Source organism: Callospermophilus lateralis, chromosome 7 (assembly GCF_048772815.1).
Source record: "Callospermophilus lateralis isolate mCalLat2 chromosome 7, mCalLat2.hap1, whole genome shotgun sequence".
Lineage (NCBI taxonomy): Eukaryota > Metazoa > Chordata > Mammalia > Rodentia > Sciuridae > Callospermophilus > Callospermophilus lateralis.
In genome coordinates, this window is record NC_135311.1 from 61163858 (window position 1) to 61308036 (window position 144179).

Genomic DNA, 144179 nt, shown 5'->3' on the forward strand with positions numbered 1-144179 from the left:
AAATGTTCATAGTGAGAAATCCTGGGCCAGGAGAATGCCTTAACTTTATTTTCTAATCTTCTACTGAAGTTCTGTTCCAAACATATATTTCATTTTCAAGGGTTCTTTCAATTCTTTAGTTAGCCCTTTTATTGTGGGAACTCTCCATAGAAGAATAAATCTTTTCTCCAGAGAAGAAACATTAACCTCAGAGGGGGATTATATTGATGGTGGTATCATTAAGGTATAGTACCTGAGTCCAGGCTGGCTATATGGGGTGGGGGAGGTGCGGGGAGGGGGTTTCAGAGTTTAGTAAAGCAATCACTTTAGAGCAAACCTCCTTCTGTCTAATGTCCCACCCCTCCTCTCCACAGTATACCCCACAGCCAAGTACTATCTCTTCTAAACACTTACTTTAGTCCCTCTTCCACTTGGCCAAGCCATTTACCACTACTTAACCCAACTTCCAAAATTTATTGAAATCTTTCATCTCATGGAGATTTTTCTCCATCCTTAAAAAGAAAAGTAAATAATTCTTATAAATGAAACAAAGTTTTCCAATGAATGTGTTTCCCAAAACTCTTCTAAATAGAGCCAATTGTTACTTTACATTTTTCTATACTCTCATTTTTTTTTTTGCTATTTGCAAAGATCACTTCCATAATATTTAAAAAGGAGGGTCTTATTTTTGTATTATAAAAAATTAATAACAGAAAGGAATCCAGAACGATGGCATGGGAAGAACCACAGTTCTGGTTTTTTTTTTTTAATTTCCAACTTATTTTTTAATTGTGTCAAAATATTATTATTTTTTTTTAGATTTATTTATTTATTTATTAGTTGAAACTGATGTTACCAATAACTATTTATATGATGTGTAACTTTTAGATCAATTTGTTAAATATCCTTCCAGATACTTTTCTATACATACTTGCAAATACTGTACATACTTGCAAATACTGAATCTTACCATTGGACCAAATTTTCAGTTTTCAGATAAGGCGAAATAGCAATGTGTTGAGAAAGTAAATTTAAAACTCAAAGCCAGCTCCAGATTTAATGGGGAAACATGAGCAGAGCCTGGCTCAAGTCAAGAGGAAAACAAAAGGGATGCCCATTCTTCTACTACTAATTAAAGGGATACTAGAAATACCAGTTGTGGGAACTGGATGAAAGAGAGAAAGTGACCATATCAATACTAGAAAAAAATGCAAAATTGTCACTATTGATAGATGATGATATGACTATATTATGAAAGTCAACTAAAATATACATGCATATTTTAATAAATAAGTATGAATATATCAAAGAAAATCAACAAAAATACATATATAATAGAAAATTAAGTATGGATCAGGATATAAAATTAATTTAAATACACATATCCTTTCTTGGAAATACTTTAATTGTATACACATGTGTACACCTACATGTATATATACATACATACATACATATATACATACATATGTACACACACAGAATACTTCTTTACAAAATAAAAGAATGAAAATATCCTGTTAAAACTGCAATAAAGAGTGCCTAAGCAATTACCAAGGATACAAGTAACAATAAATGTTGGTGAGGATGTGGGGAAAGAGGTTCACTCATATATTCCTGGTGGGACTGCAAATTGGTACAACCACTCTGGAAAGCAGAATGGAGATTCCTCAGAAAACTTGGAATGGAACCACCATTTCACTCAGTTATCCCATTCCTCAGTATATACCCAAAGGACTTAAAATCAACATACTACGGTAACACAGTCACATCAATGTTTGTAGCAGTTCAATTCACAATAGCAAAGCTATAGAACCAACCTAGGTACCCTTCAACAGATGAATGGATAAAGTAAAAATAGAGGGCACTAACAGACATCACACAAAAAAAATTGTAATTTGCCCTTAAACATTAAAAATTTGTAAAATATATTCCAATTAAAACCAACAAGCTCCACCCCATAAACAGATTGTTATTCTATTTCCCCACTACTCTGATTTTGGAGCATTTATCTTTCAGTATAGCTCTACCGATTGGTTCTATCTTCCACCATTTTTTGAAAAAATAGCAAATTTATGAAACTGTCTTTTTTTCTTAAAATTCTAGATCCAAATGCCTATTAACAAGGCAAATAGACCTTACTGGGTAATGCTAGAAGTATCATTGTTTATCAACATATAAAATTCATGCCTACTGTTTTGTAACATGAAGAACTCATATATCGGTGTAGCAAAAAATTAGTTTGCACATGTATATCTTATTCCTTTGAACAAATTGTTCTTTAAAAAATAAAACTGATAGTTGAATCATTCATGAGTAATTTTCATAGACCTTAGAGCTAAAATACAATTTTAGGAAATTAGAAAAGTTCCTTTGGGATTAGGAATGGAACCATCATATGACCAACTCTACCACTCCTTGATACTTATCCAAAAGAATTTTTCATCTGCATACTAAAGCAATACATGTATACCCACAGCAGCACAATTTCCAGTAGCTAAGTTATGGCACCTGACTTATGTTATGGCAGAAGTGGGCCTGCAGATCCATTGAATCTGCTTAAAGAGTCAGCTCTTAGGCATAAGAGTCCTGAGGGTGGAAGACAAAGGAAGCTGAGATAATGAACTTTTAAACACCAGCAGGATCCCTAGTGCCTGACCCAAGGTGACTTTAACACAAGGTGGAAAAGACTAGCATGGATGTTAGTTTGAATAGGGCAAATGAGAACTCTTTCTTTGAGCTCAAAAAGATGCAAGAATTAAAACCAGGATTAAATCTGTACAATGATTTGGTGTATAAGGGTGGAAGAGAAAATAAATACCCTGGTAACCCACATATAAAGAGACCATAAACAAGGGGATGATATTTGAGGTTCATGGAAGGCCACCTTGCCCATCCTGCCACAGAGGACAACAGTGCCACCCACAAACACATTGTTCTATGCCACACTCAGGAAATTGGCATTTACTTCAAATTACTCATCTCCGGAATGATGTCAAAAATGACATTTATAAAGTGAGCGATGGGAAGATCTTCAATTTCCACCAAGACACCCTTCTCCAGAGCTGGGCAGCAGTGTAATGAAGAGATGGCTGCTTCTTCCCCTTCCTGGAACTCTTGTTGTAGGGGCCAGGTGGTCCGGGAAGGCCTGGATGTACTGGTTGTAGTAGTCACCCTGCTCCTCATAGAAGGTAGTCTTAGAGCTCAGGGCCTGGAATGTGGCCTGAAGCTTCACCAGCTCTGCCTTCTACTGCTGCCAGTGCCTGTGCTGGCTACAGATGTCTTGCTTTCTGGAAGCTGACAGGGTCAGGATCTCCTTGAGGGAGTCCCCAGTGTGGAACTGTATGATATCAACTAACATCTGCTTGGTGCTTAGAAGCAGGCTCTGGGCATTGGTATCATCAGCATCTGCCTCTAGCCCTTTGAATCTGTTGGTGAGTATCAGGGACACTTTGAGTTTGCTTTATCCATGTGACCATCTGCAGCTATGTTCTCCCTGATGAGGTCAGGGATGGTGGGCAGCTCCCCAAGATCCTCTAGGAGTTGGTACAGGGCGTCCCAGTGATTAGGAGTTATTCAGTCCTGGTGCTCCAGCAGCAGCCTGTGCATGTTAACCAGCTCTCCCACCATGATGTGCGCCATGGGTTTGGCCACAGCCACCATGTCTGAGTACTCATCCTTAGCAAACTACTCTTCCATCTCTGGCATCTGGCAGACTCTGCAGATGTACTTCCTGAACTTGAGGTGTGTCTCCTACAGATACTCATTCAGGACCCACAGGTGCCAAGTCTCCCCAGAGAAGGACTTGCTAGCCGATGCATGCTGCAGGAGCTAGACTATAGCCCCTAAGGTATGGTGCTGTGGGGTGGCCAGGGCATCACTTACTTCCAGGATCACAATGTCAGAAGCCACCACAGTGGGGTTCAGGAAGCCATAGTACAGCAGATTCCCCACATTCTTATGGACCTCACTCCCCGTGGCATCAGGGAACTTCTTTGCCAGGGTCGTCTTCAGAACTTTAGCCACATACCACAGCCCATAGGGAATTTGGCTCAAAAATGAAAGGATGGCTACAAGGAACTTATCAGTCATGGCAAGGAAGTTGCCAAGGAGATGTCCAGCCATCTCTGGACCTTGGGGTTGCCCATGGGCTGCTTGGGGGTGACATCATAGGGAATATGGCTGCACTGCCCTGTCTGGGCCTCAGGCTGGTTGATCCAGCTCTAGTAGATATGGACAGGGTCTGTGTGGACACTAACCACCTTGTCCTCCAGCATGTTCTTGATAAACTTGCCTAGGATCTCCCACAGGGTGCTCTGTCCCCACTCATTATAGCAGCAGGTAGGCCTCCCAAAGGTTGGAGGCATAATTGTACAAAACGAAAAGCACTGCCCTCCATGAACTTGGTGGTTCTATTCTGTGGCATCTGAAAGATCAGCTTGCCAGGTAGATGGGTTGAGTCTGGATCAGGTAGAAGAGGCGCTGGTAAGCTTCTAGTTTCTGCAGGTTCTCTTTGCTTAGCGACTTTAATCCCTTCTACTTATCCAGAACCATCATATTTGACAGCTGCTTCTTCGTCGTCTTCTTTTTGTTGTTGTTGTTGTTGTTGTTGTATTGTTTTTTTGCCTTTGTTTTAAATTCATTCATTAATTCATTCATTCATTTTAATCAGTTATACATGACAGCAAAATGCTGTTCAATACATTGTACACACATGGAGCAGAATTTTTCACTTCTCTGGTTGTCCCCAAAGTAGGATCATACATGTACCTGGTAATGTTGACCATCTCATTCCACCATCTTTCCTACCCCCCTGCTCCCTCCACCCTCCCCTTTGCCCCATCCAAATTTCTTCCACTCATCCCTTACCCCCACCCCATTATGAATTAGCATTTACTTATCAGAGAAAACATTTGGCCTTTAGTTTTATGGGATTCTTCTTGGTCAGTTTCTTTCAATGGGAGACCACTTCCTGTAGGGTGATCTGGTTTTTCACCAGCTGGCCAATCTTGATGTCCATTAGGATGAGGTCCTGCCCCAGCTGCTGATTGGAGCAGATCTTTCTGACCATCTCTTCCTGGAGCTTCAGCAGCTGAACCTCGGCTGACAAGTTCTGCTGGCTTTGGTTCAGAAGGTGGGCAAACCTGTGCACCACACTGAAGGGAGGGTGGGCTGCATGCTAATATGAAGCAGAATTTTTCACTTCTCTGGTTGGCCATGGCGGGGTTCCTCAACATCTGCTCTGTCTAGGCTGCCTTGCCTTCCTTGATAGCCTGATTGATAGCAGCCACACCAAGGACCATTCTCGGAGCTGTGCTTGTGTTCTGGTTGGCTCTGACCACTCCCTGGTGGATCTCCTCCAGCCACAGCACAGCTCCAGGATTCCCTATCACCTTGGCCTTCTGTCTTTTGGCTGCCACAAGGAAGAGGTGATACCAAGGAGCAACAGGAAAGCTGACAAGTCTTCTCAGAGCTGCCTTGGTCCAGAGCCTCATTGATAAGGCTGACCACAAGGACCTGATTGGTATCTTCTTGGACTTGGGCATTGTGCCCTGGCTCACGGTGCTCTGCAGGTCATTCCAACTCAGGAAGGTCCCATCCACTCCATGCACCTGTTGCAGCTTCACCAAGGCATCAAAGTAACACTGAGCATTTTCTCCTTCTACCTCTGCTAGGCCAGTGATGGGATTCGCCAGACTGTTCCAGAAGCCACAGGCACCTCTGGCCTCCAGGTTCCTGTTAATCAGGACTATGGCTGACAGCATCTCCATAGCCACAAAGAACTCCTCCTGGAAAAGCTCTCCCTGCTGCTGTCGCTGGGGCACTGCCAGCTCCTGCTGGTACACAGTGGCAGCAAAGGGGTACACTGGAGACAGCTCCTTCACTGTGTCCACGGCCACTTCCCTCTGAATGGCTTTGTTGACCCACCTCACATCCTGGAGCATGGCTTTTTCTGACCACTCTCGCTGTTGGCTGTAGCCACAGAGTCTGATCGTCCTCCTTTCCAAAGGACACCTCCGGTGCGGGCTGCGTCGGGTGGAGGCAGTGTGTCTGTTACCATATGCAAAGTCTTCCTCACCTCTTGCAGGGCAAGGCAAGGTCCTGAGGGCCTCAAGCAAGGCATCTGGGCTCTCTTTCCAGGGCTTCAGCAATGACTTCTAGAGCTTCACGGACACTGACATGGTTGATGTTGCCCTGGATTTCAGTCTGGGTATGGTAATAGTCATAGATGTCCTGGCTTTCTCTGTCATCGTGGTTCCTGGCACTGGCAGCCTTCTCCATCTTGGCCAGGGCCAACATTTCCTGGTAGATGGCTGCCAGAGGCTCTCAAAGATTCCCCAGAAAACCACTAGGATTCTGCAAGGCAGCCAGGGTGTCCTGGACCACCCCTCACTCCACTGCTTCATCGATGGCAAGGATGGCTACGTGGATTGCAGCCTTATACACAGAAAATTCATTGGCCAGATGCCCCCCATCTTGCTGAAGGCAGTTCAGAGGCCATGTTGCTGAGTTCCTCAGCTGTTGGATTTCACTTTCACATGTATGTATCTGAGGGGCCAATCCCAACTAGAAGAGGAAGAGACTGAGAGCATGAATGCAGTAGAAAACCTGGAGCATGTTCTTCTTGTCATAGATGATGTGGTCTCTGGGCATAAGGTCAAAGGCAGACTGATGTGGGCTACTGCAGACAGCCGAAAGTTGAGGGTGTCTGTGTGATGGAAATACAAGCCTGCTGCCTGGTACTGCAGCTGCTCCACATCACAGATCTTCTTCAAGAGAACCACAGAGGGTGCAAAACAGTGGCCCCATTTATCCAGCAGTGCTTCATTGCAGAGGCTGTCCTTCAGCTATACCAGGGAGGGAAAGCTCCTCCTTCAGGTAGGCCTCCATTTAGCTCTTGGTTTCTTCTAGCCAACAAAGGTACTGATAGGAAACATTCTGCCTCCTCTGTTCATCCATTTCCTCAGCTCTGAGGTGTTCATAGGCTACCCAGTCCCAGCCACTCCTCTCCCCTCCATGTTCCTCCTTCTTATAACCATATTTTTAATATACAAACATTTTCTCCCTTAAATATTTATCTCCCAAAATGATCTCCTATGTCATTATGACTATTGTTCATATAATAATAGTATTACTATAATCAATTTACTCATCAAATTTGAATCATGTTCATTACTAATTGTTGTCCCATTTTAGATATTCTATATGAGAAGGCAGAAGCATTAAGAATGGCAGTTATTATTTACCTAGAAAATAGATATGCTAATTCACATCTCCCACTTAGTCTTTGGGCCTGTATTCTGTGCTTTTTAGTAAAAACGAAACATTTTTACTCTCCAACAAGTAACAGTTTTGAAAAATTACCCATCCCATCCCTTTTAAAAATATACTAAGAATATTTTAAAAGAAGAAAAACTAGTTTTAGTGAGAAAGATATTTTATGGGGATTTATTTTCTACAAAGAAAAGTATGATTCTGGTCTCAGATTTTTAAATTCTCCTTGTAGTAAATACAAGATAAAATATCATTTTTGAAAGACAGTTATAATTAAATTTTAGCTTCAAACTTTGTTATACATATTCTATAATAAAATGTGTATTATTCCTAAATGTTAACAATATTGAAAAATCAAAATGTTGAGAGAAATGGGTTGTGGAGTAAGGAAAAAAATGAAACTACTAATATTCTCTATGTACCATAACTATAATATCATTAATGAAAACACTATCAGCATAAGGAAATTTAACTTGATATATTAATTCTATCTCTAATCAAATAAAAAGTGAAGAAGTTAACAAACAAAAAATAAAAGTGAATGTCAGAATTTTAAAGCATAGAAATTATTTCTTTAGATATAAATAAGAAGCTCATTTTATCTCCCAACATTTACAGTATAGAAGCATATACTAACATTTATAATAGATAGAAATTGAGGTCGTCAGAATTCAGATGACTTTTGGAAAGAATCATTTTTCAGATGGAGTATTATTTCCAGGGGTTCTCCATCTCTCCACATGGCTAACAAGATCTGCCAAGCCACCACAGAGACCTGGAAGTCACCCTTGACTCCTTCCTGTTCCCACAGCACCCAGTGACTACATTAGGACAAGTGCACCCAAACTAATCTCCTTTGCTCAGTCTTGTTCCCACACACATCTCTTCTCATTAGCCTCTATTTGCTGCCACCAATAAGAAAATAAATATTTTTTTAAAATTTAGAAACAAATAAAATCATATTCATTCATTCATTCATTCAACTTTGAATGAATATATTATTAGTTTTAGACAAGTGACTAGTTATCAAAATCTATAACCTATAGAAGAGGCAACATTGTGAACATAGGAATCAAAACCACAATTTTGAGTCTCATAACTGTGTTCTGACAGCTAAATCGCTGAACACAGCCAAATATTAAGATGTTCAAAGACCAAGTTTCTATATTACACAACTTTGCCCCAGACATTGCACCCTGCAGCTTTGCACCTTAGGTTGTACCATGAGTGATCTCCATGGATTCTCACCATTTTTCTCAGCTTGTCAAGGAATTCATTTAGGAAGCTCAAAGCACATGGCTAAGGAAGAATCTTAACTGACAATTGACATTCTAGAGAAGGAAAAAGTGAGAGAATGATATTCATGTTTTTTGTTTTGTTTTGTTTTAATCCTGAGCAATTAACTAAATAATAGGAGGGAGTCAAGTGACTTAAAGGGATACTTTGCATTACATTAAAATACAAACATCCTCTAAAGACCCCTTCCATAGAAACTCTCCTCTGACTTGTACATGAAGTCTTGTACTAGATGACATTTTTAAAACTACCAGGATTTGGCTTTAAATCTTGTTTTTATGCCCAAGGTATTTTCACTAGTAAGAAAGGGAAAGTAGTTCTCCCAATATACCAACATAGAAGTGAAAGGAACTCAGTTTCAAATCATTTTGTCTTAATCTGAAGTATTAATTCTTCCAAAAAAGAATGTCCATTGTAAGAGCATCATGGGATGCTTTGAAAAGAATCATGCAAATTTGGATTACTGGTCATATAATAAGTGCTTGGAAAATAAGTAATTAAAACCAATACCTAAAAACACCAACTATCTAGATTCAACATTTGTTATGCTGATTTGGGCAGAAGAGGATGAACAAATTAAGCAGAAGATTAAAACCACTTGTCTCCTAAATAATTCAGATATGGTTTTTGTGCTTTTTAAAAATCTTCTTTGGCTTGTAATGAATATTAAAACAGTTAAGACCAATCATACTTTGACTGTAAGAAAATAAATAAACATACAAAGAATTAACTCACTGATATCCTTGTATGGCTTCATTACTTTAACTCAGAATTCAACTCTTTAATTGTCTATAGGAAATTATCTCCAAGTATTTCAATATTCTCCCTAGGGAGAAATTCCAGAGGAATTGAGTAGAGTTTTCTATGCTACACTTTCTCTTCTTCCCTACATTGGAGTTGAATGAGCATCTTCCATTGCTTAAGTCCCTTTGAGTTTCACTGCCTACCAAAGGATTTCTTCCAAACAAATATAGTACATTTACCAAAAGAAGTTCTGCAAAAAATCATTCTTCAGCTCAGTCTATCAGCCCGTGAGATTTTACTATAAGTCTTGAACTTGAGAACATGTAAGCTTTCTGTTTTGATTTTTAACTCTGTATTTTGCAATTAACCTTTTGCTCATTTAAAAAAAATTTTAAATTGTATTTATTCTAATTATACAAAGACAGCAGAATGCAATTCAATTCATATTCGACAAATAGAGCACAACTTTTCATGTCTCTGGTTGAACACAAAGTAGAGTCACACCATTCATGTTTTATACATGTACTTAGAGTAATGATGTCCATCTCATTCTACCCTCTTTCCTATCCCCACCCCCCTTTTTCCCTTCCTCCCCTTTGCTCTAAGTTCATCTATTTCTCCCATGATCCCCACCACCCCCCCACTCAGTCACTTCTGACTCCTTTTATTACCTATTCCATGTAATAGCCTCACCCAACTTTAACCCTATGCCTCACCCAACTTTAACCCTATCTCAGTTTTGTTTTAATATCCCTATTTTCTCCTCGGGTTTTCCTCATTCCACTGAGATATATGTTTTGTAAACTCCACTTATATACTACCTAACACTCTCTTTCTTGAGCTCCAGATCTATATTTTCAAGATCCTATCAAGTTTCCCAGGTCCTTCAAATGCATTGTCCCCCATCCTCTTTGTACTGTTCATTCTCCATCTTTCTCCATTTAAGAGTCATCATGCCTCTTGTTACCAACTCAGGAGCCTCAGTTTTCCTAGATTCCTCCCTCTAGCCTTCTATGTCCAAGCACACACCAAATTCTGTGAATTCTGCTCACCAAATGTATTTATTTACCTCCTCTGCTCTTCCTCTTTCATTTATTATGTTTCGGCCCATATACTATATTTTACCTCTTATGTATTCCTGCCACAGTCTGGCTGGGCACAAAATCACGAGCCACTCACAGCTTTGTAGATTCAAACAGCAATTCTTTATTCCCGAACTCACACTGGCCCTCTACAAACACGTTCTGGGGCAAAATCCCAAATACTCTCTGAATCCCGTGAGAACTCAACAGGAACTCCAGGAGCGGGCACGCCTGAGGCAGGGGGATACACCCTATTCCCAGCAGGGTACACCTTGAACCTGGAACCGCCCTAAACCCAAGGAGAGCCCTAAACCCTGATCAGCCCTAAACCCGGATAGCCCTGGTCCTTGAGCAAGGTCACCTTACATGCAATGTCACTGCAAATGGGTCCAATATGGAGAGTCCTTCCTCTAAGCAACATTGGGTAGGCTGACAAAGAAATTGCCATGTGTCATTCCTACTTGGCAATGGCTCTCAGCATCTTCCCAGCATCATACCAAGAAAATTTCCTTTGTATCTTCTCCCACTGCCTACTACCACATATTTCACATACAATAGACTCTCAACAAATATTTATTAATTGCAGAAGAGACTTCAAGCCCTTATAATCTTACACCTTCCCTTGTCATTCATAAATTGCCTTTCTCCAACTCATACCTCTGTAGAATTCTTCTGACCTGATGTTGGTTTTATTCCTTTCACCTCAAGTCAAAAGCTTTTTATTACTCTTTATTACCTTTCAAACAAATGCAGATATAAAAATCCTCCAGTCTAGCTCAAACCTACCTTTCCTGTTTTTCCTCTTCATATTTTCTATTCTGTTCTCTACTCAGTCTAGCTAAATCCAACAACTAGTCATTAAAAAAAAAAATCTTTTCCTGCCCCTATACTTATGCTTATGCTACCCCAAAAACATAGAATGCCTTTTCCTCACTTCTGTCTTAGTTAAAGTTCAAGTCCAATACTGTACCACCTTTTTCATGAAACTTAGATTCCAGATGGAATTTCTCTCTTCTTCCTCTCTCCTTTGAGGGTTTGAGCAAGTTTATGCATTGCTTTATACAAGTATTTCATTTTTCCTACTAGGAAAGCAGTATCAGAGTTGTTCAGGTGGTATATTTTAAGACCACTGCAACAGAATAACTGGAGTTTCATTAAGGACAACACAAAAACCCTATAAAATCGTCTCTTGAGGAAGATCTCAGAACTCTGCGCGTTAAGAAGAAGAGTCCCAGGAAAGTGTGCAATATGGGATGGGGGGTGCATAGTTGGAGACTGAGTTGAAGAAATGGGCCTTAAAATTAGTCAGAATGGGAGCTGCTTTCTAGTTACATCTCTGTTAACTTTTTTCAGAAAAATCTAGAAGTCATGACAGTCATACAGATAGAAAAGAAAAAAAATGTTAAAGATATAGTAATAGACCTAGGGAAATGTTATGTTCTTTTTTAAAAAGAGTCTGAAGACACATTTTATTTATAAAGAGTTGCAAAATGTTTCAAATACAGTGAAAGGCAGGTATCTCTTAAGAAATGCAATTTTCTATTGAAATATGAAGTTTTGTATGCCTCTTGCTAGCTGTGTGACTTCGAGTATGATATATAACATCTCTAAGTTTCAATTACTTTATCTGTATATAGTGATAATGAACTTTCATAATTTTAAAAATTTTTTCATGAGGAGAATACTTACCTAATAGAGTTATTGTGAGAATTATATGAGTTAATGAGTGCCAGGAGTTTCAGAAAGTATAAAGAAAACTGTACTTAATAAACATTACCCAGCAGTGTGGAACTACAAGTAGTACTAATACTCATTGTTAGTCCCTTGAAACTGACTCATTCTCACTTACTAATGAATGCATCCTTTCAATAAATCAACCCATGCATGTTAAATACCAATTTATGCTAGGTTTGGGTGGATAATAAAATAGTCCCTTGTTCTGAAGGAGTTCAGGGTAACAGAGGAGATGAGGATTTAAACAAATAATTGCATGGATATAATTAGTGAAATCAGAAATATGCGAGCAAAATGACAAAATGGCTAGCCATGTACAGAAAGTACAGAATGCTTACAAGAAAAGACTAAGTGAATTTGTGAAACACAGCATGGTAATAATTATTATGGTAGATTATTGCATATATTACTCATTCAATTTGCATAAGGGTCAATAAAAATTTATTCTAGCCTGGTGTGGTGGTGCATGCCTGTGATCCTAGTAGTTTGGGAGGCTGAAGCAGGAAGATCTTGAGTTCAAAACCTGCCTCTGCAAAAGTGAGGCTACAAGAAACTCAGTAAGACCCTGTCTCTAAATAAAATACAAAATAGGGCTGGGGATGTGGCTCAATGGTTGAGTGCTCCTGAGTTCAATCTCTGACACACACACAAAAAAAGTTTGTTCTAATTAAATACTAACTGTGTCAGGCACTGTTCTAAAGTTCCATCAGTATCCTACTTAATAAAAATAGTTTTTTTATTTTTATTTTCTGATTTTCTTAGTGGTAGTTGGACACAATACCTTTATTTTTATGTGGTGCTAAGGATCGAACCCAGCATCTTGCACATGCAAGGTGAGTGCTCTACTGCTGAGCCACAACCCCAGCCAATAAAAATGTTTTTAAAAGCATAAAAACCTGAGGCTTAAAGAAACCAACCAAATTTCCCAAGATGATCAACCAGAGAGTGAAAAAGCTACAAGTCATCCCAGGCAGCCTGTTTCCAAACTGGGGAAATATAATCTCAATTTCCTGATAGGAGAACCAACACCAGAGAGATTAGGAGATCGCTCACTGATTAGAATCTGGGTATCTAGTTTTAAAACCCAGGCAGATAAGGAGGAAGAATACTACAGAAAGAGGGAGAATATGAAAAATTGGGGAAGCATGGGAGATCTCAACAAGTTCCCAGGAAACACAAGCTCTTGGAACTCAATGTCTATATGTAAAGAGCAGCAGAAGCTGAGAGCATTAAATTACTCAGGGATTATGAAAAGTAAATATGGCACACTAAATTATGTAGACTCTACTCAGGAGGAGATGAGAAAACAAGGAAGGATTTTAAGTAATGGAATGAGGAGATAAAAGGCTTAGAAGTAAGAGGCAGAGGGCTGGGGTTGTGGCTCAGTGGTAGAGTGATCATCTAGCACGTGCAAGGAGCTGGGTTCAGTCCTCAGCACCACATAAAAATAAATAAATAAAGGTGTGTGTCCAACTAAAATATATATTAAAAAAAGAAATAGGAGGCAGAGCAACTTTTTATGAGACGGCAAGGGCTAGTATTATTGAGATCAATAGTTCTGAAGTCAGACAAACTGCCACTTATCATGACCTTAGGAAAGAGAACATCTTTGAGCAAGAGCCTCCTCATCTGTAAAATTAATATAATAATAGGGTTTAGGAAAATAAGAAAAGAACACAGGTCAATATCTGATATTGTATTTCAGATCTAGGAGGCATTCAATAAATGCTAGAAGTTATTTTGTTGTTTATTTCTGTTATTATTGTGATACAAATACATTGAGACCTGGTTTAGGTCGTCTTGAAGGAAGAACTTATCAAATATATTTACTGATACTCTTTTACTTAAGCTGTTTATAAATAAAGCCACTGCTGCTTGATTTGTCCAGGCCTAATAAATTATTCTACATCAAAACAGCAAGTCTGAGGGCCACAGGAGGGCTAAGTTTTAGAAATAACATTAGATTAAGTGTTTGGCATATCAAATATTTCTTTTGTCCCTACTGTATGTTTAATACTATATAAAGATATATAATATATAAAGATATATTGTAACATATATATATACATGTATATATATACATATATATGTTACAATATACTCTCCTTTCAGTGATGACTAGTAGAAGGAAGCTAGCTCACTGAGGGTGTGCGCATGATGGGAATATTGGGACCCTGACTTCATCCTCCTTCTCTTTGCTTCCTGGCTGTCATGAGGTGAACAGTTTCCTCTGCCATGTGTTCCTACTTTAATAAACTACCTCACCACAGCCCTCCAAACAAGGGGTCAGCCACCCTCATCTGAAATCTCCAAGATTGTAAACCAAAATAAACCCTTCCTCCTTTTTATTTAAAAAAGGTGAATCTCCTTTCGTGAGGAGTCAAAAGTCTACAATACATTCTTTTGGGTGATTTCTTTCACTCTGGACCCCTGGTCTTCTCTCTTATTTACAACCTTATACTCACCCTGAGCTATTTACACTACTGCTAAGAAGTAACCTTGGTTTCCCTATTCTATTGCCCCTATTGGACTACCTCCTTGCCTGGCTACTTGAGCTGATGCATCAGATTACACTTTGTGTGATCTTAACCTACTCTGGGTATTCTTGCCCTGGTTCCAAGACACCTTGCTACTATACTGAAATTAAACTAGTTCTCTCAATAGCTGGTACTAAAATTCTTGTCAAAGGAAAACACCCTAACAAATCATTATATGTAGATAATACTAGAGAACTGGAGCTAGTAAGAGGTGTATAACAACAGAGAAACTGTTCTACACCAGAAATCTTGAGGGTGTGGAAAAGCACTGGGACCAGAGAGAAAAGAGATGGAAGCTAGAGTAACTTCAGAGTATGTCTGAAATATTCCTTAACATATATAATATTCTAAGTTATTTGTATTCTCTTTGCTCCCAAATCTTCAGTAAGCTTTCCACTACCCCTAAATTCTTATTCCTCCCCAGGATGCATGCATGAGTGGAGGAAGCAGTGAAGTTAAGAGGAGAAATCTCATAGGACAGGGCCAAGTTATACCGCTAAATCAGAACAATGGTCCATAAACCAGACCCATTTGTATAGGTCAAGGTAATGCTAAAATCAGATGCCCAGAAAATGGACAGAATATCTCAGGATGTACTTTATAAGAGTTGCATAACAACTCTTATTTACTGAAAAAACAAAGCAGATGATTCCAGCTGATATCTGGGTCACGATTTCCTCAGAGTCATTGACTAATTGGCATACTTTTAGGTCTGCCTTGCCAAAATCTCTACAGTCCATTCCCCAAAACTAGCCACCATTATCATAGTTGTGGTTACTTCTACAGTTTTCCTGGGATCAACAAATATTTTCTTTAAATTACCTGGTAGTAAATAGGTCAGGTTTTGTGGACCAGATAATTACAGTTAGTCAACACATAATGCCTGGAGACAACTATAGGCAACACATAAATGAAGGGTATGGTTGTGTTCCAATAAAACTTATTTACCAAAGCAGGCAGTAGGACTTCTGCCCTGACCCTTCTGTTCTCCACATTGTAGTCAATTGCTATTTCTAAATGTCACTCTTATGTTAAACACTTGAATGACATCCCATTATCCTTAGAATAAAGTTCAAATTCTTTAACTGGGTAAACAAATTTCATCCCATTAGTCTCCTGTATAACTCAGAAGCTCTGTGAGAACTTAAACTGGTCTGTCATTCATCAGCATATTGCAAAGTGCTCAATAAATGATGAATAAGTGAATTCTTGAACGTAGGTTAAAACAAAAAAACAAAAAAATAAGAACCAACCTGAACATGGAGGGGACTTTTGAAAGCTAAGTGGTAGAGAATAAACTGGGATTACTTGAAGAGTTCCATTTAACCTAAAGTCTACTGCTAGAGAACTTTCTGTTTGCTTTTGTGGCTTACACAGAGGGTTAGGAAACATACATCTCTACGCCTTTCTGATGAATTGACCAATATAAAGTATATTTGGTAATTTCCCTTTCAAAGTGAACTTGACTTGCCTGTCTGACCAATATTCATATTTTAAATGTAATGTAGCAGGCATATTCTATGTACCAGGCCTACAGGCTTTAATTTTTTAGTTCTCCTTCAATCCCCACAATAACACCATGAGAGTCTTCCTTTTATTAATCTCATTTACAGTTGATAAAATTAAGACCTAAAAAGTCAAGAAGTGTGCCAAAGAAACAGAACAAGTGGCAGAACCAATACTGAAGGAAGAAAATCTGACTCCAGAGCTCAAGTTTGTAAACTTACACTACTTTATAGTTTATCTAGGACATTATCTGTTTTATACCTCTCTGAATAGTGTTCCTATACAACCCCAGAAATCTTCTATGAACTTCCTGCAACTTTCATCCTGAATCTCATAGACAGTGTGGTTGATTTCAACATGCTCACAGCATTTAGGAGTACAGTCATTGTGATTAGTGCTATTCAGGTATTACCTCATCTAAACTTCACAGATGTTAATTAAAAGATAAGGTTATGTCCATTTTACTGAGGAGGAAATAGAAGCACAACAAAGTAAAATAATGTATTCAAAGTCACACAATTAGTAATTGAAGGAGCTAGAATTAAATTCATGCAGTCATACTGACTCCACAACTCACACTCCTAGAAGAAGAGAACACATGTGGAAGGAGAAAGCCCAGAGCATTCCTCAGTCCTTCATAAGATGAGCTGGAAGGTATGATGAAGTTGAAAGGTTCAGACTTTAATTATCCTGGATGGGAAGTAATGGGGGGGTGTCTTACATATTTATTGCTGTATTATAAAGTATCACAGAAGTTAGTGGCTTCAACCAACACTTAGTATCTATTCTGCAGGACAGTTTTGGGCTTGACTTAACTGGGAGACTCTTCTGCTTTCACCTGGACTCACTCATGTGACAGCCAGCTGGAAGCTTGGTGGAGGCTTGATGGTCCGAAGGTCTGTGGCATACGTGAGTATCTGACCTATGCAGCTGCAAAGTGTTCTCGTTTAGAAGGGGCCTGTGCTTTGTTTATTGTTTTGCTGTTGCCATCTTTAATTTCTTAATGTTTATGGAATAAGGGGCTCCACTGGGCCTAGAAAAGTATGTTTCCAGTACTGTTGTTATAGAATATCAGCTTGGCATCTTTCTTTATATAACCTCTCAACCATAGTGACACCAGCCCATGTTTCTTCACAATTACAAGACCTTTAGAAGATAGTGAGAGCAAAGCCTCTCAAGGTCTAGGTTCAAAATTTCCATATCCTCACTTCTACTGCATTTATTCACCAAAGGAAGTCACAGGCCAACCCAGACACAAGAAAGTGGAGAATCTGGGGTCCACCCCTTGATAGGAAGAATAGGAAAGTCACATGGCAAAGCGGCCTTGTTAAGGTTTAGATATGCAGTATCCCCCAGCTCATGTGTGAGACAATGCAAGAAAGTTTAGAGTTAAATTAATTGTGTTATGAGTGTCTTGACCTAGCCAGTGCATTAATCCCCCCTCATAGAATTGTGCCATTTGGGTATATATTTTGTCCTTATTGAGCAAAGCTTGCCCTCTTGCATACTTACTTTCTCTCTCTCTCTCTCTCTCTCTCTCTCTCTCTCTCTCTCTCTCTCTCTCTCCTGGTGCCATGTTCCCAGATGCTTTCCTACATTCTTTTGCCATGATGTCCTGCCTCACTTCCAACTCCAAAAGGATTAGAGTTGGCTATCTATGGACTGGGACCTTTGAAATGATGAGCGCCCAAATAAACTTTCCCTTTTCTAATTACTCTCATCAGGTCTTTGGGTTGCAACAGAAAAGAAAAAACTGACTAAAACAGGCTTATAGAGAAGAATGGAACAAGTCTGTGACCAAACAATGTACCACAGAAAAGATACATGTTTATGGAGAAATGAAATAATTTCTTTTTGCACATATTGTGGTTGAAGTAAATCCACAAGAAAGTATTCCATATTTGGATAATATAGGCCTAGAGAATAAAAGAGAAGCCTGGTAGGATGTATAAATGTGGAAGCTGTCAACATACAGATAATAGTTTTCTGAATAAATCAATCAGAAGTCCTAGGAAGATTGCATAAACTGAGGTGAAGACTAACAGATATGTAATCAATACCTCAGACCATCGAAATATTTGAGCAAACTTTTCTTCCCGTCATCTGAAGACATCATCTGCAAGACAACACATATGGTCCTATTGACTTTTTGCAGCTAGTTCAAGGTCTGGTATATCTGGGGAAAGTGCAGCCTTCTCTGTTATGTCCAGATATGGCTGCTTACAGTCCAAGGATCTACAAATTAAAAGAAAATTACTCAATCCCCTCTTTCAACTCATTATGTAAAAGTGGAATAGGAATAGAATAAACTAAGATAGAAATTTCCATTTGAAAAGAAAAACATGGGAAATGGGCAGCAATCTGTAGTCTTTAGTTTAATTTTTTTTTTTTTTTTTTTTTTTTGTTCTTCTTTCCGGGCAAAAATCATTTGCCTGGCCTTGGAAGTTCCTTGAATAACTCATCTAGATGCCTTTGTTATGCTTTCAGGGTCCCTGGATTTTTACCTTCTGGGAGGCTCTTCCTTGTTGATTATTTTCAAAGTACAAAAGTGAAATGGATATAGAAGAGTAGCTTTCCTGGAAACAGCTTTAGAATATGAACAATAGCTGGCTTTCGCAGGTTAGGCTAGTGGCGTTTTTTTAGCAATACAATTTCCTCAAAAGCATAGCCTTCTATTACTTGTTTCCAGTTCCTTAAAGGGTAATCCCCAACTTACAATGGTTCAACTTATAATTTGTGTGTGTGTGTGTGTGGGTGTGTGGGTGTGTGTGGGTGTGTGGTGCTGGGGATTGAACCCAGGGCCTTGTGAATGCAACACAGGCACTCTATGAACTAAGCTATATCCCCAGCCCCTAACTTATAATTTTTTGACTGTACAATGGTGTTAAATCCATTAATACTTTGAAGAAATTGTATTTCTAATTTTGACCTTTTCCTGAGCTAGTAATATGTGGTACAATGTTCTCTTGTGATGCTGCTAGGCATAGGCAGCCAGTCACGGCTCCCTTTTGGCCACTTGATCACAATGGGAAACAGTTGATAGAGACCTACAGTGTAGATGTTCAGTATAATTAACATTTTGAATCTGGAATGTGCTCATTTTTTGAAGGCTTGATCCCCAGAGGGTGGCACTCTGGGAAGTGGTGGAGACTTTAGAAGATGTGGCCTAGTTGGACAAAGTAGGTCACTGAGGATGTGCCCTTTGATAAGTATGTTTTGTCCTCTGTCCCTTCTTTGCTTTCCTGGACACCATGAGATGAACAGCTCTGTTTTACCACAAGATTCCCACCATGGTATTCTGCTTCTCTAAAAGCCCCAAAGTAATAGGACCAGATGACTATGCACACAAATAGGTTGGGCATATAAAAGGCATTTCCCAACTTATGACATTTTTTCAACTTAACAATGGTTTTCTCTAGATGCAGCCCCTTCATGATTCAGGACATCTGCCCAAGACACATACCCAAAGTTCTTTTCTGAATCTACCTCTTAAACATGCCTATCCTCTAGCTTCTATGAACTATTCGTTCCTCTTCCTATTGTGTCAATGGTGGCTACTTTCATATAATTTTTAAAAAATAAGTGAGGCAACACACTTAATCTGATTTTTACTGTGTCATGGATCAGAAAACAATACCCTCATGACTGGAGCTTTGACTTGCTAAAAAATCTTATAAGTTGCCTCAGAATCAACGTCTCTCTGAGGTCCTCTTGCTTCCATCATCACACCATAGGGAGAGGCTTTGCTCAAAGTTCCCTTGTCATCCTGACTGCCTCCACCAAGAGAGGGATAGAAATTGCCTTCCAAATGCTTACAAAAATTTTATTAGCCAGAAAGACTAAAACTAGTATCACAGGGAGGAAGACTAGAAAGCCAAACATCACATCTAGAGTCCAGAATGTTGTCCCAGGCCATTATCTATTCTTCTGACCACATTAATCTTTTCTAAAAATAAATTTACTATTCCTTTAATATTACCTATATTCCTACTTCCTTCTTTCCTATAAAGAAAGCTTCAACTATCTTACCTTCTCTTTGAGTCTCTTTCTTTGTGTTCTGCACATTTATAAATTTTGTATGCTTTTTCCTATTAATCTATTGCCAATTTATTTCATGCACTAAAATTATCAAATCATCAGATGAAACTTTCCTGCACCTGCAAGTCTACATCTCTTTTTTTTGACTGAAGAATGTCAATGGGAGGACTTTAATAAAGACTTTGGCATAGGAGTCTTACCTCCTGTTTAGATTTTCCAACCCTACACAGTCAAAAATCCTTTATTTCCTTTCATTTATGCTTGCAAACCCAGCATTTCTTATGTGAACTCATTTCTTTCTTGAAAAATCTTGCTGAATTTAGCACAGAGAAAAAGTGATACACTTAAACTCTGGTTCTTTTCAAATGCTTCTCCTAGAAGTCAGTCATAGAAGGAATGTGATCAGCCTTACAAGTTAGATAGGTGACATTTTTACCAAATATTTTGGCATGGCAAAACAAGGACCCCTAGTTTTCCAGCCTGACAGATGTTTTCCTCACTGCCAATTGTCGCTCAGGCAATGTCTTTTGTTCTTGAGTTCTGTTAAAAGTTCTCCATTGCCAGGTTATCAGTTTCTGTATTATTCAGAACAAAGGCTATGCTACTATAAGAAAGAGACATCAGAATTCAGTGACATCAAGAAAATGTAAGTTTCCATTCCTTTCAACATAACTGTAGGGCCTGGACTGGCAGGGCAACTTTTCTATGCGGTCCTTTCAAATTCTTTTCTGCCCTCTCCTAGAATGTCTTCTTCATCTTCCTGGTTGCAGTTGGTCATAGACATGCCCATGAAGGAGAAAGAATGAAAGCAGCCCAAGGCAAGCCATCTTCCTTTAAAAAGGTAAAGTAAAAATTTCATTCATTGTTTCTAGTTCCATTGGTAAGAACTCATCCAAAAAATGCACTTATCTGCATAGAAGGATAAAGAAATGTAGTTTTTAGATAAGTGAACAAGTGAAAGCAAGAAAAGAAGAATAGATTTTGTGGTGATAATCATTAGTCTGCCATAAAAAGTGAGAAGAAAAAGATACTCAAGGTAAATAAACCTTAGAAATATGTTAAGGTCTGTAAACAAGTCAGGATGGCACCTATAATTTTGCCAGAGAAATGTTAGAGTCTGTAAACAAGTCTACATGGTGCCTGGCAAAATGCCAGAGGGAGTGGTTTATGAAGTAACAAAAGCAAGCCATTAAGTGTGGAGATTCCTTATTGGTTGACTGCTGTATCTATTTTATGCTAATTAGATAAGCTATATAAAATGTATAAATACCGCTCCTGTCCTACAATAAACGGCTCCTACTCCTGCTGCATCAATCTACACAAGTAGTTCGTCACCCCCCGGTTATTTTGCTGCAGCCAGCCGGGCTGCGGCAGAAATACAAAGAGCAGAGGGAGAGAATAAGGATTTTGTTTCTGAGAAGCAAAGAGAATAAAAAGTCTGAAAAAATATATGGCAAAATCCATCTGGTACATACCCAAATTTCCATGTGATTATTTTTAGTACTTTTGGAAATATAATTTACAATTTTTTATTTTAAGGAAAATAGACAAAGAAATACTTGAAAAGAATAACAAGATACAGGAGCTGGGGTTGTGGTTCAGTGGTAGAGTGCTTGCCTAGCATGTGCAAGGCATTGGGTTCTCAGCACCACATATAAATAAGTGAACAAAATAAAGGCCCACCCAACATCTAAAAAAATATTTAAAAGAGAATAACAAGATACAACAACAATGGTATGAAGAAAATCAAAAGAAAATAGAATAATTATAAGTTAATGGAACAAAAAAAACATTTTTAAAAAATTTTAATGGCCTAAGACAAGAAAGAAAAGAAAGTGTTCTTTAAACGTGAAACTCTGGATGCTATTGGAAAATAATTATTACAGAAGCTAGATATCAGTGAATTGAGAAGAGAAAATGAACAAGGAAAATGAAACTGCAAGTATAGACTAGTGATTTTTAAGAACACTGGCTTTCAACAAAAGAAAGAGGATGATAACTAGTTATGGGTAGTTTCACTTGCATGTGGACTCAGATGAGTACCACCCAATGGGACTGAGTTGGGACAACCAGTCCTAAAGACTAGGATGGCCCACACTGTGTGTGTTTGTGTGTGTGTATGTGTGTGTGTGTGTGTATGTGTGTGTGTAAAAAGTGTGCATCTTGAGCAGCTGAAAGAACACAATACTCTGCATCTTAGGCTGGTAACCTTTCCTAATTTAAGAATTGCTATTGGATGTGGGACTTATATGAGATCTTAGAACCTCCAGAAATCACACCTCCTCACTTTCATAGTCAGTTACTGCCACTCCTGTGTGAGATAGATGGCTTGTTCCCTGGAGAAACAGGGGATTCAAGTGAGGTGTGAGAATAAAGAAGGATCAGAAACATCTTAGTCATAGCTGCAGTGTGGGAAAAGGCCTTCCCCTTTAGAACATCAATTAGATGGGAGTGCAACAAATGAATGAGTCTGAATGGAGAAAGGGAATATGAATCAGCTCTAGCAAAACTTACAAACTTCCAGTACCTGTTGTCTGGCAGACTAAACTGGATATGTGATCACCTTCCATTCAAAGCTCCTGTCAGAAGAGATGTAAAGCCAACAAATTCTAATAAAATTAGTGCTATTTCTTCAACGTGGCAGGGAAAGCAGGAATCCCTTGTTCTTACATGATAAGCCCCAAATTCCTTTAAGAAATATCAATTCATAGAGAAAGGATTGGATTGAGTTGTCTCTGAGGGAACTGAATGCGTCTGATAGCAGTGTGACATTCTAAGTGACAGCTTGCAGTGGAAAAAGGGCTGAACCACCACTGAGAGGTTCACCCTTGACTTTATTCATGAGACCTGGGCCCATATCCTCTGGAATCCCTAAGACTGAATACTTACTCAGATGAAGTCTGAATGCTTATTCAGGTGAAGTCTGGGGCATTATGATAACGAAGAACAGACCAAGGAATGAGACCTCCTTTGGTGGGAGGTAAATGTTTCTGAAGAAGATAGACAAGGTCACCAGTCTGAGAGGTTTGGAAGAAAGAAATGCAAGGCTAAGTTTTGCCATCCCTTTTAGAAAGACTGCTGGAGAAACGTGGTTCAGGATGACTCTCTCTCAACATGTGAAATACAGTTTTGCTCCATGCTCAGCAGAAGGCTTCACATCCATGACAAAGTCTAACTGCATAAAAATAGATCTTAACAGTAGAAAAGCACTCTGGCAAGTAGGGAGAAGGTGTGGTTAAAGACTGCAGTGCCATCTACACGTGGTTGAGCTGTGTAGTTCAAAGGAATTATGCTGAGCCAGACTGATGAAGGAATGGTTTTATTGATTTTGCTTTTATTTTTTTAATGGGAAAGACTTAAGCTTGTTTTATAGACAAGTAAAGACACAGTGAGAGTCAGTGGTTCAGGTTTGAGGGCAGAGCATAATTGAAGGAAGAAAGACATAGTTGTTCCACAGTTCTATTAGGAAATATTTTTAAAATATTACAAAGTATCAGGATTTCCTGGGTTCATTAACATTATCTTTTCACTTATCCAAAACAAAATCAGCAAAGAGCCCACCTGAATATGGTATATTTTAACTTTATAAAATAGCTAAATCACCTAAGGTTTTTTTTAAATGTCAATAAATTAACAAGCCTATTTTTAAAAAATTGAGAAGGAATTCACAATGATTAGGACACCTAACATTTACTGATGAGAAATAGGATATTAAATACTTCATGGAAGAAGAAACCAAGTTAAATTCAGGATACAGCAAGAATTATCTATCCATTTGTAAAATATACTCATTGATTATTTATACAAAACCTCCGAGATAAAATAGCACTAACCTTTAAATGGACCCATCTGCAAATTTCATTTTTCTTATCTCTTCTTTCTGTAAAATGTCTTCTGCACCAAGGATGTTGCCCAAGAATCACTATATCCTAAAGCCACTAGATGACCATAATACATCCACAGGAAGTCAAATCAAAGCACCAGGAGAGTTGATTGAGCATGGGAAAGTCTCCATTTTCTTACCTATCAAAGGGAATGATAATAGTGTTCAAGTTCTTAAGATGGTTCTGAGAGGTGGTTGAAGAAGTACATGCTTGCTAGATGGTAGGCAATGTATTATTCTATCTTTGAATTTCACACTTGCCATACTTTTTCTTTATAAAGTTAAGGAATAACAAAAAGTCAAATGAGAATGAAGGCACAACTTTTGCATTCCTATCAAGGACAAAAAAGCCTTGAGGGGAAGGAAGGATTGGAGAAAATCAATTCCATGGACTGCAGAGGCAAGCAGTACTTCTTGCAGAAATATTGTTTCTTGCTTTACAGGTCAAAAACTGAAAAGTCTGATAACTTGGAAAATTAAAGCTACTATAGTAATTCATTAATGAACAATGTAATGTGTATGGGACTTCCAATGATAGTCTGGGAATGTATTTTAAATTAGATTTCAATGTCTTGTTAAATTTTGAACCAGTAAAGCATTTGGATTACGAAGGGATAGGGTAAGGCATTATAAACACCTGAAAAGATATATCTGAGATAAATGGACATAAAGTGAGAAAGAATAAAATTATGCTGTCTTAATCATTCACTATAAATTCACCTTAAATAAGGTTTGACATATACATAATTAATAGACCTATAAATATGTAGTATCCTTTTGGAGTACACTTGGAGAAAAAGCTAGAAAAAGGAAAAGTAATTCTTTACTGGAATGTTAAGAAGCCACTTAAGAAAAACTTTTTCCTCCTAATTTTATAAATGAATAGTCAAATATAGTAAATAAAACCATATTTCTATCATGCTTTTTTTTTACTATTTAGCACAGTAGCTGGTACGAATATAAAATGAAGAGTTTTAATGATACTGTGGATGATAAAAATGTGAACAATAACTAGGATTGAATCCCATTTCTATCAATTCCTAGGGTCATGATTCAGAACAAAGATCATGATCTTTCTGAACCTCAATGTCTTCATTTGTAAAAGGAGGACAACAGTATCTCATAGCATTGTTGTGAAAATTACATGAGTTACTTCATGTTCTAAGTGCTTGGCACATAATAACCATACAATGTAATACAGTTATTATAAGTATTGAATAATTGCCTTAGGCTTCAAGGGTAACATTCTAGGAGTCCTGGAGATATTAGTATATTTAATAAGTCAAAAATCTTGGCTATAATTAAGATTTTTTGAGTTATACTGGGATGATTTCTGTCACCTTATCTGACCCAATGTACCGGAAATCTTCAATAGTGAGGGGTATAATCAACAGTCCTGGTGGTCACATGGGTCTAGTTCTGTCTCTGACCCAGACTAAGAACCCAGCTTTATCCTACCTTGTCATGGGTAGGCATTATATTGATCAAAGTGGTCTCCCTGGTTGTTGCCAAAAAAAAAAAAAAAAAAAAAGGACTTCAGTCTTCTTTGTCCATGTTTTTCTGCCTTTATTAGGACTGATGGTCGAATTCTGATGGAATAGGGGCCTAGCTCACAGGACCCCTAGCAGCCCACACTCCCTGGAAGCCCAGGGGTAGGGTGGCTTTTCTCTAGGAGGTCTTGTCAAGAGGCCAGTGCTTCATACAGTGAGGCTCATTGTTAAGTCACTGCTTGGGTGTTAACTGTTATTACCTTTCCTGTACACCCAGTAGCTATTCTAGTACACAGCATGTTGTATCTCTTGGAGAGGCCATTTGTTTCTCACACCCCCACAGGAGGTGGGAAAGGCTTTCAAACCTTTTCTCCTTCTCTCAAAAACTCCAGTTTCTTTGAAGTTTTTGTCACATAGTTGTACACCCTTGGATTAGTCAGTGTCCCCGATAGGATAGAGATAGCACACTGATATTAGGTTAATTTAAGGATGATTTAATAAAGGCATAATTTACAAAGGTATGAATGGGGTAGGGAAAGTACAAGCAATAGTGAGTGCAGTATCCCAGGGCCAGTAACAATGGAGCTAGTATCACTTTGGAGACAAAAGGAACAAAGGAAGTGCTGGGACCCACAAGGAGAGGTATGTATAGAGAAAGCCATGGAAAGAGCAGAGACCTTGAGTTCAGGGATATAACCTTCCCTCTAAGTAAAGTGAAAATTTTCTGCTAAAGATCCCTACTGGCCAAACCCAGCCAGAACCAGAGGGCAAAGAAACCTGTTGATTTTAGTCCACTGATTTCAGTTAACATAGCATGAGTTGGGTAGACAAGCATGGAGAATGGATCTGGTGGGACAAATGGCCCTATGCTCTTCTTGTTTGCTGTCAGAGCTCCTAGCTTATTATCATCCTTTCCACCCGCCAGATACCCCTACTTATGTTTTCCATTCATTCTAACAGTCATACCATAAATAGTACACTCCTCCACCTCTACTCTCCCATCTTTACTTCCTATTACACCCACAGAAATTTCCACACACCTCACTCCCTTGAAAAGAATCTTCTCTCTCTAGTGTCCCATTTGTCAAAATTCTAACTGTTTAAAACCAATTATGTGTCTTTTCCATTGGGGGGAAATACGTAAAATTATGCTGATTGACTTCTCACTACATTTGTTATCACAAGCTTCAAATGAACACTTTAATATTATCCTGGTCCTGGGGAGTATGCCAATTATTCAAGATTATTACTTTACACCTTTGCTCTCTTCAAACCTCCCACACTCTACACCCCCCAGTCTCCACACTCTACTGTATTTACCACCAATTCTACAAAATCCCTTGTATCTGCACCCATGCCCATGACCTCTATTCTTATCGTTAAATAAGGGTCACTCCTTCTATCAGTCTCATTAACATCAACAAACACTGCTATGTCAAGAAAATCCTATCTTATAAAATAAGTTTTCTCAATTTCAAATTCTCCTCCATATTCCATCCAATTCCACTCTGTTCTCCATCAAAGAAAAGCTTGAAACAACATACTAGAGAAAATTCTGATTGTCTTCACCCCCCATTCTCTCTTCTGCTTGTGCATCACTACTATGCTCTGCTTTCCATCCCCACCATTCCATGGAATGATGCTTTTTAAATCCTCAGTGACTAACCTGCTCCCAAGTCATCTGATATCACCTTTCAGGAACAGGTGACATAATTGACTGCAGTCTCATTCCTAAATCATTTTCCCTTCTTAGTTTTTGTGGATACCATTCTTTTCTGTTTTTTTCTCTTATCTACCTGGTTTTCCTTCTACATCTTCTCTTCTGCCTCAATGTCTTCTTACTAAATCTCAAAATGTTAGCAACCCCAGTCTCGTCTTTATCCTGTGCTATCCAAAACAGTTGCAACAACCCACATGTATCTGTTCAAATTTAAAATAATGTAAGTAAAGTGATATTGAAAGTCAGTTACTTGATTGCAACAGCCATATTTCAAGAGCACTATAGACACAGGTACATCACATACAACACAGATATAAAACATTTTCATCAACAATTGTACATGACTGTCCTAAACTCTTTCTTCAGGTTATCTTACCCTACCTCATGGCTTTAAATACTATCTATATACTAATGAATTCTAAATTTATACCTTCATGTCTGACTCAAGCTTCAGATATGTACATAAAATTGCCCATTTAATATAATCACTTGGATTTCTAACAGGCTCTTCAGACTAAAATCCAAAACAGAACACTTCATTTTCATCCTCTCTTCCTTTCCCCACAAAAGTTTAGTTTTACTCCAGTCCATCTATTAGCAAATTACACCATCTAACCATTTCTGAAGCCAAAATATCCACAAGTCATCTTGATTTCTCCCTTTTCTTCATCTCCAGTATCTAACCCATTAACAAGTCTTATTGACTCCACCCATAAAATGAGTCTCAAATTTGCCCTCTTCTATCTCCACTGTCATCTCCCTTGTCCAAGATTCTTGGCTGCGTTACTGCCCTATTTATACAATATCCCTTGTGCCTAATATAGTGTCTAGCACATAGCATATACTCATTAAATATGTTGAATAAATTAACACACAAAAATCCTACAAAAAATGAAAAGTCTGAACTTCTAAATCTTAAAAATATGCATGAATAGTAGATATTTTCCATGGAAACCTTAGGAAAAATATAAGAAAATAATAATCACTTCCCAGATAGACTACTCAAGATTGGTTATGAACCACATATCATTAATTTTGTCAACTGTTGTATTTTTTACAAATGTTTTACATAACACTATAATTTGCCTTCATAAAATTTTTACCTTTTCAGACAGTGCAACTCATTGTCTCAATTTTAGCTGCTGATTCTTCTGGCTCTGTCTTAACTTTCTTAATTAACCCAGTACAGTTTCCTGACCTCTTATTTTCTACACATTCTGTCGTAGCCCAGGACTCAGCCCACCCTGGAGACAGTTTTGTTCAGGGTTTCTCAGCTTTGTTCCTGTCTCTGTCCTGTTACCTAACTCCTCTTTACAGTCCTCAACTGCTTTGACAGGAAAACCAAACAGTTTGACTCTCTCATTAATTCAGAATAACTCAATAATTCCAGTGTTACCTACTCCATCATCCTGATTCTAGATATTACCTGGTAGCCCCCAAATGCTTGATTGCCCCCATTCAATTCTAGCTCTATACCAAGTGTAGGCAAACTGATATTTTTCTTAAAGATATAGGTGATTATAGTAATGAGGGGATAGGATAATACTAGATGCAACCGTATCTTCTCAGTATTAAGTCTTCCCTAATATGGAACTTGGAGCTTGAAGCCAAGTAATTATTATAGTCCTGACATCCGCATTGCATGTGTCAGTTTACAAAGAAACATTATCTTCACAGCAATTGAGACACTATTGCCTCCTATCTTCAACTTCCTGTTCTCCAAAAGAATTTCCATTTTGTTCAGTACCCATTCTGCATCTAATGTTATATGCTAGAGCAGAATTGTATGTCATCCTCCATTCCCACCCCTGCCAGACTTTGGGGTCTTTTTCCTTTTTATTCATGGGGAAGTGATATGAAAATGGCATAAACGAGTGAAAACCAAGTTTGTTGTGAGGGATTCTGGGAAAGATTTCTTCGACCTTAAGGAGAAACAAAGGATCCAATGACAAGATAACCTTTTTTTATGGCTCTGGAGATTGCTGTGTGTGGATGTAATTTGTAGGGCCACTTATGTCTTCTTTTAAGCATGAAGGTAGAAAGTCTTAGGTTGAAGCCATTTCTGAGAATGGCAGAGAGGATAAATGAAAAAAATGACATTGTAACATTCTTGAACTGTTTTTCATATTATTCTGGAGACCCTCTTCTGGAGACTTTTAACAATGTATTTATTTGTTAAGTCCACCAAGGGATTTTGACTTCCATCAAAATTTGAGACACTGACCTCTAAATCCACAACTACGAACTTTCTCCACTATATATCAACTAAGAAATCTTAGGCAAATTATCTAACTTGTATGAAATCTGCTTCTTTATTTATAAAGAGAGGAATAATATCACCTTACTGGCCTTATTGTGAGGATGCGGGGTCAAGAGGATTGGATGGAATACATAGAGTGCTGAGATTCACAAGCCAGAAAAGGAAGTAGCCAAAAAGATTCCCAAACTTGCCTGCTAATTCAGGAATTAACACCTGGTTTTATAAACTGATCCCATCACCTCCCCTGGAGATTCAACTACTGGGCCCCAAGCACTATCACCAGTATTTCTTTGGTGGACTCTGGAAGGCTGTCCCTTCAAATACCCATTCTAGGCTCCAGGTAAATGTGACCATCAGGCAAGTTGGAATTGACCAAAGAAATACACTATATAGTACTCATATGCTACAGGAGTTAGTATTTCTAGTTTGTAATTCTGAATGTGACACTCTTCCATTTAGGCAAGTTGTTGCACCTTTCTGCACCTGTTTTCTCACCTGCATGCTTCTCCTATCAAACCTACAAGTCTGTGGGCATCCAAAGGCAATCACATTTGGGGTGAAGGGGTTTCTCTAACTTTAGGGTTGTTATTGTTGTTGTTGCTGCTGTAATGCGGATTAAGCAGACAAAAATAAGCAAAAGTGGGAGTGAAGGAAGTATTGGCAGATAATGATTTTTCTTGAGGCCATGAGGAACAAACTCGGAATGCTTTGAGGTAAAATCAATTGAATAATAATTGTAGGACTATGACTTCTCTCTCCTGCTGCCTTGAGCTACTGGGCTTGCAATCCTCTCAGGAACCTGGCGTAGCGTGAGGTGATCACCCTTAACCACTCTGGTCCGTATAGTGAGATCATCTAGAAAATTCAACAAATGCGTGTTGGGAAAGAGCGGGTTTACACAAGAACCCTAAATTCATTTTGTTTTTCCCCACTAGGATATCTTTACTGACAAAACATTTTCAGTGATGTTGGTATGTGCAACAGAAACAGTTCAGGAAGGGAAGAGAAGAAAAGGAAAAAGAGGATGGAAGAAGGGAAGGGAGGAAAGGAAGAAAAAAGCGATGTATGTGTTAGTTTCAAGCCAAAGTTGGCAGGCAGAGCTGGAACACCTCCTAACTTGGGAGCTTGGGGGTCTTTCAGAAGTGCGGGAGGCCTGACCTCATCACTGGCGGAAGTCAAACTTCTCCAGCGTTTAACATCCGGAATTTCAGTTTATGCCTGGAGGGAGGCCTAGCAGAATCAAACAGGGCAGCCGCAAAAGTCCGCAAACCCTGGACTTTTCCCTCCGGCCCGCAGCCCCGCCCACCTCGACATAGCCACGCCCACCGAGAAGTGCCTTGCTTGAAGTTTGGGTCTCCTCAGCGCCTGTAGTTGTGAACTTTGACTGCTCGTGCCAGGAATAATGCGCATGCGCCGTTCCTTTGCATGGTGTGTTTTCAAATTTTAGCTGCAGCGATCGGAGCTGTGGCTGTGGTCCTAGTCCTACGACTATGGATAGTGCTTCGGCCCCAGGACGTGACGCCCCGGGAGTCTCTCAATCTCCTGGTGGTGGCTGGGTCCGGTAAGTATCGCGGCGGTGCCTCTTGGGCTTGGGTCGGTCACTACACACCCCAGAGTACACCGCGACGCTTTCTCTGGCCTCCTTAGTGCTCTTCGGAGCGGTGCATGCTGAGATTTGTAGTTTCTCTACGTTACCGGAATCAGCCCAGCCCGGCCAAAAAAAAAAAAAATGCAATTTTCTGACGCGGCTCCTTCCCTTTTAATAATAAGTAATTTACACTTGTCTGTAATTAAGCCTCTCCTTTGTAACAAATAATTAGTGAACAGAGAACGCCGACGCTTTTGATGCTAACATACAGTTTTCCTGTTTGGCTGTTGTGCATTATTAATGTAGGCACTTTGTCTTTCATTTAGGAAACAAGAATACTAAATAGTAAATGAAGCAAAGTGAGTTGTTTCATTTCTAAATATACAACACCCACACGGTCAAAATCAATGACTACAGATCGTAGAACTGTGCATACAGGGTGGCAGGATATGAGCAATAAATTGTCCTGTCAGGTAAACAATCCATATCTACCAGCTCTGAAGGCATTTACGATTTTAAATGGACAATTTTGATAGGAATATATTCTTATCCCTTATAATCTCATACACACACACACACACACACACACACACACATTCATAATCATGCATGGCTTACCTTTTAAGAATGCGTCCTTGTGCAAACATCATGAGAGATCCTTACACAAACCCAGAAGTTATAGAATACTACACACCGAGGCTATCTGGTATGCGTATTTATGGTATAGTCCTAGGGCCATGGTGAACAACACAAAACAAGATTAAATCAAACACAACAGAAAATGATACAATTAAGAAGCAGTAAACATGAGATAGGTGAGGCTTCTGCTGCTGTTAACAGGATATATTTTATTTTACAATTTTTTAATAAAAAGGAGGAGTACACCGTAACAATAAAAAGAATAGTAAATAAACCAGTAGCAGTCACTTATTATCTAGTATTATGCATTACTATACTTGAATGTATGTGCTATGCTTTTATGACAGGAAACACCACAAACATGTGAGTATTGCCTTGTAGCTACTGTGTTATGACAGCTACCATGTCACTAGATGATAAGAATTTTTCAGTTCCCTTATAATCTCATGAGACCACTGTCTTATATGCTGTTTATCATTGCCCAAAATATCATTATGTAGTGCATGACTACACACACACACATACATATACATTTGGAAATACCAGGAGATTGTGTGCAATTAGAATATTTAAAGTATGAACAAATTTATAAATATAATTTATTACTTTATTCATTTAGCGTGTTTATTTTGAGCTGTAAGATAGGCCAGGCACTAAGCTAAGCTTTGGAAATAATAAAACTAATATTACATGGAGTGCTATGTGCTAAGCACTGAGAAGTACACAAAAATACAACAGTGAATGAAATAGAGAATACAGAAAGACTAACAAATGACAATACAAAATGAGTACTTGCCACAATGAGGTAAGTGCTAAAAATCTTATATAATTGTAGAAGAAGTGCACAGCTGTGCCGTGGCTATGCAGTCTTCAGAAAGGGCACCACTTTATCTGAACTTGAGACAAGGAAAGGCTAAAGGATGATGTCCAGGTTTCTGATTTAAACAAATGGATAGATGTTAAAGCTGTTCACTTGGAAATATTGGACTTGGTGGACTAGAATCCAAAATTGTTGAAAATTCATCTGACAAGTAGTGTCTTCCCTCATTCAGCACATTCAGGGTAGGGAGGGATCAAGGACCTTCAAGAATCATGCAAGTCAAAAAAAACCACTTGTAATCAAGTAAATTTAATAATTCATGCTGAAATTTTTTGAGGAGGGAAAAAGTATTTTCAAAGTTCACCTTGAAAACCAAGTAACATTTGATCTTTAGGTACTATAAAATATTATTAGCCAAGCACTTATATTCAGAGGACATCTTTCAAAATATACTACTTTTCCTTTGATACACAGTGTGTTCTCCTTGGGCAAATTTTAGATTTAATATTGAACTCATTCTTTCAACAATAGGATAGGATATTATTTTATGTTCACTGGCAGTACAGCAGTAACAATGAACAAAAACCCCTGCCTTGGTGTTTGCCTTCTAGTGGGGTAGACATTGGGGGATGTAAAAGGCAAAAGAAAGAAATAAGACTACATAGTAAAGTTATGTAGTGATAAATACTATGACATGGGAGGAGAAGTAGCATTTAAAAAGAATTGTCAAGGAACACCTCCTGGGAAAATGACAGATATCCAATAGCAAGGAGGTCAGAGGTGACCAGAGTAGACTAAATAAGGGGGAAAGAGGCAGGTGATAAGGTCCAAAAGGAGCAGAAATTGCAATCAGATTACAAAAAGCCTTTTATTCCACATAAGACACAAAACCATTGGAGAGTTTTAAGCAGAGCTAAGTACTTCAGTCAACTCTTTTCAATAGGATCTCAACTGGATGCTGTGTTGAGAATACCCTGATGGAGAAATGAGGGGGTAGGGTGGAGACCAGGAAACTGTGTTTATAATCCATGTGAAAAGTGACAGTGGCTTGGATCAGAATGATAGCAAAGGAGTTGGTGAGAAGTGATTAGATGTTGTATATATTTTAAGGTAGAATTGTGATGATTTTATTTCTCAATAATATATCTACTAAAATAGACCCAGAGTTCATAATTTTAATGACTTCAGTAGGAAAGTTAAATTTTCAATGAATGTACTTAATGAAGTTTTCCTTTTGAGAGAGAAGACTATTAAAGCAGGTATAATGAAGTTTCCATTGCAATGGAAGATGTTGTAAATATTAGGTTTTATCCTTAATTGTTCCAGCTGTGAAAACAAGTACCCACTTTGAAAACCACAACACTTTTTAAGGCTAAAAATAAAAATACCGAAATGAGTATGAACCAAATGTGTAAATGACATACCCCTGTCATCTCTTACTTTAAAATTCTATAAAGTCAGTGTGTGATTATAATTCTTGACATTCACACTAATCTGTGTCACATTTCTTTCTATGTATAATTCCTTCTAGAACCTGGAAAGAAACTACTCCTTTCCTACTATTAAAAAAAAGTTAGTGTAACCCTGTCTCTAATTAAAATACAAAATAGGGCTGGGGATGTGGCTCAGTGGTCGATTGCCCCTGAGTTCAATCCCTAGTACCAAAAAAACCCCAAAAAGTGTGTGTGTGTGTGTGTGTGTGTGTGTGTGAGAGAGAGAGAGAGAGAGAGAGAGAGAGAGAGAGAGAAATATCTTGGGCTGTGTTTGTAGCTCAGTGGTAGAGCACTTGCCTACCATATGTGAGGCACGGGTTCAATCCTTAGCACCACATAAAACTAAATAAAATAAAGGCAGACTATTGAGTACGCTAATAATTTAATTGTCCAATCACAACTAAAAAATATATGTATATACATATGTGTGTCGAGTGGAAACCCATACTTAATTTGTTTGATTATATTTCTTTGTATTTATTATTATTAAAAACTCATTCTTAAAATTATAAAGGAGGTGGGATAAGGGGTCCCCCTCTTGATCAAAGAAAAGAGGAGGTAACAAACAAGGTGAATGTAGAGAATGCTGAAGACATCAACCTGGCTGAAGCACAGAGCTTGTGACATGAACCTAAAATAGGTGTAATATAGTTCCTTATTGTGCTTAAATGGTTTGTGATAGATATTCTTTCATTGCTGTTGTTGTTTGCACGAAATAAACCACAGTGAACATGCAGTTAGCTTTCCCTCCGTGTCCAATGGGTTCTCTATCCTTGCATATAACCAATGGCAGATCAAAAATATTTTTTAAAAAATTACATTTGTACTAAACATACACAGACTTTTTTCTTGTCATTATTTCCTAAACAATACATTATAACAATGATGTAATATTTACATTATAATAGACATTATAAATAATCTACAGATGGTTTAAAATATGCAGGAGTAAGTATGTAAGTTATATGCAAATACTATACCATTCTTTCTAGAGGACTTGAACATCTGTGAATTTTGGTTTCATGTCTATTCTGTAAATAATCTTTCACAGATACTGAGGAAATGATGATAGTTATCTTTTTAAATTTTATTTTTATTTATTTTTTATTTTATTTTTTATTAGTTATACATGACAGTACAATGATCTTGACATATCATACATTTGAATCAAATGGGGTATAATTTCTCATTTTTCTGAGTGTACAGGTTGCAAAATCACATTGGATGTAGTCACGTATATACATACAGCAATACTAGTGTCTATTTTATTCTGCTTTTAAATTCATGCTTTTAAAATTAAGGTATTAAAATTTTGGAGATTGTATGATTTAAAAAACTGAATGTTGGGACTGGGGACTCAGTGGTAGAGTAGAGTACTTGCCTTGGAAGTACTAGGCCCTGGATTCGATCTCTAGCATCAAAAATAAACAAACAAAAAATCCAAAGTAAAAAATAAATATGGTGAAGCTGGTAAATATTTGAGGATCTGCAGTGTGCTGAGACCTCTGTTAGGAAGTGAGGTTACAGTGGTGAACAAAAAAAATCTTCCTTAAGAAGATCCAAGCCCTGCTGGCCAGGGCTCATGCCTTTACCTTTTTCTCTATACAGAAGTCTTCAGTAACTGCTTTCATTTTACTTTCCTGATCTTACTTCATCTTCACCTTTCTTTCCAGTATTCACATCATTACATAAACACATCTCAGATCTTCATCTCATGCTCTAACAATCCCTATCTCTTCCCAGTAGCCTCCCTACTCCTGTCAGTTCATTATCTTTACCTTTCGATTTACCTGAACTTTTACCACATCTTCCTAACTCTTAGGACATTGATATCTACTTGCTTTCATTCCCATTTTAGTTTTTCTTGCTGTCTTGCATCCTTTTTATCTTACTCTATGATGTGTGTCTTGACCTTTTCCTATCAGTCTTCTTAATTACAGGAACTATATCTTGAACTTCGTTATACCTTCCTCGGTACCTACTGCTAATGTCAAATTTATTTTTATACATTATCTTTTCCCTTTACAAAAGTAGTGTTTATACAATGACAGATTATTGTTTTCAGTGTCTTCCTATCTTTTAAGCCCTGTGCCCATCTTTGAAAACATGATATCAGTATAACTTGGTCAAATGGATATGTCCATTGTGTATTTATTAATTTTAGGCCTTCCAATATTTTTTCCAGGTGGTCATACCACAGAGATCCTGAGGCTGGTTGGGAGCTTGTCCAGTGCTTACTCACCTAGACATTATGTCATTGCTGACACTGATGAAATGAGTTCCAATAAAATTAAGTCTTTTGAACGAGATCAAGCTAATCGAGATTGTAGTACCATGGTAAGTGATTATTTCTATTTCTGAAAAAAAAATTACAAGTTGTACATTGAGTTTAAGTTTCTCTGAAAATAATTTTATGGCACTTTAGTGCCCTACCCACAATGGGCAGTCAAATGTTTACTGATATGATGAAATTTATTTCCTTTACTCTCTCACTCAGACTCACATTTTCTTTAGTGATCCAAACTTTATTAGCTTTTTTCTCTTTTTTTCCATTAGTACATTATAATTTTACATAATATTGGGATTTATTACATATTCATACACACATACACACTTTTTTAGTGTTTTTTATTAAGCCATAATTATACATAGTAGTTGAGTTCATTTTGACAAAATCATACTTGCAAGGAATTTGATTTCAATCCCCATTCCCCCTTCTCTCTCACCCTATTCTTCCTCCTCTACTCTACTGAACTTCCTTTTACTCCTTTATTTATTTATTTTTGATTGGTACTTTCTACACATACATAAGGTGAAAGTCCCTTTGGTATACACATGATTTTATTAAATTTATTTCATATTCTTCCTGTTTCCTTTCCTTTCTCCCTCTCTTTTTCTCCTTGTACTAACTGATTTTCCCTATGTATTTATAATATCCCATTTCTCACCTCCACCCCAACAATGGTCTTCTTTCCCTACTTTTGCTCTAGCTTCCACATATGAAAGAAAACATTCTATCCTTGATTTTCTGAGTCTGGCCTGTTTCACTTAGCATGATGTTCTCCATTTCCATCCATTTACTAGCAAGTTTCATTATTTCATTCTTTATGGTTGAGTAAAACTCCATTGCATATTTATACCACATTTTCTTGATTCATTCATCTGTTGATGGGCATCTGGACTGATTCCATAATTTGGCTATTGTGAATTGTGCTGCTATAAACATTGAAGTGGCTGCATCTCTGTAGTATGCTGATTTTAGTTCTTTTGGATAAATACCAAGGAGTGAGATAGCTGGGTCATGGTGGTGTCATCCCTAGTTTTTTGAGGAATCTACATACTGCTTTCCAGAGTGATTGTACTTATTTGCAATCCCACCAACAATGTATCAATGTACTTTTCCCCTACATTGTTGCCAGCATTTATTATTTGTGTTCTTGATAATTGCCATTCTGTCTGGTATAAGATGAAATCTTCATATAGTTTTGGTTTGCATTTCCCTGATTTCTAGAGATGTTGAACAGCTTTTCATATATTTGTTGGCCTTCTGTCTTCTTTTGGGGAAATTTCTGCAAAAAAACAAACTAAAAAACATTATTTCTTTTGCCCATTTATTGACTGGGTATTTTGTAATTTTGGTGTTGATATTTTGAATTCTTTTTATATTTTGATTATGAATACTCTGTCAGAAGAGTAGCTGGCAAGGTTTCCCCTCCACCTTTCTGTAGGTTCTCTCTCCACATTCTTAATCATTTCCTTTGCTATGCAGAAACTTTTTAATTTGGTGGCATCCCACTTATTAATTCTTGGTTTTATTTCTTGAATTTTAGGGGATTTGTTGAGGAAGTCAGTGCCTGCACCTATATGATAGAGTGTTTTCTTCTAACAGTTGCAAGGTTTCTAGTCTAATATCTAAGTCTTTGATCTATTTTTATTTGACTTGTTCAGAGCGAGATAGGGATATAATTTCATTCTTCTACATATGGATGTCCAGTTTTCCTAGCACCATTTGTTAAAAAGACTGTCTTTTCTCCAACATATATTTTTGACAACTTTGTCAAGTACAAGATGGCTGTAAGCATGTGGGTTCGTCTATGAGTCTTTTATTGTATTCCATTATTCTTCATGTCTATTTTGATACCAATAGGTAGTTTTTGCTACTATAACTCTGTAGTATAGCTTGAGATCGGTAATTGTGATGCTTCCCACTTAACTTTTCTTGCTTATAATTGCTTTGGCTGTTCTTGGTCTCTTATTCTCCCAATTGAATTTTAAGGACTGTTTTTTCTGGTTCTGTGTGAAGAATGCCATTGGAATTTTGAAGGGGATTGCTTTGAATTTGTGTATTGTTTTTGGTAGTATGGTCATTTTGACAATATTTATTTATGTTTTCAAAGACCAACTCTTTGTTGCATTTATTCTGTGTATTTTTTATTCTCTATTTCATTAATTTTGGCTCTGATCTTTATTATTTCCTGTCTTCTACTGATTTGGGAATTAGTTTCTTCTTCCTTTCTAAGCCTCGAAGTAAAACATAAACTTATTTATTTGGGATCTCTCTAATACTTTTTAATGTAGGCATGCAATGTAATAAATTTTCCTTATAGTACTGCTTTCTACTGACCCAGAGATTTTGATATGTTGTATCCTTGTTCCCATTTGTTTGTAAGAATTTCTTAATTTCTTCTTTGGTCCATTTTTCACTTAAAAGAGTATCATTTAATCTCCATATATTTATGTGGTTTGTATTCTTTTTCTTGCTGTTGATTTCTGGTTTCATTCCAGAAGGACTCATGGGATTGTATCAGGGTTTTTGTTTTGTTTTGTTTTGTTTTGTTTTTGTATTTGCTAAAACCTAAAATAAGGTCTATTTTGGAAAAGATTTCATGAGCTGCTGAAAAAAAGGTAAATTCAGCTGTTTTAGGGTGAAGTATTCTACAACTGTCTATTAGGACCATTTGATTTATAATATTATTTAGTTTGGTTATATCTTTATTCATTTTATGCTTTGATGACATACCTGTTGGTGATAAGTATATGTTGAAATCACCAGTATTATTGTATTGGGATCTGAAATTTAATGTCAGTGAGTATTTTCTTTTTTTTATGTAATTGGGTGCACTGACATTTTACTGCACTGGCATATATATCTACTGTTGTTAAATCTTCTTGTTGGATTGTTCCCTTTACCAGGATGTAGTGACCTTCTTTGTCTCTTCTGATTAATTTTTGCTTAAAATCTATTTTGTTAGATATGAGAATAGCTTCTCCAGCTTGTTTTCAGACTCCTGTTTGTATAGAATATTTTTTCCCATCCTTTTACCTTTAACCTGTGAATGTCTTTGCCTATGAGATGAGTCTCTTGCAAACAACATATAACTGGATCTTGCTTTTTGATCTATTTTGATAATCCATGTCTTTTGGGGGGAGTTGAGACCATTTATATTCAGTGTTATCATGGATATGTGTTTGTGGTTTACTACCATTTTTATCTTTTGTTATTTTAATTCTGTCTTGATTTTCATTTAGATGATTAATCCTCTGTTGATCTTCATCTATTTGGGAGTTCTGGGATTTGGTTTTGGGTTTCTCAGGGTGCAGTTTATCTGTGCGTATTCTTTGTAGTGCTCGCTTGGTGGTCATGTATTCTTTTAGTTTACTCTTGTCATGGGAGGTTTTTATTTCCCCATTGAATATGAAAGAGAGCTTTTCTAGGTGTAGCAATTATTTTTTTTCAGAGCTTGGAATATCTCACTTCAGGCCCTTCTTGATTTTAGAGTTCAAGTTGAGAAGTAAGAAATGAGCCTTTTTGATTTGCCTATGTGACCTCTTGCAGCTTTTAATATTCTTTTCTTATTTTCTATGCTAGGCATTTTGATTATGATTTGTCTTAGAGAAATTCTCTTCTGATCTGGTCTTTTTGGGATCCTTACGCCTCCTGTACTTGGATGCTGATCTCATTTCTGATAACAGGGAAAGTTTTCTGTTACTGTCTTATTGAAAGTGTTCTTAATGCCTTAAGCCTTTATCTCTATGTTCTCTTCTGTCCCATTGACTCTCAGGTTTGGTTTCTTGATGCTGTCCCAGAGTTCTTGTATATTCTGATTATGTTCTGTATTTTTTTTTTCCATTTACTGCATACTGTGTACTCAAGTTCATATACCCTATCTTTTAAGGCCTGAAGTACTGTTTTTCAAGGGCTGAAGTTTTACTTTGTATGCAATATAATATGATGTGACGCTTTCAAGTGAATTTTTAATTTGATTGTTTGTGACTTTCATTTCCAGGCATTCTAATTGGTTTCTTTTCCATATTTCTATTTATTTATTGAAATAATTTTTCATGTTCGTATTTGTTCTTGTAATTCATTCCTTAGATCTTCTTTTAGTTCACTGAACATTTAAATAATGAGTTTTTTATAATCTTTCTCTGGAATTTCATTCACTTCCTTATGCATGGGATCCTTTGTTGCGGGATTGTGAATTTTGGAGGGAGGTTTGTTTGCCCCTTTCCTCATGTTTTCAGAGGACTTAGACTTGGGCATCAATTGAGGTTTGTTCCCTTTCCTGTTTTATACATGTATCTTTACATGTATAGTTCTTTTTTGTTCTGGGATTGCTCTAGGATTGGGTTGTTGGTTTAAGGTTTTTGTCTCCTCAGTTATATGAGTTGAAGTAATGTTAAGACTCAGCTGGGGTTAGATCATGTACACATTTTTTTTTAAATTTGTTTGAGTTTTGGTCACTTGAAAACAAACTAAAACACTATTAAAATGTATTCTTAGGAACTCCATATTAAACAAGATCAGAATATGAATCACATTCTGTCATTCAGCCATAGAACAAAACAAATATAAGGCACTTTTTTTCTGGTGAGAGATGAGCCAGAATGCTTACATTTTGTTTTGGTGATCAATAAATACTACATTAATTTCTTAGGGCTGCTATAACAAAATACCATAAACTGGGTGGCTTAAAACAACAGAAATGTGTTTTCTCACAGTTCTGGAGGATGTAAATCTGAAATCAGTGTGTCACAAGGCTATGCTTTCTCTCAAGGTTCTAGAGAAGAATCTTTCTTTACCATTTCCTAACTTCTAGGGCTTGCCAGCTGTCCTTAGCATTCCTTAGTTTACAACAGCATCATTCCAGGTTCTATCTCCATCATCACATGGCCTCTTCCAAGTCTGTTTATTTGCTTTTTTTTTTTTTTTTTTGAGGATACCAATTATCTAATGTAGGGACCACTATAATTCAAAATAACCTCATCTTAGCCTGATTACATCTACAAAGACTCTATTTCCAAATGAGACCACATTCACAGGTTCCAGGTAGACATGAATTTTGAGAGGATACTATTCTCTGCAGTGCAAATATGTACACAGAACTATTTCAGTAGAGTCTGTTTGGCAAATATAGCAAGCAAATTTGAAAGAATATATTAGAGACTATTGAGTATGCTAATAATTAGCCCTTTTAATAATTTTAAGACAGATAATAGTATTCCATTTGCAAATGAGAAAATCAAAGCTCAAAGGCATAAATAATTTGAGCAGGGTCCCATCAAATATATGTCACTTATACGTCTTCAAATCATCTACTTCTTTTATTTTTTTTTAAATATTTATTTTTTAGTTGTAGGTGGACACAATTCCTTTATTTTATTTTTATGTGGTGCTGAGGATCGAACCCAGTGCCTCATGCTTGTCAGGTGAGCACTCTGCCACTGAGCCACAACCCTAGCCCCAAGTCCTCTATTTCTCCTGCGTAGCTACTCTGCTGCTTTTAAAAACTTAGAGAAGAAGGCCCTGGGAATTCTTATCTAGCGTATCAGAGACTAAAAATGTCATTTAATCTCTTATTCTATAGTGCATCTGAGAATTATTTGGAGAAAATTATGAGGAATTTTTCACACCAAAAGAATGTTAAAAGTATTATAATTTGCCAGTGGCATTGAGCACTTAAAATATATATATAAAGTTCAAAATCATCTCAAAATTCTTACTGGTTTTTCAATTTAAGGTACTGGTATCTTTGGTTTACCCAATTAGTAGTGTGTATATTCTTCTTTCTAAAGTTACATTCAAATTAGAGGCTCTAATTTTAATTTAGCGTACCTATTGAATATCCCCTCTACGACTCACATTTGTATTGTTTACTTGCTGAATAATTTCATAGCTTAGTGAAACATTTGGACATTTGCTGTCAAACCCATCAAGTTGTGTTTGATTCATATTGATAAGAAAGCCCAAGATTTTAGATTTTTTAAGTGCCATTATTTTTTTATTATCAAAGTGTTACCACAGTGCAATACTAAGTATCTCTATTTGGCATTCTTCTGACAGTTAATTTTGTGCTGGAGCAATGCAACTGCTGTTAGAGGGAAAAAAAAATCCCATTCCTGAAAAGGTCTGTTCTCTCCGCCGTCCATTCTTGTTTACCACAATGCATATTGTATGTGTGTGTGTTTAGGCCTTGTGTGTGTGTGTGTTTAGGCGGGTGTTGGAGTATGAAGGTTAAGACCCAAAGACTGGAAGAGATACCTTCCCATCAAGCCCTGTTAAAGGAAAGGGTCCACCTACAGGCCTTTTCCTGCACTACAGCCTAGGGAACTTGGCACCTGATACCCCTAATAGCCTCCTTTGTACATTCCATGGAATTCTTTACCAGACTATGAACAGGAATACAGTTGCTGAAGAAGTAAGTAGTGATCAGTACATTTGCTGAAAGAGCCCATTTGAGCCAAGAATACTGAACAATCTATACCTGCACTGTCCATTATAGTGACCACCAGCCATGTGTGGCTATTTATATTTCAGTTTAAATTAATTAAATTTAAATAAAAATTAAAATTTGGTCCCTCATTTGCACTAGCCACATTTCTAATGCCCAGTGGCCACATGTAGCAAGTAGCTATTACATTGGACACTATGGAATAGAACATTTTCATAACTGAAGAAAGTTTTATCAGAAGACACTTAACTAGATAGTCATTCATACTTACAAACTGAAAATGAAACATGATTAGACAGTTTGAAGAGAATCAACAGGTTAAAAGCAAAAGGTCCTTGCCAAAACATTTAATGTAAAAACACAAATAACTGATTTCATATTGTTGAAATTCAAGTAGATAGTCCATTAAAATTAAACAAGAATAGTCTATTTTACAAAAGAAGCAATCTCAAAACAAAAAACTGGAAAACTGGAAATGTTTTTAAAATTATTGTCACAAATAAAAATTAAATGAATAAATACCACTGAAAACCTTATAAATGAATCAGAAGTGAGCTAAAGCAATTCTCTTCTGGCATTCTTTGCTCTAAAAGCCAAAAATGAGGAAATGGAAAAGAATAAGGGAAAATAATCACGAAGTGTCAGGAATGAGAGGAAAATCTTTTAAAAGCTAGAGTGGATTTTTTATTACCCTCTCCTGTCTTAAGTAATTTATATCTCCTGTGTCATCAATAGTCATGTAGTCTTACCACTGCTGCTTGTGTACCATGTCTTCTTTTGAATTCATTCTGTCTTCTCTTTGGCTCAACCTTTTTCTAGAAAAGTTACAAGGGCAGTGTATTTCCAGGTTGTGACGTTCATACCCTGATAGTTGTTTGGCTTACTAAACAATTCTGATTATACTGCCACGATTTTCTTTTCCCCTCAGAATCATTCTCTTCTAACCATTAGAATTTCAGAAAAGCTGTTTGATGCCAGTTTTGACTTTTTTTTTTTTTAGAAATATGAAATTTAATTTAACAGGTCATGCCTGTTTCCTCCTTAGTTCTTTCTGAAATTCAGTGAACTCTTATGATCTTCCTTTAGATTAGGACCATTTTTTCTGTCTATTCTATATACCAACCTTTTGTGTGTAGGTAAATGGATACATAGCTGTATATTCTTTCTAAATGGATAGATAGCTGCTTCTTCTGTTGTTTTATGATGAAGAGAAGTTTTAGGTTTTAATGTTTATATTTTCTTTGAAGACTCCAAATTTATATTTTCCCTTAGGACTTAAAGGTCAGAGTTATACTATGTTATTTTCTGAAAGTTTTAACATTTTCTTTTCCACATTTGTCTTTAATCCATCTGAAATTGATTTTTCTGTATAATGTTTGAAAGGGATCTAATTTCCATATGGTAAAACAGCTGTCTCAGGCCAAAATAGTCCTTTTCCCTCTGATCTTCAGTGCCATCACTGTATGTCAAGTTTCTGAGTATTCAGAGTCTCTTAGCTCTCAATTCTGTTAACTGGTTCGTTTTTCTGTACTGAGCCAGTAACAAACTCCTATACAAGTGTTTTAATTGTTCTCTTTTTTTCACATAAATTTTTAACTTATCTCTGACAAACTCACAAAGAACTTTGTTGGTGTTTTTATTTGAATTAAATTGAATACATCATTTTAGAGAGAACCTCTATCTATATAGGCATCTTATGAGAACTACCTCTCTACAATATAATTAATTATTTAATTTATTAGCTTGTTACCTATGAAGATAATATCATCATCTGCAAATAGAAACAATTCTGATTTTTTCTAATTCTTATAACTTTTATTTCTTTTTCTCATTTTATTCTTAGAATTTCCTGAATGGTATCAATAAAGGCAATATAATGGTCATCCTTGTCTTACTTCTAATTTTAAAAATATCCCAAGAGTTTTATTTTAAATCACATGTTTTCTTTTAATGAAATGTCTTTTCTGCATCTGAGATGGTAATTTTTAAAATTGTTTTTATCTTTTTATGTGGTCAGTTACGTGGTATGAGTTATTCTTGAATTCCTGGAATAAACGCAGCTTATTCATAGTATGTTCTATTTTAAGGCATTGCTTGATTTGGTTTACAAATATATTGTTTCATGTTTCATCATTTATTTTCATGAATAAGATTGACCTGTACTTTTCCTTTCTCTGAGTTTTTCTTTGGTTATGATATCAAGGTTACAGCAATCTGATTACGTGAGTTGTAGAATGCACACAATTTTTTGTTTTCAGGAGGAATTTATATTAAAATGGAATTAATCTTTTAAAGTTTTTAGAACTTGTGTATAAAACCAGTTAGGCTTGTTATAATCTTTTTTGCTATGGTTGTAGGATTCTTTGGACTTTGTTTCTTCTTCCTTTTTTGAGGGGGGGTGAGTACCAGGGATTGAACTCAGGGGCACTGAACTATTGAGCCACATCATCAGCTCTATGTTTGTATTTTATTTAGAGATAGGGCCTCACTGAGTTGCTTAGTACCTCTAAAAATATTTTAGAGAAATATTTTTTAAAATGTGTTCATTTTATATAAATTTGCAAATGTTTTGACATAAATATTTTCATAATATTCTCATGAAAAAATTTTTGTAAGTTTGTGCTACAGCGATAAAGATTTATTAGTAATTTTGCTTACTTGAAGTCAGATATTTAAAAGTTTAATTTTTTTTTCATGTTTAGCTTTTTGATTTCTCTGTTGTATCTTTTCTGTTTCTTTAATTTCTCTTTCCATTTTCACAATCTTCTTTCTTCTAATTTTGTATATTTAACCTGTTGTTCTTTTTTGATATTTTAAGTCATTTATTTACCCTTTTCTTTGAATATAAGTATTTATAACTATGTATTACTCTTGAACATTTTTAACTGCATCTCATACATTTTGATATAGATGTCAAAAAGTTCCCATATGGATTTTTCTTTAATTATTCCAAAGTACTTTTAAAATTTTAAATGTAATTATCTTTTTTAAAATTTATTATTTTATTCCATTTTCTTTGTTTATTTACCTGAAAATATGTCTTGTTTTTGCCCTTTTTATTTTGTTATATATTCAACACTTAGAATTCCAAGTTGAATTTTATCTCTGCTTTCTGAGGACTACTTTTTAATGGGGGTGGGGGATAATAAACAAGGTGATTAAGTAAAATTTATGATGTGTTAGTGAGAACTTAAGGAGATAAAGAAACCAAGGAGAGGGAATGGGCAGTTTTAGGAGGTTGAAAGTGGGGTTACAATTTTAGGTAGAATGACCAGGAAAGATAGTGTTGGAACTAAGACCTGAAAGAGGTAAAGGTATCAAACCATCTGAGGAAATAGAACCCTTGGATGACTGCATAGTACACCCTAAGGCAGAACTGTGCCCAGTGTGCTTGTGAGATAGCAAGGAGATCAGTGCGGCCAAAGCAAAGGAAATGAGGGAAAGCTGAGTAGGATGCTAGGTGAGGCAAGGGTGAGGGTGTTGGCCAGGTCTTTTAAGATCATGTAGTTGATTTTTAGGCTTAGAGTTGTTCCCAGTGAGATTGGGAACCACTGGGTTTTAGGTAGAATAGTGACATGATCTGACTTCTGTTTTAACAGGATCACTTTGCTTGCTGAGTAACTAATGGGGAAAAAGGCAGAAGCTGGGAAAGGAGTTTAGAAGTATGTTAATAATCCAAATGAGACAAAGGTGTGGCTTGGACCAGGATAGCAACAGTGGGTATGATGGAAAGTAGTCAAATCCTGAATATATTTTGAAGGTAGAAATAGTAGAATTTTCTGGCAGATAAGACTTGGAGATTGGCATGGTGGGAGCCAGGGTGTGGGAGGGGGTTGGATAGAAGATGACATCCATGTCTTTGGCCTCAGCCACTAGAATGATGGAATTGTAAGGTTACAGTGCGGAATAGGAGGGCTAAGTGTGAGACATCTGTAATTATACCCATAAAAGTGTAGCATAAACAGCTGGATCCATGAGTCTGAAGTTCAGGAGGGAGGTCTGGTCTGCAATATAAATTTGGGAGTCATCTGTGTATAAATGGTTTGACTTAAGAAAATGGATTATATTACACAGTAATCGATTTATAGAAAACAGAATAGCACTAAAAAATTGGGCCCCAGAGCATTCTAACTTTCAAATATAGGAAAGCTGGTATTATTATGGAAATATCAGCTGTCAGTTTGTTCCTTTGTAGGCCTCTTTTCCTGAAATTTTAGGGGCATTGTATATCTGGCATAATTATGCAAGTGAGAGGTTTGAGCTACCCTCTGTGTGGATGTCGATTCTGTACAGTTTGTGGAAACAGTGCTCCTTTCCTCCTCCAATTTTCTTCACTTGTTTTTTTCTGATATTATATTGCCAACTGCAATTTTCTTGCTACCAATAATACTCTTGTGGTTATAGGCCTTGACCTACTTCTTTATAATTGAATTTTTTCAGACTTCTTAAGTGAGTCAGAACATGCGTACCATTTTAAAGCATTGACAATAACTACATTGTGTGCTTCGACAGGTGTCACATCCATATTACCCTGAGCACTTCAGGAATAAAAATGCATTGATTCATACTTGATTCGTGAGAAATTAAAACTCATTCTTTTTGTATTGGCTTGTTCTAAAAAAAGAAGACTATCCCAGACATCAGGGCTGGGGTTGTGGCTCAGCAGTAGAGAGTTTGCCTAGCACATGCAAGGCCCTGGGTTCAATCCTCAGCACCACATAAAACTAAATAAATAAAAATAAAGGTATTGTGTCCAGCTACAAATAAAAAATAAATAATAAATATTTTAAAAAAGAAGACACATATTACCAGTATTAATCACTTACTCAAGTAACATAGGAATTTTGTTATTTGGTTTAAAGCCCACTCAGAAATAGAATTATTCAATAAATTTCTAAAAGTCTTGGTAGTATATAGAGTTTTGGCAGTATATGGAAAAAATTAATATTTTTATTAGAAGATTAAATTGTATAATAGGATTATTACTATTATTAGTAGTATTTATTCATGATAGATATAAATGTATAGCATTTTTAAGCTAAATTTTTAAATTTATAATATAATTTTAATGATTTATGTTAGAGGGAATCTACTTTTGTTGTGCACAGTTCTTTCAGCTGGTATGGTGGTGCATGCCTGTAATCCCAGTGACTCAGGAGTCTGAAGCAGGAGGATCACAAATTCAAGACCAGCCACAGTAACTGAACAAGAGCCTATCTCAGAATAAAAAGAGCTGGTACATAGCTCAGTTGTAAAATGACCCTGGGTTCAATCTCCAGTACCAAAACAAACAACAAAAAAATCTTTATTCTGATTCCCTTGATTCTGTATTTTTTTTAGTGCTATGTAAAATCTTTACATTGTTTAGTTTGCCCTGTTTATAATTATATAAGAGTAAAGAGAAATAATCCTGTTATACAATTTAATTCTACTAGTTAACCTATGTTTCTCTGAGTAGTTTAACTACATTTTTACAAGAAATAGGATTCCTTTTACTAATAACAACTGAGATCAGTAAGGTTAAGAGCTAAGGGGTGAGGGATGTTTGGCTGTGAAATTACTTAAATGAAAAAATATCTTGAAAATTCTTCTAAAGAAAAAGTAATTTCCACTGGGATTAGTTCTAAAGCAAAGAGTAGCTAAAGTAATATCTTTCAGTAAAAATTGGATAGTAACCTTTCCAAATAGAACCAATTACCAGAGTGATATGAAAGTAAATGATAACTCAAACCAGAGCATTCTTCCTGAATAGCGGTAGTCTTCTGATGAAATAGAGCCCCACCACCACCACCCTGCAAAGTCTGGAAGGGAATCACATGTGGATTTTCCTTCATCCTTTTATTTGCTTTGAATCTGAACCTTGTTTCATAGCGGCCTCCCTTGATAACCAGCCATTACTCCTGTTAACTTCTGTCAGACTATGAGTTGGCCACAAACATTTTTTTTTAAAACTGTATCTATATAGAGTAGTCTCTTTTATACATAAAACAACAATAGAAGTTGTTGAAAACTGGCTTAAAGGGTTAAAAATTGGAGCCAACCTTCTTTATTTTCAAGCCTTTTAAATTTCTCAGTACTCTATAATTAGGCTTCCAGTATTTTCCCAAGAAAGGTTATTTATTTGTTCATTCATTCCAAAAATACCCAATCTAAAGATCTTTGATTCTTCCCATTGAGTACTGATTCTGTACAAGACACTATCCCAAGTGGATATTTCATCAAATCTTCATTGAATATATCCTAGAATTTACAAGTTGTGGCTCAGTGGTAGAGCGCTCACCTAGCACTGCAAGGCCCTAGGTTTGATCCTCAGCACAACATAAAAATAAATAAATAAAATAAAGGTATTGTATCCATCTACAACTAATAAATAAATAGGTAAATAAATAAATTAAAAGGTGATAAAGTAAAAAGTAGAAGTTCCTCATCACCACCCCAGTCCCACTCTAGAGTTACAACTATACCATTGTACCAGCTGGAGTTACAGCCTACCAGTGCTTATTCCCTCCTGTTACATCTGTGACATAGCCAAGTATTATGAATTCTATGTACACATATACATGTGAGCACATAGGCAGGGTTGGGGGTCTTTGGAGAGAACCGGGTATGGGATAGTTCATAAATCAAACCTTATATAATACCTATAATGCTTTTCCTTTCAACTCTACATCTTGAGCTGGGGGTGTAGTTCCATGGTAGAACACTTGCCTAGCACATGTAAGGCCCTAGGTTTAGTCCCCAGTATCACAAAAGCAAAACAAAACACTATACCTTGATAACTCACCATTGTTGGTACAAATAGATTATTATACTTTGTAATGACCGCCTAGTAATCCACAATAATGATGTATCATTTCCTTGATATTTGTAGTCTTTCACTAATTGCCGCAGTAAACACTTTTGTACTTGCACACATTCTATAAATATTCTTCTAACTTGCCAGATTTTGTATAATAAATGTGAATGTTACTTTCATTAGGAAGAAGCTTAAAAAATGAAGAAGCCCAACTTGCTGACACTAAAGAGCCTGTCAGCCCTTTCTTACCACAGCATTCTGGCAGATTGTTGATTGAATTGAAGTATCCATAATAAAACAGTATAAATGTATAGGGTAGAGACTAATGTAAAAGATATACCAAACTATTTTGGGGGGGCCTTAAATAAAATTCCTGTCCTCCATTCATATTTTTTAATCACTTGCCAGCAATACTGAGAGATTTATTACCTGCAGACCTTATAAATGCTGCTGTTGGTTTGGACTCAAGTCTTCTCTGTATCACATGATGCATCCCGTGGCTGACCACATTTAGCTTCTTAAAACTTTGTGTTACAGGGGCTGGGGTTGTGGCTCAATGGTAGAGTGCTCATCTAGCATGTGTAAGGTCCTGGGTTTGATCCTCAGCACCACATAAAAATAAATAAATAAAATAAAGTCATTGAATCCATCAACAACTAAAAAAAAAAATAAAAACAAAAAAACTTTGTGTTACACAAATAATCCATATCCTAACATTTTCAGTGGTTTTCTTAATATAAAAAAGTATGTTAGAACCAAAAGCCAATGTCTGTTAGAGGCATTCTTTATGTCTAAAAATCAAAGCCAAAATAAGAACATTTGCTACTAGTAACACTATTCTTTGTTTTGACCCTTCACCTAAGATGAAGTAAGAGGTATAAATATTGAAAAAGAAAAAATAAAGTCATGTATTCTATAAATAATTACATCTAGAAAAAAATAGTTAAAAGATTACCAAATATTAGTTTAGAAAAGTGTCATATGCAAGCTGAATATGCAAACACCAGTAACTTTCTTATGTGATATCAAAAACTATTAGAAAAATAATGGAAAAGATACCTTATGTATTAAACACTAGGATAGCTTCTTTTTTAAAAAAATATTTATGTTTTAGTTGTAGTTGGATACAATGCCTTTATTTTATTTATTTATTTTTTTATGTGGTGCTGAGGATTGAGCCCAGGCCCTCGCATGTGCTAGGTGAGCATTCTACCGCTGAGCCCCAGCCCCAGCCCTAGGATAGGTTCTTCAGTAAAAGGAAATAATATGGACACAATAGTGAAATCTTTCTAAGAGCCATTAAATGTGGAATAAATACAGAGGCATGTTCCTAATGTTTAAAATTTTACTTTTCTTTTGCCCAAATGTATAGTGCAGTAACAGTCAAAATTCAATGCTTTTTTTTTTTTTAACTTTGTTTATTCAACAAGAAATGTTTGCTTTCCATTTGCCAGACATTTTTGTGGGCAGTTGAGGTACATCAGTGAACAAAGCAGACCTGCCATCAGGGAGCTGACTCAACCCAAGTGAAGACAGTCAAACTAGGAATAGGAAATTGGAAAATCTGAAGCTCATTAGAAGGTGATCAGTGCTGGGAGGGCAATTACACAGGCATACAGGGACTGGACATTCTGATGAGGTGGAAGAGTTTCAGTTTCTTATAGAGACTTGAAGAAGATGGGGACAACTGGGATAATTGCATTTCAGGCAGAGGGATCAGTTTCCCAGCAGTCCTAAAATGGGGCATTCCTGGATATTGGGGGAATGACAGAGTCCTTGGAGCAGAATGAGTGGAGGGAGACATTGGGGACAGGGTGAGAACATAGGGCAGGGAGCCAGATGATAGAGGGCTTTGTAGGAATTCTAGGAATTTCCTCTCTTACTCTGAGGAAAATAGGTAGCTACTGGAAGGTTTTGCTGGAAGTTTGATCACTGTCATTGCTGTGTCTCAAAGCAAAAATGAAACCAAGGAAACCAACTGGATGGATGTTTGAGCAATCTGAATAGGAGATAGTGTACTTTGCACCAGTAAGGATAAAAAAAGGAGGGGAAACTGTTAGATTTTTGGATTTTTTAAAAAGTAGAGTTCACAAAATTTCCTGCAAATTGGGTTAGAATTTGAAGAAAAGAGAGAAAGAAGAGCATGACTTCAAAGTTTCTGTTCTGGATAATCAGAAGAACGGAGTTACTTTGTTATCAGTGTCCCTGGGTAGTCTGTAAGTGGAGCACCCCTGTTTTCAAGTGTCATTATAGTCTTTCATACACCCAAATTAATCAGCAGCCTCCACCATGGCTACAACTCCCTAAAACCTTCCTGGAATTCAAAGGGACTTCCCCAGGCTCTCCTTGCACTGATTCCAAACCATCTTAAGTCCTACCTATTTGTTTCCTGTACCTCTATTCTATCCTTTCTCCCTCTCTTTTTTATGCTTTTCCTGTTCCTCTCACTTTCCAGAAAAGTCTTTCAGGATTCAGAAATGGTCCTGGAAAGTCCTTCCCTGTGCTAAAGAACTTCTTTTATTGTGCTTTAATATAACCTTCCCTAATCTGTGTTGATGTCATTCCTCCATGCTGCCACCGGGTGGCAGCACACTGCTGAACATTGAGTAATTGGATCTAACTTAGAACTGCCAGTGGTGTGGAGATTTCTAGTATATATTAGACTGCTCTGGCAAATGGTAGTGGTGGGGTAGAAGCGGGGAGGTTTCCTTCACTTCTTTTTTAGGGAGTATCATATGCCATTTCCAGAGGAGATTTTCCTTTCTTGAATTTGAAAGAGCTTTATATAGGTTTGGAATAGTCTTTTTAGCCTGGAGAATGTTTTATTTAGACTTTTTCTACTGTATACCTTGCCAAACTTGTAGTACTGTTATATTTGTCCAAAGTGCTCTTTTTTGAGACAGATAGAGCAGCTCACTAGAAGCTTTGCCTTTGCAAAGGTAAAGTCCTTCTTGAAAACCAAAAGTAGATATGATTAGCCAGTTTCTAGATACAAAATTTATACTAAGTTTTATGAAGAATACAAGTAATGAAAGAAAGTGCTCTTTGACTCAAGAAGTTTTTGGTACAGTTTGGGAGGAAAGATCATAAATATTGTAAACCCTAAGAATTAATTAAAAGCATCACTGGTGAACTAGTGAGGAAAAGATAATATAGGTATTAGGTGCCTCTGAAGCCTGGGCTACGGTGTGGGGTTGAGGGCCTCTTGGTTGAAGTCTGCCTACTGAGCAGTTAGACTTCTTTGGAAACACCAAGCCAAATTGAAGATGGGATAAACTACTGCCCTGAAAATAGGGACTTTGGAGGAGTTCAAACATGCCCTGTGCCCCCAACATATATCACTTGGGTTCCTTTCTGGGTCTGTTCTCCAAATGCTACATTTATATCCTCCAGATTGAAAACTCAAAATTAGTTTTGAAGAAATTGATTTGCTCAGAGACTAGAACTATATATTCTAACATGTGGGCCCTGAATATTTTTTACCCTTCAATCAATATATTCCACCCAGCGCAGAGAGCTTCTAGCCTGCCCCTAATGCCAGTGTTGTTACTATTGACATTTGGGGGCCAATACATCTTTGTTGTGAGGGAATGTTCTGTGTAATCTCAGATGTTTAGCAGCAACCTTGGCTTCCATCCACTAGTTGCCAGTGCACTCCCCACTTAATCCCTAGTCATGACAACCCTGAATGTCTCCAGATCTTGCCAAGTAGGGTTAGAAGGAGTCTCTCCCTCCTCTTCCCCTTGAAAATCATTGGTTCAAACCAACATCTACAGACTCTCAAACAAATGAGGAATGCCTGTATCATGAGAGAAATCAAAACTGCAGTCAGCAAAGAAACTTAGAGAAAAAGGATCAAAGAAGAGGATACTATGGGGTGGGGTGCAGGGCTTAAAGAAAAGTTACTTTCAGAGAAATGAGAGGACATTAATTATATCTTTAAAAAAAGAATAAGGCCTGTTGTTTTGAACTCAGAAACACTAGGCTATTAAATTTTTGATTGCAGGAATTTAAAAAAAAAATTCATGAAGGATCACATTGAAGAACTCTGCCAAAAAGCTTAAGAAAAAGGTTGAAACCATAGAGAATAGTAAGAAAGCTAGACCATCAAACTGGATGTTGAAGGTCGGTTATCCAGCACAAATAAGGAAACAGAAGTTAAAACAAAACAAAAAATGATGACCCAGGAAAAATTCCCAGAACTAGAAGGACATGACCTTCAAAAGGACTCTCCCCAGCCCAATTAAACTGTAGCCTCAACAGCGTAAGTCATCTAAAGTTTCACAACTAATGATAAAGGGAAGATACCAAAACTTCCAGAAAGAGAAAGGAAAGAAGTCACATTGGGCCAGTGGGGGTGGGGCTGGGGGTGGGGAGCATTCCAAATAACATTAGAACAGTGGACCCAGTGGAAGTAATAACTTGTTGACATAAAATATTTGTTTACTGAAGAAATAACCCAGACATCCCATAAACCCCACTATTTTGAGGCTACTATATTTGAATTTTGGAAGCAGAAGTTTTGCTGTTACTTTAATAAGTAGGGATTCTTTTGGTTTACTTTTTGTTTTTGTTTTGAAGGGGTGTTTACACTGTTGGTTTTTATAAATAACTGACAGTTTAGTGGCTGCAGGATTTATCAGGTAAAACTAATATGACATACTTCCACTTAACACCACCTACTGTTTTCCACAAGGTGGGGTGCTAACTTCATACAACAAACTAAGACCATGTACAAGTTCCTGGGACTTCTAAAGTTAATGCATTTGATGTCTATCTTTAACAATTCCCAAGAAGTTCTAAAATAAATGTTTGTAAACTACATAATTACAATTGTGGGGCTGTTTTAGTTTGTAAACTACATAACAACTCAGGGTTTAACTTCATTATATTTTTAGGGTGTGACTAAGGTGTATGAATTTACTTTTTCCTCATTCCAGTGACTTTTGATACAGGTGAAAATAACTCTAATTTCGAAGAAATACAGTTATGAAATTTCTGATTAAGAAAATATAAGTTTTGCAAATAGAAATTCTGAAATGGCTGTTTCAGTAAATAGATGTTTATTTTCAAAATAATATATTAGGTAGATTTATACATTCTTCTGAAGTATTTTAAATAGCTTAACTTCTTCAGTTCCTTCTAGAACTACCTTTCTTCTGTCTCTGAAACTAATGGAAGGTAGGTTGAATCTTCTTTTAATCAGATTCTGATTTGATGGAATTGAAAGCATATTGCAGTTACTTCAACCTTCTAATAATTTTATCATTTTCCTGTATCACTTAAATTTGTATGGAATTCTTACAATGTGCAGAGCATTAATATTTTATAATTCAGCACTGTTGTTTCTCCATTTTAAAGCAAATTATTTATTATCTAATAACAATGTTTCAATTGAAACAAATAATTTTTTTTAAAACTGCTATATATATTGTGAGTATAAACATACAACTTCTTTTTGTTACTATAAAATTAGGATTCAACCCACTTGGGAATTCTCTGGGTACTTCCTTTTGCACAAATGGAGGTTCTTTGATCTCTTGAGCCACTAGACCTCAAGAAATGCTTCTGGAGCATGGTGGTTACAGTTACACCAGAGAAAGCATAACTCCAAGCCCTGTAAGTGCAACACTGTGACTGGTGATGCACTTCCAGTTTCAGTCAGGATTGACTGAGGAACTGAAGATGGCAAGGAAGGGAGAGGGATACAGTGAACACCAGGGGTATTCACTTGTCCTGCACGTTCCTGAGGTGCTCACTTTACAGTAACTGATGAAGTACTACATGCCTGAGGAGCCATAAAGTTCCAAACTGAGTGCTGCTAACAACCAGCTCTGTGAACTTGGACAAATCAATCTCCCTAGACCTCAGTGTCCCACTGTGAAATACCATGGCCTGGCTGAGATTAGGGATCTAGCTGCCACCATGATATCACATTTGGCTTAAGCCTGCTGTTCCAGGCCATCCCCTTAGGCCTTCCAGCATCTGCCTAGAATCCAGATTTTGAATATTGTCTTCCTGAATATCCCAGTTGGCTTGCTCTGTATATCCACCTGCCAGTCAGCCCATCAACCCAGTTGCAAATACAAACCCATATCTGCCCCATTTCATCCTACAAAGTACCTATACATATTTTCTAACATTCTTGTATTTTGTGCTTAGACAATGTTTTACTGACTCATAAAATTATGCTGAGATCCAGACCCTAATAAATAATGATATGCCCTCAGCCTAATTCTTTTTTTAGGGGGATTGAACTCAGGAGCACTCTACCACTGAGCCATATCTCCAGCTCTATTTTGTATTTTTATTTAGAGACAAGGTCTCACTGAGTTGTTTAGCACCTTGCTTTTGTTGAGGCTGGCTTTGAACTAGAGATCCTCCTGCCTTAGCTTCCCTAGCCGCTGTGATTACAGGTTGTGGGCCACCCCACCCAGCCGACCCTCGGCCTACCTCCTCTCTTGCATCCTCTCCATAGAGCAGGGTGATACCTTTCACCCCTGCTAGTAAGTTGAGAGTTGCTTCAGACTCTCCTTAAAAATCCCTCCTCCCGGGCTGGGGATGTGGCTCAAGCGGTAGCGCGCCTGCGTGGCATGCGTGCGGCCTGGGTTCGATCCTCAGCACCACATACAAACAAAGATGTTGTGTCCGCCTATAACTAAAAAATAAATACTAAAGTTCTCTCTCTTTCTCTCTCTCTAAACTCTCTCTCTTTAAAAAAAAAAATCCCTCCTCCCCATTTTTTGACCTCTTCATTTCTCCACCTTAGTGTTGCAGCTGTCTTTTATGCCTTCAGCATTGTTCTTCTGATCTCCCCAATAATTTCCCTTCTTTGGTTGTATCTCTACCCCTTCTGTCCTCCTCATATTTACCAGAATGTTATTTCTTGAATCCATATCTGGTAACATTACACCCTCTTTTTAACATCTGTTGGTATCTTCTCGTTGCCTTTAGATCCAAATACATATTCCTTAGAGTGACTTCGAAGGCTTTTCCTCTTCAATTTCATGTTCTGAAGCTCTATGCCTTGCTTCTTATGTGCCAAAATATAGTTCCCCAAATATTCCATGCTCTCTTGTGCCTGGCTGCTCTGAACATGCTACCTCTTCTGGACTACCCTTTCCCCGCTCTTCTATACCTGATATATTTATAGTTCTCACAAATCAGATCAGGTATCTCTTCCAGGAAGTCTGACTTATCAAAGTATAGTTAATGGTATCCTACTTGGTGCTAAAATAGTTTTTAATTTTTATGTCTCATATTGTATTTACCTCTTTGGTTGCATTTATCAGTCTATCAGTTTTCCTGGGTTGCCCTGCCAGACTATAGTGAGTTCCCTGTGAATGTGTGAAGCCCAGTTCCTGTCACCTGGTAGGTGCTTATTGGATATTAAGTGAATGGATGAATATGTGAATGAATCTGCTTAAATGAAGAATGTAGCTCTGAAATCAAGTGTTATAAACAGTTGTTTATACAATAAAATGAACAATCAAAGAAATTTGTTAACTTTCACAATGGTCTTATTTCTGGTAAACCTGTAAAGCTATACAAGTATATCACTAACAATTGTCTGTGTCTCTCTACTCTTTATCTTTGTTAATGGTCCTTCATAGGACTGCCACAGTACTGCCTCCAGCAGCTCCAAGCTCTCCCATCAGGGTTAAAAACCTGGCTTAATACTATGTATTAGACTGGCTGAGGAAAAGTAGGTTTCTTATAGCATGTGGGAAATTTGAAGCCTCCTTTTCCCAGATCTTTTCCAGAAGCCCTAGACAGATCTCCTGCCTCATGGTCTCTACTGAGGTTATGCTCCCACCTTTCATCCAATCATTGTGGCTAGGGATGGCTCTGTGTGTGTGTGTGTGTGTGTGTGTGTGTGTGTGTGTGTGTTTTAAATTATGGTTATTTTGATTTCAGAATGATTCACTGAGCCTTTCAACATAAATTTGAAAAGAAAATCCTCGATGTTGCTTAAGGTCTTCTAGGCCCACTGTTAGAGCCAGGGTTGGGGATGAAGGAGATGAAATGAATACCACCAAAACCATTTGGCAGAGAATGTGAAAAGAATGAGTTGTCCAAAGGAAAATTGGGGTATTATCAAAAGAAGGGGTCAATAAAGGCTAGGAAGAAGACAACAAATGTTCTTTGTAAAGAGCTTTAAAATCTTTATAGAGCCAGAATCCCATAATTGTTTCACAAACAAACTCCTTTTTTATTTTCCTGAATCCTGAGACTGCTAGGCAAGAAGGACTTTGTCAAGGTGAAGTGAGGAGTGACTATAGACCTTGGGGTAGAGCTAGAGTGGCAGCTTTGTCTTTGACAAGTCAGACTTGAAATCCAGTATGGGATCATGGTGGCTAATTGAGGGTCAGTGATCAGAGCCAGGCCTCTTTGTTCCACAGTGAAAGATGGAGGTCCAGAGAGGTTGATTTGCTCAGGGTGACAGTTTGTTATTGGCAGGACTCCACTTGAAACACAACTTCCTCATGCATATGTCACTTATGGTACTTCTTCAGCTACCATGAAGTAAATGTATACCAAATACTTGAAGGACATGCATATTAAAAATTTTTGTGGTAAATTATAATCATCTTGATTTTAGAATGATTGGTTGAACCATCCAACATTTATATGTGTGTGTGTGTGTGTGTATACACACACACACACAATATATATATATATATATATATATATATATATATATATATATGTAAATAAACACATACACAGCATTATTTTTCAAATGTTTTGAAAGAAAGCTGAAACTATTTTTGGTTAAATGAAATTTTATTATTTTAGTTTTGTCTTGATTCCAAGATTCTGCAATAGTGTGGCATTCATTAAATAATAAATGTATTGTATGTTTCAATGTGTGGTAACAGCAAAGAATGACTTCATAGACCACTTGATCTGTTCTATTGTGGTTTATGATGCCATCTGGATTCTTTGGTGGAATTATTTCCATCTAAATCACTGTAAACTTCTATTTCATTTTCACAAATGTCAAGCCAGATATATTTGTGGCTTTTAGCAGTGGTGCAATTCTGGAACATACTTTGAAAGTTATTAGTTGTCATATACTATTAGTATTTAACTCAGTATTTAACATATTTTCAGACAAACTAGCATCCTGAAGAAAAAAGCATTTCTCCACTTTATATTTTTATTCGGCAGAATCTACTTTTCTTGTTTATCTTGCCACTATACATTTGGTTGTACATCAGTCAAATATGCGCAGGGAGTATTGGGAGGCCCTGTGGGCATATAGAATACAGTAAGACATGGCTCCTACCCCTCCTTAATAGGAAACTCAGATATATTGCCAGGATGTCCTCACTAGGATATATCTTTTTCTTTATGATGGTGAGAGAGAAAGTCCTACTTATTTGTCCATTTGTATGAAAGAGACTGGATCATGTTCAAAATATGAATATATGTTTAGTATATACACATTGAACTGCAAAGAAAGAAAGGACCCAATTAATGTATCTTTTCTAGGAGTATGTGAACCCAGTTGGCTGCAAGAACATAATAAAACCCCAGAACTTGAAAGAAGGAACTTGGGGCCTAAGGTTCAATAGAAAAGTCTGAAGATTTCCGAGGTCCTATGGTCTTATTCTGGTTTTTCTTCCAAAAGGCTCTGGGAATAGGGCTGGGGGCTGGGAGGTCATTGGTAACAATGTAGATGGGGTTGGTAGACCAAACCTACACAACAGAACAGGACACAAAAGACAAACAGAAGGAGACAGAGAACCTAGTTCCCCTAGAACCAGGGGAAGAAACAACAAACTCTATGGCTGTGTGTTTGTAAATGTATAGAGTAGGTGAGTTTAAAAACAAAGAAAGGAAATGAGCCAGAATGGGTAATGGGTTATGTGTTGGAGCAATAGGATGCTAGGAGTAAACTCCATAGGGAGCTGGTACAGCTTCTCAAGGATTGGGTAAGGTGTACATCTCAGAGAAACAAGAAGCATCTGTAGAAGTTGAGTCAGTAGCACATTTCAGGACATGTAGAAAGGAAGACCTGGGTTGAGATCCTGGCTCTGTTACCTTGATAGCATCCACATTTCTCATATGTGAAGTGGGCATTTTGGATGAGTTGGTCTCTTATAACCCTGAGATACAATGAGATTCAGAGCCAGCATCTTCTTCATTGCCATCCCCCAGCATGGACCATGGACTTAACTTCTAGAAATGTTAATGATAGTCATTATCTATTCAGCAAGTATTCATGGAGTACTCATGATGTGGAAAGCACCATTCTGGATCCTGGGATGAATAAGATGAAATCCTTCTCTCATGGAGCTTCCATCTTGGAAAGGAGGCAGGATACACACATAAAAGAACAGATTAATTCAATGTACTGATAATTGCCCTGAAGACTATAAAATAAGACAGTGTGGTGGAGAGTGACCATGTATTGGGGGAGAATGTCTCCCCTCTGAGAAGACAATGTTTAAATGAGAGTTGATTTGTAGGGAGAAACTAGCTGTGAGACTATCTGGGGACAAAGCAGACTGGTTAGAATGAATAGAAAAGGCCATCAGCAAGGAAAGTGTTTGATGCGTTGAAAGAACAGACAGAAAAACAGTCTGGCTCCAGGGAGTAAACCAGGAGGGATTAGAGAGGCATCAGATTATATGGACCTTGGGAGTAATAAGGAATTTGAACTTTATTCCAAATGCAATGGAAGGTTTTAAGCAGGAAAATGAAGGGATCTGCTTTACATTATAAAAAGATAGCTCTGGCAATTTTATAGAGATTAAATTGTAATAGAAGGAGAGAGAAGCAAAGAGTCTGTTGTAGTAGTTAAGAAGAGAGATGGTGGTGACATGAACCATAGGAGTAGTAGAGACGCTTGGAATAGTGGATAGCTATGGAATGTGTGTAGAGGTTTTAGAATAAGGAAACATAGGGACAACCCGCTCTCTACCTTTCTCTCTGCCAACTCCAACATAAATCTTCATTTCTCTGTGGGAAATCTGATAGATCCTATTCTTCATTTGTTGATTTATGTCCTGAGAATATGATAGTTCATTTTCAAGTCACTGTAGAAAAGCTTAGTGGATAGGGAAAAGCAAACAAAAAGTATATCTTTCATAGCCCTAGTAGAATGGATTGAGAGAGCCAGTTTAGCAGCCCACAGTGTCCTTCAAAGGAAATATTTCTTTCCTGGGTCTCTAAGAATCCAGGAAAAGACTACCCTACTTGGGCCATATGGCCATTCCCAAATCAAACAGTGGTTCTGTGTGGTGAGCCGTTTCTGCAGATTATGGTCGCCATTGCAAGATGGCGCTGGCTCCACTGTGGTCTGTAACAAACAACTCCTTGTTTGGGAGAGTTGGTGCATGGTTTCTCAGCACCCTGTGAGAAAGTTCCACGTGGCAGCTTCGCATTGGGGCTTGGGATGCTTTATTAAGGCTGGGAGGGGCATCCGAAAAGGAATTAGAAGAAATATCAAGGGCCTGAATAAACTGCTGAAAGAAGATTCCTGAGTTGCGTCTTCCTTGCGTGCAAGGGGTCGCGACAGTTCTGGAAGTCAATCAGGGTGATTGTGGTAAAATGATGGCTACGGCTTCTTTTATGTACTACATTCCTTTATAGAACATTAAGGAGGGTCAGGAATAGTCCCCTCAAGGAACAAGTATAGACTAACAAAACAATACATCTATAAAGATGCCTTTCATTTGGATTTCTCCAGATACCACAACCCCCAGGGAATTCCTGGCCAAGGGTCATAGCCAGACCTGAATTGTGGCTCTCTGAACCTCTTGTCTCATTCCTTTGTCTTCAAAAGAACTTTTGTTAAGACCAAAATACAAGCCTTCTATTAATAGTTTTTTTTTTTCTCACTGACTTCTTTATATATGTGATTATTTTGTAAAACTTTAAAAAACTCTCTCAAGATTTTGCCAAGCCAGGTTCTCAGCATTTCCTTTAGGGGTGTCATCAGACACCCAGGACCCACCTCTATGGGTCAAGCATGGGAGAAGAGTTAATAATTTAAATGGACTACTGGGTGGTAACTGTATGCAGGTAGATGGCTGGGTGGCAAGGCATCATTTGGGGTGTGGCCTTTGGAACTATACCTGTCCCCTTGCTTTCTCTCTCTCTGCTTCCTGGCTGCTATGATCCTAGCGGTTTTCTTCCACCATGCCTTTCCACCATGATGTTTCTGCCTTGGATCCTGTTGACCATAGACCCAACCTCTGAAACCATGAACCAAAATAAACTTTTCTTCCTCTAAGTTGTTCTTGTTACAGTTGTTTTGGTGACAGTAACAAAAAGCTGATTAACACAAAGAACAATCTCTTTTTGGTGGGATTTCCAGATACCTGATTGATTATTAGATTATTAAAAAATAATGTGAGGAAGATCTGTATGGAATTTGGAGGTGGAGACTTCTCTAGTACAGAACTGCAAGCCAGAGAGTGACACCATATGAACTCTCCTGTTCCCATGGCAGTTGTGTTTATCTCACTGTTAAGACTTTCAGCTTGACTTCATCCCAGCTACCACTGAAACTCCTCTTCTTGTCCTTTAATGCAGAGTTTCCCATCCCATTGACTCTTTTTTAAAAAACATTTTTATACATTTATTTATTCATTTTTATTGGTGCTGAGTATTAAACCTACTATCTTAAACGTGCCTGGCAAGTGCTGTACCATTGAGCCCCAACCACAGGCCCCCACCATTGACTCTTCAGACTGTTCTGAATAAATAACTTTCCCACTGACTTAGAAAAAGCTACTCATTGCCCTCCCTTGTAGATACTTCTGAGAGCAGAATGAGACACTGTTAATTATACTGAGACTACAGGTATTAACAGGCCACCTCTGCACACTGAGTGATCACTATAAACATGTGGTCACTGACCCAGTTAGCTTTCGCACACAAGTGGAACCAAGACACCTCTCCAGCTAAGCATCTGGTCTGGAAGTTGGAATGTCAGGTCCCTTGCCTGGTGCAACCAGAAGTCAAGAGAGGCCATAAAACTTGAGTTACTAGTCTTACTGTCTTACCCTCATGCCTCAGTTTATGTCTCAGAGATCACTTAGTTCCCATCTAGAAATGCCTCCTCTAATTTCCATTCTTCTGAGAATGAATTGAAACTTCCCAAACCTACTTTCATCACTTCTTCAGGCTGCCTATGGGGGGATGAGATGTAGACTCTTTGATGTCCAGGTCTAGGGAAGCTGTCTCCAGCCCCAGACACACTTGCCTTACCAAGCCTGGGTGTGTTCTTCCTTGAAGCCAAGATGAAATCAGAGGAACCAGACTCAAACTGGTCACCTTTCTGTTCCCATGGGACACTGTTCACATGTAATCCAGAAATATTGTTCATACTTCTTTAGGAAATTTTAAAATTATACAGCTTTTTTAAAAAATTAAAGGACCATGATAAATACTTTTGGTTTTTTTGAAGGAAATATTACAGATATTGAGATCAGGCCACAAAAAGTTGGATGGAAGTAACATATAAAACACTTACAATAAGACCCTACTGGGTTATTTTTTTTTCTTGTAGGGACTATTTTTATTATAATAATCATAATAACAGGGCATCTTATTGGATTCAAGTGTATTTTGTAATATATGTCTGAAATCCTAAAAACATTGAAGACTAGAGAAAATTTTTTTGAATTTTTCACAAGTTTATTTAATAGCAAAAACTATTTGATCTGGTTTGAAGCTTATGGTCTACCCTACTCAGTATAGCTGTTCATATTTTACTGCAGAAATAATAATATTATTATTATTATTATTATTATTATTATTATTTGATTATTTCTGCAAACTCCAGAGGAGGACATTATATGTGGTGTATATACCATGTTACCTGTCCACACTCTTCTGACCCAAAAGGTTTCTGAAAAATTACTTTTGGCTCTGAAAAATTGCTTAGCCTGCCAATTAATAGTCCCCACACATTAAGTAAACACAAGCCTCAAACAAGTCTGCCTCTACTTTTTTACTGCTGCCTGTATCATCCATAGTTTGAAGATTATCAGAATTAGCTTTTAATTCAGTATTGAACACCTTAAGCCTTTGGAAAGAAGAAACAACATTGATTGATAATGATTGGTAAGTAAATAAAAATAGTGGAGTTAAAAAATTGAGCCCAGATTCCCCCTTCTCTACTGATATACCACAGAAAGAGGAGAACATATCTTTTGTCATCATACAAAGAAATAGAGTTGTTACATGTGCAGTCCATTTTCACTTTGTGGCGGAATATTTAAGAACCATACTCATTCCCTCATTCTCTCTTTGAGCATGTCAGAATCCTCCAATTTCACACATTTTTCTGATTGGAAAAAAAAAAAAACACTTAAGACTACTAGTTTTACTTATGTATTTTCCACTACTTTAGAGAAAGGCTTTTTTGTTCCTTTCTCAAGGAACATCTTATTCCTCAAGACCAAAGGGGGAGGGAGTATTATTAAATATTTGGTTCTTTATTCTCTGACTTAACTGTGTGGAAGCCAGGCTCTAAGAAAGTCCTCATTGATTTCTCCCTTTCCAGTATCACACTCCTTTATAGGTTCCTTTTCATATAGAATAGGTTTGGCCTGTGTAACTATTTGGATTTTGCAGAAGTGACAAGTGTGACATAAAATTGGGTCATAAAAGACATTGTGGTTTCTGCCTGGCCCTCTCTTGGAACATACACTTTTTGGAAGTTTGCACTTGTGTAATTAGAACACTTGGGTTGCACTATTAGAAGATCCATGTGACAAGGAACTAGGGCCACCAGTCAACTACTAGCACTAAATTGCCAGACAACAACCAAGCCATTTTGGAAGTGGATTCTCCAGCCCCAGTCAAGCACTCAAATATTTGTAATCCCAGAGAACACTTGATTTCAAGTTCATGAGATATTCCAAGCCCAAGTTACTCAGCCAAACTATTCCTGGATTCCTAAACCACAGAAAGAGGGGGTTGGGTTGTTGTTTTAAGTTGCAAAGTTTTGGGACAATATGTTAGTCAATAATAGATAACCAAACACGTGGAACTTTGATACAAGGAAAATGTGTTGGTTTCTCTATGAAAATAATAATACATTCTTATGAATTTCAAATATATATATATATATATATATATATATATATATATATATATATATATATATAAAATCCAGCAAATGAAAATATCCTGTAGTATCATCTGGCACATAGTTCCAGATTTTCTTCATGCAAATGCTAACATATATGTGTATGCCTGTGTATACAAATACATATGTATAAAAGTGTGTATGAATGTTTTGTTAAGACAGTGGATCACAGTGAACATACTTTCCTACAACTTGTACTATTCACTTACTGTGATAATGTCCACATAAGTACATGTAGATCTATGTCATTTGTTAATATATTTTCATATTTTATTCTACTGACTTCTCCATTCCCTATTGGAGAATATTTGGTCTGTTTTAAATTTCCACAAATGTAAATAATGAGATAGTGAATGGACATATGTGTGCTCTATTTCTGGAAGCAGAAATGCTGGATCAAAAATAAACATATTTAGGGGCTGGGATTGTGACTCAATGATAGAGTGCTTGCCTAGCATGTGTGAGGCACTAGTTCGATCCTCAGCACCACATAAATAAATAAATAAAATAAAGATATTGTGCCCATCTACAACTAAAAAAAAAAAAAAATTAAAAAAAAAAGAAAACACATTTAAAATTCTGACAAGTTCTTCCAGAATGACCTCCCAAAAGTCGTACCAAAATATTTGATCAGGGAATATAAATGTCTGTTTCCCTACACCCTCATCGATACTGAGTATCCACAATCATTGTCAAATGACAAATTGTTTTCCTTTTGTACTTGGTGCCAATTTTTCGTGTATTTCTTATACATTTGTATTTCTTCTGTTTGAAATTAGCTGTCAATCTTCTTTGTACATCTTGACATAAGGCTTTCTTATATATCAATTTATAAGACCTCTTTGTATATCAGCATGTTAAACTCTTGGCCCATAATATATAATGTATAGAAAATCTCTCCATATTTACTGTTGAAACGGACACATATTTTTTCAATTACATTTAATAACTTTTCTGTCATAACCCAGATAGATGAGTGCTAGATAAAGCATGAAATAGGCTTTGTAACTCTAATTTAGAAGTGATTAGAATGGAAATTAAAAATAAATAAGAAAATATTTCCTGTTTCTGCAAATGTTGCTTATGTTTATCTTTGGTATCAGTAACTCAATTGGTTTTGATTTCTACTGTTTTATTCTAGTATCCCCAATACTACATTCATCAAATTCCAAGAAGCCGGGAGGTTCAGCAGTCCTGGTTCTCCACAGTGTTCACCACCTTGCACTCCATGTGGGTCTCCTTTCCTCTGATTCTCCAAGTAAAGCCAGACTTGGTAAGCAAAACCATCACTAAGGAGAGGGAAGGTGTCTCTCCTATGGATCTTTCATTTATAGCTGGATTTATTATTTTCTTAAACAGCTAACATTTATCAGTGTGCCAGGTAGTATACTGGACTTTTTACTAATATGTGCTAAAAATCATCACTTAAATGTACTTTGCTGAAAGAGGTAACAATTTTTTTACCTTCCTTTTCTCGCTATGACTTCAACTCAAAAGTTGCCCTTTTGTCCTCCTTGTCTCTTGTCAAAAACACTAATACAGCAAGCAGTGTCTTTAACCAGTTTATGTGCCAGTTCATCTATGGTTCCTAACCAGCATCATGATGCTGGTCAGCAATAGTCTTTTTGTTTTTGACAAGACTCTATAGCCAGATATGGATTTAGTGGGCAGAATGTCATACATGCTCAGGTGTTCATAAGAAAGCAGTACAGAATATCAGCAAAAAATTGATTAGTATTCACTGTATTCAGCCTTCCTTTCCTTACCTCTAAAAGTCTTAATTTCTCTTGTGGTTTTTAAGATGAAGTTCTATTATTAAACTACAAATGTACTTCAGTAGACAATGTATATCAGTGTATTTGTTATCACATTAATATGCACAGTTCTTAAATAATGCCCTCAATTCTGTTGAAGGCAGAATCCATTAACTAACTGGCAAAGCCTGAAAGGAAACTCTTACTTACTTCCCAGATATATGAGTTCTGGCAAGGTGTGTGTTATTCTCATGAACAGTTGAACAGAAATGCATTTAGCTACAATGATTTTGAAAGATAACTATTGGTTTTGTCATTGCCTTTCATCAGCTGGATTACTGCAGGATCCCTCTTTTGGATAAGAATTTTAAAAATCTTGAGTTTTCTACATGTGATTGTTTTTAAGATATATTATTTACATACAGTAAAATACACAGCTTGACCATATCCCTAGCAAAATATAGAACATTTCCATCCCCTAAAATGTTTTTTCTTGCCCCTTCCCAACCAGTCCCTGTCCTCAAGCAACCATTGTTCTGATCTCTATTACCATAGAATAATTTTACATATATTTCCTTTTAAATTTTTGTCAGGTTTATCTCATAGTCTGCAACCACATTTTTAACATGTGAAATTCAGATGTTCCCCTTAAAGATTACTACTGTTCCAAAAGGATTAGTTAATTTATTTCTAAAACTCAAGAGACTTATATAGGGAGAACAATGGTCTTTACATTAAAACTGACAATTGCTATCATACACTATTACTGATACTTACATCACTAGAGAAGCATGGCCATTTTCATGGGCAATAGCTAGCTTGAGTGCAGTGACATTGATGGTGACAAGATGATGTCTCTGGTGAATGCAAAGGAGCTCTATCTATCTTAAATTTTTGGTATACTCGTAGTGGAACATTTTGTGGGGCATGAAACATTTGCCTCCAAGACCACTTTGACTTTCCCTGTCCTGGGGATTGAACTCAGGGCCTCACACATGCTAGGCAAGGGCTCTGCCACTGATCTTCATCCCCAGCTCTCACTTTGGCTTTCATTTTATTTTAGTCAGTTCCCTTCTGGATCTCATTCTTCACCTTAAAATGAAGAAATTGGACTAGATATTCTCTAAATTTTCTTCTAACTTCATCTAAATTTTTATGAGCGCCATAAATTTGCTTGTAAAAAGTAGAAGAAAATATTATGTTTTTGAGAAATTAGAGAAGGGGGTAAATGTTAAGATTTATTTTCATTTTTAAGTAACTTAATTAAAAATATTATATCAAATCTGAACATTATCCAGTCAACTCTTTTCATTTGGATGGCTTCACCAGATGAGTTCTCACTTAATGAAATCAAGTTAATGATTAAGAGGTCTCTTTTTACTACACTGAAAGAACTACAGCATGTAGATCTCTCCTATGTTCATCTGTAATGGACTGAATATACATGTCTCCACCAAATGCATATGTTGAAACCCTAACCCTCAAGATGATAATATTATAAGGTGGGGCCTTTGGAAGAGCACTTCCCTCAGGAATGAGGTTAACCTCTTATAAAGGAGACCCCAGAAAGTATCCTCACACCTTCCACCACGTAAGGCCACAGTGAGAAGAAGGCTGTCAGTGAGGAAGTCGGCCCTCACAAGGAAATGAACCACTTTGCTTTGATCCTGGGCCTTCAAGACTCTGGAAGTATGAGAAATGAATATTTGTTTTTGTTTTTTTGGTGGCGGGGGGAACCAGGGATTGAACTCAGGAGCACTCAATCACTGAGCCACACCCCCAGCCCTATTTTGTATTTCATTTAGAGACAGAGTCTCACTGAGTTTCTTAGTGCCTTGCTTTTGCTGAGACTGGCTTTGAACTTGGGATCCTCCTGCCTCAGCTTCCTGAGCCACTGGGATTACAGGTGTGCGCCACCATGCCCGGCTCAAATATGACAAGCACCCAACTTGTCATATTTTGTTATAGCAGCCAAGATAATAATCCTTGGCTTTTTAAAATAATTTGTATCACAAAGCACCATTCCTTCTTTATTTCTTTAAAAAGATGAAAGAAAACCCTACTCTTAGAAAGGATAGCAGCATGGTGGTCTACATTATTGAAGTTGTTTGATCAACTTCTTTTTCACTGTGTGCACCTGAGTTATAAGTCTGCTGATTCAATCAACTCTGTCCCCTACTTTGTCATCCATGTAATATAAATAAATATAATTTCCTTATTGTTCCAGAGGTAATGCTGAATGATAGAATACTTTAATTCTTTTTAAATGAAAACTTCATCTGGTATATAACAGCTAAGTAACTAAACTATTTATTAAGTAACTAACTATTTATTAAGTAACTAAAATGTGCTAGACCTGATACTAAACAATTTGTAGGGATGCTGTATGGGATAGGTGGGTAGTACTGCTATTTGCATTTAATGGATAAAGGAACTGACACTGTAAAACATTAAATTACTTGCTCAGAGTTTGAACTAATAAATAACAGATCTGGAAACAGAGTTCAAGTCTTTCTGATTACTAAGCCTAAGACCTTAACTGGTAAACTGTATGTCACTATTTCTGGCTCACACCTTGGAAGATGATTTTGTTCATTTAAAACAAACAGTGAATCAGTTAATAAATTACCTTATCAGTACTTTAAGCACACTCCCTGTATATAATAGGTAGTAAAAACGAAAATATGTCCTAGCAAATATTTCCCAGGTAAGTGTCTGCTTTCAAAGTAGATGTAACAGAGACTAACCTACTTGAATAATAATAATAGTACAGATTTTAAAATTAAATTTCATGTGTTTTTGTCAAAATATACATATATATTTTATAATTCAAAATGGCTGTGAAACAAAGTGATATTAAAGAATTACTAAAGAAGTATTGCAGAATTCTATAAATAAAATTATGTAAGAAAATTAATTGAATTCAAGTTTTCCAGTTTCTTATTAAAGAAAGTCATATGTAAAAATCATGTGCTGTTTTTCTCTCTTAATTTACTTTTTGTATGAGATGGTAATGTAAAAACCTTATGTTATTTTTGAGGAAGATGCATGTAAATTTGTTTATTGAGTGTGTAAATCATGCTTGTTTTGTCCAAGCTAATTAGATGTAGAACCTGTCCTAGAGAAAAATTATAAACCCTGTTTTGAAGACCTGAATCTAATCCTTGACAATTAGAATAGTGGTTTCTTCTCTTATAAAGTCATAAAATACATTTTGTGTGATTCTAATATTTCTTACATTGTATTTTTCAAGAAGTTTTATTTTTATAGGACTTTGATAGGCATCAGTCAATAAAAGTTACAGATTCCTAGGACTGTGCTTCAAGTTAAAGTGAGTAGTGGACCTTAAGTAGATCAGTGGTTGCTAGAGTCTGGTGCTAGGGGAGAAATTTGCTTCTGAAAGACTTATGGAATTTTTTGAAAGAGGAACTATTGTGTTGTTTATGAAAGTGGTTATTTGATGGTAAGTGGTTATCAAAACTCAAATCTGTATAATAAAAGATAAATTTTACTGAATGTAACATATCTTTTATAATTAATTTTATAATTAATAAATATTAATTATAAAATAAAGTGGATTAAAATGTGTATCATTGCCAAAAGCAACAACATTTTTCCTCCGGTAGCTTTGTATACAGCACTTAGTTATCTTTTAATGAAAGTAACTTGATGAGTCACTACTCACTTCTTATTTGACACTTAAGCACTCCAGTGTTTATAGGCCTAGAGAGGTGGAACAGTACTTGAATTGAGTTAATAACATTCATCTAAAGTTTCTCACATAAAATTCAACATCCTTTTATTAAAAATATGGTTCAGAGAGCATTAGTGACTGCCTAAAGTCTTGTTTTTTGTTAAATGAACTGAGATACCTGGTTATTTCCACCACTGTTTTTGTTTGTTCCTGGAAGCAATAGACTAACATCAGGTTTTGAATGCTCTCTTATATATTTGTAGATAAATTTGTAATTGAATTTATTATCCTCAAAGTAGTAGTATTACACGTATTTATCAAAAGCCATCTATGCTCTACTTCTTCACTTGGATGTTTGATAAGCATCTGAAACTTGGCCCATAATAGTAGGTATTTCCTTCCCTTCCCCATTTTGGTGAATCTGCTTATATCAGGAGTCCTCTTTAATTCTATCTCCATCATATTCTACTAATTGCATTCAATAGAAAGTCCTGACAACCATGTCTTTGAAATTTAACCCCAGTCTGTCCTGTCTACTTCTGTCAGTTTTCACTGCCACTGTCATCTGACCTTTGACCTCCAATTGCAGAGTGTTTCTAATTTATCTACCTATGGAAGGAGGCTCATTGCCCCTGATTTGTTTTAAGTGTGTCCTCCAAATTTCTTATGTTGGAAACTTAAATCCCCAAAGTCATATGCTAATGGTATTTGAGAGATAGGACCATTTCGAGGTAATTGGTTCATGATGGATTTGTCCTTAGGTGAATGCTTATACTGTGGTAGACTCTCTCTGGGGAATTGGGTAAGGCCTCCTGCTAGAAATGATATTTAAATTTAAACAAATTGGGCAAGAGTCAATTAGTTAGAGAATAGAAAATGGTTATTTTAAGAAAAGTGAAGGGCTGGAAATGTCACTGAGTAGTAGAGCACTTGCCTAGAATGCAAAAGGACCTGAATTCAGTCCCCGTGGTTACCAGATAAAATAAACAAAACAGTAAGAAGAGTAAAAGACTAATAAATTCTTTGAGCAAGAGAGTCACAAAATGCACACAAAGTTCACATCTTTAGACCTTATGTTTATTAATTGGCATTTTACATATAATATTTTATTACTAGAAACCAAGGGTATGTAAGGCCTCAAAGCAGTAGTAAGATAGTCATTTTTACAAGGCTAAATATTAGAGTTACTTTTAAAATGGTATAATGTATAGGTTTTTTTTCTTTGTAATCCCTGAAGACTTGTTTTCATTAAAATCCAAAAAAAGTTTAAGAAAATCAATGACTACTTACACATTTTGCTGATCATCATTTTTTAATTCATGTGGACAAATCCATCCAAAGCAAAATAGTGTTTACTGAATTTTTTTCTGTTTGTGAGGTACTATTCTCAGTACTTCACATATGTTAATTCATTTGATTCTCCTAATAGTCCTCTGACATAGTGCTGTCTTTACCTCCATTTTATCCATGAGGAACTCAAAGTTCAGAGAGGTCTAAGCAGTCCAGCTCACCTATCTAGTCAGTGTAGCAGAACTCCAACTTTAACTCAATTCTGCAATTCAGTTAGATAATTCAATTATCCTCAGCACCTCATACAAACAAAGATGTTGTGTTCGCCGAAAACTAAAAAATAAATATTACAAAATTCTCTCTCTCTCTCTCTCTTTAAAAAAAAGAGTTTATGGGGTTTTTTTCTTTAAAATATCTGTAATGCTGCAGTCACTGAAAGGAATAAATAAAATACAGCTCATGTTCTCAAGAAGTTTGCACCTAACTTCAGGAAAAGTGGAGTAAAAGTGAGCATGGAGGCATGTGCCTGTAATCCCAGCCACTTGGGAGGCTGAGACAGGAGGATCTCAAAAGTTTGAGGCTAGCCTTAGCAACTTAGAAAGACCCTGTATCAAAATAAAATGAAAAGGGTTGAACTGTGTGTAATAGAAGGAAAAGTAGGCCCAAATCTTCACCATGACAGCTTAGGAACTGACTTCCTTAACAAGAGTCCTAAAGCGCAAGAAGTAAAATCCAGTAATCAATAAATGGAATGGAATCAAACTAAAAAACTTCTTCACAGCAAAGGAAACAATCAAGAATGTGAGAAGAGAGCCTACAGAGTGGGAGAAGATCTTTGCCCACTGCACTTCAGATAGAGCATTCATCTCCAGGATATATAAAGAACTCAAAAAACTAAACACCAAAAAACCCCAAACAACCCAGTCGATAAATGGGCAAAGAAACTGAACAGACACTTCACAGAAGAAATAGGATTGATCAACAAATATATGAAAAAAATTTCAACATCTCTAGCAATTAGAGAAATGAAAATTAAAACTACATTGAGATTTCAATTCACTCTAGTCAGAATGGCAATTATCAAGAATACAAGCAACAATAAATGTTGGTAAGGATGTGGGAAAAAAGGTACATTCATACATTGTTGGTAGGATTGCAAATTGTTGCAACCACTATGTAAAGCAGTATGGAAATTCCTCAGAACATTTGGAATGGAACCACCATTTGACCCAGTTATCTCACTTCTTGGTTTATACCCAAAGGTCTTAAAATCAGCATACTACAGTGACACAGCCACATCAATATTTGTAGCAGGTCAATTCACAATAGCTAAGCTATGGAACCAAGACAGAACTGGAGGCTATCATGCTAAGTGAAATAAGCCAATCCCAAAAAAACAAAGGTTAAATGTTCTCTCTGATATGCAGATGCTAATTCATAATAAAGTGGGGGGGCACTAGGAAAGAATAGAAGTATTTTGGATTAGACAAAAGGGAATGAAGGGAAGGGAGGAGGAATGGAAATAGTAAAGATAATAGAATGGGACTGGAGTTGTGGCTCAGGGGTAGAGCGCTTGTCTAGCACGTGCAAGGTGCTGGATTCGATCCTCAGTACCACATAAAAATAAATAAAAATAAAGGCATTGTGTCCAATTACAACTAAAAAAAATATTTTAAAGAAAAGATAGTAGAGTGATTCAGACATTACTATCCTATATGCATATGTGAATACACAACCAATGTAATTTTACATCATGTACAACCAGAAGAATGAGAAGTTATATCCATATATTTATAATGTCAAAATGCATTCTACTATCATGAATAACTAATTAGAACAAATTTAAAAATCTATTAAAAAATGAAAGGACTGGAGACATAACTCAGTTGTAGAGCACCCCAGTACTACAAAAAAAAATTATACATATGTGTGTCTGTGTTGGTATGTATATACATACATACACACACACACACACACACACACACACACACACACACACACACATATATAGATAATGAAAGTACACTAAAGAAACAACAGGTAAGAGTAATTTGGCTAAAAAAAAGAGGAACTATTTAAATTTAAAAAAATAGTCTTTCCATCTCTGCTGCCTACATTGGAATACTTTTAACTTGTTGGTGTATCTGAGATTGTCTTCAAAGGCATGGCACACATTCCTTTTTTTAAGCATTTTTAAAATTTGAAATTTAGGACTCAAGAACTTGTAAAAATAGTAAATAAGTCCCATGTACCCACCACCCAGTGTCCCCTAATGATGACTTTTTATTTAATGGCAGTATAATATTGAAACCAGAAAATCAATATTAGTAAAATTAACTAAACTGTAGAACTTATTTACATTTTCATTTCATTTTCACTACTTCTAAATGCATTCTTGTGTATGTGCACTTACTAAATCTTGGAGCTTTTTAAATAAATTTCCTGGGATTTTCTATATAAACAATCTTGTCTCTATAAATAGTGATTTCCCTTTTCAACTGGTATACCATTTGTTTCCTCTTTTTTTTTTTCAATAACTGTACTAGTTAATAACTGTCAAATAAGAGTGATGATAGCATATTTCTGTGCCTTGTTTCCAACTTTAGGGGAAAAGCATTTATTCTTTAGCCAGTAAGTATAATGTTAGCTGTAAGTTTGCTATACATGTTCTTTAGTAAACTAAGGAGGTTTCCCTTCTGTGTTAGTGAGGGTTCTCCAGAGAAACAGGACCTATAGGCTATAGGTATCTACATATCTATCTCTAACCCTATTGAGGTCCAAGAAGGAGAGAGAGTTTTAAAAAATTGCCTCACACAATTGTGGAGGCTAAGAAGTCCTAGGATCTGCAGTAAGTGAGAGGGAGACTCAGGAGAGCCAGTGCTATAAGTTCTAGTCTAAAAGCGGATAGGAGACCCATGAAGAGCTAGTTTTTCATTTCATGTGTAAAGGCAGACAGGGACTGATATCTAAGCTCTCAGCTCAACTAGTAAGGCAGAAGAATCTCTTCTTCCCTGACATTTTGTCCTAGGAAGGTCTTGAATAGATTGGGTGAGGCTCACCCACATTGGGGAGGGTGATCTGTTTAACTCACTCTAAATGTTAATCTCATCCAGAGATATCATCATAGACATACTCAGAATAGTTTTTGACCAGATGCTTTGGCACCCCATTACTTAGTCAAGTTGACACATAAAATTAACTCTATTCCTAATTGACTGAGATGTTTTTAATCATAAAAGAGTGTTGAATTTTGTCAGATGCTTTGGCATCAATTAATGCAGTGGTGATATTTTCATCTTTAGCATGTTAATATGGTAAATTACACTAATAAATATTGAAATAGCTTTGCATTCCTGGAATAAATCTCACAGTCATTGTATCTAATTCTTTTTATACATTTTTGTATAATTTGACTAATTTGATTTGCTAGTAATTTATTGAGGATTTTTATGACGGTATTCTTGGGGAATACTGGCTTTATCTTTCTTTAGAGACTAGTTAGATTTTTTATCTTAAACTGGGTGAATTTTGGTAGTTTGTAGTGAGGAATTGTTCCATTTCTTTTAACTTGTTGAATTTATGTGTGTAGAGTTATTGATTTTTTTAAAGAATCAGCTTTTTTCAGTCTTTTTTTTTTTTCCTTATTCCAGGGAATCAAAACCAGGGCCTGGCATGTGTTAGGCAAGCACCCTACCACTGAGCTATATTCCCAGCCCCAAGAATCAGCTTTTGTTCCATTGATTTCTCTCTCCTATTATTTTTATTATTTTCTTTCTTCTGGTTGCTTTGAATTTGTATTTCTCTCTCCCCCCCACCCCTGGTTTCTTTCTTTTTTAATTTTTTAATTTGTTTTAATTAGTTATACATGACAGTAGAATGCATTTATGTACTTGGATATATCATACATAGATGGGATATAATTTCTCATTTTTCTGAATATACCTGTTGCAGAATCATATTGATCATGCAGTCACATATAAATATACAGTAATAATATCTGTTTCATTTTACTATATTTCCTATTCCCACAGCCCCTCTCCTCCCGTCCCATCACTTCCTGCTACCTAATCTAAGGTAATACTATTCTTCCCTAGTGCCCACCCCCCGCCTTATTGTGAATTAGCATCCTCATATTAGAGAAAACATTGGGCCTTTGGTTTTGTGGGATTGGCTTATCTTGCTTAGCACAATACTCTCCAATTCCAGCCATTTACTGGCAAATGCCATAATTTCACTCTTCTTTAAAGCTAAGGAATATTCCATTGAGTATATATATACACCACATTTTCTTATCCAATTATCTATTGAGGGACACCTGTATTGGTTCCATAATCTAGCTATTGTGAATCGAGCTGCTATAAACATTGATGTGGCTATGTCACTATAGTATGCTGATTTTAAGTCCTTTGGGTATAAACCAGGGAGTGAGATAATTGGGGCAAATGGTGGTTTCATTTCCAGTTTTCTGAGGAATCCAAAATGGCCAAAAACCAAAAGCGTTATAGATTTAACGAAATTCCTAGTAAAATCCTAATGACATTCTTCATAGAAATAGAAAAAGCAATCATAAAGTTTATTTGGGAAAATAAGAGACCTAGAATAGTTAACACACTCTTTTCTGGTTTCTTAAAGTAAAAACTTCTATGATTGATTTTTAAGTTTCCTCTTTTCTAATGTAAGCATTTACTACTATAGATTTCTCTCGCAGTACTGCTTCAGCTTCATTCTATAAAGGTCGATATGTTGTATTTTCATTTTTATTCTGTTCTATGCATTTTTGAGACCTCATCTTTGACCCATTAATTACTCAGTGTGTTTTGTTTAATTTCCAAGTGTTGGGAGATGTTTTTATTATCTTTCAATTAATGGATATCCAGGTAATTTCATTACGTCCAAGTAATATATTCTGCTTTTAAATAGGTTGAGGTTTGTTTTATGATCCAAAATATGATCTATAGTGGTGAATATTCCATGAATGCTTGAAAAGAATGTATATTTGACTGTTGTGTAGAATGTTCTATAATTGTCTTCTAAATCCTATTATTTGATGAAGCCTTTGAGTTTTCTGTATTTTTGCTGATTTTTCTAATAGCGTTGTTGATTGTTGAGAGGGTTATGGAATACTTTGTTAGCCTTTCTAAAACTGCCTCTAAATAATACTGTTGATAATGGTCTTTCATAATCCCTTTCATGTGCTTCTTCCCCTAATGTAATGTATACACCGATCTCACATTACAATCCATATAAGTCTATGGTTTTGTATCTCAGAGCCCAAAGATTTCTTCACTATTGTCTTCTTTAATTTCTCCTAAAAGTAGGAGTCTTTGAGTCAATAAGCTGACCTCATATTCTCTTAAAAATATTACTTGTGAAAAGAAATTAGTTTGTTTCTAGGAGAGGAAGAGAAAGTTTTATTTCCAAGGTTGCTGATCAGTAAAGTAAGAAGACTACTTATGTGGCGGGATTGTGGGGAGGGGGTGGAGGCGGGATCTGTGAAGTTCTTAAGGGTAAAGGCCAATTATTTTTGTGTTTCCCATGATCCCTTCCTAGAAAAGTGCTTCCACATATTTGTAGAATGACTTAAAAATAAATGAATGAATGCTGGATGATGTGAGTCATCACAAAAACAAAGACACCCACTCCCTAAACTGGTGTTCTTGTTAGGCTTTATTAAGAGATTGAGAAACCAGTAGGGTTTCCAGAATCTGCAGTATTTGATTATTGACTTCATTCCAGCCTGGCAGTTGTTAAGATTCCAGCTCTGTATACAAAAAATGAAACCTGATTTAATTTTTGATCAGGTAGAAAATAAAGTTCATATTTTCAATGTATAACAAATTGGAAAGAAATGGACCATTCCAGCCTAGTATTCTGCCTCTTTGCCTGAAGCTGAAGTTGATTTAATTCACCATGACGAATTTAGATGTATTTATTACATCTGTGCTCATACTTTGAATGAAAGAAGGCCATTATTTTACTTAGACATTTTTTCCCTGTTCCATACCCAGTTCAAGCTATGAAATGTCAAGTACATAGTAGTAGCAAGTTGATGATATGGATAATGAATTATTGTCCATAAGGAGGATGCTGTGTTTTGTTTTGTTTTGTTTTGTTTTGTTTTTAAAATAGATGTTTTCTGTGGTGAATCACAAATTAGGTAGTACAAGGACCAATAAAATTTTTATTGGTCTACTAATTAACATGTGTTTGAAAAATTACAGAGAGTCAATTAGCTTTTTGTTGATAGCCAGAGCTCTTAGAGGAACTTGGTGTTTCCCCTTGTTGATTTGATTCTTTGTATAATGACCTTCATCTGTTATTATATTTTTTGGTGATCAAAAACCTTTGTAATTTGTAAAGGAAATTTAGCTAAACAATGAAAAGGTCAGCTGTTCCGAGATGGTATCTATATACATGCAGTTAAATGATAATGAGATTTATCAAACCAAATCCAATGAGAAACTATTAGGCTACATTCTCTGCTGCCCCATGTTTTCCAAGATTAATGATATCATACTTGGGAGCCATTTGTTTAAATTTCTTCAGTTCTTTTCCTCTGTTGCCTTTGTAATGAATTAAGATAATGCCAATATTTCTCTTTCCAAGCTTGTTTCCCCTTATATATGCATCAGCAATTGACCAACTTTCACAAAGACACAGGAGAACCAGCTCTGGATTGTATATGCATTTAGCAAGTCTAATGATGATCAGAGTTCACTGTGAGAAGTGACTTGATGTGAAAATCTCCCCAAATATCTGGTTTCTCATGACTGACAAACTGCTTTTCCCAACTGCATGGTGCAATTACCAGCTGTGCCACTGACACATTGGCTGGATGACAACCTGTAGCTGCTTTCATCCACAGATGAGGTATTTAATTTAAACGTTATGGCTTCTATTTCACATTTTGAAAGAGCTCAGAACAAAATCCATCAAAATTAGGCTGTGTATTATCAGTTAGAGATTGGTTTGAATTGCTTTGATTCTCCCTTTTCAGAGACTCTCAAAAGCTTGAAAATGATTTTCTTTCTAAGTCAATCCTTTTTTTCCCCTTGGCAAGCATAACATTTTTCCTCTCTGCAGAAACCAGCGTGGCTTTCCCTACCACTTTTACTCTCTCATTTGGCTTTGCTTGCGTCATTCTTTGAGTTGTCACTGTTCCAGCACAGCAGGCACATATTAGATCTGGGCCTAGGGGGCCTCTTCTTTTCAAGGTGAAAGCTAGTGTGTTTTCCTAAGGATAGTGTGACTATAGCAAAAACAAAAATGAAAGTGGAAGGAAAGGAATTCAGTTGTGAAAGGATAAGAAAAAGGGAAGTATGATGGAAACAAAAGTGTTTTTAAAGAAGGGACTGGTGTGTAGTCAGAGGGCGTGAACTTGGAGAGACATGGCCTTGTGGACAAGGGTTCTGGTGGCTAGGTGGAAACAGAGGGTGGGTGTTTCAGTCAGTTTTTAGCTGCTGTGACCAAAAGACCTGACAAGAATTTTGGGTTTTCAGAGGAAAATTTTCAAGGAGGAAAAATTTATTTGGCACTCACTATTTCAGAGGTCTCACTCCAGAGACCTGGGCCCAAGGTGAGGCAGAACACCATGGTAGAAGGGTGTGGCAGGGTAAAGCAGTCAGGACAGCTCATCAGGAAACCTAGAGAGTTCTACTCACCAGGGACAGAATATAAATCCCAAGGGCACACCTTCATCAACCTTCCTCCTCCAGCCACATCCTACCAGCCTACTGCTACCACCCAGTTAATCCCTATCCGAGGATTAATGCACTGATTAGGTTAAAGTGCCGATAACCCGATCATTTCATCTCTAAACTCTCTTGCATTGTCTCACACATAAGCTTTTGGGGGGCATCTCACATCTAAACTATAACAGTGGGGTAGAGAGAAAGGAAACCTTTGAGATGACCTGAAACACTTGACTCTTCCTAAAACCAGTCTACCTGATAGATTTTCAGTGCCTATTATAAAAGTTCATGTAAAGCAGTAGCTGTATTTGTATAACATTTGAATATCAAGAAAGTGATATTTTGGCCTAGAACTTTTTAAATCTCCCTTTGAGCTGAAGAAAAAAGAAGGGGGCACAAACAGCAGATATAATCGCACACGTAATGGAAGAGCTTGGGAATGGCTGCTACAATCCAAGTTAAGTGGGATCATTGAAGTTGGAGATTTTACAACTTGAGTTATTATAGAATTAACATGAGAAATTTATAAAATTTGAATACAGACCTTGAACCCCCTAAGGAAAAGTAAGGTGTCTTATACATCTTGGCAATCTTGGCCCCTATCTAAGTGCTTGGGACATATAGAATGGAGTTCAATAAATACTGGAGGAGAGAAGTTGGGTATAAAGGAGATAGGAAGAAAGAGTCAGAGAAGTGATTAAAACTTGACAGTGACTACTCATAGCTTTAGATGGGGTAGAAAAAAAGAATAAGGGAGTAAATGCATTACTTCTCTTTGATTAACTTTTGCTCCCTCTGAATTAATCCCTGGAATTCATCAAAGGATTTTTTATAACATACTTTTGAAGTATTAAATATTCTCTTTCTCAGAGCAATCAAAAGGAAAGGACAAAAGTTTCCCATTCATATTAAGCTGAGTACAATGGATTTTATTTTAATTTTTTTTTTGAGGGGTAAAATTCATGTACCATAAAATTAACCATTTTTATCAGGCACAATGACACATGCCTAAAAATCTCAACTACTCTAGGGACTGAGTCAGAAGGATTATAGGTTCAAGGTCAGCCTGGACAATTTATCAAGACATTGTCTCAAAATAAAAAGAAATAAAGATGTAGTTCAGTGATAGAACACTTGCCTAATGTGAGAAGCCCAGGGTTTAATCCCCAGTAACTAACACACACACACACACACACACACACACACACACATAGACACACAAATAAAAGCTGAATTAACCATTTTAAACTGTACAATTCAGTGGCATGTATAGTACGTTCACTCTGTTGTGCCACTACCACCTATCTCAGGTTCCATTCAACAGTTGCTTTACTTTAATGTCTTAATGTGGTATAACCACTTAGAGTAGTTTTTTTTTTTTTAACCTTATTTAGGAAAAAAAGATTGAAACCCAATGTTTCCTCACAGACTCTGAAGATGAAAAACCATCTCCTCTTCATAGTATGTTTTTAGAATTTTTTATTTTCCTTTTTCCACAAGTTGTGGGTAAAATGTTCCTTTTTAGGTTAGCATTTACTCTTTGATAGTTTGCTATCCAGTAACTTCTTTTTCTCCTGCCCTTCTGGTATTATTTTATATTTTTTGTAACATGAATACAATGAAGTTGGCTGGTAATGTTTTTCTAGTGTAAAACGTAAGTGAAGTTCAATCAACTATGGAAAACATATCACTTCTCTGCTTGTTAGGATGCAATTTGAGATTTCATTTATACCAGACAGGATTTTATGGGAGATATAAGGCAAGCTGGTGCTTATAACCTTCCTTGGTGCCTTTTCTATGTCGTTAAAAGGGTAAATTGATTTTCCCCAAGGTACCTAGGCAAATGATTATAAAATTATTCTTCAAATGGATCTTATAATCAGAAATAATTAACAAATATTTATTAAGAGGAATAAGCATACACCTAACATATTTCAAATATTTCTGTGGTTTACAGAAAAAGATGTTATGGTGTTATTGTTTAGAGGAGTGAAAAAGGTCTGATTAGAAGCAGGATAGAGAGTGTACTTATATTATACACTCTTAAAAATAGCAAGATAAACCTTAAAATTATAAAAAGAGTATATTGTGATGGATCATTTCTTACAGAAATGTGAATGCCAGATTTATAAGTTTCACATGTTTACAATGATAAAATTTCCATATTCTGCCATGAAGAATGGAATCCTGCAGTGGAATCAGCTACAAAATTGCAAAGGACAGCAAATTCCATTTGTTAGCAAAACACCATTTTGCATTCTTGGTCTTTCTGAATTCACATTTAAGCCACTTACACAAATCTTTGACACAAGCAATTTTAAAAAAATATTTACAGCTTACAGTTTGTGAAAACAGGTTTGTCCTTGTGAGCTAAATAGTCACTTTTCTCTAAAAACAGGTATTGCATGCTTAAATCAGTTGTGTCCATATCTTCAAAGTTCCAGATGCAGTTTTTCAAAAGATTTTTTTTAACACAACACAGTATTTTGTAGATAAATCTTGTTAGTGGAAGCAGCACTTGGAACTCAGGAGACCTGGTTTGTTGTTGCTTCATCATTTGTAAGTAACTTTCCTATTTGTATTTTTCAGGGAGCCATGTTCTCTGTGAATTCGCATAGTAGGGAAGAAATTCCTCATTGGTCATTCTATTATAGAACAGAATTGTGAGAGGATGAGGTTGAGGAAATTGTGGGTACAAAGTGGGTAAGGGGATGAATTTCCCTCCTCTGTATGGGAATTAGGTGAGACTTCTGTGAGGCAAACTTTCAGTCTTCAGATCATAGAGTTTTTCCTCATTTTCTTTACATAGGTTTTGTTGAGAATTCATCCTGAGTATTTGCTTCATTTTTTTCACTTAAAATTCCAAACTATTTCTTTCTCTGGTTTATATCTATTATACTTCAATTGTAGTATTGTGGGGAGCAAGGGATGCCATCAGAGGAGATTTGGGATTCACTATCAACTTTGTCAATAATTAGATGTAGTAACTCAGCCTTTTTTCTTTACTTTTCTTTCTTTCTTTTTAGGAAAAGGAAAAAGAAGGTTTATTGCTTTGCTAGCAAAGGAGAAACACAGGGGACTCCTTTCCCAGAGGCTGTGATTCTGCCCATCAGCAGGAGGGGGGTGGTTAAAGAGATGATTCAAGGGCTGCATTCCACGTGTTCTCTGTTCTCTGTTGTTAATTTGGGAGATAGTCATTTCTGAGATCTTTTGGTACCATCCCCAAAGTCTGGATTACTTCATTCCTATGGTGGGTGAGTGCTCAAGGACAGATAAATCTGTCTAGAATGGGGAGGAAAGGTAATTCTGTTTTCCCTAAGATTAGAGAATGGGAAGAGATAAGGGAGGAGCAGGGAAAGAGGAAGAGAAAGAAACATGTCCATTTTAAAAATAAATTACAGTAGCAGAGCAGCAAGGGCTATATTCAGAGCATAAAGTGAAGCACTTATATTTCTCCACTGTCAATTTCTACATTCTATTTCTATGGCAAAATGGGTGATGACATCTCTAAGCTGTTTCCTGCTGAAAGAAAGTGAAGTTGAGGGAAGTAACCAAAAGTCCTTGTTTTCTGTACGGATGAGTGGACAGTTAAGGGTATTCAGTGTCAGAGCAGACCAGAGGTCCACAGTGGCAACAGCAGGTGACTGGACCAGGCATACATACATAGCAAAGCATTACTTTTTTCATAAACAAAAGCAATTAGTATTCAAGCCATGAAGACAGTAACTCATAATAATATCAGTGAAAAACAGTTTGAATTTATCAACATAGGAAGTTTGGAAGATTTGTAAGTCTAAGAATTAAGGCTCAAATTAACTCAGGACAGACTTGCAACTCTTGAGTCCTAGGGCAGGGATCATGCTGAGACAATAATAAACAAGATAGCAAAGCATTACTTTTTTCATAAACAAAAGCAATTAGTGTTTAAACCATGAAGACAGTAACTCATAATAATATCAGTGAAAAAAAGTTTGAATTTATCAATGAAGGAAGTTAGGAAGATTTGTAAGTCTATGAAATCAGGCTCAAATTAACTCAGGACAGACTTGCAACTCTTGAGTCCTTTGTGATCACTATTATTAGGCACTCCCATACAAAAAGCCTTCCTCTCTTGCTTTACTTGCTTTTGATAGGGCTGACGGGAGTGTACACCTGAAGTTTCATTTTTAAAAAAACATTGTTTTCCTTTTAAATGTCCTTGTAGGACTGTGCTTAGGATATACTCTCCTGCTGGGTGTTTAAGACCAAGTTGATCAAAACTGACTTTGTTCCTATCTACTCTTAAGAGTCAGCTGAGATTTCTCAGAGATCACTCTTGGAGATGTGTGTGAAGCCTCTTGGCTTATTTAGCTTTCCTCTACCAGTGGTGCCATCTGTCAGGATGGGTCAGGGTTCTACTGACCATACATGGCTTCCCTTGGAAACATCAGGGACATTTCCTTCTCCAATGACCCTCCTTTTTGTAGAATGTGCACTGGTTGGCTTCCTGTTCTCTACGGTCCTCTCCATCTCCCTGATCAGCAGATCAGGTGACTTACTGGAGTTGCAAGGCAGGTGCCATCGTTCTCTGGGTTCTTGCTGACCTCGGAGGGCAAGGGCCAAAATGTTGGCTGCTTTTTCCTTGGCACTTTTACTTCCTTGACTATGGTCTACAAGTTTTGGGTTTTAAATACCCAGCAAACCAGTTTCACCAGTCTTAAAGAGGGAGTAACAGATTATAACTTCAATTAAATGAAAGGGGTAACTAATTTCACAGTTACCCCTTTCATTTAATTGGGATTAATATTAGTACTGGAAGTCAGTATTATACTGTCTATCCTGTAGGTGATGGCTTATCATCTCAAATTAACTCAAATTTATTGGAAGCAGTACCTCTGCAAAACAGTAACAGACAACAATCATAAAATTTATAAGGAAAATACAAAATGAAATTCACAAAACAACAAAAAATTCAATTTTTGTAATAGCTATGAATCAAGAAAAATTATTTTTATAATCTTGAACCTTTACTTAGTTATATCCCATTTGAGATCACAGTAATCTTTTACAACAAAAATTAGACTTTTGAACACAATGTTAAATGAGCTCAAGTCTAGCCCATTTTGGAACCATTCTAACATGGAGTAAGGGAGGCAGAGCCTTATCTCAGGTAAGTCAGGGCTCTTCACAAATAACACAATATTACATCTGAAACCTAAAACAAAGAAAGGCTAAGAGGGCATTTAACTTTCTTTTTGTGGAAAAAGTGGCAGAATGCTTCCATGTTTTACAATGACACCGTTAAACAGATAAGGCTTTCCTTATTAATCTTCCAAAAATACATTTAAATTCCGATTCCAGTGTGAAGAGTAATACAAAATTGTATATATAATTCATTAACAACAGGTTTCTTTTTTTAAAGAGAGAGAGAATTTTTTAATATTTATATATTTATTTTTTAAATTTTTTGGCAGACACAACATCTTTGTTTATATGTGGTGTTGAGGAGCCGAACCCGGGCCGCACGCATGCCAGGCGAGCGCGCTACCGCTTGAGCCACATCCCCAGCCCAACAACAGGTTTCTTTATTCAGCTATAAAACATCTAATGACATGGATAAATACCAACCAAATTTGTTATTACTATACAAATTTAAGACTTTTCTACAGATAATTTTAATTTGGAGAATACCTACTTGGACAAGTGTTCTCTGAAGCTTTACATTTAAATTTAACTAAGTTTAACTTTTAAAATACAAATTAGAATCCTGAGTGTACACTAGTAATAATCACAGGTCTGCATGGGTTAACAAAAATCAAAAGATAGCCTTAAATGTCTTGTACATTTAGGAAACAGTGTTAATGACCAGAAATTGACTTAGTCAAAGCAAACAGATGTAAAACAGGCCTTCATGTGTCAGTGTGGCTTTTCTACGTCAGAAACAATGTATAAAAGAGAGCATTTATTGGTTACCTTGCAGGTAAACTTAAATAAACTTTGTCTTATAAACTTTTACATAACACTTAGATAAGGCTTAGACAGTTATAGTTCTCAGATGCATATATATCCGTAGTCACATATATTTAGGGTGTCAACTATTTTGTTATAACCTAAATAACAGTTGTTTGTTTAACCAGTTACAAAGTAATCATTTATGACTTTAAAATAGGTACAAACCCTACTTCCTTTAAGACTTAGTTTCCCCAAGTAATAACACCTAACAAATACAAGAAAATTATCTTAGATTTTCTTGAAGATTTAGATTTTCTTTAGATTTCCTTGAAGATCCCTTTGCAGGGGCTGCCTAAAAAATACTGGTTGGCCTTAGTTTCTGTCTTTTTCTTTTCTGGGTACAGTTATTTATTCTGCTAGTCTCCCCAGGCATTTAATTTGATGGGATACTGTTTTAACAAGAATTGTTGTACCCCAGTGATGAATATCCTCTAGCCGAATGGGGTGTGCCATAAGATCTTTAAAGGAAAGACTATTCCTGTCCGCAGGTCACAAATTGACAATGCTGGAACCTACTGCCACATCCTTTGTGGCCATCAGCCTCTACCCGCCAAGGGCAAAAGGGGCTAGAAGACAGGGCAGAGGATATGTTCTCTTTGCCATTTTTCTACAGCCCAGAATCCTTTTCTGGGAATTTTTTTTTTCTTCCCCAGTTTAGGGATGATGTCCTTGACCCACAGTGAGATGATCTGTGGCTGCCTGAGGCCAGGCTGAGAAATAGTGCTAGGAGTGCCAGCACTGGGTTTAAAAAGATTTGAATCTTTTTTAACCCTTTCTTCTGATGTCCTGCTATCCTTGCACACCACAGGAAGTGCCTTTTGGCCCCATCAGATTAGTTCCTGCCTGTTCAGACCCCTTTTCATGCAACTGCATAAATGCCTGGATTATTATATGTATCTGTTTTATATATTTTATCCCAACAAACCAACTTCAACGTCAAGATTGTTTAATAATCAAAAAAAAAAAAAACATTCAAAGGCCAGATTGTGTTACAGAGATCGTCTTTCTCTTAGACAAGCTTATACCTATAGGTGGCCCATGTAGATCTCTCTGCTTAGGAGGCTACCATTAAGATCAATGCAGCATGGTCCACGTCTTAAAGGTTCAGTAACAGACACACACACACACACACAAAAAAAAAAAAAAAAAAAAAACAAGACAAGAGGATAGAGGATCACTGAAACCAGCACTGACAAATAGGAACCTCTAAAACAGACAGACCTGCACATACAAATTTCTTCCACTTACTTTACCTATAAAAGACCAACTCCAACTGCAAGATTGTATAAAATCCACAAAGCTATGTAAAAGCCACATCATTATGGTAAAACATTACCTTAGATAGACTTATATCTATAGATGTCCCTTTAACTTACTATCTGACAGATCAACTGCAATTGCAAGATTGTACAAAAAAGAAACACAGAAATAGATCATCAGAGAGGAGCCCCAAAATCATGGCTAACAGACAGGAACCTTTAAATTTACCAGCCAAAATCTCCCAAGAGATTACCTACAGGATCAGTGCAGTATTTGTCATGTCTTAAAAGGGGCAGTTAGAGATACAAACAAAACAGAAACCAGAGGGAATTTCCAAACCAAGGCCAGCAAACACATGAAAACCTGGAACAGATCAGAAGGGAGTAAATATCTCTAGGTTCTAGAGTCCCGCTTAACCATGACTCCTACACCAGTGTACAGATGTCCCCAGAAGGAGGGACCAAATGCTCCCAAAAAGTGGAAGTAGATGTGTGGAATCAAGGGTCTGTGTGTGCACATTGGAGGATTTACTATATGGCCAAGGGTGTCACAACTTTACTGAGTTAAGTTTCCTTTTTCTCAAAGTGGACCATGATGAAGCAACCTGTATTGTCCAAGGATTGAAGACAGGAGTTCCCCAAAGCAAAAGGAGCTTAGGCAGCTGTTGGGACAGTCTCTCAGTTCCTCCCTTTACTTACAGGAATAGCTCCTTCTATTCCACCTCAGTTGATGTAGCATGTCTGCCAACACCACGGATCCTCAGTGTGGAAGGTGAGGTTCCTTGAACAGCCAGGCCTACTCAAGAAACCTGGAGTGGGGGATGCTCTTGGATCCCATCTGGATCTCCAAATTTGTTGTCAAAAGCCCAATTCTTGTCCCCAATGCCAGTCCAATAACAAGGACATGGTTTTGAGAAAAAGGAAAAAGGCTTATTGCTTTGCTAGCAAAGGAGAAACATAGGTACTCCTGTTCCAAAGACTGTAATTCTCTCAGTTAGCCTTTCTGAGCTTAGCTTTTTCTCCCTCTCATATAGGAACAAGCTATGGTAGAAAAGTACAGATGTCCGATCCCATTGCTTTTAAACAGGCTAATCCCTCTGCTGAGAAGGTGATTTCCTGCCATTTAGAACTGCTGAAAAAGACTGTGCCAAAAAACACTTTGCTTCTTGGAGCTTCTGCTCCTCGTTGTATCTGAGACATTCATGCCCATCAAATAGGGCTTCCTCATGGTTTACTTAAAGAGCACCTTTCACAGACACCTTCTAAGGGTCATCCAAGAACTTGGCTGCCCTTCTCCTGCCCTGCCCTATATGCGCGCTTAGTGGCCCACTTCTTCCTTTAGTCACTTTGTATATTTTGTCTGTTTTTACTCTCTTCCTCATTCACACCTCTGCCTCCCCATTGAAATCCATATTGAAATACCTGTATTCATCTTCTCCTTCACAAAGGTCCTGGGGTTTGGCCTGTTTAACCTCCAGCTGCCTTGATCAGCCTCTATTGCAGTCCCTCTAGGACTTCTAGGAAATAAGCTTAATTTTAATTCTTACCAGTTCTCCCATTTCTTTTTTTTCTTAGTACACCAACTCTTTGTGATTCATCTTTTTCCTCTTCAAGCATCAGTTCCATCATGTGGTCCAACTCTTTGTTTTAAGGACTTTATTGCTGTTGATTATAGGCCAGGGATAAATACTGGAAAAAACTATAAGCATCGTGGGAGTTAAATATACAAGAGCATTTGGTTTACTGATGGACTTTATTCAAAGGTCCAGACAAGGTCTTCCCCAGTGCCTTTTCTTTGTCTGCTCCCATGAGCCTTTTTTTATTTTTAATTTTTAAAATTTATTCCTTTTAGTTACACATGACAGTAGACATATCGTACATACATGGAGAATAACTTCCCATTTTTGTGGTGGTACATGATGTGGAGTTAAACTGGTTGTTTATTCATATATGAACATAGGAAAGTTATGTCCAATTCACTCTACTTTCTTTCCCATTCCCATCTCCACTCCCTTCTCTCCATTTTCTCCTGTTCAACCTGGTGAACCTTCAGTCCGCCCCTGCCTATTGTGAGTCAGCATCCGCATATCAGAGAAAACATTCAGTCTTTGGTTTTGGTGGATTGGCTTGTTTTACTTAGCATGATAGCCTCCAGTTCTATCCATTTACTAGAAAATGCCATCATTTCATTCTTCTTTAGGCTGAGTAATATTCCACTGGGTATATATATGCCACAATTTCTTTATCCACTCATCTGTTGAAGGGCACCTAGTTTGGTTCCATAGCTTAGCTATTGTGAATTGAGCTGCTATAAATATTGTTGTGGCTGTGTCACTGTAGAATGCTGATTTTAAGTTCTTGGGTATAAACCAAGGAGTGAGAGAACTGGGTCAAATGGTGGCTCCATTCCAAGTGTTCTGAGGAATATCCATACTGCTTTATATAGTGGTTGCACCAATTTGCAATCCCACCAGCAATGTATGAGTGTACCTTTTTCCCACATCATCACCAACATTTATTGTTGCTTGTATTTTTTTTTATTTTTATTTTTTTTTGTGTGTGTGTATGTGGTGCTGGGGATTGAACCCATGGCCTTATGCATGTGAAGCAAGCACTCTACCAACTGAGCTATATCCCCAGCCCTGTTGCTTATATTCTTGATAATTGCCACTCTGAGGAGAGTGAGATAAAATCTCAATGTAGTTGTAATTTTCATTTCTCTAATTGCTAGAGATATTGAAATTTTTTTCATATATTTGTTGACCAATCATATTTCTTCTGTGAAGTGTCTGTTCAGTTCCTTTGCCCATTTATTGATTGGGTCATTGGGGGGGGGGTTGGTGTTTAGTTTTTTGAGTTCTTTATATATCCTGGAGATGAATACTCTAAGGTGCAGTGAGCGAAGATTTTCTCCAATTCTGTAGGCTTTCCCGTGCACCCTTTTTATTTCTAGGACTAATGTTCACCAGGCCTCCTGGCCTTCTCTTTTTTTATTAACCATTTCTGACAACCCTTGGGCCACAGTCAACACAGACATGTTTTGTCTGCTTCATGTAATTGGTCAGTATTTGAACCACATACTTGGTTGAGGGATTTCACACTCTGCAAAAACCCATATTTCTGGCTTCTTTTGCAAAATTGGAAGGTCTGGTGACTTCAGGACAAATATCAGCCAGAACTGACTATTAACTGTCTTGCCTGCTGTTATGTGGTCTCTCCCCTCTGGTTGCATCATTTATGTAGGTTCCCTCACCAAATTGGGTGTGTGTCCATCCTTCAAGCCCTTTTCTGAGGTCCTTCGTGGGCAATAGCAGTGTGAAAGTCTGGCTTAAAGGTCTAATAGAGGTTATAAGGACTAAATGCACACGTAAGTAAAGGCAGTGGCCTTAATGTACACAATTGCAAGACAAACTTGCTGTCACTGTAGCCACCTTTAAAGTCCTGAAACTGCCACTGCCGTTGTGGCAGAATAGTTAATATTTATATTATTTATATTTTGGTGGATATCTAGATATAAAAATTATTATGCATCTTCATATTCCCCTTCTGTTTTTATTCCCTAATGGGGAATCTGCTCATACACTTGAAATCATAAGTGTATACAGATGATACCTTAGCAATAATATAATCTCATACCTCCTTCTTAAAGTTTAGAAGAACCTAGAGAAGGGGAGTGGGGCAGCATTCCTTGTTCAGAACTCATAGCAAAGCATGAACCAAAACCACTTCTTATTCCCAACTTCAGGCTCAGCTCTAGACCATACTATAAATAAGACATATCAATTTCTCTTCTCCCTAAAGGTAATCAATTATATACTCTCTACGTGGAGCAGAGGAAATGGCCTTGAGCCCTATGCACATCAGGATTTAAAATCTAGATCTGCTATTCTAATATTTGGACAAACTTAGATAAGCTCTTTAGTCTCCACGTATTTCCTTTTCCTCATCTGTAGAACAGCAGCCATGATACCTACTTTATAGTCACGTGAACAAAACTACATTGTCAGTAAAGAGCCTCCTGGGCCTCCCTCCCACCACCTAATTATAAGAACAGGGAACTTTTTATCATTAGGTTAAATATTTTCTTCCAAAATTTTAGTGACTAACAAGGAGTTAATAAATATTTTAAAAATTAAACCAAGGAATGTCTGCACAGTGGCCAACTTGGATGATGTGGTATGTCTGTTTTCATGTTGATTTTCATGCCACAGTGAGCCCCTTCAGGCATGAAAACAACCAAGGATTATTTGCTCCTCTGTTCTTTTTTTTTTTTTTTTGGCCTTCTTGTTCTGTTTTCTTCACAGACTGTATTCCTTCCAAAAGCCTGAAATTATCAGAATTGCAGAATTGCTTTTTAATGCCATTTTTCTTGGATCATTAAACCTAGGTGTCAAGGCTATCTTTTAAAATTACTTTTTCCTGAATTTGTTACCTTCCAAACTTTTATTGTTTAAAAGTAAGAAAATATTTATAACCAAATTTAAAAATAATTACAAAAAAATTGATTGTTTACAAGTTTGTTTTTATTTTGTGTTGAGTAACTGCTGTGGGCTGAAACCTAAGCTCCATGGGAGAGGGAGATAACAAGACATGACATTTATGTTTAGAAGAGTGTAATCTAGGATAACATGTCCCAAATCTAAGGCTGGAGGAGAGTTCTGTGGACTGGGATTGGACCAACCTGCCTCAGGGTTCCACACCGAAATGTATGGATGATTCCTTGGAGGTGTTTTAAATCCCAGGCCCTCTTTTGGAGGTGAGAGCAGGTTAATGAGGCCATCCCATTGTCCCAGGCTCTTAAACTACATAATAAAGAATGTGGCATGAGGCTTCAGAATTTCTGACAGATAAGCTCCAGAAGACAGGAACAGCAGATACACTCAAAGGTCCCAGAACAAATAGCTTTTAGGTCCGTTTTTAAATCAATAACAGATCAGGCATCAGAAAAGGAAGCCTTTTTCACAGCTAATTATTGAACAATATTGAAAGCAGGCTCCCACAGACTCTGGAGAGTAATTCGAACTTATTTGGTAATAGCCAATTTGTATTTCTGAGAATGACTCTAAATACAAAAATGATATAAGTTGGGTAAAGGGTAAACTATAAACTATTGCTTCATAATAGAGTTGTATAATTCAATTGGAGAATCACAAATTTGGAAATATTGGAGGAGGTTTTATTAATAAGGAAAGGTAATTTAAAGGCAGTGCTAATCAAATAAAAAAAAAACATGACTAAAAATACATATTAGCATTTTATTTCATTGAGAACTGGAGAATAGTAAAATATCCAAGTCAGAGTCTAGTCCTCACTAGGCCATTGAATTTGTTTTGGGACTCTGAAGTAATAATTGTTTGATTTTCTTTATCTTCATAGCCAGTGTAGATTTGGGGATTATTTATTTGTGTTTGTTGTTGGCAAAAAAAAAACGTAAATATCCAGGTTCTGGTTGCTGAATTTTTATTATAAAAGAAAAAAATTTTTAAAAATGGAAGGTTAGGATACATAGTGGTTAAACTATTACTTCGTCAATTTGAGATATGATCTATTATCCTGCCCTGGAAAAAATGAGACAATTCTATATTTAAACATTTATAGCAATACCAATATTTATGATGAGGGAAAAATGCTTCTGAACTTTTTGTTTATTTTGTTGCTTCATCAACAGAGCAAATGCAAAAAGGTGTAAACCACATCTCCTAGGTTATAATTTTTTCCATGATACTAGTTTTGATATTTTTAAAGTCCCTTCCACTTTAATTCACTGATTCTTAAGCTGTGTACTAAAATTTGCACCAAAACAAGGTTGCCTGGTATGGACAGGCCTCATTAATAGGTCATGGAGGAGGCCCACATAGGCCCACAAGATATGTGACTAACCTGCAGAGTATTGCATTATAAGGAGTACCTTAGAACTTTTCCTAATTCTCCTAACAGACTTCATGACTACCAAGTCTGGCAATTGTCTCTCAGTAGCATATGTAGGGAACAAATTATTATTTAATGAGTAGCAAAAATCTTATTAAGCTTCATATCAATAACAGTAACTTGCTCTAATAAGACAAAACAACTGTAAAATAGTTCAAGAAAGTTTAATTCTGACTCCACTTCTGATGGAGTTGAATGGCATTTCCCTAGAGATTTCAATTTACCATATGTTCATCAAAAGATCCAAATTCTCTTTACATGGAAGTTCATATGATGAAAATTAAATAATTAAGTAAATATAGTTAAATGCTGTAGATTTTTACTTTTCATCATTTTTGGTCATTAAAAATGAAAAGTAAAGCACTATTGATCAAATTTAATTTATGGATTTCAGTAATAAAGAATAGGGAAGAATTTTAATCCTGTTTTTGTATAGGTACATCTAAATCCATTCAGGCTGCTATAACAAATACCATAACCTAGATGCTTATAAACAACAAAATTTTATTTTTCATAGTTGTAGAGGCTGGGAATACTAAAATCTAGGTGCTGGTAGATTTGGTATCCAGTAAGGGCCTGCTCCTGGGTTCATACACTGTCACCTCCAATGGTGAGCTCAGGGAACTTTGTGGGGTCTCTCTTTATAGGCATTATTCTGACTAGGGAGGGCTCCACCCTGACCATCTAATTACTTCCCAAAAGTCCCCATCACCTTGAAGATAGGATGTCAATACATGAATTAGGGGACCAGGGGTGGAGCACACAAGTATTCAGTCCATAGCAGGAAGTAATTGTTATCTGGTTTCTTTTCTAATCTAGATGTGGATCACCACATAACCCTACCCTACACCTTTGTTTTTTTCTGAGTTGTCTTCCAGATCATAGTGTGAGTAGATCAGCACACATGTGATGTAAATATATGGTCAGAACAATTCCTCCTGACTTTATTCAGTATCTTTGTTTATATAAGGAAGAACTTTACTTGTTTTTATTTCTGCTAAGCCTTATTGGAATTGGAAGCTTTATCTTTCAAATTTGTAAGACTTTTTACTAAATTTGGAAGAGTATTCTGATATTTTTTCCCCTTTTAGTCAAGAAAAAACTCCCCCCCCCCTTTTTTTTTACAGAATTTAGGAATGGCAAAAAATAAATAAAAAAAAAAAAAAAACCTTCATTCATGTGGTATTTTCTAAATCCATACTACAAAAACAAGTAGTCACATAGTTACTAGAAATGTAAGTATATAATAGCTTGTTTCTTTCACTTTTAAGTAAAATGAAGAGTATTTGCACCATCAAAATGTTCAAAATTCACCTGTAACCAATTTCTACAATCTCTTACCACTTTTAGACCAAAATAAGAGTTTATCTTTTATCATTGATAATGTCTATGCCTATCAATAAAAAAGATGACTGAATTTCAACTATATACTGCAGTGAATTGGATTTTGTACTACAATATATTCCTTGGGAACAGATAGTGTGGGTGGTTGAGGACACGTCTAAGCTGAGTCCTGTGTTTCTGACTTGGGCAAATGAGTCAAACTAAAGCTGCTTTTGGAAGTAGGGATATACACTAAGCCAGTGAATATACTGTCAGAACTCAAAACAATCTGAACTTCAAACATGATTTGGCAACAGTTTAAGAGGATAATTATTTGAGAAGATAAAAATATTGGGAAGAGCCTTGCTAGGTAAAATCTATTCTAGGGCTGGGATTGTGGCTCAGTGGTAGAGTGCTTGCGTAGCATGTGTGAGACACTGGGTTCAATTCTCAGCACCACATATAAATAAATACAAGTCAACAACTAAAAAATATGTATATTAAAATTTTTTTAAAAAATTTAATTAAAATGATAAAGTGAAGGGGCTGGTGTTGTGGCTCAGTGGTAGAGCGCTTGCCTAGCACATGTGAGGTGCTGAGTTCGATCCTCAGCATCACATAAAAATAATAAATAAATAAATAAAGGTATTATGTCCAACTACAATGAAAAAAAAATATATTTAAAAAAAAAAAAGATAAAAGTTAAAAGCACTGGGGTAATGGATCTAGGAAGAAATGTATGGCCAGTGTGGCAATCAGGAGTTCAGAAGAGAATTGGTTATTTGAAGCAGTAACTTAAAAAATGTGGCTTTTTTTGTGAATGTTGGCAGCTCAATTAAGAATCAGACTTACAACTTCACATTTATTACTGTTATTTCTAATTATTTGAGTTTGTAATTTCAGATGCCCTTTAAAGTCTAGGAATCATAAAGTGTTTTAGCCTTTTATTTGGAAATTACTTTAAACTTAACACAAAAATTATAAAAATATTAGAGAATTCCTGTATAACTTTCACCTAATTTCCATTAGTGTTAACCTCTTATATAATGATAATATAAGTTATCAAACCAAGGTATTAATGCTGTTACAATACTGTTAACCAGATTACAGACTTTTTTCCAATTTTACCAATTTTTTCACCCTTGCCCTTTTTCTTTTCCAGATCCAATCTGGGATTTACATTGCATTTAATTATCAGGTTTCCTTAGTCTCCTCTAATCTGTGATAGTTCCTCCGTGTTTGTGTTTCATTACTTTTACCCTTTTAAAGAATACTATCTCAAATACAGAGATACAATTGTATAATCAAATAATAGGATTCATTCTTACTTTATTTCTAAAGAGAACTTTATTTCTAGAGAGAACCATGTTTGTTTCTCAAAATCCTGGTGATTACTTTTCAGCTAGGCACAATTATTGTGACTTCTTTCTTGGGAATACATTGTTACTTGGAAATGTGTCCCTCCTTCAACCACAAGAAAATGACATACTCTCTGTTCTACATATAAAGGAGTCTCCATATCTCCATTAATGATAAGTGAATTGTCAAGCAGAGAATAACAATTTTTTTGCTGTATATACTTCCTAAATCAATTTTGTTATAAGACTTCTTCAGAAACCTTATGTAGGTTTCTCAAAGAGTTAAAATACCGTACTCATATGATCCAGCAATTGCATTCATAGATTTATTCCCAAGTAATTGGAAGCAAAGACTCAAGCAGATGCTTGTACACCAATATTCATAGCATCATTATACACAGTAGCCAAGAGATAAACAACTCAGTTATCCATCTAAAGAAAAATGGACAAACAAAATGCATCATATGAATGCAATATTGTTCAGCCATAAAAAATGAAATTGAGGCTGAGCACAGTGGTGCATGCTTATAATCCTAATGGCTCAGGAGGCTGAGGCAGAAGGATGGGAATTCAAAGCCAACCTCAGCAATTTAGCAAGGCCTTAAGCAACTTAGTGATACCCTGTCTCAAAATAAAAAAATAAAAGGGCTGAGGATGTGGCTCAGTGGTTAAGCACCCTGAGTTCAATCCCCAGTACCCCCCCCCAAAGAAAATACATACTACAGTATCTATGGACCTTGAAAATAATATGCTAAATGAAATAGGCCCCTTAGTTGAGATAGCAGAATAGATAAAATCATAGAGAAAGAAAGTTTGAGTGGAGGTTACCAGGGGCTGAGGAAAGGAGGAAATGCGGAGTTTTTATGGAATGATGAAAAATTCTGGAAATAGATAGTCGTGTTTATTACACAGTGTTGTAAATGTACTTAATGCCACTGAGTTGCTATATACAAAAAAAAAAAAGATAAATTTTAAGTTACAGTATATTTTACTACAACTTTTTAAAAGTCTTATATAATCAAAGTTTTCTTGCCCTTCATTTGTTGGATTTTTCTAGTTCAATATGTATTATCTGGGGGGCAGGGCGGTACTGGGGATTGAACCCAGGGTTGCTTACCCACTGAGCTAGGTTCCCAACCTTGTTAATTTTTTCTTTTGAGAGAAGAGTCTCACCAAGTTGCTTAGGGCCCCCCTCATTTGCTCAGTCTGGCCCTGAATTTAACAATCCTCCTGCCTCATCCTCCTGAGTTACTGGGATTACAGGCGTGCTCCATTGTACCCTGCAGGAATTTTTTTTTTTTTTTTTTTTGGTATTCCAGAAATGAAATTCTTTTCTGAGAATCCCTAAGTAGCATTATCATCCCAAAGCTGACCTTATAAAAAGTCTATTTCATCTATCAGAAATTTTGAAGTTTCATCTCAAATTTATTTGAAGAAGATAATTTCTCATGTTTATATTTGATTAGTTATGAAATTCAATAGTAAAAACACAAGATTATTCTTCCTAGGGTTCACTTTATCCTATTGGCCTTAGTTTTTTGATATGAATGTTCACACGAAGTTTAGCCTCTGTGTGAGCTGCCTGCAAAATATACATCCATATTTATCAAAGCTCCTGAACTTGTGCTTCCAATTCTATAGGAATGGGAAGGAGTACAGATACTTGCTTACTGTTGGGAAATCAGGGATTATGAATTTGCATGTTCATGAATCCCCCAAACTCATGACACCATTTGCTAGCTTGTTCCATCTCATAATTGGCAGCTCCAACAGAATAACATGGAATGTGGAAGAGGTGATTCTCAAAATAAGGGAATATTGAGCAAAACAAAGGTAGATATCTACCACACTGAGTCATTTTATTAATTTATTTAGCCAATGTTTGTTGAGTACCACTTATATGCTGGGCAGTATTCTAAGAGTGAAGGATACATGAGCTAACAAATGTTCCTGCTTTCATGTAGTTCACCTTGGAGCTGATCTGTTCAGCAGCAAAAGTATGTTGAAACATGGGCAGCTGGAAGGTATAACATAAAGATCTTAGGCTTCCATGGCATGTCTGTTTCCTACTTATTGAAGTCACTACATTCAAGGTGGATAGCAAACCAGTGTTTGCGCTAGAGTGACATCCTTATGCAGAGGTCTGCAATAAGTTCCAAAGGTTCAGACCAGTGGATGCTAGACTGTTTTAAGGACCCCCCGCTGGCATGTTGAATGAGGAGATGAACTGATACTGTTTTAGCCACTGTGGACAGCATATTGGCGAGAAGTATTCAAGTTACTGCTGGTCTCAGACTAAAGTGGGATGAAAAATCATAAGCTTTGATAGAATTATGCATTTTAGGGCTAAAGCCGAGGTTCACTAGACACATAGGAATGCAGGGGCTTTCCACACTCATACTAAATTCAGGCTTAAGGCAGAAATATTAATTCTGTTTTATAGACCAGACCCCTGGAGAGAGTAGCGTATGCCAATCTTGGTTAGATTGACTGGGACATGGGCAGAGCAGAGTCTATTAGGAGAAAAATGTCTTCAGACAGGAAACAACTATAGGATGCCAAGGGATAGATGCCATCAGCAAATAAAAATAATTGTTAGCCAGATCCACATTTTTTTTGTTACTCTTTGAAATCAAAAGTCTGATTCCAGGTATTAAAAAAATAATAAAAATAGAACTTAAACAAAAAGGGAAAATTTTCAGTACTGGAGATAAAATGAATATTAAGTCAGATCCTCCCCCATCGTGATCTCACTGTCTGCTTGGGGGAATGACATTTTATCCTTGGGGAATATTAGGAAATACAGTTATATATTTTTGCTCTGGAAACCACATTTGGTTCTGGGCACCAGACTTTTAAAGGGCCATTGACAAATTGGAGCATGTTCAGAGAAAAATGACCCAGATGGTGAGGGAATATGAAACCAAGTTATATGAGAAACAGTTGGAGGAAGTAGGGAGATTTAGTCTAAAGAAGAAAAGATTAACCAGAAAGTATTACAGAGCCATAGTTTACAGATTCTGGAAGAGACACCAGAGAAGTTAGAATTCATCATGTTGTACCCTTTGGAGCTTCTCCTTTATGGAGAAAATATAGCAAGAGTATCTAAAAGAGCATGAGACAAATGAAAGCCATGTCAAAAAGAGAGGGCATCACCTGAGGCAGGTACTAAGCCACAAAATTCTAGAGTTATCTACAGAGGCTATTTGTCAACACCTGTTTGTATCATACTTTTCCCATGGGCCTTCCCAGATTTCCTATGGGAGTACCTTTCTTATTTACCTTTTTAGGGTTAATAACCTTCCTTTGTAATTTTTACCTCTCTGAAGTGCTTTAAGTTGCCTTGTATTCAGTTCTATGACATGTCTAATGTATCCTTTTCCTTCTAATGTATCCTTTTATTACATCTCCTATCCTGAAATGAAAGTCAATGTAACCTTCCTTTGCACGTAATTCCAGAAATGCAATGTAATGCTCTAATTGTGATAGAGCAGAAATAAAAGGAAAACAACTTGTAATCAAATTACATGTTTTCCAGTATATAAGTACCCCAGGTACTTACTATGACACAATCAGTAGGTAGGAAGATTCTGAATGTATAATCACCATGAGTAGTACAGCTATACTGATCCAAGAGCATTGTATTGATAACTCAAAACTGTAAGTACTTTGATACTACCCATGACATACTGATCTTAAACAGTGAACAACCTCTTGGTGACGTTCCAAACAAAACCAAGTTTACAGTTTTCTGTGAGTGTCCATGGAGGCTCTATTTAAGACAATTCAGTATATATGTAAAACATGACCCCAATTTTTTGTCTATGTAAAACAGAATTAAGTTTTAGGCTGAGACAGTATAACAGATACACAGTTTTCCAGTGGGACATTTGAAAGCCAAGAGGGTTGTAGGACAGGGCTTTGTTATATTAGTCCCAAGTATTACAGAATGATCACATACCTGACACCTGTCCACTAAGTGCAAGTAGCACCTTTCAGTCACTGTAACAACCAGAGATGTTCATGTAAGTTTGCCTATATGGTGCCACAATCGAGGAGACTATCTGGTACATGAATTCCAAGCAGGCAGGAGCCAGTTTTATTCTTTTTTAATTTCCTTAGTACTTGGTAACAAGAGGTACTCGTTGTTTGTTAAAGTAGAGAATGCAATAGAGCGTATGACCAGATGTCCCGTAAGTATCTCATACTCATTTTTATAAACTTGAACTAAGTTATCACCTTCCTGTTTCCTAACTTCTTCCCTCCTTAATTTTTCATCTCCTTAATTCTCAATCTTAAACCATATAGCGTTCCAAAAATATAGCAACTATGGATTCAACTCCTTCACCGCCTATGACCAATAGGTCATCGGACCATTTTGCCTCTGGCTTAGAAACCTTTCTTGACTCTGCCTTCTCCATTTCTCTGCTCCAACCTTCCTTTTTATCTCACTTGAGTTGTCTTTACTGTTCTTGTCTCCCTTCTTCCTTTCAAAACCACACTCAACTCTGAATTGCAAACTTTGGTACATGCAGCTTTCTTTGCACAGAGCAACGGTTGCCTTTTTTTTTTTTTTTACATGCATGGAAACCTGGCTTAACTATCTCCTTTATGAGAATTTCCCAGGCCTGAGTTACTTCAGTGCATCTCTCTGTTCATATCTTGGTCGAGGCATTTCTTTAGTTAAACTATGGTCTCTGTTAGACTGAGAGTTTTTCAAATAGAAGGTAGTTATTCAGGCTTTGGATTCAATGGCTAGAATTTAAATTCCACATAATTCAGTAGTCCTGTGGTCTTGGGTAAAGTCCTTAATCTCTTGAGGCACCCATTTTATTATCTGTAAAGTGGGGATAATAGTAACGACCTCATAAAGATATTGAGGAATAAGTATGTTGCTTATAAGATGTTTAAAGCAAAGTTTGAAATGTTAATCATCGTCATTAGCTTTGTATCTATCCAACACCCCATGGTAAGCATAATAGAGAAAGTACAATACTAGATGATGGTGAAGGAAGGAATATTGTCAAGTTCTAAGATTTTTCGACTTAGTCACAGAATTGGATGTTTTGTTTGGAAATTATAGTGAGTTTTGTCAAAAGTAAATGTATCCATGAAAAATATTCTTCAAAGGAAAAAAATGATGTATTTTGCCTCTTAACTTTGGTACATTAAAAGGCATTTATTCTGAAACTATAATGTTAAAAAAAGTTAAAAAAAAAAATACCTTTAAAGTTCATGTCCACTGTGGAAAATTATATGTCTGGAAACATCTGTGTTTTAGATTTTGACTTTTGTCTTCCAAAATGTGACGTGTGAGGATTGCTTCTTTCTCTTCTTCCATCTGGAGTGGTGAAGAATAGCAAGCACCTCTAGTGTTATTGAGTAACCTCAGTAACTGTCCTACAGTTCAGTCACTTTTAGCTGATAAATATATATTCTTATTCATCCTGTTTCAGTTGTCTCCTTGCTTTAAAAAAGTCTTTTATGTTTTAGTGCTGTTTGCAATATAAAACTGAATCCTAAATTTTTAAAACTTCCATAGTTAATACTTTGCTGAATCTTTAAAGCCTGACATTTAATCTCCGTGAACTGGAACGCTCTGATTTCACTGTTTTCAGCTAGTAAATGTCACTCTAAACATTGTTGCTTTCACTCACACTTAAGCGCTTTCATCTGCAGTGGGTGCAGTGTGTCAGAGAATTCTTTGTGTGCCACTCTAGTGAAGGGGGAAAAAAAAAAAAACTAAGCCCAGCCTTTATGTAGGGCGGAAAAACTGCTTGGAAGGCAAAGATGATTCTGTTTTTATGTGGTGTTTGTGAACACAAAATCCTGAGTTCTACCAGATACTCTTAAAAAGCAACTATATGAGCTCAGTTGGAACAGGATCCTGCTGAGCTCCTCCATGATTTCCAGCCAAAAAGCTTTCCCCTTTTTTGTAACTGGGGTTGAGGAAAGAGTAATAGATTCTGCCATTACTTTAATTTCACTTTTGCCTTCAGGAAGAAACTGGTCTTCTGCCTCCCCAAACTGTTTTTCAACCAGGGTGTTTATTTCTGAATTTCTGAACATTACTGGCACACAGGCTGGCTCTCGCTTTTCATCATTTTGCATAACATAGAAAATAGTTTGTGACAATTTTCATAGCAAGTAACTTACTCCTGTTTTTTTTTTTTTTTTTTGGGGGGGGGGGTTGTTTGTTTGTTTGTTTGTTTACCTGTCTCTTCTTTTAATTCTTTGTTGAGACATACTTTTTTTTCTCTCTCTTTAACTTCCTGAGATTTTTCTGTTTGCTCATCCTTCACCCACCTTATTCCTGCCCCACAACCCTGGAAATTCCCTTTTGGCTCCTCATCCACTTTTCCTTGGTCCTCAGTCCCTTGTCCCACTCCTTTGGTGCTCACACAGCTTCTTGCTGGGCTGCCTGCCTTTCTCTTCCCCATTTGTTGCATGCTGCTGTAGAGCCACTTCCACTACTTCCCCACATCTAATTCCCTCCTCATGAACCTACAGCATAGTCAGTAGTGGTTCATGATATAGCTGACAAGAAGACATGCTAAACTCATCCCTCATCACTGTTGTAGACAGATTATCAGCCAAGTTCTTAGGCATACATGTGTTTTTAAGGTAGTTAATACCAACATCAACCATTGTCTCCAATTTTCTGGCAGCCATGTTGAAGCATGAATTGAATCCTAGAAATAGAACATCATAGACAAAGCACTCAAATGGAATTTTAGAAAGCCATGGACTTTTCTGTTACACATGGATCCAACTCCCTACTCTGTTACTTATTAACTATGTGGCCTTGGACAAATTAATTCATTCATTTAACAAATGTTTATTGAATATCTATATGTATGCATTCTATTTGACTTTTAGAAAGCTTATTAACCCTCTGTCTTCCCCTCCATATTCACAACAAATTCAGAAATAAAAGATAGAAATCAATTTATTAGCTTTATCAATTCATAAAAGCCAGATTGGAGGACACAGCTTATATGTGCAGACATCATGGACTTACTAATACTTCTCTCCTAAATTAGACTGCAGGTCTGCCCCTGTTCTTCTCTGTTCAGCATTCCAGTCAGGATGTAAAGAATGGATGCATGCTGAAAACAGGCTGAATTAAGAGGGAAAAAATGTGGAAAAAATTAGTGGGGGCTAGCTGAACTGGGTAACCTCAACCCATTTTTTTAAACTCTCTAATCAGACAAGCTATGCTTTTCCCTAGAGAAAGACAGAGTGAGAAATCTTAAATCAATATGGGGTAACCTCTTGGGACCTTGAAAGTCTTTATCTTTCAGGGAAACAGGAACTCTTAAGTGTTAAACATATCTAATAATTACTACAGAAAGCAAAATAAATATGGCTAGTCTACTCCCACACTGGAAAGTATGGATAATTATTGCTACATCCTATTGTGGCTATAAAGCAATAAATATAAAAAACATGAGTGTTACTCCTATTCAATAGAGTTCTTGAAACCCTAGCCAGAACTATCAGACAAGAAATGGAAATTAAAGGGATATAAATATGAAAAGAAGAAATCAAACTATTTGTTTGCTGGTGACATGATCATATACTTAGAAAACTCAAAAAAAATTCACCAGAAGACTTCTAGATCTGATAAGCAAATCCAGCAAAGTTGCAGAATACAAGATTAACATACATAAATCCTATACTTCAGTAATTAATCTGCTGAGAAGGAAATCAAGAAAACTAGTTTATTCATAGTAGCTTAAAAAATAAAATATAGTACTTGGGAATAAATCTAACTCATGAAAGACCTCTGAAATAAAAATTATAGAACACTGAAGAAAGAAATTTAAGAATTTAGAAGATAGAAAGACCTTCCACATTTATGGATTGGCAGAATGATATTGTCCAAAGGCCATATTTCCAGAAGCAAAGATCTAGAATAATTTCAGCAATCCTGAGCAATAAGAGTGATGCTAGAGGCATCCCAATACCCAATCTCAAATTAGACTACAGAGCTATAGTAACAAGCACAACATGGTATTGGCATAAAAACAGATATGAAAGCCATTGAAATAGAACACAGAAAGATGAATCCACATAGATACAGTCATCTGATCCTCAAAAAAGGTGCCATAAACATATGTTGAAGAAAAGATAGTCATTTTAATAAGTCCTGAGAAAACTAAATATCCATAAATAGAAGAATGAAAATAGACACCCCCCCCCTTCCCGTGCACAAAAATCAACTCAAAATGGATTAAAGACCTAGGAATTAAACCAGAAAGTTTAAGTGCTAGAAGAAAATTTAGGGGCAATATGCCAACATATTGGTGTAGGCACTGATTTCCTCATTAAGACTCCTAAAGCTCAAGAAATTAAATTAAGAATCAATAAGTAGGATGACATTTTAAAAAGCTTCTCCACAACAAAGGAAACAAGAATGAAGAGAGAGCCCTACAAAATGGGGGAAAATCTGCCAGCTACTCTTCCAACAGGGGATTAATATCCAGAATATATAAAGAACTCAAAACAGCACCAAAGACTTAATAGCCCAGTCAATAAATGAGCAAAATATCTAAATAGACACTTCTCAAAAGGAGGAATACAACAAACCAACAAATATTTGAAAAAAAAAATGTTCAACATCCTTATTAATCAGGAGAATGCAATTCAAAACTACATTGAGATTTCACCTAATTCCAGTTAGAATGACAATCATCAAGAATACAAATAAAAATTAATGGCTGCTGGGGCTGGGAATGTGGCTCAAGCTGTAGCGCGCTCGCCTGGCATGCGTGCGGCCCGGGTTCGATCCTCAGCACCACATACAAACAAAGATGTTGTGTCCGCCGAAAACTAAAAAAAAAATAAATAAATATTTAAAAAAATTAATGGCTGGAAAGAATGAAGGGGGAGGTACACTTGTGCATTGTTGGTGGGAATGTGTATTAGCACAATCACTTTGGAAAGCAATATGGAGTTTCCTCAAAAGATCAGGAATGCAACCACAATTCCCAGCTATGTCATTCCTTGGTATTTATCCAAAAGAACTAAAAGCATACTATAATGATATATGCATACCAGTGATTATAGCAGTGCAGTTCACAATAGCCAAGATATGGAACCAGCCTAGTTGTCCACAGATGAATAGATACAGAAAATATGACATACATACACAATGGAGTTTTACTCAGCCATAAAGAAGAATGATATTGTGTCATTTAGAGATAAATGGATGCAATTGGAGAACATCATGCCAAATTAAATAAGCCAGACTCAGAATATCAAGGGTCTAATGTTTTATTTTATGTGCAGAAGCTAGAAAGAAAGAAAAAAAAAAGATGGGAAGTGGGAAGAGTCTCCCAGAAATATAAGGAAGACCAGTAGAGTATTAGAAGTGGGTTGTGGGAAGGGAGTGGGGGAAGTACTGGGAAATGAAATCTATGATATTGTGCTATCTATGTTTATTCATGAATGTACCACAGTTAATCATATACATATATATAATTATAATACACTAAAAATAGCAATAATAAAAGGGAGATTAGTAGAGTAGAGAAAGCAGATAGGGAAGGAAAGGAAAAGGGGAATGAGATTGATTAAATTATATTCTGTGCATGTACAAATATGGCATAATGAATCCCACTATTATATATAATGTATCAATTTTTTAAAAAATGCTTGTGTATTAACTACTATTCTTTAATCAGGATTAGGCTAAGCAAGAATTGACCATTCAATCAGCCTGTTATCTCTTTTTGCCTTTCTTCTCTTTCTGAACCCCCGAATTGGCTCTATTTTCTCCCTCCTCACTCCAGTTTTGTTTTGTTTTGAATGTGAGAATACTGGGCCTAAAGCTTTTGATTTCCAGTAAGCATGGATTGAATTAATTCATACTTGCCAACTCGTAGATAATCCTGGCTTATGTGTTTCAAAACTCATTAATTTGGACCAAGAAAGCATTTTAAACAATTTAGTCTGCTTTGGAACTACAAAACTGGTTATACTTGAATGGTCACCAAAAATACATAGCTACAAATATATTATGAGAATGTATTTCTTGGTTCCTTACATTTATTGTTGTTGTATTAATTGAAACAATACTTACGAGTTTCTTCATCACACAGAAAATAATTCAGGTGAGCCTGAAACTACAGTTATGAAGAACAACAGTATAGATAGTGAATTTTAGGGGGAAAAAAAAAAAACAACAACTTTTAATCCAGGGTATTTAAGCCTTATTTCGGAGACAGCGAGAATCCACTAAAAATAAATGATGCACCATTTTTTTTATTCTTTAAATAAATAACAAATGAAAAAGAGATTGCCATATAAAAAAATAGGTTGAGAAACTTCCAGGTTAAAGGAGAATAAAGATACATGCTAACTAACAGATGCTAGATTAGGTTCTGTAATGGAGAGTTAAAATAAAAATGAAAGCCAGAAGATACTACTAGATAAATTGACAAAAATGGAACATGGATGAGAAATTAGTTAAAAGCTTTGTGCTGATGTTAAATTTAATAATAATTTAACATTGATAATTGAGTATTAAGAGAATTTTCTCAATATGTAATAAAATATTCAAGGAAAAAGCACATGATGTATATCAGATTTTCAGGTTTGATTGTATTTTTTTGTTTGTGTGGGGAGAGAGGATACTGCAAATAGATCAAAATGTTAAAATAGATAAATCTGGTTTTCCCATCTATGCAACTTTTCTGTAAGTTCAATTACTTTCAGATAAATACATTTTAAATAGAAAAAGAAAAAAGATAAATGATGACATGACCAGATATGCATTTTAAGAAAAAGTCTTGTAGCAGCACTGTGGAGAGTGAAACAGAGGAGAGGAGGAAGCTAGGAAAGCTCCTAAGAGTTCTGGGTGAGCCAGATGAGAGGGAAAATGGTTCCACACCAAGAATAGGCAGTGGAGATTCAAGAGTAGGGCCCATTTTGAGGAGATTTTCAGAATAAGATGGGTAGAGTCTGGGTGAGAAAGGAAAAGAGGAAATCAGATAGGAGGCCTATTTCTAGAGTTAGAATAATAAGATTTCCAATGACAATGCTGCCAGAGGCCCTTTGCCTGCAGGATTAGAGAGTTGCCATAGAGAACCCAGCCTGGGCATGACAGTTGGAGTCAAAGGCAAGATTGAGAGGCTGGGGTTGCAACTCAGTGATAGAGCACTTGCCTCGCATATGTGAGGCACTGAGTTCAATTCTCAGCACTACATATAAATAAATTAATTAAACCAAGGTTCATCAACAGCTAAAAAAAATATTTTTTTAAAAAAAGGAGAGATGTATTTGGGCAGTAAGAGGAGCTGGACTTCCCCACAGGGAGCTGAAGAGGAAATCCCCTGGCAAGGTGAAGTTCCTGGAATGGCATTACCCAGAGTTTTGTCTTTCATTGAAAGAAAGAAAGAGAGAGAGGAATAGATGGGGAGAGAGAGAGAGGAGGGAGGAGGGGGCGGAAGAAGTAAGCCAATGTGTTGGGGACATTTGGGGGCCACATGTTTTCAAGAATATCAGTGTGTTGTGTAGACTCTTCTGTCTTATACATAATTATGTATAATCATTCAAATAAAGTACATGAAGCCCCATTTTTTGTCCCCCCTACAAAGAAAAATCTAACAAAAGTGTATACTTAATTAGATGCTTATGTTTTGGTCTATGTCTTTATTTTCTTTGACTTTTTAAAATTGCATCCTTCTTTGGCCTTAAATTACCTGGGACAGAGGAAATTTGATCCCTGGAATGAGTTCTCTCTTTGTAGTCTGTCTTTATAGGATATTATAAGAACTTTCAGATTTTAAATCAAGGGTCTAAAAACAGTGAACAAGAAGGCTGGTGAATACTCTTTTGGAGAGTGGAAGGGAAAAAAATGGGACAGATTTTATGGCTTTAGAATACCTATGCTTTTCTTTGTTCATCCTTTCCTATCTATATATTATCCAAAAGTTTCGTTTATTGGACTTAGCACTCTATGCCCCTCATAGCAGAGCATTATTGGGTACATCAATGGTTAGCACATGCTTTTTAAGTTTTTATAAACGATTACATGAAACAAGGAAAGCCTATTTTTTTTCCTGTTTAAAGACTGAAGCATTTCCCTCTATTTCATAGTTTTTAGAGACTCTCAGAATTGATGAGTGAGTATATAAGTAGAGGAATATTATAAAAGCTTTTGTTCATATTTGTATAAAACCAAGTGTTTTCTGAGCTATTGTGATATTAAAATGCTTAGCACTTTTGGACATTTAACAGTGAAGGAACAATTTCTACAGGCTTCCCTTGAAACTTTTTTGGCACCTGTTTTTGTACAAAGCACATGATAAGGGCTGAATGCAGTACCACATTGCTGGATTGTAAGCCTCCTGGTAACTTAACTCATCTTCCCAGGTCTTAATGCCAAGAAAAATGCCAAGTACCACTGTAATACCTTATATATACTAATTTATTTAGCAACTCTATAAGTTAGTTACCTGCCATTTTTATCCCCATTTTGCAAATAAGAAAACTGAGGCATAAGAAAGAAGATTGATTTGCCCAAAGTTTGTTAGCTAGGCATCAGAGACTAGATTCAAACCCAGAAAACCTGAGACTGTAGTAACAAAGTCTGATAATTATACTATGCTGTCCCACTCAGGATATGACCACTGAATTCATGAATAAATTTCATAATAAAGACATGGACATGAGACAACCCAGAGTAATGAGGTGGTGGTGGTTTTTAGAATTACATCTTGGATTTTAACACACTTGCTTATCATTAACATTTAAGTTAGTGTCTGTCAAACTTGTGAATACCTTCCTTTCTGTTCCCTTTCATGCCTTCCAACTGTCAACATTTCCCCCAACCAAAAGGGGCCTGGTTTTGTTTTCAGACCCAGCTCTCAGTTTCAAAGACTCATACCATGGTGGGCTGGTAGAGAATGCTGAATGGGGTTAGACGGCCAGTGGAGGTAGGAGTCATGAGCAACAATGGCTGCGTGGCATTGAAGCCGGCATGACACTTACTCTCCCTGGAAACACTGTCAGACTCAGGAAGTGTGATTTAATTCTGGTTGAGATAATTCCATTTTATACCCTACAATGGGCTGTCCAAATTCTTTAACAGAATTTTATTTTAAATCTTGCCCTGAGAAGTTCTACCAGTAAATAATTTGGCATGCATTATATGATTTTTGGCTGAACTGTACAAAATAGGGGCTTATTCTCTAATCCCCACCTCTTTTTCCCTTAAAAGACCATCAAAAGAGAACCTGAGAACCTTCTGCCCCAATAGAAGATGCCTGGAATGTGGCCCAGCAGCAGTACCCTCAGCAGGATTTACAAGAGAAAGGAAGACTGCAGTTTAATCAAAAGAGCCACTGTCATTCTTGAAAGAACATCAGCCATACATAAGCTACAAAGATTCTGTTCCCAATTCAACTCTCAGAACCATCTTTTGGTTTTGTCATGAGGCAGCCCTAAAACAGAGAAACTAAGAATAATAGTAGCAAATATACATTTGGAACTGGCTGTGATCCACGTGCTTTGCAGATGTTACCTCCCTCCATGGGGAGGCACCACTCAAGAACTCATTTTCCAGATGAGGAAACAGGCACAGAGAGGTAAAATAACTAGCCAGTGTCACACAGGAAGCAATGAAACCAGGAATCCATCCCAGGAATTCTGGCTCAGAGTCCATGTTCTCACCACTGTCTTTTCCTTGGTCTATCAATACCTTAGATATTCCATCTTGATTGCAATTAGGCAGAAGCTATTGTTTCCAAGAGACAGGAGGTTCAGTAATTGAACTTGAAAACCTGGAAGTTTAGTATTCTCACTACAGTGACTGAGAATCTTTTCCTTAACTATCTTGGTCAGACAAGATATTTCCTGAATTACCTATTGGATTAAAACCTGTTGCACCTGTTTTAAGACTACTCTGGCAGAGGCTTCAGTCCACTGCTACTTACAGACTGAGCCCTGTCAATGAGGCCCTGCTTACCCAGCCATTACCTCCCTAAAATCCCGGTAGTGTGTGATACCAAGCATGAGCAGCAAACCATTCCCTTCTTGCTCTTTTAGCAAGGATGGGACACCTTGACTTTGAGTGACTTTGAGTGGCATATATTAATGTCTTCCTGTCTCCACCCGTCATGTGCCTTCTCTGTGTTATGCCCAAATTCTGTGAATGCCATCAGCTGCTCCTCTTTGTTTTTGTTGTTTTGTTTTTTGAATGTAAAAGAGTAGGATTTTTCCAAGTGGGAAGAAAAGAGAGTTAACACACACAGGTTGTGTGTTATTGAGTTAACACACCCAATAGTAGGTTGCCCAGCTTCTCTTTTAAAAAAGTCATTAGCAGATAATTAAGGAGCTGTTAGTCCTAAAGATAGGACTTCTCCCAGGAATACTTGCTTTCTAAGAGAGAAGTGGAAGTCTTAACAGAGGGAGAGGTGCTCTGGCTGAGCTTCCCAATATCTGGCAGTTCTCTCTGGTACTGGGAATCTTGGACTCACTTAATGTTAGCCCCTCAAGAGTTGCTCAGCTGGACTGCTTGTCCCCAAAGTGGTTTTGATCAAGTCAAGAGCATGGCTCACCAGTACTTTTACTCCTCACTGTTGCTTTCCTCCTTAGCATACACAGTCTCCTTTTGCAGGAATAAAAACAGACTGGAATGGCATGCCTAAAGATTGCTGGCCACTTCCTGTAATAGAGAACAGAGGTGTTCAAGTGGTACTGTGTATCAGAATCATCTGGGATCTTGTTTAAGATGCACATTCCTAGGCTCTAGACTCAGGAATTCTGATTTAGAACAATACTTTTTTATTTGTTTTTGTACTTATAGGTGGACAGCATGCCTTTATTTTATTTGTTTATTTTTATGTGGTGCTGAGGATCGAACCCAGTGCCTCACACGTGCAAGGCAAGCGCTCTGCCACTGAACTACAGCCAAAGCCCCTAGAACAATATTTTTGATAAGCACCCCTGAATGAAAGTGATGTAAAATCCTGAGAAACACTATCTAGAGTCACTTCTCTACTTGGTGGTTTCAGTGGTATCCTCTCTGAGTAAAATTGGGATAAACTCATTGTGTCCCCCAGATCCTACCAGTGCTGCTTGTCTTTTGAGGCCACAGTAGTAGGGGAGTCATCAGTGCAGCCAAGCATACTTAACATAAATCAGCTAAGTTTAATAAGAACCTTGAAGAAACTCCTAATTTTGGCAAGCAGTATTTTCTACTTCTGAAACTTACTAATGGTCTGAGTACTAGGAATTTGGAAAAATGTGGTGGACAATTAAAGGAAAACAACCTTTGAAAGCTTGAGTGCACAGAATAAAGCACATGTTTTCTGGAGGACCTTAGCAGCTTATTCAAGATGTGGAATGCAAAATTGGCTCCAAAGTACATGTTCTTTGACCATACCAGGAACACAGCTAATTAATGCATCTCAGTTTGTCAAATTCTGTCTTCTTGCCTCTGTTTCATTGTCTTTAAGTATATGTACTTATCTTTTTCTATACCTGTATATTTATATTTCTGTCTTTAAGTACATGTATGTATCTGCCTTTCACTCTATATTTCTCTGCCTCTCCCTTTCCTTCCCCTCCCCTCCCCCGTCTCTCCCTATTCCCTCTTTCCCTCTCCCCCTTCCCCTCTCTCCTCCCCCTCCCCCTTTCCCCCTTCCCTCTCCCCCTCCCCCTTCCCTTCCCCCCTTTCCATATCCCCCTCCCCCTTCACTCTCCCCCTCCCTCCTTCCCTCTCACCCTCCTCCCGTCATGCAACCAGAATCTCTCAAATGGCCTTATATATCTGATTCATAATTAAGGAATTAGATAATCTTCTATAAAAATGATTGAACCTTTTTATAGTCAAAAATAGTCTGCACATAAAATGTTCAAGGAAAGCTGCAGACCAGCAGCTTTCAACAAGATAGAAATATAACAGGTACAAAAAGTAAGGAAAGGATCGGGAGAGGGAGGAAGGGAGGGAAAGAGGACATACTGGGGATTGAAATGGAACAAACTATGCTATATGCATTTTTGAGTATGTCAAATGAACCCTACTGATATATATAAATGTAATGTACTAATGAATATTTTTTTTAAATTTAAGAAGGGTCACAGGGGAAAATATCACTTTCCTACTTAAGAAAGTTCTTTGACAGAAGTCAGTTATATAATCACTTTGAATTTAAGCCAATTCTTCCTGTTTAGAAAGGATATTCCCTATTCTTTTGAAAATGTTAACTATTTCACTATTTTTGGAAAAGCTTTCCTAGTCCAATAGCATGTGACAATCTGCCACTGAGTTCTCTATCAAAACTATAAAATGTTAACAGCAATTGCCATGATGTAAACTTCAATTAAATTTTCTGTGTCATTATCTGCCCTGGAGACTCTTTGGCTTAAACCTCTATCCACTAACACAGGATGGTTGGTGAGCCAGTGTGGTATAGAGGAGAACCCTGAAAAAAGCTTGGGTTTGAGTATCAGCTAACTCACTAACCAGCTATGTGATTTTGCATAGATGACTTAATTTCTCTGTGCCTTAGTCTCTGTGTCTAAAAAATGATTTTAGCAATATCTACCTCACAAGACTATTGTAGGGTTTAAATGAGATGTGGTGAAGCCTCCCCACCCACTCATCTGAGGTTTCACTTTCTGCAATTTCAGTTACTTGTGGTCAACTGCGTCTGAAAATACTAAATGGAAAATTCCAGAAATAATCCATAAGTTTTAAGTTGTGTACTGTTATGAGTAACATGATCAAATCTTGCATTATCCCCTTCTGTCCTGCCCAGGACTTGAATCATCCCTTTGTTCCAGTGTATCCATGCTGTATACACTTCCCCCAATAATGACTTAGTGGCCCCCTTTGTTATCACAGTTACTGTTATAATATTATAGTGTGTGTGTTAAAATAACACTTATTTTTCTTAATTTTGGCCCCGAATCTCATGAGCTATGAAGCTAATATTTTTGATATGCCAAAGAGAAGCCATAAAGTGTTTCCTTTGAGTAAAAAGGTAAAAGTTTGACTTAATAAAAAAAAGGAAAAAACTTTTGTTCTGGGGTTGCTAAGGTCTACCGTATATTGCTATAATTGTTCTATTTTATTATTAGTTGTTGGTAACCTCTTACTGTGCCTAATTTATAAATTAAACTTTGTCATGTGTTATGTGTATATAGGAAAAGCATAGCATATAGAGAGTTCATTACTTTCTGTGGTTTCTAGCATCCACTGGATGTCTTGGAACATGTACCCACAGATAAAAGAGAAACTACTATAATTATGCAAAATGCCTCACTTTAGGCTCTGTGCCTAGCAAGTAGTGGTGCCCAGTAAATGTCAATCTCTTTCCTTCCTCCTTAAGCTAAAGGGAGTAGATTGAACTATATGATTCTTTGAGACTGCATCTAGCTTTGGATCTCTGCTTCTGAGAGCTCTGCTTAATATAGAGTGTGAAGAAAACAAAAGGAAAAAATACTGGATTTGTAGGGTTCAAAGACCTTGGTGAAAACATTTTAGTGGCTTGAAAATACAATGAAAACAAACAAAAAAGACCCAAAAGGCAGGAAATCGTCACTTGGACCATTTGGTTCAGAGAACAGGAAAACTGAAAGATTGAGTTTCCTCAACTGAAAGTAGAAGGTTCAGAAAACAATGGTTTGCCTGACAATGGTCTTTAACAATAATGCTAAGCAGGCATGGTCTAATTTTATTTTTTGGAACTGGGGATTGAATCCAGGAGTACTTTACCACTGAGCCCTCACTTAATTGTTGAGGCTAGTCTCAAACTTGTGATACTCCCACTTCAGTCTCCAGAGTCACTGTGCTGACTCTTCTGACAAAAAAGTTTTAAGTTTTTATTTTATTTATGTATTTATTTTTTATGATAGAACTTCAGGATAAGAAAATGAACTACCAACTTAATATGGGCCCTGTTTCCCATATAAGGGCAAAATAGCCTGTTTGAAATTAACAAGATCAGGCTTGTTCGTCATGTTATGGTCATAGACTTTCAAGGCTATTTGGTTACAGGCTGAGAAGTACACTACAAAGGCACCGCAGATAAGGAACTGAGAAAGCTCCTGAATCCTTCAGTCCTCCACCATCTGTGGAAATTCAGAAAATATTGTTCTTGGAAATCAAGTGCCTTTTATCATTTTTCATACAAGTATCACTTGGAGTTGATCAACCAGGGAAAACATATGGCTGGAAGATAAAGAGACCAAAATGGATGATTGTATTACTTTTATCCAGTTTTTTTTTAGTTTTGCTCTGTATGGCTATTAGCCTCACCTTCCCATGTTTTCTCTTGGCTCATCTTCAAGTACATGATCTCTGACCTATAACCAACTCAGATCTCAAAAGTCTTGGCCCAGATTCTGTAGGGGGCAGAGGTGGTTCTACTGGATAAGGAATTTAGTTCAGACTATTCAAGTTAAATATGTCTTTTCATACATGCAAATGTTTCAGCCAATGGGACTTGACCTGTGGTGACCCAAATCTATAGAACAGCAGTCCTGTTATAAATGTTCTTAATCCTTGATCTGTCTTCATCTACAACCCTGACTTCCTGTTTGTAATATGTAACCCCTGTTCTCCTGTTTTCTAGACCCATGACTTACTTTATCTTTAGTACATCTCTTAGACTTCCCGCTCTGGGAAAAGTTTATTGATTGATTGACAATTCATCCAACAGATACATATTGAATACCTACTGATTAGTGTCACGGATGGTCAGATGCTAGTCAGAGGTAGACAAAGGACTGTGTCAATAAGTATACTCTTTAGTGCCAGTGACAGAAATCCTGATTCAGAATGGCTTAAGCAAAAATGGAATGTATTCCCTCACATACCTGACAAGTCTGCAGAGAGATCTGGTTTCCTTCAAGTACAGCTGGGTTCATGGATCTTAAATACTGCCTTTCAGACATGGCCTGTCTTCATCTCTCTGCTCTCTGCTTTGTAATGGCTTCATTTTCAAGCTCTCCACATAGTCACAAGCAAAATGTTAACAGTGCCAGGTCCACATCCTCCTGAGTTCCAGACCGTAGAAAAGGTGCTTCTCTCTCAGAAGCCCCAGCAAATGGCCTACTAAGTGTATGGGTTTCTGACTGGATTATGTACTCTTCCCTGAACTGGAGACTTTTGATGCTGTGATTGGTCAGACAGGAGTCATATGTCCTCTCATATTGGTCAGATGAGGATTCGAACACCTTAATTGGGAGCAAGGGATGTAGTGGTTCTCGTAAGAAAAAGGTGTACAGATGTAAGATGATTGAAGGAATAAATAAAAACTGTGAGTTAACAGACATTATGGCAGTCAGGTGTTTATGTTAAGTATATATGATAGAGTTTCAAATGGTCTATCAAAGGGGGGATGGTGTTGGATTCCATATAGGATAGACAAAGAAAGATCCACTGTTTCGTTACCCACTTGCTCTTTTCTATCCTTCACTTTTTTTTTTCCAGCCTATTTTGTTCTACATGCAGAGTATAGATTGTTCTAGAAATGGACCCTATCTATAAGTAGCTTACAGAGTAATGAGGAAGAGAGATGGCCAGGGCAGTGGTCCTGTATTCATTAAGAATATATGTCTTCAGAAATGAAAATATGAAGAAAAATTGCTTTGTTTTGTTTATTAAAATTAAAGAGACATATCCAACCTTAATGTTGTTTAACATCATCTTTATCCAGGCTGTCTCAATGAACATTTTTGTTCAATACTTGGACTAAGTTGCTCTGGTATGTTTCTTTGAATAACAAAAACTTCACAACCCACATTTTTTTATTTAATTTGCTTTCTGCAACTCAGAGTTAAAATCTGTGCTTGATTAAAAGTGGTTTTCCTTAAGATTAGTTGGCTTTTTTTCTTTCTGATAGTGCTGAGGATCATGCAGTACATGCTAGACAAGTGTTCTACTACTGAACTACATACACATCCACCCGCCCCTTTTTTTTCAATTCTTGGTTTGTGATTCTGTGGTTTTATCGTAGCTGGGGCTTTCTTTTTTTTTTTTTTTTTTTTGATAGTGACAATTAATCCATTTTTTTTATTTTTTTTTATTGTTGGTTGTTCAAAACATTACATAGTTCTTGATATATCATATTTCACACTTTGATTCAAGTGGGTTATGAACTCCCATTTTTACCCCATATACAAATTGCAGAATCACATCAGTTACACTTCCATTGATTTATATATTGCCATACTAGTGTCTGTTGTATTCTGCTGCCTTTCCTATCCTTTACTATCCCCCTCCCCTCCCCTCCCCTCCCCTCTTCTCTCTCTACCCCCTCTACTGCAGTTCATATCTCCCCCTTGTATTATTTTTCCCTTTCCCCTCGCTACCTCTTGTATGTAATTTTGTATAACCCTGAGGGTCTCCTTCCATTTCCATGCAATTTCCCTTCTCCCTCCCTTTCCCTCCCACCTCTCGTCCCTGTTTAATGTTAATCTTCTTCTCATGCTCTTCGTCCCTACTCTGTTCTTAGTTACTCTCCTTATATCAAAGAAGACATTTGGCATTTGTTTTTAAGGGATTGGCTGGCTTCACTTAGCATAATCTGCTCTAATGCCATCCATTTCCCTCCAAATTCTATGATTTTGTCATTTTTTAATGCAGAGTAATACTCCATTGTGTATAAATGCCACATTTTTTTTTTATCCATTCGTCTATTGAAGGGCATCTAGGTTGGTTCCACAGTCTTGCTATTGTGAATTGTGCTGCTATGAACATCGATGTAGCAGTTTCCCTGTAGCATACTCTATTTAGGTCTTTAGGGACTAGACCGAGAAGGGGAATAGCTGGGTCAAATGGTGGTTCCATTCCCGGGACTTTCATAGTAAGGTGCCTCAAAATATGGAAACATACAACTGAGATAAACAAGAAAAGTTATTTTTAATTTCTACTTTTACCTTAACAGTTTCTACTTTTGTTCTGTCCCAGGTTGTTCATGTGTCTCCCACCAATACCCAATCGTGTACCATCATCTCCATCAGTGTGTATATAGCTTGTGTATAGGGGGTCAACCCGTTGTTGAAGTGAACACATATGGATATATACATTTTTAAAAAGCAGTAAATATGAAAATATTTTTGTGGCATTCAAGATTCAACAAGCAGTCCTTATATTCTTATTTAACTGTAGTTTTTATTTTGTTCTGTGCTATTAAAAAGAAGATTGAGAAGAGCAACACAAATAATCCAAGGATTAGGAAATACATTAATACAGTGGTTGTTAACCAGAGACATTTGGCAGTGTTTGGAGTAATTCTTGATTGTCTCGACTACTGGAATCTTGTGGACAAGGGCCAGGGATGCTGCTAAACATCCTGTGAGGCACTGGATAGGCTTCACACTAAAAACAAACTACCTACATAGTCCAGAATGTCCTCATTTTCAGAATTCTAGCCTTGAAGAATTTAGAGCAAGTTTGTAATTGAGACATAAGACAAATTAGATGCAAATTAATTATAGAATCATAGAATCCTGAAACTGTCGGGGAAGTTATTTTAGTTCAGTCCTCCCCACCCGTCCCACCCCACCTTGGTTTTTTAGATAGGATAACTGATTCACATAGGAAAAAAAAGTGCCCTGAAGCAATGTAGCTTCTTCACCTCCTAAACATGTGATCAAGCAACTTGCCCAATCTCTGTGTGCCTCACTTTCCTCATCTGCAAAAAAGAGCTAATAAAACATGTTTCAATAATTTCCATGAGAATTAATTAAAATAGAATACATGTAAAGTGTTTTAGTACAGTAACTGACCATAGTGAGTTGTTTATAAATAATGCTGGTGATTGTCATTACTTCTGTTGACCAAAGTCACAGAACTAGTTTGCTCTCTAACACTGCTCTCCCAACTGTTCTATGACTTATCTTGAAAGTCTATTAACAAAGGTTATAGCTGGGCTTAGTGGCATCTGCCTATACTCCCAGCTACTCAGGAGACTAAGGCAGAAGGCTTGCCAGTTCAATACCAGCCTGGGCAAGTTAGTAAGACACTGTCTTGAAAGGAAAGGAAAGGTTGGAGGGTGGAGGAAGAAAGAAAGAAAAATCATGGGGGAAATTAAAGGTATGTCTGGAAGGCAGCATTGAGTTGCTGTAGTTCAAGAGAAAGGCTTTATAAATGTTCTGCATGAAAGAAAGGGGGTTTATAGTGAAGATAGAAAGATCCCTCCTGAAACTGTCTCTTCCCAAAGCTGTGTGAATGGGTTCCTCCAGAAAGGGTGGAGCCTGGACCAGATGACCTTTATCGAACCTTTATAGTTCTGACCATGTTCACAGGGAGTCAGGATGTCTGTTTCTCTGCCATTGGTCAGTCTGGGAGAACCCCTAAAATGCTGGGATGGCTAAACATTGTGTCTGAAGACCCTTCCCACTGTCAGATTCTCTGATGTCTGATAAGTTTTGTGGACTATGTACTGTAAAGATCATGTGCCATTTTAGATCATGCTCAATAGGCATGTTGCAGACAACCACAAACCTCCTGTTTTATGGTTTGTGATGTAAAATACTTTATTAGGTTTTACTAATTTAGTCTCAGGAACATATAATTAAGATATGGTATAGGAAGGAGACCCTCAGGGGTATACAAAATTACATACAAGAGGAAGTGAGGGGAAAGGGGAAAAAAATATAAGGGGGAGAAATGAATTACAGTAGAAGGGGTAGAGAGAGAAGAGCGGGGGAGGGGGGATAGTAGAGGACAGGAAAGGCAGCAGAATACAACAGACACTAGTATGGCAATATGTAAATCAATGAATGTGTAACTGATGTGATTCTGCAATCTGTATACGGGGTAAAAATGGGAGTTCATATCCCACTTGAATCAAAGTGTGAAATATGATATATCAAGAACTATGTAATGTTTTGAACAACCAACAATAAAAATTAATAAAAAATAATAATAATAATAATAATAATAAAGTATACAGGAGGATATACATAGGTTATTTGCAAATACTATATATTTGTATATGTATAAAATATATGCAAATGCTAACTCTTTTTTTTTCAATAAAAGATTTGGGCATCGGAAAAAAAAAAGATATGGTATAAATTTTTTCCTCTGAAAATAGTAATAAATTATCTTTCCAGCAATTCTATGAAATAGGTTTTCTCTCATTTCCTCAAAGACATAAAAATTATTTGCAGTTGCTCTATGAGTTGAATTTTTATTTCCCTTATTAGATTATCTAACTATTTTTTAAACATTGGCTTTCTATAAAAATTAGCAGTATTCCAAAAATGTTAAAACTCTTCCATATAACAGGCATACATTAAATCTTCTCAAGGGAAAGTCTAATTCATGTGGTAGCCTTTTCTTGAATATCCCATGTAGGCTGAAACCCCAAAATGATTTCACATCCTACAAAAATATCCTATGTCATAGTCACTTAAAGATGTTCTCTCCTTTATCAGGATCAAGTTAATACAGGAAAGAAAACTAAATGAATCTGTTTATTATATCTGTTTTCTTTACATTTGTTTGACATTCAAGATCCATGAAGCAGAGAAGAGCAACACATGCATCTGTCCCCTGAGTGCTGAGTGAGCCTCAGGCACTGGGCTACAAGTTAGAGGTTAAGTTATTTGCCCCCAGTCACACAGTTGGTAAGCAGGAACAACAAGACAGTACATCTCCACAGGGCTCCTCAGTGCAGAGGCTTCAACACACAGTTTGCTACATCCTGGTTCTTCACAAGGAAAGACTTATTGGACTAATAAATCCCCTTGGAGATTAGACTATCCTTAATACAGAATGCCTCACTTAAATTAGTCTTCTGTATTTTAATTTGACTTTCACCATTTTTTTAAGGTGTTGTGTAATGGACCAGGAACATGTATTCCTATCTGCATATCTGCCCTTCTCCTTGGAATACTAGGAGTGAAGAAAGTGATCATCGTCTATGTCGAGAGCATCTGCCGAGTAGAAACTTTATCCCTCTCTGGGAAGATTCTGTTTCATCTCTCAGATCACTTCATTGTTCAGTGGCCGACTCTTAAGGAGAAGTATCCCAAATCTGTGTACCTGGGGCGAATTGTTTGACAAATGGCAAGTTACTTTAGAATTTTGCATTTAATAATAATTACTATAAAATGTTTATGGTAAAGTCTTCTGAAAGTCCTGAGAATTATTGATGGTCATGAGTAAAAAAGGTACAGATAATTCAGTGAAGAACCTGAGGCTTCTCTTATGACAGATATTAATAAATAGTACCCATCAAAAGTTTATGCCTCTGTCATATCAAGTAAATTTTAGATAAAAGTATGTAATACTACCTACAAGCTTTCTTTTGACTGTTATAGTGGTATATTTTCCCCTCAATCTAAATATAGTTTGTATGATTAATAACATTTCCTGTTCTATAGCTTTAAAAAAAATTTCTGTATTATATAAAGAAAAGAAAAAGATATTTCTTCTTTTTTTTTTTTTTTCAGAAACAACAGACTTTATTTCCTGTATGGAAGCAGCGATGTCCCCAGTGAGTTCTTTCGGCATAAAGGAAGCAGTAATATTAAATTGGCTTCATGACAATTTGCACTCCACAGGCTTCCAGAACCTTGAGCATAAACCAGCAATTTTTTTTTTTCATTCTTCAGTATTATTTTATGAGTAGTTGGCCTCAATCCACAGTATCTTTTTAAATCTCTTTTTTAATTGTTAAAATATATTAAAAGGTGACCATTGTTGTAATAATAAAAACATGATTCTACTTATCAGGAATCTGAACTCAAAACACTGTTTAAACTGTTTAAGTAAATTCACAATGTTATAACTATAGCTTTCTCTATCATTTTGACTGTACTTAGTCCTGCTACCGTCTATATTTACTATATACATTTATAATGTATGTGCTATATGCCAGATATTCTTCTAAGCACTTTTCAGATATTGTCTTACTTAAGCTAATAAAAACTTGATGAGTTAGAGACTATTATCCTCCCCATTTTACAGACTTCTCCAGGATCACATTCCTAATAAGTGGCAAAACCAGGATTTAAGCCCAGGTAGACTGGTTTGGTCAGTTTCATAGGTATGTGGCCTATGTAATCACATAGGGTCCAACACTTTGGAGAGGCCTCACACTTGGTTTAATACTCTGCTATCCACTCTCTTAGATTTCTTAGAAATTTGTCTTTCATTAATTAGTTTTATTGTTATTTTGTGGTGCTGGGATGGAACTCAGGGCCTTCTGCATGGTAGGCAAGCAAGCACTGTACCACTGACCTACATCTCCAGTCCACTTAGTAATTTTTAAACATGGGACTCACAGATTATGTGGCTGGTCCTGCCTGAGATTTTGTGCTCCTAATGGTGCTGTGTCTTCTACAACAGAAGCTCCTCAGTAACCAGATTCTTATCCCCTCCCTATAAGCTCTGCTCCTTTAATAAAGCAGCAAAACATTAGAAGACCTTCACTTACAATATTTGTGTTCATATTTTTTTCCTCTTAAGTCTTTTTTTGTCTGAGTATGATATAAATCTAATAAAGAATTGGTCATTGATTAATAAAGAGATTGAATTGTACTTAAAAGAGGCATCATCACCCAAGGTGATATAAACTTAAAATGCTGAGGTGATCTAGAATTTCTAATTCTATTAGAAAAACTTCTCTGAGTCAAGTAATGTAAGCATATCTGTCCTCAAGATTTTTTCCTAGCTTTTTAGCTGGAGAAATGTAGCAGAAGACATCTCAGAATGGTGAGAGCATTTTGCCACCTAGATTCAGTTGCCATGGATAAGCCAAATGGTGAGATATTGTACTTAATTTTAATCCTCAAATCTTAGATGCCGTCTCTGTTTCCACTGACCTACAGACCTGGAGTATCATACAAGAGAAAAACAGGGATTGAGACAAAATAAGCCTCTATTTTTCTAGAGAGAAAGTAATTTTTCAGTAACAACATGTGCATTTGATTCATGCTTGAATCTTTCTCTGCTCTGTGCTTTGTTCCCAAATGGCCCTGTATAGATGGTTGAGGAGAGAAATTAAACTGTATTCAGTTCAGTTCAGTTAATGTTCAGTGCTGTGGGACAGCTTCCCCAGCCCTACAGGTAATCTGACTACAGAGACTCTAGAAGCCAGAGTTTATAGTGATCAGACCAGAGAGAATCGTACAAAGGATTTTTTCCAGAAACATATACCCCAGATATTTTGCAGACTGTTAACTCAGACAGTGGCTAGCCTGGAATGTCAGAGAAAGAATCTGTGTGTTATATCACTAAAAGTTTAGAAATATTTTCCCCAGTTCAGGCTGCTGTGCATACATTCAGAGCCAACTGAGGCATGTATTAAATCTTCCTGGCTCAGTTCCAGGTTATTTGGTAAACAAGTGCATTCTCTACTCTGTGTTGTTGTTATAGCTAGTTCAAGTTTTCAAGGTCACACTAGTAGAGGGGGCTGGATTTAGGTTACAATAGGGGGCATAGTTTACCTGCTCTGCATTTCTTTGCCATTCAGAAAGACAGTGCTCTCATCTCAGCTCACACTGAAGATCAGTAGTTAGCATGGAATTTCCAATTTCACTTAAAACACTGTGGGATGCAACTTTACTGTAAGAGACTATTTATGAAAAATTAACTGAATCAGCCTTCAAATGAGAGGCAGGGAAACCGCACATCCTGCCCACACCTACTTCCCTGGAAGATTTTTATCTACAGTTCAGCTATCCAAAAAGGTCTTAGCAGATTGCCAGGTCAGAAGGTCCAGTTATTTCAAATAGGATGCCCTAAAGTCATGACAGGAAGCTTTAGCCTGGAACGAAGAGTGCTGTGAAACCATGTCAACAAGAGAAATATGGTACAATTATAAATTGAATAGCAAGAGGTCTTGTTAGAAGGGGGATGACCCAGGCTTCCCCTCATAAAGGCAACTTGAAACACATTGTTTATTTTACTTTTTGAAAGTTATATAATAGGTTAAATTGGCACACATGCCTTCTTACTGTGTGTGGTTCCTTACACCAAATCAGTACTTTATTTTTCAGAAAATCTCTATCCCCTAAAAGGCATTTGAAGGCAGTGTATATTAAGTATCTCTTACCACTGATAAGAACATTGTCATAAGCGTTCAAGAAAATTGTCCTTCTCCATGCAGGTCACTGTTTGGGATGTTTTGGGGTTTCTTCCCATGATTTCAGCCTTAACACAATGGGCAGACACCCAAATCTGATCTGTCCTGAACTTTCTTCTATTCAGGACATCACTCCACTCTAGCACTCTAAAAACAAATATCTGCAATTGTGTCCTTGTTGCCAACTCATTTTAAACATGGATTTGACAAAACTCCTCCTTTTCCCTCCGGAATAGTTAACTGGTATCAGCTCGCTAACCTCTGTCATATCCCTCAGATAACAAACTTTGGAATCATTTTATTTTCTCAGTCTTTCCTTAATCCAGCAGTTTCCCTTGTCTTTTCTTCCTTTGGGATTACCTTTACTTTTCCTCCCTTGTCTGATTGCCTTGTTGATTCTGTCATTAACCTAGTCACTAACCTAGTGCATATCTACCCTTTCCTTTTCAGTCCTGGTCATAACTTAAGCCAGATACACACAAATTCCTTGATTGATTAACACTTTATTAAGGAATTGAGAGAGGTTAAACATTATGTAATAAGAATACTAAACACTATATAAATAGTAAACATTGTATAATTAGAAAGAAGCAGAGCTGAGATTTGAACCAAGATACTCTAGCTTCAGCCAGACTCCTCTTAACAGCTATGTTAGGATTTAGGGGAGAAAAAAAAAGTGCTAGGAAGGAAATAAGCACATTGCCATGTTGGAATGTAAGGTGTTCAGATAGGGTTATCAGGAGAGGCTTTGTGTTAGCCTTTCGTCACTATGACAAAATATCTGAGAAAATCAGCTTAGAGGAGGAAAGATTTATTTTCAATCACAGATTCAGGGGTTTCATTCTATGGTGACACACATCATCTCACTGTTTAGTCAGTTAGAACTTCAGGGGCAGTTTTCTGCTCATAAGGCTGAAATCAAGTTGACTGCCAGGGCTGAGTTCTGATATGGAACTCTGAATCCTCTTTCAAACTTATTTGAGTGGTTATAGGCAAAATATCACTTCCTTGCCAGTTTAAGACTAACGGTGACCTAGTTTTTGAAGGCCAACCAGAGCGTTTCTGTAGCCACTTGACCTTTTTAAGGATTCACATGATAGGTGCAGCATAGCATAACTTCCCTTTTGATTAACTCAATTAACTGATAAGACCATCACTGCCTCCCTTTTGCCCCATTAAAAGAATGTAGGGAGCATATAGCCCTGATATTCATAAATCACATCCACACTTAAGGATAGAGGCTTATACAAAGCCACTAGTAGTTGGGATGCTGAAAGCCATACTAAACTTCTGCCAAGCACAATTTGCCAGAAGCGTTTTGTTTGTTTTAGGGGAAGAAGATATTTTTAACCTCATTTGGATCATCAAACTCCTGCTTTCATATCCAAGTTCTCTGATTGTTTTTTAATATGGGAAATTCATGTCTCCCAAACTCCATCCCATTTTCTATCAAGTTACTTAACCTTTCTATAGAATAAGCAAAATAATGGTGACTACTTTAGAGTTGTTATTGTGAACATTCTACTAGATGATCCATGTACTTCTTTAGCACAGACCTTACTGCATAATGAGCGCTCCATGGGCTCATATCCTAAATATGTAAATGGCCTAAAGAAAGGCTCTTCTTAAATTAATCACAGGACCACTTCTTACCCTTAAGGACAGTAATAATCAAAAAAAGAGAAGAAAAATTTATTGCCAAGGGTGTAGAGAAATTAGAATCCTCATACATCGCTGGTAGGAATATGGAATGATACAATAGCTGTAGAAAAGAGTTTGGCCATTCTTCAAAAACTCAAAGTTACCATTTGACCCTGCAATTTCATCCATAAGTATATACCCCAGAGAACTGAAAACATAGTCACACAAAAACTTGCACACAAATGTTTATAGCAGCCTTATATATAATATTAAAAAAATGGAAACAACCCAAATGTCCACCATCTAATGAATGGATAAACAAACTATACCAGGTATATTTATAAAGTAGAATACTAATCACAAAAATGGGTGAAATTCTAATGCATACTTTACAATATAGATGTATACAATACACTATGCTAAGTAAAAACAGCCAGCCACAAAGACTACGTATTGAATGATTCCATTCATTTAAAATGTCCAAAGTAGGCAAGTATTGAATGATTCCATTCATTTAAAATGTCCAAAGTAGGCAAATCCAGAGCCAGAAGTAGATTAGTGGTTGCCAGGGTCAGTGGAAGGAGGCCTGGAAAATTAACTCCTTACAGGTAAGGGGTTTCTTTTGAGGATGATGACAATGGTCCAGAGTTAGATGATAGTGATGATTGTACAACTCTATGAATATACTAAAAACCACTGTACTATGAATTTTATAATATGTGAATTACATCTCAATGAAAACTTATCAGTAGTGATCTGTTCATACATATTTGTGAATGTTTATATAGATGAACAAAGATGAAACAAAAACCAGCACAGCGGCCAGGAAGCCGCTTTCAGGATTGTTTATATTGATTGTGATTTCCATCTTTATCCATGGCCAGTGACAAAACAAAGATTGGGGATGTGATCAAGACAAAGAATGGCTCTTTCGGAAGGGCTGAGTAAGAATGGATGAAAAGCACCTAGTAAAGGCCCAGAAGACAATGACTTAACATGAAATAGCCCCCTCCACCACCTTGCTAAACACACTTCATTAAATACCCTTTTGCCCCTCTGGGCCGATATGACTGAGGTGAACTGTATTTTTAGGGTCAGCCTTCCACATGCTTTTCTGCAATCAGAACCTGGCCACTTTCCCATTAAGAGGTGAGCGTGATTCCTCTCCCCTCAGTTTGCTCTGACTTTACCTAAATCTGAACTTGTTTGGCCACTAGAATATAGGTGAAATGACATTCTGACTTTGTATCTTGCCATGCTTGCTGTCTGCAGGGATGTTTCTCTCAGAACCCAGTCATTGCATCATGAGAAACCCAAGCCCCATGGAGAGGCCATGTGCTCGGTTGATGCATTTTACTACAAGTCATCTTGGTATTCTCAATCCTGACACTAGACATGTGATGAGAAAAGCCCCCAGATGATTGCAGCCCTTCCACTTGAGTCACTCCCAGCTTTTCTAGTCTTCTCAGCTAAAGCTCAGACATCATGAAATGAGAAAAGTCTTCCCTCTATGCCCTATGAATTGCTGATCCATGGAATCCATGAGCATGATTAAATGATGATTGTTTTCCACCACTCTAAGTTTTGAGATGATTGTTACAAAGCAATAGGTAATTAGAAAAATAACTTTTCAGAAGGAGTCAATTTCCTCAAAGTTTGGTTGCTTTGGCTTAATATTAGAAGCGGAAGAAATTTCTTACTCCTAATGCAGGAAAAGGTGTATTTCTACACCATGGATAGGAAAAGGATTTTTTTTCTCTCCTTGCTCCTTGGCCAGCATGCAGCAATGAAACAGAAACCAATGGATTCTTTTAAATCTCTTAACCATATGCAGATGAATAAGCAAATGGTTGGACTTGATTCCTAATCTCTTTTCCTTTCCTGTAAAACTGAGAATTTTTTTCCACTCTAATAAACTTGAACATTTAAACAGAAGTCGTGTGTCATATACATGAAGATTAACAATAAAAATGTAAAAAAAAAAAAAGAGGTAACTGCTAAGCATGAATTCTTAATTAACATCCAAGCCATTCATCTAAAAATAAAAACAATATATTTCTGACAGGGAAATATGAATCTTTTTTTTTATCTAACTTGGAATCCTCTTTTTGCCTCTGTAAGTCTTTTTAGGGTAATGATTTAAAATTCAATGACCGTAAAGGAACTTTTCAGCTTAGCTCCAGTGACTGATATGCAATAATCTTTCTATGACATCAGATAGGGCCATCCTCCCCATTTCTGGGCCCCCATGTGCATTGGCAACCCTCAGAATGTACAACTGAGACTAGGACAAGAATCAACAAAAAGTTTAAAAAAAAAATGAGCAGTAGCAGCAGGGATGGAGGAGTCTGGAATGACAGCATCTTCTTGCCTCTCTTAAAAAAAAAAAAAAAAGGAAAAGAAGTTTCTTCAAAGAAAAGTGAAGAAAAACAAAAGACTTTTATGGAAATACCATATACAGAATTGGCAGAAATTCAGTAAGGAATAAAAAGTGCCTAAAATGTTCCCTTGTTTAGTTCCAGTCTGGCACGCAAATTAAAAGAGGTTCAATTTTCAAACTGATTTCCCCTGAATTATCTGAACCTAAAACCATGCAAAGCATCTAAGAGGGTCCATGTTTTAGTGCATTGACAGCCCCATCAAACAAGCAGAGCCCAAAGCCGCCAGATAAAGAGAGCCTAAGGTGTGTTCATCAAAATCTTAGAGAAAGTATTAAATGATAAAAAGGTCTGAGATTTGACCCCAAGTCTGTTGCCATTGTGAGCAAGGAAGAATTAATGTATAGATGAAACAGGGTAAGCTATGCATGATCCTTTGTGGCAGCTGGGTGGGCAATGTGTACACATGGAAGCATGATGCTGAGCAAACCCATTATGAAATAGTATAACTGTGTTTGAGCATTTCCATCATTAAAAGTTCTAAAAGTGCAGATCATGTAAGAAATCTTCAGAGGTTAAAATGCCAAAGAATGAATTGATAACAATGAAATTAGATTTTAAAAGAACAAGAAGGCCATTAAAAAGGTGTGGTGGAAGGCTGGGGCTGGCGCTCAGTGATACAGCGCTTGCCTAGCATGTGTGAGGCACTGGGTTCCATACTCAGAACCACATTAAAAAGAAAAAAATGAAAGATATTATGTGTCCACCTACAACTAAAAAGTAAATATTTGAAAACAACAACAACAAAAAAGGTGTGGTGGTGCCTTGTATTCCCAGCGACTCTGGAGACCAAAGCAGGAGGATCACAAGTTTGAGGTTAGCTTGGGCAACTTAGTAAGACGCTGTCTCAAACAAAAAACATAAAGGGTTTGGAATGTGACTCAGTGGTTAAACATCCCTGGGTTCAATGCCTAGTATTGGGGGAAAGAAAAAAAAAAGCCATTTAAAAATATTTTTTACTTTTCTAAGTTTAACTGTTTAACTCATGAAAAAAAAAATCAGTCTGCAAATCTGATTCTTGAACCTGAGTAAGTTTTTCAGACTTAAAATTCTCAGTCTTGAGCCTTTTACTACCCGGGAACAAGTACAAAGTGTCACCTTTGTGTGAGGGCCATGATTTCCATTGTATGATAAATATTTGAGGTGTTCCAATATCAACTTGACAAGACCTTTATAGGAGGCTTATGGGCACTGAAAGCTCCTTTTCTCCAAGGACACATTCCCTGACTCAGTACAAAAGATTGTGATAACTTAGGTCACCTCTGGGGATGGATATAAAAGTTGGGGCTGATTCCAAACTCACTCTCTCTGTGTTTCTGCGGCTGGAGATAATGTGTTGTGTGACAGAGGAAAGCAGCTAGGCAGTGGTTAGAGCCCAGGTACAGCTACTGACTTTGCCACCTGTGCATGTATTTAATCATGGTTAACTTTATTTATTTATTTATTTATTTTTTGGTGTTTTGGTTTCCACATCACATAACAAAAGATATCAATGAGATCATCCTTAAACCCTTCCTACAACAGTACTGTTTTCACCACAATAATAGTAAGAGCCACCATCATTTTTTGAGTGCATGCAGCAAGCCAGGTACTGTGCTAAGTACTATGGGCCTCTTGCCCCATAGAAAACAGGTGAATTGCACCCAAAGATGAAAGATGGAAAAAGTTGCTTGCAAGGGGAAATATAAATGGAAGGAGGGTAGGACCGGCAGGTTGAGATGTGGACACTGCACTTGAGAGTCCTTAACAGAACAAGATAGAGCCAGGTGGAAAGAGAAGGGAGGTGGCTGTAAGCTGGGAGTTTTGTTTATATTCTTGCCTGGTAAATGCCAGGGGTGGGGTAAGTATTATTATTACCACTTATTTTTAGAGAAAATAAAACAGATGAAAACTTGAGTAATTTGCCTAAGGGTGACACAACTGATTGGTGGCTGAGTCAGAATTTAGACAAACCATTCTTATGATTCCATAATTTTCTTTTTCATGCTATTCCACAACAAAATTCAGAGACTGCATATCCTCAAGGCCGTCATGGACATGGAGACAGTCCTGAAAAACTAGCTTCCATCAGTTAAGTTGCTTTCCACCCCATATTACTTTATTGGTGCCAACTGACAATGTGGCAGACAGCAGTAGTAGAAAGGCCTCATCCAGAAAAAAATTACCATGGGATGTTGATTCAACAGAAAAATATTTGATACAAGAGTATGACAGTTAATCCTAGGATTTCACTTTTTGTTCTGAACTTCTGACCTACAGCTGCTAGTCCAATAAAAGAATAGCAAGAAGGTAACTTATTTAGATTTTAACCTTGTTGAACAAGTATTTAGCCAATCAAATAAGTAGGTCTTTGTTTATTTCCTTTAAACTCTAAAACCAGGAAATTACTTCTGATATGTTAAGACCCCTCCCTCCCTCCAAGGACATCCTGAGGCACAGAAATAAAACCTAGCCAAATATACTTTCAATTACTATTCATAATGAAACATCTAGCAAATTATAGGTAATTTGAAAAAAACAAATTTCTGAAAAAGAGCTATAAAAATATTACAATATTTTTAGAAGGTATAATTTAATATAATTAAAACCAAGTAGTCAGTTTAGCTATGTTTTGGATACTAACCACAAATATCTGAAGTTAGTAATAAGAATAGTAGCCAATAGTATCAAATGCTGTGTACCAAGCACATCTTAGTCCTTTACAATTATTAACTCAATCCTCACAACAATTTTAGGAAAAAATAGTATTATTTCTTATTTACAGATGAGTAAACTGAGATAGAGAGAATAGTAAGCTTGGAAGAAAGATTATACACAAAGCACAAAGATGGGTTTTCTTTTCTTTCTTTCTTTTTTTTTTTTTTTTTTTTGGACCAGGGTACTCTATAACTGAGCTACACCCCTAGCCCTTTTTAGTTTTTGAAGCAGAGTCTCTCTAAATTGCCCAAGCTGGCATGAAACTTGCAATCCTCCAGCCTCAACCTCTCCAGCTGGGATTACAGGCATTCACTACTGTGCTGGGTGCACAACTGTGTTTTTCAAATTACTATTTACAATAGAAAAAAAATGAGAGGCTGAGGATATAGCTCCATGGTAGAGCATTTTCTTGACATGAATGAGGCCCTGGATTCAATCACTAGCACCACCAAAACTGAACAAATAAATAAAATGAATTACAATATAATACAAAAATGGAAACAATCTAAATTATAAAATGTTTAATAATATTTATAAAACACTAAAATTATGTTCTTAGCATGCTTGTAGTCCTAGCTACTTGAAAGGCTGAGGAGGGAGGATCCCTTGAGCCCAGAAGTACAAGACAAGTCTGAGGCAATATAGTGAGACTTTTTTTTTTGGTACCAGGGATTGAACTCTGGGGCACTTGACCATGATCCACATCCCCAGCCCTATTTTGTATTTTAGTTAGAGATGGGGTCTCACTGAGTAGCTTGGCGTCTCACTAAATTGCTGAGGCTGGCTTTGAACTTGAGATCCTCCTGTCTCAACCTCCCTCCCCCGCCAGCCACTGGGATTACAGGCATGCACCACCAAACCCTGCTAATGTAGTGAGACTACCTAAAAAAATAAATGCAAAATCATGTTCTTGAATATTTATGGCATAGAAAAATACCTAAAATGTAATTTTAAATATAATGAAACAAAATAAAGTGTAGTGTCAGCACTATCTGAAAATCTATGCAGAGTTTAAACAGGGGTGAAAGTATATGCTACATTAAAAATGCATAACTCTAAATTAAGGAATTATGTATAAAATATAATCCTTAATGTTTAAATTCTATTTTGATTATGTATTACATGGTGAAAGAAAAGACTTTTCTTGTGAGCCAGAGCCTCAGGGAGTGGAAAAATGGGAAACGTATCTTCTAAAAAATACTGTACTGGGAAGTATAACAAATAATAATAGAAATGATCACTTAATAGACACATCTAGTATTTACTGTCTTGCAGGCAGCTTACACAGCCCCACCCTCCATCCCAGCAATGGCACTGAGAGGGTAAGGCAGCCTTAACTCCCACTTTCCACCTGTTGAAAACAAAGTTCAGAGAGGCTGTGACTTTTCCAAGGCTTCACAGACACTATACGGTCAAATCAGGGCTGGAATTTTTGGACACTCAATCACAATGCAGCATCTGTGAGCACAGATTCAGTGTGCAGGCCTAGGCAGAAATATGTTGGACTGACCACATTCCAGCTTACTCAACATGGAGAGTAAGTATGGATGTGGGCAAAGAGGGTTCAGTGGAATAGAAATCAAGATATCTGAGTAGTCTTGGCTCTGCTGTGAATTAGGTCTGTAGACAAATCCTTAAGCCTCTCTGGGACCCTGTTTGTTCATCCAGCTACAACACAAATGGAATCAGGCTTCCTGGGCCCAAGACCTGCCCAAGAGGTCACTGGCCTGTATCGTAATATGCCAAACTCCTTTAGTATAATTACAAAGGTTTAGAATAGCAATGGTGAGGGGCTGCGATTGTGGCTCAGCGGTAGAGCGCTCGCCTAGCATGCGCGGGGACCTGGGTTCGATCCTCAGCACCACATAAAAATAAATGAATGGAATAAAGGTATTGTGTCCAACTAAAAATAAGTAGATAAACATTTAAAAAAGAACAACAATGGTGATCTTTACTGATAATTTTTGGGAGGCAAGGGTAGGTTGAGTTGATTACATATCATCTGTAAAACATCCTTAAAATTTCTTCAAAACACTTTCCTGCCACACCCAAACTCCTTTTTCCCTCTACCATATGCTCAAATCTTTTTCTCTTTTTTCCCCTTTGGAAAGAACCTCTTTGCCTTTTCCTTTCTACAGGCACACTCAAGACCCATTTCCATTTAATGAATATGATGCCCAACATTTCCCAGGAAATTTCTAGAATATTGAGCAGTACTGTACATTCCATCCCCTTCTTTTACAGAGGAATCTACCCTAGTCTCAGCTTCTTAATTTGCATCCAACCAAAGACAGGCTATGGGGACCACAAGGGTCTTCAATTTCTAACATTTCTAACATTTGCTGGTGGGGTCGGGAAGTGACATAAAATGAAAGGTAAGTACTTCTTGCTTTCAAGGGGTCTCCCAGCTCTGTTTTTTTTTTTTTTTTTTTTTAAATAATCCTAGGATTTTTTTGAAATTAAATCCATAACAGTATCTCTTTCAAAAACGCTGGTAATTATAACCAGACTGTGCTGGATATTCACAGCCCCCCACAACACTGTCTCATTACCTTAGATTCAATCCTCACAATCCAGAGAACTATGGATACTGTTGCTATTTCCGTTTCCTCTAGGAAGAAACTGACACGTGGTTGTTCTGAAGTCAAATGTCAGGCAGCAGACATAGGACACAGACCCTCCAGTGCCTGCCTGGAGAAGCTGTGGTTTGTCACCTCTGTGCTTACCCCATCTCCCCCTTCCTGCTCTGCCCTTACCCAAATGTGTGGTATCATGTGAGGATTGATACAGTATTAAAATATGTTTTCCTGATGCTTTTTTTGCCATGTTTTCTGAAGATTTTTGTCTGTTGCTAGGGTACAATGGCATTCAATTTTATTAATAAATCATAGTTCCATAAACAGACACCTGTGGAGCACTTGCCACATGCCCAGCACTACAACAATGCTGTAGGTTCATTATGAGCATTAAGAAAGTGTCTATGTTAAAATTCTTAAGGTTAAGATAATAGAAACCCAATTCAAAACAACAGTTTTGATTCATATAAACAAAGGCTAGGAGTCAATCCAATTTCAAAGCCTGATGGATTCAAGAGCTCAAATAACATCCCATTTGCCTGCCTTTTTGGCTTTGCTCTTCTCTTCCTGTCTTCATTCTATATGTGGGCTTAGCAAGCAAGAGGGTTACCAAAAGTCTCAGGTTCACATCCTCTTAACTCAGCAACTCCAAAGAACAGAGAAATGCTTCTCTCTCTCTCTCTCTCTCTCTCTCTCTCTCTCTCTCTCTCTCTCTCCCCCCCCCTCTCCCCACCCCATTCTCATATATTAATACCAGGGACACCTCTGATTAGCTCTACTTAGTCCCATGAGCCATCATTTTGATCCCGGAGACAGGGAAATGTGATTAATAGCCCCATCAATGCCATATGGAGAAAGGAGAAATTACAGAAACCAAAGGAAGAGAATAGGGAAGTGGGTAGAGCAGGTCAAAGGTATGGCTGCAATCTTCTACCACCTAGTCTCTGCCATCAAAGAGCTTTTAATTTAGTGAGGAAACAGAGACATATGAATGAAAAGATAATTCAAATAAGCGTGTCCAACGAATGATGCCCTGGAAGGAGAAATCACTGTGGGTGGAAGACGGAAGCCAAGGAGTCAGAAATGCAGAACAGACCTTCACTGCTCCCCAAAGGCCTTCTGGAGCTAGCCCAGGTGTAAGCCTCTGGTTCCCCTGTAGAACCTGTTTGGCTTCCTTTCTTCACCAGTTTCCTGTCAACTTTTCCTGGTGTCAGTCCCACTGATGGTGATGGGAACAGGAAGAAAGATCACTGGACAAAATGGTAAAACAGTGAGATTCCCACTCATAGCAGCAAAGACCTTTCTCATTAGAGCAAGCGGAGCAAATGGGAACTGGCCGTGTGGTGATGCATGTGGTGTAAGACTCAGAAGACAGCCCTAGCTTGTGTGAGCCCCTGCACCCCCTCCCCTGCCACACACACACACAGGAATAAGGAAAGCAAAGAGGAAGGTAGAAAAAATTTGATTCTGAAATGAAACTGCATATCTTTTTGCTGAATTTGTTGAGTAATAATACAGCCTTTCTTTGATGGAGAAAGCTCCATTCACGAGGCTGCTTAGAGAAGCAGCTTGTTCGCTCTCAACATGGTTTAATAAAACCTTGCCACACTCCTAATGCAGTTCCTTTCCCTTTCTCTTTAGTTCTCTCTTTATGTACCTCACATTCCACAAGATTACTACAGCCTCCTGTTACACTTTTTTTTTTTTTTAAACAAAATCTTCTTAAAAGACTGCCTTTTAAGAACGGGTAAATGGTAACATGTCTTTAATGAGCTGCCAACACATTCCTCCTTTCAACATTAGCTGAAGTGATCTGCTTTGAGCAATAGAAGTCATTGGATTCTTATAAGCATCGGTGACTCTTCTAAAGGTTCTAACTTGGTATCTGTTGAAATAATTCTGGAACAGAGTGTTCCATGAAATTCTTGTTTCTTCTATTGTCCAACAATATCTTAAAGGTGAATGTACGACATAATTAGGTAGCCAAGGGCCACCACATCTCCCGGGGCTTACATAGGATGTTGAATATATAGATTTAGATATACAGCGGTGTGTGTTACACAACAAGTTCCAGTTCTGGAAAGGAAATGAGTTAGTTATACAATGGAAGGATTTCCTTGCTTTTTTCCCCCTTCTGTTCTAGAGAAGGGTACAGTGGTCTACAGATTTATTTAACCAAATCTGTTAACATTTTCTTCATAAATTTATTGAAAACAGGAACTTTGAAAGTGTTAGTGTATAACAGAATTGATGTTTGTTTTCTGTTTGAATTTAAACAGAAAATAAAAGGGGTTACAGCTTCTTTTTCCTTTCTTTCTTTTTTTTTAAATTTCATTTCAAAGTTCCTACCAGTTATATTCAATGATGGACAACAGAGAGACATGTTATCGAGTTTATGCCTAGTTGACAAAGCTGCTTTTGAATGCTGGTGGTTCTATTCCTTTGACACTACACACTTTTATAATATATGTTAATGCTATATGACAAAATGATTTGATTCCTAGTGCCAAAGGTTAAATTCAGTGTGTATAACTCAACACACTCATCCATTTGTGCTTTTTTTTTTTAATGGTGCTTAACGTAAGAAAACCATCCTTCGCGAGTCATCCATGTTATTCCTTAAGCATTATATCTTTGCTCCAATTTTTGAAGAATGGTGGCTTTTTTTTTTTTAACCTTTACTTTATTTATTTATTTATGTGGTGCTGAGGATCAAACCCAGTGCCCCACACATGTGAGTCAAGCACTGTACCACTGAGAACTACCCCAACCAAATGGTGACTTTTTTGATGGTATTGGTTTGTGTTTTATGCACATTTTAACATGATAGATGCAATGCATTGTGTAGTTACAATTTTCTGAAAAAGTCTTTGAGGAATTGTTTCTCAAATCTTCAATAATTTTTTCTTTAAATCAAAAAAAAATAGGAATTAGTTTACTCCATACAAAAATTATGTATTAAATATTTTGGGGGCTGGGTTGTGGCTCAAAGGCAGAGCACTCCCCTAGCATGTGAGAGGCACTGGGTTCGACCCTTAGCACCACATAAATAAAAATATTGTGCCCACATATAACTAAAATATAAATATTAAAAAAAATATTTTGGAATACAAAAGGTCTGGCTTTCCACTATTAGATGTATAGCAAAGTCAGAATCACAATGTTCACCACTTTTTAAATTAAATTACTTATTTATTCTAATTTGTTATATATGATGGCAGAATGCAATTCATTTCATATTACACATATAGAGCACAATTTTCAAGTCACTGATTGTACACAAAGTATTTTCACACCATTCATGTCTTCTTACATGTACTTAGCATAATGATGTCTAACTCATTCCACCATCTTTTCTAACCCTATACCTGCTTCCTTCCCCTCCTTCCCCTTTGTCCTATCTAAAGTTCCTCCATTCCTCCCATGCTGCCCGCCCTCATTGCATTATGAGTCAGCATCCTCATATCAAAGAAAATATTTGGCCTTTGGTTTTGGGGGATTCGCTTACTTCACTTAGCATTATATTCTCTGACTCCATCCATTTACCTGCAACTACCATGATTTTATTCTCTTTTAATGCTGAGTAATATTCCATTGTGTATATATACCATAGTTTCTCTATCCATTCATCTACTGAAGGGCATCTGGGTTGGTTCCACAATTTAGCTATTGTGGATTGTGCTGCTATAAACATTGATGTGGCTGTGTCCCTGTAGTATGCTGTTTTTAAGTCCTTTGGGTATACACCGAGGGGTGAGATAGCTGGGTCAAATAGTGGTTCCATTCCAAGTTTTCCAAGGATTTTCCATACTGCTTTCCAGATTGGCTGCACCAATTTGCAGTTCCACCCGCAATGTATGAGTGTACCTTTCCTCCCACATCCTTGCCAACACTTATTGTTGTTTGTATTCTTGATAGCTGGCATTCTGACTGGAGTGAGTTGAAATCTTAGAGTAGTTTTGATTTGCATTTCTCTAATTGCTAAAGATGATGAACATTTTTTCATATATTTGTTGATTGATTGTATATCATCTTCTGAGAAGTGTCTGTTCAGTTCCTTGGCCCATTTACTGATTGGGTTATTGTTTTTTGGTGTTAAGGTTTTTGAGTGCTTTATATGTCTTAGAGATTAGTGCTCTATATGATGTGCTTGTGGTAAAGATTTGCTCCCATTCTGTAGGTTCTCTCCTCACCTCGCTGATTGTTTCTTTTGCTAAGAAGAAGCTTTTTTAGTTTGAATCTATCCCATTTATTGATTCTTGATTTTATTTCTCACAATATAGGAGTCCTATTATGGGACCTCATCTGACATGACAGAGATTTATGTCTACTTTTTCTTTGATAGGCTCTGGTTTAATTCCTAGGTCCTTGATCCACTTTGAGTTGAGTCTTGTGTATGGTGCGAGACAGGGATTTAATTTCATTTTGTTACATGTGGATTTCCAGTTTTCCCAGCACCATTTGATGAAGAGGCTATCTTTTCTCCAATATATTGCTCAACACTTTTTCATCTCCACCACAACACCACAACTAAATTCTTAAACTAAAGTTTATGGAATGTCTACAATTGGGGGGACTTAAGTACATCTATAAACTTTAAAATAGAAAGACAACTCATAGCTTTCATTAGATAACCCTTCTCACCAGCATGCGCACACATTCCCACACAAATTATACAAAAGATACAAAAAGATTCTGGCTCTTTTAATTATTTTATTTTTAATTATTTATTCTACCTCTTTTATTTATTTTAAAATCTTTTTTGTTTTTACTTTAGTCTGAGGTTTGAAATTAAATGAGAAAACACAGCAAACTTGACTTCTTTCCTTCTGTGCCTATTCAATCATCCCATTCCTTCAATACTGAATAATACATGGAAATTGTATGTATTTGTGTGAGTGTGAGTGTGTGTGTGTGTGTGTGTGTGTGTGTGAGTGTGTTTTCTTAAAGCTGTCTCTGAGGGTAGCAAGATGCAAGATAAAATATAGGGGAAAAGATAGTAATCATTTCTTTTTAATAAAATGATATTTAAAAACAGAAATCTGCTTTGGATTTTTTATTTCTCTCCTGAGTTTCTTGGCTATTGTTTATTGTTATTTAGTGTGCTTCATTGTGAATTTTTTTGTGGGTAACTGTAAATTACTAGATTCTATTTTAACTAGAGGAGCCAACACAGCAAATCTGTGTTCTGTTATAAATTAAGTGATGTGATGACATATGCTTAGTGGTTAACTGACATAAAAAACAAATCAGATGTAATCATTTGAATATAAGTTCGAGATATGAAATAAACCATTTCGGGGTTGAAACAAAAGAAAGAACCATAGAAGCAGCAGTTTGCCAAAGCACAAATAAACTAATTCTGCTTACAGTCAGCAAAAGACAATAATTTCAATTGGATATTTTTCTTCTTCGAGTATCATTAAAAGAAGTTAACTTCAATATAAAAACATAGAATTTACGGTTGGGGGCTTAATGGTAGAACACTTGCCTAGCATGCTTAAGGCCTGGGGTTGATTCCCGTACCAAAACAAAACAAAACAAAAACAAAAACTATGAATTTAGAACTGAAGGATTTGGAAGGTTCTCCCCCTGCCCCTCCCCCCCAGGGGCCAAGGATCAAATTCAGGGGTGCCACGAACTAAATCCCCAATCCTCTTTTTTTTTTTTTATTTCGGTTCATTTTGGGAATGAACCCAGAGGTGCTTTACCACTGAGCCACATCTAGACCTCTTTTTTGTTTTATTTAGGGTCTTGCTGAGTTGCTTAGGGCTTCACTAAATTGCTGAGACTGGCTTTGAAATACAGATCCTCTTGCCTCATCCTCCCAAATCACTGCAATTAAAAGCTTGCACCACTGCACCTGGTCTCCTTTTTCTTTCTTCCTTTCTTCTTTCCTTCCTTTCTTCTTTCTTTTCTTCTTCTTTTTCTTAACTGGAAAGGACACAGGACCAAAGACTCTTTAAGAGACAGGGTGGCTGGTCACAAAAGCTCTAACCCAGGTGTTATGACTCCAAAATCTACTTCCTTCAGTGTCTCTTATTCAGGGCACTAAAGACAGAACAATTGACTTGCAAATTATTATACAATGCTATTAAAGAATGCAAGTTAAATTTACAATGCCTGCAACACAGATAAGGGCTTAGTTATCAGGAGGGCTGAAAAGATACTGCCTATCAAGGAATAAATGATAACAAGAAAAAAAGTTAGAACAAAAGATTAAAAGGTCATTCTGATTCTTAGGACAGAAGCCAATTTTTAAAGTCAACTTCATTAAAATAATTTCCTTTATTTAAAGTTATACTTACCTTATGGAAGAGATAGAATTAGGGAAGTGAAGAACTCTGCCTTTTTAGAGCATGAATTTCTGTGTGTTTGATTTTTCTCTCTGGTCAGGTAATCATCTGTTACTTGAATACTTCTTTCTTCCTTTTTTTTTTTTTTTTTTTTTGTGTGTGTGTGTGTGTGTGTGTTGTTGTTGTTGCTGGGGATTGAATTCAGGAGAGTTCTACCACTGAGCGACATCTCAAACCCTTTTTAGTTTTTCTTGTGAAACAAGTTATCCCTAAGTTGCCCAGGCTGGACTTGAACTTGCAAGAGTACTGCCTCAGTCTCCCAAGTCTCTGGGATTCTAGGCATGTGCCACTCCACCTGGCTATTTATATAATTTTAATTTAAAAAAGAAAAAAAAAAGGAATCCCACACCCTGAGGGTTTTATTTGATGTCCATGTTTTTCATCTACATATCTGACCACTGGCAGTTGACTATTTTATATGTTTAGTCTATCAGTAGAATTCGAAAGAGAAGAAAAATTGCTTCACTTTATTTGTGGAGAAATTCAGTTGTTTCTTTTGTTCCTCTCCAAGGAAGAATGGAAGTCAGGAAGTTGATTAAAATGGGACTTCCAACTGGAAGAGACGTTGGTGTCTTGGGGCCAATCTGCAACTTACTGTACAGGAGGGAGCAGACTCCCCTGAGAGAGAGGGACTCCCAGGCTTACTGCATCTGCCTCCCACTTACCCACCGTGACTGAATGCCTGCAGCAGAGCAATCCTGGGCATAAGTTACCCAACCTTACTTCCTGTTGGATTTCTGTATTTTGGACTAGGCCGTCAAACAGGGATGTTTTCATTTATTTTGTCTATGTGTCTTATCTCCCTCTTAGAGCCTAATGGTTACTGTGTGCCTGCACTGCCTCGGGCACGCATCAATACATTTTCTCTTCAGAACAACCCTTTAAGATAGCTGCTGTCACCCTTATTTTTCTCCCTTTTTTTTCTATGTAAGGAAACTAAACTCAGAGAGTTGGGGAAATTTGCACAAAATCACACAGCTGGTAGGTGGTGGGCATAAGACTCAAACCTTCCAACAGAAGGTATGATTCCAAAACTCATTAGAAATTCTACTGGGTTGAATTATGCTTTATTTGCCTTTGTGTTCCTGACAGGTATTATTAGTACATTGTTATCCAAATAGTAGGTACTCAATACATGATTTTGAAAAGAATGAACAAATAATAGATTCAGTAAGAACAAAGCAGAAAAACTTTTTTAAAATGTTGTTCTTACTAAATCTATCATTTAGTGCAAAGTGGTTTAACACCTGGATGCTGGGGCCGAAATGTCAGGGCTCAAATCCTGTCTTGCTCTCTCCTTGGGAAACTACTGAGCTTCTCTGTGCCTCAATTGTTTCATTTGTGAGGTGGGGGTTATAGTTGTGACTTCTTTATAGAGTTGTTTTGAAGATTCGGCCAGTTAGTAAGACATAAGGCACATAGGAACAGAGTAAACACACAATAAAAAGTTTTATGAACTTAAGTACATTTCTTCATAGTCCTTATAAAATCCTTATCATCCATCCTTCTTTTGCAGTAGAGCATTTTTAAAAAGTCCTTAGTGCCACAGATCCAGGGTTCTCTGTGTGTGCCTTTCCTCCGTTCCTGAGTGCATACTATGTGCACATTGCCTTATTAATGCCTTGTGCTGCCTGGACAGGCGAGGGACCATTTTTCCATGCCACCTCAAATCCCATGGGTCTGCTGCACTTCAATGCATCTCCAAAGAGCAGTAACAGGAACTGAAAAAGCAGAAACTGAAAGCAAAATAAACTTCAGTCAGAAAACACTTCTCTATTTCTCCCTTTCCCACTTACCAAAAAAAAAAAAAAAAGGTAAATTGAAATTGAAAAACCTGTGAAGTCCAGTAGGTGTTTTTTGTTTTAACTGTCTAAATGTTAAGTACAAAGTTTTTATTCCTTCATTCAACAGACATCTATTGAGTGTTCCCTGTTGTGTGCTTTACTCTGTCTGTACATCTGGTGACCATCTACCCTGGATTTTCTACAACAATCCGAACTTTGAAAGCCTTTAGTGTCTTTTCATGGAAATAAATTAACAAGGAGAGGGGAGCCTTTCTCAGGCCCTAGGGCCAAAGTTTTCTTTCTATTTACTTTCAGTTGTGTCGCTGCTTGCCCTGAGGTTAGGAGCCACCCAGTAAAAAAATTTTTCACGTCTTGAAGGGTTGAGTAAGCCCAGACAGAGGAATTATAAGCAGCTACTCTTGGTGTCTCCTTTGCAGAAGAGTTTTCAGTGTTAAAATATTCATCTGTAATTGTGGTTGTTTCTTTGGGATAGGCAATCCTGGAAACTATATTTATATTATGCATTCTTGTCATTTTTTTTTTCATTTTACAGTGGCTGCATTACTGTGATAAGCAGTATTAACTCTTAACTTCCTGCCATAAATAAAATAAAATAGACATTCTCTTTTTAAGCATGAATAATAAGGGTTAGAGAAAAACTATATGCTACCTGAGGGCAGGGGTCATCTGTTTTTCTCATCTTTGTATCCCACAGAGGTTCACTCAATGAATATCTATCAAAGGAATGAACAAAGTCCTCTTTAATATTTTTTAATAATATTACTTTCCCAAATAGGGATATTGTAGCTCACTTTAAGCATGCCAAAAAGCAAATACTAAAACGTGAATTTACACAGAATGTAAACATTATTTATTTAATGAAAGTATTCACCAGATCCCTTTACACAGAAAATGTCTTCCACAGGTTTGTTAAGATTTGATTCACTTCATTTTGCTCATGTGATAGTGGAGTAGATTAAAAAAGCTTTGATAAACCAAGAACCCAGGATGTGAATCCTGCCTCCACTGTGACCTATTGTGTGTTTGTGGACAGGTTTTTTTTTGTTTTGTTTTGTTTTGTTTTTTTTACCTTCCATGCCCCAGTTATCTCCACTGTAAAGGGAGAATTGTTGAAAGTGTCTGTTAAAAAAAAAAAAAAAAATATATATATATATATATATATATATATATATATATATATATTTAGTTTAAGGTGAACACAATACTTTATTTTATTTTTATGTGGTGCTCAGGATGGAACCCAGTGCCTCACACATGCTAGGCAAGCACTGTACCACTGAGCCACAACCCAGCCCTGAAAGTGTTTTAATACTCATTAAAACCCCTGATACGGGGCCACGAACATAGATATAAATGTTAGCTGCTGTTATTATTATTGTTTATTAAAGCTTTTCAGAACACCCAGTGTGTAAATTGAAGCATAAATACAGTAATAACCACAAGCCCCCAAATGCATTATGGCGACTCAGGCCTAATTGGTATGAAAAAGAAAGTTTTTCATGCTTAATGCCAACCAAGTGATTTGAATGCTTGGACTCACATCACTTCGTGCTTGGAGTTCTGAGAGCACAGAGGCCTCCCTCACTTCCTTGTTTATGTGACATGAGGGGAAATCCCACCCTCCTCCAGCCTCTCTAAGCAAACCTTTTGAGGTTCAGCCAGAAAGAAAAGAAAAAAAAAATAAAATAAAAATAAAAAAGCAGTCAAACTTGGGAGCAAGGACTGGTAAGCTTGGAGGCTGGAATTGCAACATAGGCAGAGGATTTAAGGACAGTTCAACCCAACAAGAACACCTAAACTTCAGCCTAAACTTTGCACTTTGACAAATAAACTAAGAGCTGCACCTTATGGTGGGGGTAGGAAGTCTCCTCCCCACACCAACCCTCCTCTTTGAGGCATGAGTGAGCCCAGGGACTGACAGGCCAGCTGGCTGAAGGCCCAACACTGCCAAACGAGGAGGATTTGCTCCAGAGTCTTGGTTCCAACCTCCACTAAGCTTCGAGAACAAGTAGGGGGTAGGGTGGTGGCAGCAGATGGCTATGTTCCATGTTCTAGACTCCAGTCTCCAGGAATTCTGGTGTGTGTGTGCACCAACCAAGCCATGCCTGTGAGGTGGGCTTCCCTGTGGTCCTGGAGTGCAGTAACTCTGGTCCTCTGCTGAGACTCTTTGCAAGTCAACAAGTCACCGTGCTTCCTACCCATGTCATGCCTGCCATTCATTACCTGCTTCTAGAATCAGAGAGAGGTCCTTGGCAAGTGGACACAGGCCACCTGGCTGCTGCAGGATACTCTCATCTTGGCCCCACAAATGAGATCTCTTTGTTCCATTTTTCCATGCCCCAGGCTCCCCTATGTAATTCCATTATAATTTAAATGTGAAGTTTGTTTTTTTTTTAAAGAGCAAAATCAGACTGTCCTTTTAAAGTGGAGAGCCATAAAACTCCTGCTAGTCACAGAGAGTTCAGATACTCTAGATAAGAAAAATTCATGAGGAACACAGAGAGTTAGAGTGGGATTGTGTTATCCTTTAAGCATGCACACATGCTGTTAGTGTACATGGAGATTATATATTAAGAGTTATTGAGATGCACTTGACCACAGCTTGCACTTCTGAGTTCCTTAGAAATCCTGTTATTTCTGTAGTAGATGTTTATTTATTGAATAAATAATACATGCCTGTGAAATAAAGAACCCTGGAAAGGTGAGGGTGGGCTTCATGGAGAAAGTAGGAAGTTGTCTACAGCATTGCAGGGCATTGACCAGAATGCTGGGTATAGTGAACTTTTCAATGTTGTTTCCAGAGCTAAGAAATAATAGAAATTGAAATAATGGTGATTCCCTTCTACTTCTTAGAAGATTATGGTGAGGGGCAAGAGAGATGTTTTGCTTTCTAGTGCTCTTTTTGAGGCTGAAGATAAGGAAGATGATTTTTCCAGTTGTTCCCTGATCAGTTTCAGTTCTACTGTGCTACCCACTTAGACGAGATTGAGGTCACCACAGTGACCATGACAAGTGGCAGGGTTGTCCTCCAAGAACCCATCCTTGAGCTCTGCTGAAGGTTGGAATGTGGAACAGTTTCCTGGTGATTGTCTTTCCAGTGCTGACTCTTCTCCTAAGCAGAGAAATTATTTGTTAATTATTAGACCCCAGGTGACTATATCTTCCCTATTCTCTAGGGCTTTTGCAAGGAACCTTTCATCAAATCTTTGTAGAAAGTTTGATGTTTTCAAGCATACTTTTAAAAATAACACTGTTTTTCTTTACCAGGGTAGGAACAACCACCTAGTGAAGACAGGGGTATGGGAAATGTACCATTTCCTGCATGGGTTAGATTAGTCTTAACCCATCTTGCTATAAATTAGGGAAGTACTAGCGGCTGGAGATGGTTAATTTTATGTTTCAACTTGGCTGGGCCACAATGCCCACATATGTGGTCAAGTATTATTCTGGATGTTTCTGTGAGGGTGTTTTTGGATGAGATTAACATTTGAATCAGGTGATTTTTGAGTAGTTTTCCTTCCTGATGTGAGTGGGCCTCACCTAATCACTGAAAGTCTGAAAAGAACAAAAGCCCCACCTCTTCCAAGCAAGAGGGAAAGAATCCACCAGCAGCAGGTGGCCTTCAGTTCTTCCTGGATCTTCAGCCTGCTGGACAACTCTGCAGAGTTTGGACTTGCTAGTGTCCATGATTACATGAGCCAATTCCTTACAATAAATCTCTCTCTCTCTCCCTCTCCGTGTGTGTGTGTGTGTGTGTGTGTGTGTGTGTGTGTGTGTGTATGTGTGTGTGTATGAATACATACACACAATCTAGTATATGGTATGTTTGTGTATATCCTATAGGTTCTGATTCTCTGGAGAACCCCAGCTAAAACCCTGGTGTAACAAGTAATTCTCCACATTTTACTGGCTGAACACAACAGAATTGATAATTGTCTCAGGGTACAGCCCAATGCCAAGGTTCCTTATCAGGGGGCAGTGTTTCACCATGTGGTAATTCAGGGACCCAAACACTTTCATCCTATGATCCATTATCCCCCAGCCCCAGCCCCACGCCCACCCCCATTCTTCGTGTGCAGCCAGCAGACAGGAAAGGAAAATGAGAACAGAGAAGGCACATCTGTGTCCTCACCACCTCCGCCCAGATGTGACACTGTCATTTCCTTTCGCCTTCCACTGCCCAGAACCAGGGGAATGACCCATTGAGAGGGATGCTTGGGCTGGGGAATGTACTCCTCATCAGGACAGCCGCTTCCCAGCAGTGACTTTTTACCATAGAGAAGGAAGTGAGAATTGGAGAGCTTCCCCAATCTTCCTCATACATACTCACTTTCTTGTGTTTACTTTTTAGGTTTACTCCACCTCAATGCTAATTCCTTTTGTTTTCTTTGACCAGAGTCTCCATCCATTTTTTTCCCTCTGACCTTGCATAGAGTGTTTTCTGTCAACTTACTGAATGTGTCCCCCAAAATTCCTGTGTTGGAAACTTAATCCCCAATGCAGCGGTATCGGGAGGTGGGGCCCAGTGAGAGGCTATCAGGTCAGGAGGGCTCTGCGCAATCAGTGGATCGCTGTTGTCACCGAGAGCA

The 144179-nt window shown here is 37.0% G+C and overlaps 1 protein-coding gene and 1 pseudogene across 1 annotated transcript; one reads left to right on the plus strand and one right to left on the minus strand.

Annotated features, from left to right (window-relative positions):
* Positions 1 to 3226: 3226 nt before the first annotated feature.
* On the minus strand, positions 3227 to 30954 carry LOC143404319 (ras GTPase-activating-like protein IQGAP3; annotated as a pseudogene).
* On the plus strand, positions 30926 to 119055 carry Alg14 (ALG14 UDP-N-acetylglucosaminyltransferase subunit). Its single transcript, XM_076861781.1, has 4 exons — positions 30926 to 31105; positions 36270 to 36421; positions 65869 to 66000; positions 118819 to 119055. Exons 1-4 carry the CDS (start codon positions 30970 to 30972, stop codon positions 119047 to 119049), a joined length of 651 nt encoding a protein of 216 aa, XP_076717896.1. The 5' UTR covers positions 30926 to 30969; the 3' UTR covers positions 119050 to 119055.
* The last annotated feature ends 25124 nt before the right edge of the window (positions 119056 to 144179 follow it).

Excerpts from the sequence above, each read along its gene's own strand:
- Alg14 (XM_076861781.1), top strand. The coding sequence starts at position 30,970 with ATGGTGTGTTTTCAAATTTTAGCTGCAGCGATCGGAGCTGTGGCTGTG. Across the intron at positions 31,106-36,269 it reads CCTGGTGGTGGCTGGGTCCG|GTGGTCATACCACAGAGATC; the intron begins GTAAGTATCGCG and ends TATTTTTTCCAG. Across the intron at positions 36,422-65,868 it reads ATCGAGATTGTAGTACCATG|TATCCCCAATACTACATTCA; the intron begins GTAAGTGATTAT and ends GTTTTATTCTAG.